This window comes from Saccoglossus kowalevskii, chromosome 9 (assembly GCF_978046115.1).
Source record: "Saccoglossus kowalevskii chromosome 9, keSacKowa6.1, whole genome shotgun sequence".
In the NCBI taxonomy this organism is placed as follows: Eukaryota; Metazoa; Hemichordata; class Enteropneusta; family Harrimaniidae; genus Saccoglossus; species Saccoglossus kowalevskii.
In genome coordinates, this window is record NC_140649.1 from 13,779,410 (window position 1) to 13,907,483 (window position 128,074).

General features: G+C 35.0%; 6 protein-coding genes and 2 pseudogenes across 8 annotated transcripts; 3 read left to right on the forward strand and 5 right to left on the reverse strand.

Annotated features, from left to right (window-relative positions):
• Nucleotides 1-7,215: 7,215 nt before the first annotated feature.
• Nucleotides 7,216-17,376, reverse strand: LOC102801660 (glutathione S-transferase A3-like). Its single transcript, XM_078007399.2, has 6 exons — nt 17,218-17,376; nt 11,465-11,516; nt 10,706-10,838; nt 10,041-10,176; nt 7,678-7,809; nt 7,216-7,476 (listed from the first exon to the last, which is right to left on the reverse strand). Exons 1-6 carry the CDS (start codon nt 17,296-17,298, stop codon nt 7,354-7,356), a joined length of 657 nt encoding a protein of 218 aa, XP_077863525.1. The 5' UTR covers nt 17,299-17,376; the 3' UTR covers nt 7,216-7,353.
• Nucleotides 17,377-21,613: 4,237 nt separating this feature from the next.
• Nucleotides 21,614-32,070, reverse strand: LOC144343435 (glutathione S-transferase A2-like). Its single transcript, XM_085503746.1, has 6 exons — nt 31,964-32,070; nt 29,208-29,259; nt 24,333-24,465; nt 23,632-23,767; nt 22,083-22,214; nt 21,614-21,889 (listed from the first exon to the last, which is right to left on the reverse strand). The coding sequence occupies exons 1-6, from the start codon at nt 32,042-32,044 to the stop codon at nt 21,761-21,763; spliced, it is 663 nt and encodes a 220-aa protein (XP_085359872.1). The 5' UTR covers nt 32,045-32,070; the 3' UTR covers nt 21,614-21,760.
• Nucleotides 32,071-36,022: 3,952 nt separating this feature from the next.
• Nucleotides 36,023-64,170, reverse strand: LOC146738352 (glutathione S-transferase A4-like). 2 transcript variants are annotated; one of them, XM_085503183.1, is made up of 6 exons: nt 64,044-64,170; nt 38,144-38,195; nt 37,520-37,652; nt 36,821-36,956; nt 36,437-36,568; nt 36,023-36,241 (listed from the first exon to the last, which is right to left on the reverse strand). In XM_085503183.1, exons 1-6 carry the CDS (start codon nt 64,122-64,124, stop codon nt 36,119-36,121), a joined length of 657 nt encoding a protein of 218 aa, XP_085359309.1. In that variant the 5' UTR covers nt 64,125-64,170; the 3' UTR covers nt 36,023-36,118. The 2 variants fall into 2 exon arrangements, with proteins under 2 accessions (XP_085359309.1, XP_085359308.1); XM_085503182.1 differs by lacking the exon at nt 64,044-64,170 and adding an exon at nt 41,375-41,527.
• Nucleotides 43,544-52,214, forward strand: LOC100378559 (DNA polymerase epsilon subunit 4-like). Its single transcript, XM_002732510.4, has 4 exons — nt 43,544-43,834; nt 48,700-48,784; nt 49,997-50,038; nt 51,315-52,214. The coding sequence occupies exons 1-4, from the start codon at nt 43,622-43,624 to the stop codon at nt 51,326-51,328; spliced, it is 354 nt and encodes a 117-aa protein (XP_002732556.1). The 5' UTR covers nt 43,544-43,621; the 3' UTR covers nt 51,329-52,214.
• A 69-nt stretch (nt 64,171-64,239) lies between the features above and the next one.
• LOC146738353 (uncharacterized) lies at nt 64,240-65,941 on the forward strand. Its single transcript, XM_085503948.1, has 5 exons — nt 64,240-64,303; nt 64,732-64,864; nt 64,965-65,160; nt 65,486-65,769; nt 65,924-65,941. Exons 2-5 carry the CDS (start codon nt 64,736-64,738, stop codon nt 65,939-65,941), a joined length of 627 nt encoding a protein of 208 aa, XP_085360074.1. The 5' UTR covers nt 64,240-64,303; nt 64,732-64,735.
• Nucleotides 65,888-73,887, forward strand: LOC146738354 (uncharacterized; annotated as a pseudogene). The gene is made up of 10 exons (XR_014930547.1): nt 65,888-66,423; nt 66,836-66,985; nt 67,342-67,428; nt 67,632-67,746; nt 68,280-68,432; nt 68,524-68,685; nt 69,135-69,401; nt 69,560-69,839; nt 69,993-70,211; nt 73,509-73,887. The product of XR_014930547.1 is annotated as an uncharacterized LOC146738354 (transcript).
• Nucleotides 73,888-74,275: 388 nt separating this feature from the next.
• Nucleotides 74,276-76,843, reverse strand: LOC146738355 (uncharacterized; annotated as a pseudogene).
• A 38,051-nt stretch (nt 76,844-114,894) lies between these two features.
• LOC146738356 (glutathione S-transferase A2-like) lies at nt 114,895-124,982 on the reverse strand. Its single transcript, XM_085503747.1, has 6 exons — nt 124,876-124,982; nt 122,120-122,171; nt 117,614-117,746; nt 116,913-117,048; nt 115,364-115,495; nt 114,895-115,170 (listed from the first exon to the last, which is right to left on the reverse strand). Exons 1-6 carry the CDS (start codon nt 124,954-124,956, stop codon nt 115,042-115,044), a joined length of 663 nt encoding a protein of 220 aa, XP_085359873.1. The 5' UTR covers nt 124,957-124,982; the 3' UTR covers nt 114,895-115,041.
• Between the last annotated feature and the right edge of the window lie 3,092 nt (nt 124,983-128,074).

Sequence of the window (128,074 nt, forward strand, 5' to 3'; positions counted from 1 at the left end):
AAATGTTCGAAAACAGCGTGTAAAGTTGGTAAAAGCGATTGAAATGTTGGTGGAGTTGCTTGTATGTTTAACCTAAGTCATTGTCATGACAACCCCGCAGTTAAATGTCGAAAACAGCTTGAAAAGTTGGTAAAAGCGATTGAAATGTTGGTGGAGTTGCTTGTATGTTTAACCTAAGTCATTGTCATGACAACCCCGCAGTTAAATGTCGAAAACAGCTTGAAAAGTTGGTAAAAGCGATTGAAATGTTGGTGGAGTTGCTTGTATGTTTAACCACAGTCATTGTCATGACAACCCCGCAGTTAAATGTCGAAAACATTAAGTAAACGTCACGAAAATGCCTCAAATATCTGCAGAATATCACAACATCGAACCGAAAAATCGACGAAAAACTGCTTACAAAGTTGTGAAAAGCGATTGGAAAGTTGGTAGATTCATTTGGGATTGTTACCTGTGGTATTATATTAACATGTCCCATTGTTAAAAGTTCGAAAACGTGGATAAATATTTCGTAAAGTGGCTTTAAATTCGCGCAGTGTTACTCAGAGCATGTAGAGGTCATAGGTCAATTCTAGAAGTTTTCTGTGCAAACGATACCAACCTTAAAACATTCCTAAACATGAAATAGACGCCAATTAGACTGAATTACAAATAAATAAAGCAGCTGTGTGGTTAGTTGATATACCAACATCTGAAATAAAGCGCAATCGTTCGTGATTAATAGTTGCATGGGAGACTACCTGTGGAAACAAGGTGTTGGATTTTTTTTATTTTCATTCTTCACACATGGTAAAGTCATGAGGCAACGTCCCACCATTCGTTTCTACTGTGATGTCAATCATTTATCGTAGAAAATTGTAGAATTTTTGTATTTTTTTTAAATTAAAGGAAAGTTTTCAAATTCCTGATAATTTTTAAGAACACAATGTTGATGCCATCGGCAAATACTGAGATATAAGTTTTTAACGCACAGTGCAAAGTTGGGCAAAGTGATTACAAAGTTGTGCAAAGTGATTTCAAGTTTGATAGATGTATTTGTAAATATTACCTCAGTTGTTGGCATATAGAAACACGCAGTTTAAAAGTCGATAAATTCAATAAAAGCTAGTTGAAAGCAGCCTATATCAGCAGATGTTCACATGTGCTGACAGTAAAATGTTCGAAAACAGCGTGTAAAGTTGGTAAAAGCGATTGAAATGTTGGCGGAGTTGCTTGTATGTTTAGCCTAAGTCAATGTCATGACAATCCCGCAGTTAAATGTCGAAAACATTAAGTAAACGTCTCGAAAATGCCTTAAATATCTGCAGAATATCACAACAGCGAACCGAAAAATCGACGACAAACTGCTTACAAAGTTGTGAAAAGCGATTGCAAAGTTGGTAGATTCATTTGGGATTGTTACCTGTGATATTATATTAACATGTCCCATTGTTAAAGGTTCGAAAATGTGGATAAATATTTCGTAAAGTGGCTTTAAATTCGCGTAGTGTTACTCGGACCATGTAGAGGTCATAGGTCAATTCTAGAAGTTTTCAGTGCAAGCGATACCAACCTTAAAACATTCCCAAACATGAAATAGCCGCCACTTAGACGGAATTACAAATAAATAATGCAGCTGTATGGTTAGTTGATAGACCAATGTCTGAAGTAAAGCACAATCGGTCGTTGTTAATACTTGCATGGGAGACTACCTGTGGAAACAAGGTGTTGGATTTTTTTTATTTTCATTCATCACACATGGTAAAGTCATGAGGCAACGTCCCACCATTCGTTTTGACTGTGATGTCAATCGTTTTTCGTAGAGAATCGTAGCATTTTTGTTATTTTTTTTAAATTAAAGGAAAGTTTTCATATTCCTGAAAATTTTTAATAACACATTGTTGATGCCATCGGCACATACTGAGATTAAATTTTAAACGCACAGTGCAAAGTTGGGCAAAGTGATTACACAGTTGTGCAAAGTGATTTCAAGTTTGATAGATGTATTTGTAAATATTACCCCAGTTGTTGGCATATAGAAACAGGCAGTTTAAAAGTCGATAAATTCAGTAAAAGTTAGTTGAAAGCAGCCTATATCAGCAGATGTTCACATGTGCTGACCGTAAAATGTTCTAAAACAGCGTGTAAAGTTGGCAAAAGCGATTGAAATGTTGGTGGAGTTGCTTGTATGTTTAACCTAAGTCAATGTCATGACAACCCCGCAGTTAAATGTCGAAAACAGCGTGTAAAATTGGTAAAAGCGATTGAAATGTTGGTGGAGTTGCTTGTATGTTTAACCTAAGTCAATGTCATGACAACCCCGCAGTTAAATGTCGAAAACATTAAGTAAACGTCTCGAAAATGCCTCAAATATCTGCAGAATATCACAACAGCGAACCGAAAAATCGACGACAAACTGCTTACAAAGTTGTGAAAAGCGATTGAAAAGTTGGTAGATTCAGTTGGGATTGTTACCTGTGATATTATGTTAACATGTATCATTGTTAAAAGTTCGAAAATGTGGATAAATATTTCGTAAAGTGGCTTTAAATTCGCGTAGTGTTACTCGGAGCATGTAGAGGTCATAGGTCAATTCTAGAAGTTTTCAGTGCAATCGATATCAACCTTAAAACATTCCCAAACATGAAATAGCCGCCAATTAGACTGAATTACAAATAAATAAAGCAGCTGTGTGGTTCGTTGATAGACCAACATCTGAAATAAAGCGCAATCGGTCGTGATTAATAGTTGCATGGGAGACTACCTCTGGAAACAAGGTGTTGGATTTTTTTTATTTTCATTCATCACACATGGTAAAGTTATGAGGCAACGTCCCACCATTCGTTTTTACTGTGATGTCAATCATTTATCGTAGAGAATTATAGAATTTTTGTAATTTTTTTAAATTAAAGGAAAGTTTTCAAATTCCTGATAATTTTTAAGAACACATTGTTGATGCCATCGGCACATACTGAGATTTAAGTTTTTAACGCACAGTGCAAGGTTGTGCTAAGTGATTGCAAAGTTGTGCAAAGTGATTTCAAGTTTTATAGATGTATTTGTAAATATTACCTCAGTTGTTGGCATCTAGAAACACGCAGTTTAAAAGTCGATAAATTCAATAAAAGCTAGTTGAAAGCAGCCTATATCAGCAGATGTTCACATGTGCTGACCGTAAAATGTTCGAAAACAGCGTGTAAAGTTGTTAAAAGCGATTGAAATGTTGGTGGATTTGTTTGTAGTTAAACCTAAGTCATTGTAATGACAAACCCACAGTTAAATGTCGAAAACATTAAGTAAACGTCTCGAACAACGTCTAGACCAATGTCTGAAGTAAAGCGCAATCGGTCGTGGTTAGTAGTTGCATGATACACTACCTGAGTAAACAAGGTGTTGGAATTTTTGTTTTGCTTCATCACACATGGTAAAGATATGTAGCAACGTCCCAGCATTCGTTTTTACTGTGATGTCAATCATTTATCGTAGAGAATCGTAGATTGTTTTTTCCATTATTTGAAAAAGGGTACATAACTGCTGCTATGTGGCCAACAATATTGATATGATTGACCTTTCCATAAATTCAAATGAGATTATGACACGACGGCAGGATGTAAACAGCGTGACGGTCCCGCCACAGTGCTTCGATTTTCCGCCACACCGGTCTGACACCGCCACGGTGATTAGCAAGACCGCCACAGTGCATTTTTCATTGGGTATTTCGACACGCTGGTCGGCTCGACAGGCACTCAAAATTAGCGACCACCATGGAAATGCTTTCGACCAGGACCATTGTCATATTGTTATTATACTTACGTACCGACCGACATGCATCCTGCCAGTCGTATATAATAATTTGTAAACAATAGACATAGTTGTAGTGGTTTTAAACAATACAAGTAAATTTTATAAAATTAGCACCTCTGTGTTCGTAAGTAAATATTTTCTGACGATAGACGCAGTCTTTAGTTTGAAAACAAAAATTCTTTCAAAATCCACCCCGATGTATCATGGGCAAAGCTGAGTTCACGATCAGTTTACGCTACTCAAGCTGAGAAAAAACAACGTGTTTATTGGGTGATTAGGTAAAATACATTTGAACTGTTATCATCATGAATCATGTGAAATCTCTTCTTTCAAGACTTTTTTTTCCCTTTTAAAAAATTGCTAATCACCTCTTTCGAAAACCATCATGCAGTTTTCATCTGAAATCCATACCAACACATCGTGCTACGACATCGCTTTACTTCCGCGAAGTATTTTTTATGATCACGATCATTCGGGAAACTTCGGGTTCTACCAGCGTTACCATGCGGCATTGGCGTTTTTTGACACATGCCGGTCAACTAATGCGTCACAACTATAATGGCGGGTTTTTTACCGAAGAGATCGAGCGATCAAAAATAATTTCCCCCGATAAAACTAGTTCAAATTTTATTGTTTTTTTTTAAATCAAAAAAAGAAGTATTTCATTTTTGCATGGCATCACGACTGAGTAAGAGGAATTATTGGTATAACCGGTGTACAACATCGCGAAGTAAGTTATGTCACGTCGTAATTTGCTGATCGTTCGTTTATTACTGTAAATGTAAACGTTGTAGAAGCTGATGGTCGGAATAATAACCAGCAATCCGCTAAATAATTACGTGGTCGATTTTTTGAATGAGAATTTTGTAGTAAATAAGATCATGAAAGTCGTGAACATAATCCTGGCTGAAACGTTTCAAATGAGTTTTTTTAACCTTTTACAATTTATTTGCTTTTTTTAGTCTGCAGCATTTGCATTTCGAGAATGTTTCATTTTTAAATTCAAATTTTTCTAAATTGTGAATATTTTGACTCCAACAAAAAAATATTTGCACTGTGACCGAGATCATTAATATTACAAAAGTGCTCAAAATAAAAGTGTTTATAACACTGTGTGAAGCCCAATAAATATCTGCAACTTTGTTTTTGAAAATATATGTTGTTTATTGTGTGGGTGTAAATGTGCTTTGCTCAACTTTTATTATTATGTAAATGATATGCAAATGATACGCAAATTATGCCGCCACAGTGGTTCAAATTCCTGGGGAGAACACTGCATTGGTATATCAACTAACCACACTGCTGCATGATTTATTTGAAATTCAGTCTAATTGGTGGCTATTTCATGTTTGGGAATGTTTTAAGATTGGTATCGCTTGCACTGAAAGCTTCTAGAATTGACCTACGACCTCTACATGCTCCGAGTAACACTACGCAAAGTTAAAACCACTTTACGAAATATTTATTCACATTTTCGAATTTTTAACAACTGGATATATTAATATAATATCACAGGTAACAATCCCAAATGAATCTACCAACTTTGCAATCGCTTTTCACAACTTTGTAAGCAGTTTGTCGTCGATGTTTCGGTTCGCTGTTGTGTTAATCTGCAGATATTTGAGGCATTTTCGAGACGTTTACTTAATGTTTTCTACATTTAACTGCGGGATTGTCATGCCAATGACTTAGGTTAAACATACAAGCAACTCCGCCAACATTTCAATCGCGTTTACCAACTTTACACGCTGTTTTCGAACATTTTACGGTCAGCACATGTGAACATCTGCTGATATAGGCTGCTTTCAACTAGCTGTTATTGAATTTATCGACTTTTAAACTGCGTGTTTCTATATGCCAACAACTGAGGTAATATTTACAAATACATCTATCAAACTTGAAATCACTTTACACAACTTTGCAATCACTTTGCACAACTTTGCGCACTCTGCGTTAAAAACTTAAATCTCAGTATGTGCCAATGGCATCAACAATGTGTTCTTAAAAATTATCAGGAATTTGAAAACTTTCCTTTAATTTAAAAAAAATTACAAAAATTCTACATTTCTCTACGATAAATGATTGACATCACAGTAAAAACGAATGGTGGGACGTTGCCTCATGACTTTACCATGTGTGATGAATGAAAATAAAATAAAAATCCAACACCTTGTTTCCGCAGGTAGTCTCCCATGCAAGTATTAACAACGACCGATTGTGCTTTACTTCAGACATTGGTCTATCAACTAACCATACAGCTGGATTATTTATTTGTAATTCAGTCTAATTGGCGGCTATTTTATGTTTGGGAATGTTTTAAGATTGGTATTGCTTGCACTAAAATACGTCCATTAAAATACGTGAGGTGTGCCTTTTTTGCGTCAGTTGTCATGATTGAATCGGTGATCTGGAACAAGGTAGATCATTAACGCTCAAAAATAATAACAAATTATTGGATGTTGGAAACCAGAACATCCGTGTATGCGTTATCGTGTCCTTTATATAACGATAAGGGAGAGTACAGACTTTATAGTTGTGAGTGGGCGCTAATCAGTTTGGAACGGGGTAGTTCACACACACACACACACATACTTGTATTGCTATATGTTCCAAGAACTTCATTGGATTAACTTTTAATATAGTTGCGATATGAACTTGATTAAAACGCGTTCCTATATAGGGTTGCGTTTTAATTGGAGTTTAATTAAACTCAATTACAATGCAATACAATGGAGAATTGCATTTTAATTAAGTTTATTTAAACAAGAGTTGAATATCCCGTGACTGAACATAGAAATGTTTGCGAAGCTTAGGTTTTGTATCGGGGGAAGGGAGAGTACAATTATATTAATATTAATATAAACTGAACCATACCTTCCCCCGATACTAAACCTAAGCTACGCAAAACGTATTAATAATCGAATTAACTATTAATATATATTATGTTTTCCGAGGACTATGAAAAAGGTCCTCGGAAGTTGTGTATGTCCTCGGAAGTTGGTATATATCTGTATTTTTGTCCTCGCAACATATAGCAATCCAAGTACACACACGCACACACGGTCGAAAATATTTGGCCTTGCATATGGTAATAGCCCTTCTTCTATGAGCACATTAATTTTTTCCCTCCGAAAAAGATGAAGAATAAGGTAGCTTGCTGCATGGCATTGCTATGTTTTACAACGAAATTGGGAATATGTCTTGTTAAATGTGCACGTCGACATGAACTATGCTTGCTCCAGAAAATGTTGTATTACAGTACTATACATACTGTATTATATTATATACTGTATTAGTATCTGTGTCATCATTTAAGCCTTATTGTTGATAATAATGACCATATTTAATGTTCAATTGTGAATCGTCGATATTCATTACGCCTTGTTAAGATCGCACGTTATTTTGTCAATCAAAAATTGCACGAGTTACACCTTTAATTAGTGGTGATAGATAGATAATTTATTCGATGTATTGCAATGAACTACACGCACAATGAGAAAACTAGTTTGAAAGAAATTAGATTGGTAAATGTTTCTTCAAACATTCAACAGTCAACTCGTGTTCATATTCCTAAATCCAGCCCCATACTTTTCTGCAGTGCATAATATATTCTTCTGTGTTCTTTCCTTTTCTTTGTGGGCCATTCAGGAATGCCTTGATCCGTGGCAATGACGACAGTCTGTCTTTGAATTCCTGGCAATTGTAATACGTAGAAACAATTGATAAGCAATTATGTACACTGTCAGTTATAACGATTATCAGACATTTCAAACAAAACAATCACATACAGTGTTTCACTACACGTAGTACAATTACAAATTTCATTGCGATGGTCAATAGCTCGAGAACTACCATAACTATGCTGAACTTATAGTAGTATTTTATAAAACCCACCCTCAGTTTTGGATAATCTTCAAGAACGTCAGGGAAATATTCATCGCAATAAAGCAAAGATTCCAGAACAGCCAAATCGGCCATAGAAAGATCATCCCCAACAAAATAATCAGATGAGCTGCAATATAATTCCTGTTGAAAATCACATCAGTTTGTTTAGGCACATAATATTACGGTGATGATTTGTTATTTATGATGACGTCACTGAAACTACTGTGCAACGATACTGCGCATAACAAATTGTCGTTTGCTGTACTGGTGCAGCCCCGGCCGCTGCTGCTTTCTGGGTTGCTTTCAAGGTTTTGAACAAACTTCAGCCATTCGAAATACACAGCGAACGTGTCACTGTGGATATTAAGTAAGATACTCTGTTTTGATGTATAGGATATTCTTCATATGAAGCAAAAATGTACGTCAAAGCCGCCACTGAAACGTCGCAGCCGGGATCGCCACGGTGCGTTCTACGCCGTGAACATTTCTACGCGTTCTACGCCGATGCTAACCGAAAACGCCCTAAGCTGTGTGACTTGTGAATAGAGGTGGGACATTTTCAGTTACTTCCACGACATTTTTATCTGGCAAATAACTGGCGATTGAGAATTTCTCAATTAATTTCAAAAATATTATACTCGATAAAATGAGTGGCTCACACTGCTGAAACACAGTTACTAAAAAAAGTATCCATGGCGGAAAATAACATTTACTGTGTGTATTTCGCAGTTTTTTTCCAGCAAACATTGTATAAATGCTATTGATTGATGTGAAACTTTTCATATACATAAAATAAAATATTGCATACTTCAAATATATGTGTTGTTATTTCGTGGGAGCGCGTGTGCTGTGGTGTATGGTAGATGTAATTGTGCATGTGTATCAATAGCTTTAATGAAAAAAATAGTACAATGATTAGTCTGCATCAAGTATTACATACTTAGGTCAACGTCTCCACATTGACAACAAATGGTGTTATCTGGATGGCTGGATGACATGACATCACTAAATTAATACAGAACAGCACAATTATCTCCGAGACTGAGAAAAGTCAACAAAATCAAGCAGTCGCTGTATACAATCAAAAAACATATTTATATCTCAGTTAACTCAAAACACAACACAGGACTGATTAGAATGATACTGGCCCTAAACATAGAATGGACCCTGACTGAAAATTGTAAATACAAGCACTTGAATGTGTACATGGAAACATGCATGGCTTGGGAACCTTTTGTAAATTAGCACTCTCCAAGTGAAAACTAATTATTGGGATCAACAATATAAGTCATACATAGGAACCATGATTTGAAGCACGCTTTATCTGTACCAAAACAATAAAAAGCAGCCTGCTCTTGCTTGATATTGTAATGCATTCAACCCTCGTATCCAACCATTATACACATACCAAATGTTACACTGTTACACTATTCAAATAGGCGAATCAGTTTTCTATAATTCATAGGCGTAACCAGCATAATGAAAACAAAAGTACACAACATGGCTACTATAGAGGGCAACATGCAACTACATTCTGATATATATATATATACGATATACGAGGATACCTCGTAATAACCTTATTATCATACATCTTTTCCTTCCAAGGATGCATCATGGAAATGCTGAAATCCAAAAAGTTTAGAACTGAATCACCGAACTTCTTTGTGTGGAGTCCCGTCAAACCCTGGTGGCAGCCATGTTTGTTTTTATTATTAGAGGAAGCTTGCGCGCGTAGTCATTCCATATTTGGAATTCGCATTACCTTATATGGTAGGATGAAAATACCCCGTAAAATACCGCAAAATTACGGCACGCTGTAACTTATGGCGTTACGATGACAGATGTATAATATTAGAACTTATCACAATAATAATAAACGTGCACGTTTATATTCCCGGAAATGTTCTGCCAATATTTGACTCTTTCTTTCAGACTTTCTGTAGCTTTCGCAGCCGAGTCCAATGTTGGTATATGCGTGCATTAATGATTGAGGCCTACATGTAGAAAATGTTTATTCACCACCATTTTTTTGCCTGTTTGTTTGTCAACAATTTACACCTGTACTATACTATACATTGTGTTCAGTGCACAGCAGACAAAACATGACAATGTTCATTAAATAATATTTTTAAAACTTCATTACTGGCGCAGGATGAATACATTAATCATCAGAGTCAAACTAAGGCTCTTGTGTTGTCACGTAATGTTGACTGTTCAAACTAAATACTTGACATACGAAAAAACACAAAGTTTTGACAGAGTACTTTCCTAGTAGGTTATCGGATTGTTATTTTAATAGCACCGAGCCAAATTTAGTACTACTATTGTTAATGTCATGCATTAAATCTAAAAAAAAGGTACCCACTGACCTTTTCAAAAACAGGAAGATATCTGGGTACGGCATTTTCCTTTACACTCTTGCTATCCTCCTCCATACCTTTGTTCCATCCAGTATATAGAAACTTAATTATAAAATCACGTGCACCGTCGTATAGCACATCAATCCTAAATAGAAATTATTAATGTATGAATATACTAGAAAGTACCCTACTGTCAAACATGAGCGGTCAATGAATACGAATCTGAATAAGAACGTCGAATAATGAAAATGTATATTAGGAATAAGAACCAGAATCGTACTACATTTTCTTTCAAACTGCCCTCCAACGAGCAACAACCGTCCCAGCATATGTATAATGACATGACGATATGACAACTTGTATAGATACATCAGAAACATTCCATCGCACATTGGTTACTTGCCCCAAAAAAATGTTAGCTTAGGAGTTGCAGGCACGGGACAATTATCTTGATGATGTCTTTTTGCAATTCAAATTATATCGATACGGTGTATGTATACTGCAGTCATTCATTCATTTACTATAGAGCATGGAAACGAATGGACCCTATTATGACCCTAGTAGCTAAAAGGAATGTCAATATTTGACATAATTGTTTGACAGTGTAATCAATTCACGCACAACGACGTAATTCATGTCACAACGCAGCCAAACAACATAATATATGATCTCACCGTGTTTTCTGTTCCAGTGTTTTACCATACATGTCGTATTTTCTGGCAATATACCGAATTATAGCGTTGGTTTGTACCAATTTCATGCCATCAATTTCCAACATCGGCACTTGCATGAATAGAAGATCACCGGCTAAAGAATAACAATGTTGAAACGAACCAAAAATTAAAAACTAATACACGTGTAAAGGGAACATGTGTGCAAGGTACAGTTCCAGAAAATTTTACTGAAATGTCAAGTGCAAGTTTTAACTGCACATATAGAAACCGCCGTGCAGTAGATTGCTTAACCTCACAGTGATATTCAGTAAAATAACTTTGTGTAAATATACCTGACTACATGTATTTTCTGTTGTTATATTATGAGGATACCTCAAAGTATGCACGAAGACAGTACAGTGGACGTCGATGCAACGGCGTACTGTATGAGTTATTATTATACATCTTTTCGTTCCAAGGATACATCATGGGAATGCCGAAATACAAAAAGTATAGAACAAAATCAGCGAACGTCCTTGTGTGGAGTCTGGTCAAACCTTGGTGGCAACCATGTTTGTTTTTATTATTGGTGGACGCTAACGCGCGTAATCATTCCATATTTGGAATTCGCATGTCCTTATATGGTAGGATGAAAATACCCCGTAAAATACCGCAAAATTACGACACGCTGTAACTTTTGGCGTTACGGTGACAGATGTATAATACAGTCACTGTGTGTACAGTGCGAAACATAAACAACGAATTAAACAGAACACAAACCTTGACGCAACCTATTCACGTGTGCTGCATCTTGAAGATACGTTTCCTCAAACTGTAGAATAAACATCAATATTAACTAATATAACAACGGGTGAGATGAATCTGCCAGGACCAGCTTTTGGCAGTCAGGTATAGTTGGTAAGCTAGATAATTTCAATCGGTGCCACATGTTAGGCAGATATATGGAGGTCATCACTAGGGTGGATGTAGATGCTGAAAGTGGTGCAGTTTTTTTTCTATGACGTCATATGTAAACAATACCACGTGCAAAATGCGCTAAATCAGGGGAATTAGAAAAACATGCACAACTCGCACTCACGTTGATTACTTTCAACGAAATTGTGTGCAGCCCTGCCAAATATGATGACTGAAGTGACTAACTATTGAAATTGTCAACATGTAATAATAAAAAAATATTTTTTGTCAATATTTTCTGAAATTAATCATTTTCTGGGTAACACACTATTCTCAAGAGACCATCATATAATTCGGTGAACTGATGTTAAATACAATACCTTTATGTGCAAGTTTAAAATGTACAAACCATGTACAAGCAAAATAGACGACAGTATGTAATAAAACATTTATTAACTGGCCTTTTTCGGGCGCTAGCATACGTCTATTTACCCCTCGGGGCAGAAAGTCACCCACAAAACGATATATTTCCCTCTGGCTTTTGCCCTCGAGAAATAAGAAAATAAACGTATGCGATCGCCCTCACGGCTTGTCAGTAAGTGTTCAATAACATTTCATGTATCCTGTGAATATAATTGGACACATGTTTATTATATCACATGTTCTAATTTACAGGTTACCAGTTATTAGTTAACTTAGCCTTACATTTGTGTTGCTTAGACTAGTACTATTTAACTTACAACACTATCTAGAACTGGCTTGTCTAACGTACTGAGAATACAGAATACAGCTACATGTAGTATTGTTGAATAACAGACTATAACATTTTATGTATACTATTTCTTACATCATTGCAACTGCATCTTACGATATAATTGGACACATGTTTATTACATCATGTTTTAATTTACAGATTTGTTCTGAAATCTATGATGGAGTCAAGTCCATTAAAGCTGGCAGTGCGGCCAAAAAGACGGAAAACAAACAATGATTTATTGAAGTGCATTAATAATTAATCAAGGCAAGGATCAAGTCAAGGACTGAAAACATTCCTCATTGCATTGAAAACAAGGAATGATGCTGGTCATTGTGATCAATATGATCGACTTCAAACATTCATAACAATGAATGACAACAATGAGTTAGAATTTATTATGCCTGTGCCTAATTTCAATTGGCACACAAATTGTTACTCCTCTTTCACTTCCAGCACGAATTTGGATAACTTACAGTCATGTCAGTCTGAAGACCCCCAACCATCAACGTCAAGGGATAAGATACAGAGAGAAACATTTCCATTCAAAGAAGTATGTTTATTTTGATGCAAGAAATCATACAAGAAAGATAAGTTCTTATTTAAGGTGACAACCTTTGAATTTGGAAATACCTTAGAGGAGAGAGTAGAAGAACAGAATGACATACAGATGGGAACGAGAGTTGGGGGTGATTTTAGTAAACTAATAGCACTGGAAGCAAGATATCACAAAGTAACAGTAAATACATAATAAAAGAAAAGAAACGCCCACAGCTCTCTGGGAAGGTATACAATATAGCCCTGGAAGAACTTGTTAACAGCATAGCGCCCAGTCTCCCAGTCTTGACAAAGGGATGACATTAGGCATGGACAAACTGCTAGATAGATACCACGAATTACTCAAAATATATATGGCTGATGAAGATGGCAGTGAAATACACTAGACAAAATCTGAAGCTAAAACTACAGTCTCGATACAGTGCCCTTCTACAGTTCTTGCATGTTGGATTCAACAAACCCGATTTGGTTATGTCAAAATCAATTGAACTCAAAGATACAGTTAACACAGTTGCAAATATGAAAGAAATGATGGCAGCAACACAAGCCTCAGCAAATGTCAAATTTAATTTTGGTGATGGCTTAACATCTCCAAATGTAGTACTTTACTATGCAGCACTGGTGTTATGATCGGCCATCAGGTCACATAAAGGAGTTCAACACTTGCCACTAAATCCTGCAGACATCACTGAGGAAAATGCTGAAAAATGTCTACAAGAAGATTTATACACCTTTCTACATTGGATCATGGAACCACAAACAGCAGAATCAATAGTACCTATATATAAAGCTCAGGTGAAGGACCATGACACCAGCTTACATGGACATATATATTGTCTGTTAGACAAGATCTTGTCTATATTGCAACATCAGGTAGTTGCAGAACACCTAAGCATGTTGGGTTGGGTGTCAGTCTACGCCAGATGACAAAGTCAGAAGAAGTGGTAAAGCTTGTTAATAAGTTAGGACATGGAATCAGCTATGATGAGGTATGCAGAATTGATACTAGCTGGGCCAGAGAACAACTCCGAGATGAGCATTGGGTTCCAGGTAATATGGTTTCTGGATGAGTAACACGGGCAGCTGGGGATAATTTCAACAGAGCTACAGAATCATGTACCATGATGTGATAAACATGGTACTAACACAGTCTACACTATGATGAAATATTTTCAGAATATGTTCCACTCATTGGATCAAGACTAGACAAATTTTTGCTATTATGAAGCAATCTACTGCACAGATGATCAAATGGAGGAATCATGATTAATTGTCCAATGACCACCTAGAGGTGGGAGGTATGCATCGTGCAATGAATTTCATAGTGATATAGAAACATCCAAATGCAGGAGATTCGGAAACCAACCATAGTAACACAACTACCAACTACCAAAACAACGAGATACTGTCAAATGCAAAAAATAAATCAAATATAGCCAATTTCCTAATGAATGACTGGATTGTGAAATGTGAAGAAAGGCTTTCTCCAGGATATGAAGTATACCTTTCTGGTGGGTTCCATGACATCAGAAAGGCAGTGAAAATAGTTCCTGGCAATCATCATGCAATACCAGAAATAGAGGCTGATCATGTTGTTTTTACATGTTGCACATGCCAATTTTCAGTCCTATATATGGACCCATGCAACAAACCAATATCTGGATGTTTGTCCAATAAACAATGAATGTGTGATAGATGATATGGGATACCTTGTTCCAAAATTGATGGTATTACCACCAGCTCCAGATGCTGTTCTCGCATTTGTTCAATGCGGATGTCAGAGCGATTGCTCTTCAAGGCGATGTAAATGCCGTAAGGATGATTGGTATGCTCGGTTGCATGTAAATGTGAATATGAAGAGTGTTGCAATAGAGTGTTGTACGAATCAGACACAGACTCTGAAGATTATGACGAACATTAAAAATTGTATTGCTGTGATTATAAAAAAAATGTTTTTGTATTCCACATGGAGTATCATGCAAGATCTTTATTCAGACTTCACAATATATTTATACTACACCAATATTGTTTATTCATTGTTAAAAAAATGTGAATAACTTTCAATTTCTCCTGGCGTTTTGGAAAGGTGAATATCATTATAAAAAACGCAAGTTTTATGAAAAAAAAAACCGCTGCAATGACAGTAATTTGTCATAGTTCGAATCATAGTTTGCAGTTCCATAGTTTTAGGTCAGAAATCAGACATATTAGATATTAAATATGTTATAATTACTGAATATTATTTTACCTTGTGTACATTTTTGTTGGTGTTTTGCCTATTAAATACTATATATACTATAGTATATATATATATAGTGATTCATAATCTCGTCAAGCTGCATTTCCTCTAGCATCACATCGCTCATGGTTCTCCAATACAATAGTTGATATGCTTATATTTTAACATGTATTCTGCATTGTATGAGTATACCCATCGTCAGGTTTATTACATGTATGCTTTCAACCGATAATGAACGAGTTTTCAGAGTGTGACGCTTTTGTGACTTCTAAATAAACTTAAAATCTTGAATGATAGGTCACTTATTTTTGTTCCTTTCAAATATTTATATTAAGTTATTCTATTTAAATGGATTACACTATCTATATGCTGAGGAGAATGTGTTGATAATTCATGTAATTTCTTCAAACTACAAGTGTAAAACATACGATTTTTACCAAATTTGGTCATTTTTTAATATTGTTTTATCACTAAGTTGTATTTACATTTAGTAGCTATTTACTTTAGCCATCATATTTGGCAGGTTTGCACAATTTTTTTTTAAATTTTAAATTAATCAACATTAGTGAGAGTTGTGCATTTTTTTCCAATTTTCTGATATTAGCACATTTGTATGCGTTATTGTTTACATATGACATCATAGAAAAAAACTGCACCACTTTCAGCATCTACATCCACCCTAGTAATGACCTCCATATATCTGCCTAACATGTGGCACCAATGGAAATTATGTAGCTTACCAACTATACCTACGCACTAACTAAGCCTCTTTTTAAATCTGGCAGGTAGACGAATAGTGTTCATTCATATATATAAATCACACGATCAGCTCAAAACGTTAAATTAAAAATTAAATTCAATTTATACGGAAATACGAGACAAATACCTCAACAAATATGTCAACATTCAACTAAATGTGTGTCTTCTTATCTTACTTTAAATAATACAATACAAGAAATCATATGTAACCATTTCTAATTTTCTGTACGGTTTATGATTTGGAACGTCATTTTGGTGGATATGTGGGTACTGTTGCCATAGAAACAGTTTCTATTTTGCGGATGATTTTCCATTTATAACTATTAAAATAATAGAATGTTTCTCTTCAAATATTCAGAAGATGTTACCTTTAGTGCACCAACGAGAACATTAAATGTTGGTAGAGGTGTGTGTAGTTGTCGTTGAAACAATCATTTCGGAAATGATTTTTCACTTTTCACAATATTTTATGTCATAAAGTAATATATTTGTTTCATTCTCTTTTCATCTATCAATAATTGTCAGGAGAGATTGCCCTGATTAATATGCAAAGTTCAGTTGCCATAGCAACACAAATCACAAATCATTGTAATTAGTTTGCCACATCTTGATGCAGCCAGAATTTTGAAAAATGGGTTAAATATTATGCAATTTGTTATAGTATTAATACATCTAGTATTAAAGAAGATAGGTGTACTCTTTTTTATCATTATTTAAACATAAATGTCAAATCCAGTTTCAGCAACGGAATTTAAATCGCTCTTTGTTGAGTGCTTAGCTAATCATACATCGGGACTGATAATCATTGTATGAGATTAGTGAAATTTGGGGATTAAAAAAGACTAACCATACCGAGGCAAGTGTCTTGATATGCAAATACAGGCATCACATCAGTAAACTCACGTTATCATTGCGACTAATTGAGCCAAGTAAATTACAAAACACAAGATAGCTGGATTTCGTGACTTCGTACTGCACAGGTGAAAATAAATAGTAATTCTCACTGGTCATGAGCAACAAATTGGGTGTCATTAGATAACGTGGGCGTGTGGAACGAGTATTAATTTTTGCACACAGACACACCGTATTATTTTTGTCTGACCTGTTCCCACGCGCTTTCGTTTAAACTGGTAAACGAAGCCTATAAACCTCTATTCGACCCCTGCACGCCGTTGAACCATGGCCAACTGTACCAAATCAAAACAATGGTAATCATTGCCTATAACAGGTACTAACAGTATTGGTAGGTGAAATGAGAAAATAAGGGTTTGGAAACAGAGAGCCTGATAAATTTGAAATGTTACTTACTTCGATTCCAACGGTGGCTAAAATCAGCCTTATTGATTCACCCGATCCCCGACCATCAAAATATGTTAAATGTGCCTTCATTTCGGTGAGCCTCAGGAGTTGTCGGAGATATGAAATGCAGAATGCAAATGAGGAAATACGCAATTGTGTACCAGTGTATTGGCTGGATGAACTCCAATTAAAGTAAGGGAGATATCATTATTTATTACATGTGTAGTTGGTGCTTCAGTAGTGTTGATGGGAGTTCTGTGTCTTAGCCAATGGTTGACTAAAATAATTCAAACTATGTTCGAAGTTGTATTCTTTTGTGAAACTACGTGTACGTTTTTTAATATATTGTAATATTCATTTTTGTCGATACCGATTTATACAGAGATGATCACAAAACCACGACGCCTACTCCCAGACATGGGATGGACCATTTCCATGCCGCACTGCCTGCCAGGCGATTAATTTCAGATCTCGTCTCGCCGGAATGCATGATGCATGATATCTACTCACATCTCACTGTTGTTACGCATGATGTGATTGGCTGAGACTCGGTCACATGACATTGAATAAAACTGATGTCACATGGCTGACGTCACTGAAGCTATGGCACAACGATACAGCGCATAACAAATTGTCGTCCGCTGCACTGCTGTTGCCCCGGCCGCTTTTTTCGGGATTGCTTCCAAATAGACAGCAAACGTGCCAGAATTAATATGAAGTAAGATACTCTGCTTTGATATTCTTTATATGAAGCAAATATCTATGCGGGTGAGGGTGAGTGTGCCGATGTTCTCCGAGAACGCCCTGAGGTGAATGATTTGTGAATGCAGATGAGAAAGTCATAGTAACGCACATGAGAAATTCATAGCAGTCATTTCCACGGGGTTCTGACATTTTTCAGTCGAGTGGCGAAATAAATTGTATTTGAGAATTTCTCAATCCCTTCCAATAATTTTATACTCAATAAATTGAGAAATACACACTGCTGAAACTAACGTTTACTGTGTATTTCTCAGTGAGCGATACACAATGTATAACAAAAAGTTATATACAATATGTAGACCGTACAATATATATTCTGTAGTATCGTGTGGCATGAAATGCGTGGTACCATGTGATATATGTAGAATTATGTGCTATACAATGTTTAACATCACGTGGTATACAATATATAGTAAAGCTGTCCTGAACGGTTGTCGAGCTTGTTGTGCTGTGGTGATTCGGCAAGGCTATGCATTAACCAATATTCGTTAGTCATACATTTTAATTTCAACCAACCATAAGCGACCTGTTCATAGCAGCCTATCACAGTACGTTTCAATTAGCAATAAGTGATATGTAGTATGGGTCTTTCCTGTGACGAATAAATCGCTTTGAATCTAGTTACTGTTCTGTCTTGTTGTACGCTGCCTTTTATCTTCAAGTGAACCACTAATCTTTATATATATATATATATATATATATAGGGCCATGTACACGATATTACTTCAATAGGTCCATCCCTGCCAATAATACCCGCCGGCTACCATATACAATTTCTTGATAAGACTTGAGGTCGTCTAATCGATTTTTGATTAGAACCATTCCAAGCTACAAGATGTCTAAACCAATGATTCAACAACCAAGAAACCATTTGACCACATACATCAAAATAAATGTATCAATATTTGAACAACCAAAAAAGCAACGAATTCCTACTATCAAGTTAGATTTTTCAGACATTATCTTACAACCGGCAATCCAGACACGTATTCTTACATCTATCAGGGGGAAATTCTTCTCTGAGGGGTTCTCCACACGTGTCAGGGGGGAATAGCGTCTCGTCTCTCTATCGCGTCCCCTTGAGGTATGGGATCGGGAAAGTCACTTAAACTTTACAGTCAAATAAGACACACACAATGGAATACGTTTCAACTCTCGTCTTAGTCGGTCAGTCAAGCACTTTATAAATTCACTGAATTAGTAATTTGGAATACCAACTGTCAGAAACAGTAGTCCGAATAGCGACGGTTATCTCGTAATTAGTTCCAAATCACTGAACCAATTTCCGTGCAGGACCTTAAATAGGCTTAAACGATGACAGACATAACACAGCCATTCGCCAGTAATCAGCTAATTAAGTCAGTCAACAGATACGCGTAAACAATTTCATCGCACATCCTTCAAAATGTACCCTTGTGCATCTATGATTCAATGATGTTGAGTAAGAGAGTAAGGAGTTCCCATTCATACTTGTCCAGTCAGGAACACACCCTCTCTTGAGGTATTACGTATTATTCACATCTTGGGATACGGGACAGCAATTCCAAGACCCCAAATAAATCTAATTGATCCAATTGATCAGAATATAAAGACGATTGATCAGTATATATTGATTTATACTTTTTTCAATTTATACTTTTTTCAATAGAGCAATAGTAAACAGTTTTGAGCCATATAAAGTGGTACAACATAACAAATACATACATAAATACATACATATAAACTCGTTAAGCTATGCTTGTTTCAGCTCTATGTTTGACCAAATTGGGGTATTTCGATTTTAACAACGTATGCAGGTCAATATGGTAACCTAAATTGTCTTAAAAGTTACCACACATTGTAAGCCTGTCAATTTTCACATACTAGTTCATAGCACATAAAACTTTAATTGGTGCTGAATAAGAAAAAGATGTTAACATTCATAATTTAGATATTCCCACTACGTTTTTGCTTTTCAGCGAAATATTTATTAAAACACTAAAAAAAAAAAAAAAATAAGCTATGATATATCAAAATAATTATTTTGATATGTAGATGCGTTTGTCAGGAATGTTCTTAAATTGTACAAAATGTTCACTCCTACTTTAACATAATTGTGATAATTATGAAATCAGTAGACTGCTGTTATTAAGAAAACTTTAATATCCAAATTGATATTCCAGCCCCTAGATTGCAGACTTCGCATGTGTAAATAGTAATTTACAAAGGATGACGAGTCCCCTACATCAATTGGAAAATGAAGATACTTGCTGCATGGCAACAGTAGCATTGTACCATATCTGTCATATAATGTTGGATTGAAAATGTGTACAAAACATACCTATCAGTGCCCTAAAGTATTTTTTTTTTGCAAAAAATGAGCCACACTTCTTGCAATAGAATGTTACAAATGAGCTGGAAAATATATGGTACAACTTGTTTCTCTTTGGATGCCGGTATTTTGTTGAAAATAATCCCCACAACGTGTTGTCAAAGGGAAATTCAAGCAATGTGGAAAAGATCAGGAGAATCGTATGCTACCATTGTGTATTTGTAATGACTAGAACTATTTTTATTAAACAATCCCAGTTAATAATGTATCGTGTGGCATATTAATTAGTAAAAGTTGGTCGAAAGTGTTAATTTAAGTCACATTTGAAAATGATATCCATTTAAATCCAGCTCCATTTATAATTTATCAAGACATTCTACCTATTTGTGAACATCTCCATGGCAACCGACATTCTCACATGCATGGTTTCTTTTGCTTCTTCGTTTTTTTTTCAGAAATATGCAATTGCAAATTCTTTCGTAGTGACGACCGCCTTTAGAATTATTTTCTGGAGCAACCTTTGCTTATAAATCGGTTGACATCGATTATTTTCATACAATAACACTTGGCTGCATATTGTCTATGGGACTAATAGTCGTATGAAATATTTGATGAGACACTGATATGTGTGACATGGCAGTTCGTGGTGATTGTATGGTTAACTATGACGTAATTTGTTTATTCCTTTACAGAAATGTCACTTCATATATCCCCTTTGTTGAATTAATGGATAGATGAGGTCAAAGTGCACATGTGATTCTCATACCTCATGTTTAGACTATATTTAAAAATGTGTAGCATCATGTGTAGTTACGCATTGAGAACTGGCACCAAATGAAGTTGAAGAATAAGATAGCTTCCTGCATGGCATCTACAACATAAACAGTCTTTAGCTATCTGGTAAGAATGATATTAATCTTTGAGCTAACAATCGTCATTACACGTGAAACGAGACTCGCACATTTACGTTTTATCCCAGAATAAAACACATCTATGAAAATTATTTGTATAACCAAGTTGAATTGTGTGTTTCTTCTGCATAGTTTGTGTGTCACGTGGTCATACTACAGAGACATGTAAAGCATTCATTGTGCAACTGAATTGAGGATATATCATAAAAATATGCACGTCAACATGCAAGTATGCTTGTTCCCGCATATTCCCTTATAATTTTACTGTATTAGTCTGTGTCATCATTTAAACTTTACTGTTAATAATACTGACCATATTTAACGTCCATCAGTGATGAATAGTCGAAATTCAATGGGCTTTGTTTATGGTTATGGTCGCATCTTATTTTAAGCAACCCATCAATAATTGCACGTGTTACACTTTTGATTAGTGTTTATAGATAGATAATTTATTCGATGTATCGCAATAAACTGCGAGGACAATTAAACTAATTTAACAGACATTAAATTGGCTTGACTACAATTAAATGTTATTTCAAACCGTCTACTTTGCAGCCAACTCGCGTTATTATTGGTAAAGCCAGGCCAAGACTTTTTTGCCGTGTAGAATATCCTCTTCTGTTAGCTTTCGTTTTCTCTGTGGACCATTCAGAAACGCCCTGATTCGCGGTAAGGACGATAGTCTGTCTTTGAATTCCTGGCAATTGTAATATGCAAAAATGTATGTACAATTGTGTACAGGTAATAACTTCGATTATCAGACAATTTGATCAAAACAATCATGTACAATGTTTCACTACATGTAGTACAAATGTCAATACGATAGCTAGAGAACTTAATAAGAATATCATATTTGTGCCTAACTCATAGTAGTATTTTATGAAACCCACCTTCAGTTTTGGATAATCTTCAAGAACGGCAGGGAAATAATCATCGCAATACAGCAAAGATTCCAGAACAGCCAAATCGGCCATAGAAAGATCATCCCCAACCAAATAACCAGATGAGGTGCCACACAATTCCTATTAAAGAAATGCGGATATAAATCGTATCAGTATGTGTAGGTATATAATATTATGGTAATTTGTTATTTATGAAATATTAACAAGAATACCTTGTTTCCATATGTATATATATTTTACTTAAATTGATTGACATTAAATTAATTCGTTATATATAAATAGAATATATATATACATGTATATATTTGCTCCAGCGAATGGTTGGGTTTTACAGATATATCTGTTCAATAAATATTATCAACAAATATAAAGTGTGTATATATATATATGGTAGAATATGAATCTAATATGTATTGTGGGCTCCATTCTGTAATTCTTAATTTATACAGACATTTTCAAACAATACATCAAATGATCCAGAAATACGTGGTTCTTTTTTTAGACATTTTTGCAAGTTGATACCTGTGAAGTCACTATGGCACTACCACGTATGATAAATATGTCTAATTTAATTTCAGTCATTCTTCTTCATTATATACAATATTACAGGTTCCAATTTTGTCAATTATCCCACTTTCACTGTAATATTCCATTTTATGTGATATATATATTGTCCCGCTCATTTGTTATACCAGGACAAGTGGCAAATATGTTGTTAGCTGAATGTTTTTTTCGAGAAAGGTTATTCAAATGAATACAATACAAATATCGTCCCAACGAACATAAGTTTATCTTTTTTTGTTTGAGACTGATATATGCAGAAATGTCAATGAATACATTGATCATCGGAGACAAACTAAGGTTCCCATGCTGTCAGGACTAGAATGTCCAGCCGAAATACTAGACACACACCAGTGTTGATGACATTATATGAACTGGTAATTATAATCAAAATCAGTGTTATTGATGACCAAAAGCAACTGGAATTTTAATAAGCAAAATGACAATACTGTGGATGTGTTTTCTCGATATACTATATATACATAACATTCTTGTATGTGTGATATTTAACGTACAGCTACAAGTACGCTAACATTAGCATCTATGTTGCTATCTGGGTGTTGCTGTTTTAAAAAAAATACGCATTAGAGGGGGAAATGTACTCTACGATTCAGTCAAACCGTACTCTCCTAGTACATGGGTTTTGTTGAGAACAAAGAAACGAGTGACGGGCACTGTATAGAACAAAGGGGTACTTTGCTAGTAGACGGGTACTGTTTGAAACTAAGCAAGAGTACTTTTCTAGTAAATGCTAAACAAGAACAATTTGCAATTGAAGGTTAGCGTACTGTAAAGACTATAGCGAAGATCCTAGTGGTAGTATCATTATTAGTGTCAGAGGTTTTTGTAAGTTAACAATATGTGTGGGTTTGGGGGAAATGTTCTATTCATAACTAATCCTACTTCACCTTTGTTTATAATTAGTAAATACATTCAGAAGTTAAAAATGTCATGCATGATATCAAAAAGATGGCACCTTTTCAAATACTGGAAGATATCTAGGTACGGCATTTTCCTTTACATCTTTGCTATCCTCCTCCATACTTTTGTTCCATCCAATATTCAGAAATTTCATTATAAAATCACGTGCACCGTCGTATAGCACGTCTATCCTAAATAAGAATAGTATTGTATCAAAACACTAGAAAATATCAAACATCAGTGCAACTGTATGTATTATTAAGTTATTAAACTTCCGCACCAAACGTAACAAGAGGGTTAATGAATACAAATCTGGAGATGAAAGTCAATTAGTCATTATGAAAATGTGCATGATGAACATGAACATGAGCCTGAATCCTTAACAAAAACATATATACAAAATTAAAATTCGCCAACGAGCAACGACCGCCACAGCACATGTACACTGACATGACGTTATGACATGTATAGATATATAGGTAACATTTCAAAGCACATTGCTTACTTGTCAAAATATAATGTGTAGTCTACCACCTTACTAGTCGCAGACACAGGACAACTCTATGATCTTTTAATTCAAATTTTATCGAGACGTCGTATGTATACTGTATGCATATACTTTACCATAGAGAATGGAAACGATTGGATATTATGACCAAGGCAACTAACAACAATGTCAGGCCTTTATCTGACAGTCATTGTTTGACAGCGTTATCAAATCAAAACACAGTCAAACAACACAATATATGATCTCACCTCGTTTTCTGTTCCAGTGTTTTACCGTACATGTCGTATTTTCTGGCAATATACCGAATGATAGCGTTGGTTTGCACCAATTTCATGCCATCAATTTCCAACATCGGCACTTGCATAAATAGAAGATCACCGGCTAAAGAATAAGAATATTTTAAAAAGCCCCCAAAAGTATAACTGATATACTTGTATAAGTAATAATATTAATATGTGTGCAAGGTAACAGTTTCAGACAATAAGTATCAACAATTTTGTATTTGTACTGATAAACACAAGATTGTTGTGAAATATATTGCTTTACGTCACATTTATAATCGGTAAATATACTTGTTTGAGTAAATTTAAATGACTACTTGTATTTGCTGTAATTGTTATGCGCGAGTAGTTTATATGAGACTGTAGGTATGTTTGAATAATTATGACTTCAGGACTAAATTAGCATAAACTATTCTAAATTTGACTGGTTCATTATTTGTTACGTTGTTTTAATTGTTCGAGTCATGACGACATCGTGAATACATTATGACATTACATACGGTTTGAAATAATTTACGATTCATTTACCCTTTTTTTAATGTACGATTAATGACGACGTCGCGAATTAATTAGGACATCACGCCCGTCAAAAAATGTATGATTGATTGGTAGAGAGCGATCAAACACGCATATACACTCACTCACTCTGTGTACGTAAATAAATACTCGGCTTTGAATAACTTGCCTACAGATTCCTTCTTCATAACGGCTTCATCCAATGGTTTGTTTGTTTTTACAAAGGGAAAGGACAAAATATGTTTAATTCAGTAAAATGTCACAGTGTACATTTAGCAAAATATTTACAGAATTTGTTCTTTGAATGTTTACATAAATTTCATGCGTAACAGTGGTGATAGACGGTGAACTTTAGGTAAATGATATGTACTTTGTACTCGATAATGTTACGCGATAAACGATGCTGACTCGATTTGTGGTATTTGTCAACTCCCTGAACTGAAAGGTTACTGCTGATCTGCACTGGCTCGGAAGATGAATTCTGATTGGCTAAAAAAACAAAAGACTTGTGGCGTTGAATGCACGTTCATTCTCAGTAATGTTATGCAAATTAGAAATTCAAACTAGCTAATCATTTACAACCTCCCGAGCCAGTCCAGATTAGCCCAAAGGTTAACTAACACCGCGTTTTGTAGGATAACTTTGAAAGTATCCTCGTATGTTGACATAAAATAATTTCACGTTTACGGTAATTTCGTTCTCGGCATAGAATACATGTTCATATCTTGCAGAAGATAGATAAACAAGCGGTAGATAAACAAGAGGGAACTTAGCTAGTTTTCACATTGAGTGGGTCGTGGGTCGTTAAACATCTAGTAATACCGATTTAATTCTGCAGCAGGCATGACACCTGCATGTTGCGCAGTGGAAATTTAAAGTGTAATGCACAGGTTTATTTATAACTAATTTGAGTATATCATATTTCATCCCATAATCGTTTTTTTATTTAGTTTTTTAGTTTTTTTGCAAATTGATTCGATTTCGAGTTCAATGTTCCCAGGCAACCTGTACCTGTGCGTAGACGATAAAGTGATTTATTTTGATCACGCCAACTGTATATGCAAGAAATACTTCCAGGATAATTGTTCCATGTATCGATTTTTTCGGCTTTGTGTTACAATCAAACTTAATTGAGCAGCGTGAAAAAATTGTTGGTGACTATTGATGTATATAAGAGTATTCTATCAAAATGATTCCACAGCTCATGCTAATTGTCTCGGGTATATTTTATAGACTATCAAAATCATGTTTTAAGCACTTTTTTAAATATATTTTTTAAATATATATAAAATAGTGTAGGAAACGTGTTCTGAAGGGCTGCCAATGGGTCGAGAATGTATTAAATCATCATTCGTCGCTCCGAATCAATTATAATTATGCATACATGTAATTTAAAAGTTCACTTTATGTAGTTTCGGGAAAATCCATTTGTTCACGCGAGCATGACGGGGAGCGAGACTGATTTTTTTAATGATCAACATAAAGAGGACGATCGCTTATTTCGTTTTTGAACTGTTAAGAGAATCGAATAGCAGGGGTGAAAAGCATTTTCGAATTTTATTTGAGTGAATAAAAAAGTAGGTAAAATTTAATACCCATGACACTAGTTTGAATTTTGAACGCTAGATATGGAGATATTAAGAAGCCTACTCGCCCTCCAACCATCCTTCCACCTCAGGATATCAATGTGTTGGCCGTAAAAACGAAGTGAGGTACATATGGTAAGGGATTCCAAAGACACATATCTATTTCTGAAAGACGAACACTACAACATCATCACAAAAATGAACTGTTTTCTAGGAAAGTACTATTGCACTGGGTATGACAAGTCTTACCGTTGTAATCACGTGATTCCGACGGGTTGTTTGAGTTGCAGAAGTCAACGTGACTGCGTGGTTACACAATGGAAAATGTGCGGAAATTGTTACAGATTTTTCAAGAATGAAAATAGTTTCAAACAACATCAAAAGTCGGTTAATCGGGAAACTCACTGCCAGTTAGTTCATCGTTGCAAAAAATTCAGGTCTTCAGACTAGGCATTGAGACTGTGTCTATTTTTATTTATGCAGCATACAACAACGTTATCGAGATTTACAGAGACGGAAACGTACTTATTTCTAGCTATGATGGACACAAATCCACTAGATCGTATTATGTTGACTAATTCGTGCATGCTTTCTTTGCCATTTATGCTAAAGACCAACTACCTAACGTGACAGTGTTGGAGTATCCCACAGAGTTCGTATCAAACACATATGGCAGTAGCAGGGGTGGATTGCATTGGGTGGCTTTCTATCTGAAGAACCCCCACCACAGAGAATATTATAACTCCTATGGTAGTCCGCCAAATTATGCGGAATTCAAATGTATTTTTGAAAGAAACGTTTGTACGTGGATCTGTCATGAATTTGTTTTTGCGTATCTGTTAACCGACTTAATTAGTTGATTATTAGCTGAATTGCTGTATAATGTCTGTCATCGGTTAGGCCTATTTGAAGTTTTGGACGGAACTTGGCTCAGTGATTTGGAACTAATTACCAGATAGCCGCCGCTATTCAGACTACTCATTTTGACAGTTTATATCCGTAGTTATTAATGTAGTGAACGATTAATCAAAAGATATGACGTATTCAGTACTTAGTATGATTGGCTTTATGATTGAAGGTTACGCCCTAGAGTCTTTTACTGTTTTGTAATTGGTTAGAGTTTTGAAAATGAATAAAGAGAGTTTGAGTTGGTCTTGGGGAGAGAGCACGATAGATGCAGTCAGAGTAGAGAGAGTGCAGTCCTGAGCAGTCTAGAGCAGTCCTGGAGAGCCTTGGGACGAGGTTGACGCAGTCTAAGAGAGTCTTGGGTCAGCCTTGCGACAGTCTTGGAGATTTTTCCCCAGGGCGCCGTGTCTTATAGAGTGCTCGATTGACCGACTAAGACGAGAGCTGAAACGTATTTCGTTGTGTGTGTCTTATTTGACTGTAAAGCTTAACTGACTTTCCTGATCCCGTACCTCAAGGGGACGAGATATAGAGACGAGACGAGTTTCTCCCCTGACACGTGTAGAGAACCCCGGAGAGAAGATATTTACCCCTGATAGATCTACAATCACTGCATCATTCTCTAAGGTGTGTGGTCAATATGTCATGTATTACTTGTTGTGCAGATGTCGAATGAAACCGATGCACTCGTAGTTGACTCTTTTATGCATGATTAACGACGTTTAAGTGAACAGATATATCGAGAAATTTATCAGACTCAATTTATCTCTTCATGTCAGATATTATTCCCCACACTGTTTTACTAGGTGATGTATAAATTTCAAACAATAAAAACATCATAACCTATATCCTTTTTATAACTATCAATTTTATATTATTTTCTTTCTTATTTTACGACAAATTCTGATGTTTATTCTGATTAGAAAAAAGTGCACGGAGTGACTTAATAAAAAAGTGGAATAGGAAACGATGCAATTGTCGTCTGCTTTGCATGTTTTTTTATATCGTTATAAAAAGCAATAGGCTGGTAGGAAAGTTGTATTCAGACTTGATTAAAATTACATTAAGATTTTGAAATTAACTCTAAAATCTACAGTTCAGTGCCCCTTTAAACCACGCTATAAATGTATACTCCATGCAACAATTGTACTTACTTATATAGTATTTAGTGGCATTAAAAATACATAACCATGCTATAGATTTATACACCATGTAATTATTTCATCAATTTTATCTCTACTATGTAATAAACTCTGTCATTATGCCAACACGCCACGTATTTATTAATGATCGCAGAGCGGATGTATATGTGTGTGAGCGCCCTTTACCGTTCAATCATAAAAAACATGCCGGGCTTTATGTCATAATAATTCGCGTCGTCATTATTACTACTAGTATTAGTAATAAATTGGGTGCGTGAATTCGACCGTTTGTCCGCCAGTCTTGGGGCGTCACTTCTTGATCATAACTTGAACGCTTTTAACCTTGTTGTCAATACCACGCAACGGATTGCTGTACGAATCTTGACTTAAGTCAAAATGGCCGACTGGACGCCATGTTTCTTGTATCTTTATGTGAACATTTTTCACACAAGTTGACGGATTTTATCCAAAGTAGGTAAGAAAGGACAATACGCCAGTTACTGTGTGTGCATGAAGGTGAAAAGTTATAATACCACAATCACATAAGTACAAAAGCCGTGATCGATTTTTCCCCTATTGTTATTCACATTTACATTATGTATACTGTTTGTAGTGGAGTGTTATAATAGTATACAGTTAATGTATGCAAAGTGTGAATCGTAAATGAACAAAAAAATAAACAGAGCACAAACCTTGACGCAATCTTTTCACGTGTGCTGCATCCTGAAGATACGTTTCTTCAAACTATAGAATAAACATGCATACTAACTAATATAAACAATCGGCAAAATGAATAGGGGAAATGGAACAAGACTATTATTAGGGTTTCCATGGTTTCCCACGAGTTTTGATGCATATCCTAAAATCAGGCACACAGGTCACATGACCCGGTAGCAATCTTTGAATGAAATTTTATTTTGTATCTCATTTGCATAATTTTCGACTAATCCACTATCCCTTAATAGCTTTGAAAGAGCAACTGACATAGTATTTATTTTCAAAATCGCAGCCCAAGACAATGAACCGTTTTAGAAAAGAAGATTTTTTTACTCTTCAATGAATCATGAGGAAGGGGAGGGTCTCTAATATGATCTCTATAGTGAATGTCAATGCACCTATGTAGGGAAATAACACTAGGAATTTGTGTTTTTTTTCAAATTGAAAATTCATTTTAGGAACAAATAATCATTAACAATAATAGTGGTGATGGATTGGGAGTCGGGTGGGCGTCCTCATGTTTCCTCATGTGACCTCATTAATATGCATAACTGTAGTATTTCATGACTGTTGCATATAGGAACTTGCAATCTGTGTTATAATGAAGGGATTGGACAACAGATACATATATCGGATAACCATATGTGGTCATGTTACCCCATTACTATGCATAATTGTCATATCTCAAACACTCTTGTAGATATAGACACGGAATCAGTGTTATAGTAAAGGGATATGTCTGAAATACCACACGACCATATATGGTCATGTGACCCAATTAATATGCATAATTGTCATCTCTTGTAAATATGGACACGCAAGCAGTGTTCTAGTAAATGTAAGGAACAATATATATATCAGATGACCATATATGGTCCTGTGACCTCATTGATATGTCATTTCTCAAGCACTGTAGATATAAAAATACAATTAGCACTATAACGAAGGCATTGGACATGGCACCTCATTAATATGCATAACTGTAATATCTCATGCACTGTTGTAGATAGGGACATGGAACCAGTACTATGAGTGTATAACAGCACATGTGCCAAGTGTCATTTGCCATGAGGCTCGAAACCCGGTCATTGCTGCTATGCAGCTATATTTCAACTTGATGTTCTAAGTGAGTTTTTTTTTCATTCAGATACTTAAATAATTTGAGTGGTTAAATTGTGTTTCACATCACACGATCAGCTCAAAACATTAAATTCTGAACACATAATGTATACAAAAATACAGACAAATAAGAAATCATATGCAAACATTTGTAATTTTCTGTACGGTTTAGTGGTGTTACTGTAGATTGCTGTTGGGTCGAACCAGATTTGAAAAAGTTATTTTGGTAAATATGTTGGGTATTGTTGCCATAGAAACAGTTTCTATTTTGGAAATGATTTACCATTTATAACTGAAAAGTAATAGGATGACTTATAAAATATTCAGGAAATTATGCTAAGATGTAGATACAGTTGTCATTGAAATAATCAATTTTTCACTTTTTATGTCATAGAGCAATATATTTGTTTCACTCTCTTCACACCTATTACTAAATGTCAAAAGAAATTGCCCTTGAAACAATGATCAATTCGCCACATTTTGATCGAGATCTAAATCTGGTTTTCCTGGTAACGTGAATTCTGTAAATGATTTTTATTGATAAATAGTGGGAAGTTGACATGACGTTTTTATCCTTTTTATCCTTTACATAAGTATAAATCAATCAGAGGTAAACTAAAGTTGGTTGTTAATCCTGGAAATGTTATAATAATTCATTACTATTTTTTTTAGTTATCAATGATAAATCATTTCCAAAATTAGTGTCCCCATAGCAAGCAGGTCAACAAAAAGTTCGAGATTATTTTGGTGTGAAGAAAAAACACTCCTGCAAATTTCATAAGAACCCATCTACAAACTTGTATGTCGTAAATGAAAATTTATTTCCGAAATGTATGTCCTCTTTGCAACAAGGTCGACATCAAAAACGAAATGTAAATTAGTTTGCTTGTGTGAAGTAAAAACCCTCCCAACCATTTGAGTAATAACAAGGACATCCTCCTTTCATGACCAAATTATATAGCACATCACTCCTTAACGTCGTGGGTAACCCGTCCTGGGAATGTCATTAAAATTCACCTCTAAATGTTATAAATGACAATTTACACCTCGCACTTTAAACTTAAATACCGATGCAGTGTCTACCTGACAATGTATTGACCCTACAGCCCATACCAAACGCATTGATATGCAAATACAGGTATCACATTTGTAAAATACCCGCTTCCTATGTTTTCCTAATACACACACAAACCACACACTAAGCCCTAAGTAAATGTTATTGTGACTAATTGAGTCAGGTAAAATACAAAACACAAAATAGCTGGATTTCGTGTCTTCATATTGAACAGGTAAATATAAATAATAATTTTCATTGATCGTGTGCAACAAATTTGACATCATTTTGAAAACGTGGGCGTGTGGACCGTGGTTTAATTTGATCACATGCAAATATATAGCATTATATTTTAGACCACTCGAAGCCGGTAGACGAAGCCCGGGAAAATATATATGGCCAGAAACGCCGTTGAACTATGCATGGCCCAATCAACACACGGATAGTTGTAATCAATGCCCATACTGGAACAATAGTAATGACTGGTAGATGGATGGACAAAATAGAGGTTTGAAGATAGAGAGCATGATACAATTTACATTTTTAAATGTTACTTACTTCGATTCCAACGGCGTATAAAATTAGTCGTATCGATTCCCCCAATCCCCGCCCATCAAAGTATGTTAAATGTGCCTTCATTGCGGTGAGCGCCAGAATGCAAATGAGGAAATATTCAAATGACGCACCTGTGGATTGGCTCTATGAACTCAAATACAGTAAGGGATATGTCATTATTTATTACGTGGGTGGTTTGTTGATTCAGTGGTGTTGATGGAGAGCTGTATCCCAGCCAGTAGTTGACTATTATAATTTCAAATATGGTCGAACATCGTACTTTTTTGTGAAACTACGTGTACGTTCTCTTTTGCACTGTAATGTTTATTTTTGTAGATTCCGTTAATGTGGATTGCATTGTTAGACAACAAATAATCGTTACTATGCCATTTTGGCTGTTCCTAAATGCATCGTCTTTTAAAAAAGTGTTTTTATTCCCCTTTCTGTGGTTCGCTGAAAATAAAATTAAACCTATGTTCTAAACATCTGCACTCAGGTAGAATATCCAAATATTGAATTGAATTAGTGCTATATTCCTTGACTAGCTATGCCAGACATCGTGTGGTCTGTAATATGTAACACTGAATGATATGTAATATGTAGTACCATGTGGTATGTCAAATATAACTCCATGTGGCGTGTAATATGTAGCACTGTATGGTGTGTAGTATGTAAGTGTGGTGTGCAAAATGTAACACCATGTGGTATGTAATATGTAGTACCATGTCATGATGTGTATGTAATATGTAGTACCATGTGGTATGTCATATATAGCTCCATGTGGCGTGTAATATGTAACATTGTGGTGTGCAAAATATGACACCATGAGCTTCATGTGTTGTGGCGATTCGGCTAGAATATATAGCGACCTTGTATAAATCGTCCTATCACAGCACGTTTCAATACCCAATAAGTGATATGTAGTGGAATTTTTATGGCCAATTTATTGGATATTCAAATATTACTGCCTTTTATTTTTACAAGAACTGCTACCCCACAATCACCTGGTATAATACACTCGGTAAATGTACTCACTTTTTCGGTATAACATGGTCCAATCGCCAATAATACCTGCCTAATACCATATACAAACTACTTGATATTTATATCAAAACAAGGTTTGTATGGTACTGTATTTTACATACTGTTAAGTAAGGAAGCAAGTTGTCCGAATTCATACTTGTCCAGTCAGACAAAGGCGCGCCCTCTCTGTTGAGATTTTACGTGTTGATTGAATTTTGGGTCATAGGACAACGATGTCTGGAATCCAAATGAGCCAAGTAGCATATACGTGTCGAGATTTTTTTTTATATATATTCGCATTGTACATCAATTTATAAATAGTTTCCAGCAAAAATGATGAAAAATAGAACTGATTTGAATGAATAGGTTTGACTGAAAATGTATTTTATAGCCTTCCCGCCTCCATATTTGTTTTAGGATTTATTTGCTATAATCATATGGTGAAGTACATACTATACTAAGGAGACTTCAATAACATTTTGACTAAAAACGTACATTTTGGCCTTAAATGATTTTTGCAGCATGTGTGTATATTTCTCGTTTACATCTGCGTATATCTCCATACATTGTTTCCAAAAAGAACTTTTAGGTCCAATGTGACTCTGTGGCGTATTTTTGATATAGTACATCTGTTTGCGAAAGTTTTACCACAAAAATGAACATAAACCTTGTTTAAAACATAATTCTTTCATGTAATAATATATATAGCTAGCTTGCATAAGGTAAATTACATTTTATTTATTACTTCCTGGTTGGTGTGTCTGAATCATGATGGCATTCTGGCTTGTATTTTTGGCACACATTTCTATTTTTGCATTGAATTAGCAAAAAGCAAATTACGATTATATTAGCGCGGAAAGGATTGTATACTGATCTACTAACACACTCTCAGCATAGAAATATCTGGTTACGTACTTACTGGTTGCTAGCATGACTGTCAACCGCATTGATGCATGGTTTTTTTTTGTACTTTTGTATTCGATATTTACAATGTGTCTGAAAGTGATTAAAATATTTTTAATAATTCATATTTATGTGAGTGGATCATATTTCTTATGTTGTATATCTGGATTCCATGTTGATAAAACATTTCCAATAAGCACATGTTCTTCTAACATGTTCAGATAGTTGGAAAATGACGTACTAGTTTGTTCTTGATATTCGGGGTATTATGAAAAACAGCTAGATCACCAAAGTTATTATTATGGAGTAAGACACCCAGACTACCTTGCCATTAAGATCAGCAAGGGGTAGGACATACATAATGTATGGTCATCAAGATCATGGTTCTTATCATGTTGTACGAAACACAACTTACCTTGTCGTGAATATCAGCAAAGAGTAGGGCATGCAGACTGCCTGGTCATCAAATCCACCATGACCATCATGATGTAGAACACACAGACAACCTTATTCACTCCTACTACTCACTTGTGAAATCATTACCTGGAATTTCTAAATTATCTGAATAAATTTCTATTACTATAATGCATACATTATAATATGATTTATGAATTTGAAATGAGTCAAAAATATTTAATCATCCAAACTACTACAGACCTTGACTCCTCCGATTCAATGGTTCAATCCTATATCAGCTTTTCCGCAAATCAGAATTGATAATGTGCAAATTTGAAAATTTTCAAATTTTATGATATTCCAGTCCTGAGGAGCTGCAGATCAATCCCAAAATGCAACAGGCATGTGTAAATATTCCTTTCAAAGCCTGGCGGTTTTCTTACATCATTTGGAATGAGACGATACTATAGCATTATACAATGTCATTATTCTTACATTGTAAGGTCGAAAAGGTGTTTATCACCGGCAAGAAAATATTAGGTGCAGTGTGCCTTGAAAGCAGCAGTTGGTGAGTAACATTTTCTTTTTGTCAAAAATCGCCATACTCGTAATAGAAAGCTAGAAATAAGCTGTGGAATTAGACTGGCGCAGTCGGGCGATTAATTTGTTTTTGTAGTTTCAATAAAATAAACATTTTGCGAAATGGAGGTGTTAGCGCGAAATTTCCTGTAACTGCGAAATCACCCTGACTGGTTTATTCTGCATGGCCCTCTATCGACACTGCAGGAACCCGTCGATTTTCCAACGGGTAATTATGTTAATGAGTGTTCTAATTGACAATCATCTAAGCCAATCATAACGTGTCTTCAACTGACCTCTGACCGAGAGGACGTCGGCTGATTGTAGCAGCCGATGTTTTTTAATTCTATGACTAGTACGAGTTACTTTTTTACACATTGTGATGAATTAAAAACGACGACTACGACAAACTTGAATGTCAACGTGCCGCCATTGGGTCTGCAGTGTGACCTTTAACATGTTGACCTCGTTATGCACGTATTTCCGCGCCCACCTCATTATAATATGTGCATCATGAATATTTAATAGCAATGAATTACCTGCAGAATAAACCAGTCGGGGTGATTTCCCGCTAACACCTCCATTTCACGAATTTTCTTATTTTATTTAAACTACAAAAACAAATTAATCACCCCGACTGCGCCAGTCTACTGTGGAATGTATACTTAATGACATATCCTGTTTCTAGCTTTGTAAGGCGTTTTATGGTGTTTACGTATCTGATAAACGCATGACAAGTGATGACATTGTATCTCAGTCATTTTGATAATGGTGTACCGCAAAAGTTTTTTCAACATTTTACTTTAATGTATTAGTTTCTGTGACAGACAGATTCGTCAGAATGGAAACCAAAGTTTCGCTTTCATACTAGATGTCACTATGAACAATACTGAATCCGATCTACATCCAATTGCAAAATAACGAATGTAATGAATCCATGTGCCATTATATGTAAATAACAATAACCAGTTGGAAAATATGTATAATGGATGGCATATTAATCTAATAAAACTGCTAAAAATATTGCAACGCATGTCATATAGGTATTTTCAAATTTCCATCATAAAATAATAATCATTTGGTGTTAAACAACTTAAAACCAGTATCACACTGTTTTACGGTGTAAAATGTTACAGTATCATATATTACATATGTTACACCTTTGATTACTGCTGACAGATAGATGATTTATTCAATGTATCGCAATGAACTACATGTACAATGAACGAACTAATTTGCGAACTAATTTTCATATTCTTAAATCCAGCCCCATACTTTTCTGCAGTGCAGAATATATTCTTCTGTGGTCTTCCCTTTTCTTTGTGGGCCATTCAGGAATGCCTTGATCCGTGGTAATGACGATAGTCTGTCTTTGAATTCCTGGCAATTGTAATATGCAGGAACTATTATGTACAGTTATTTCGATAATTTGACATTTCAAACAAAACAATCACATACACATGTTTCACTACACGTAGTATACTTACACATGTCATTACGATGCTCAATAGCTCGGGAACTTACTATGAATATCATATCTATACTGAACTTGTAGTGGTTAGTAATAAAACCCACCTTCAGTTTTGGATAATCTTCAAGAACAGCAGGGAAATAATCATCGCAATAAAGCAAAGATTCCAGAACAGCCAAATCGGCCATAGAAAGATCATCCCCAACAAAATAACCAGATGAGGTCTTAGACAATTCCTGTTGAAAAATGCGAATATAAATCACATCAGTATGTGTAAGCACATAATATTATGATGGTGATTTGATATTTATGATTAATAACACGGCTATCTATTATAGTGTTCGCATATAAGTTACATACATTCAATGAATATAGTTCCTGTGCTGTCACGTGATGTAGACTGTCCAACCGAAATACTGAACACAAATTCTTGAATGCCGAATAAAAACATCATGCTATTGATACTACCCACAACGATACCCACTAACCTTTTCAAACACAGGAAGATATCTGGGTACGGCATTTTCTTTTACACTCTTGCTATCGTCCTCCTTACCTTTGTTCCATCCAATATACACAAACTTCATTATAAAATCACGTGCGCCGTCGTATAGCACATCAATCCTAAATAGAAATTAGTATTGTATTGATTGCAGTCTATGAAAATAACACTTAAAAATATCCTACTGTCAAACATGAGCGGTCAATGAATACGAATTTGGAGATGAACGTCAATTAATTATGAAAATGAACATTAGGAATATGAACCTGAATCTTAACAAACAAACACATACACACACAAAAAACCACATTCTCTTTCAAAATATCGCAACGATCTTCCTATCAAAATCTAAGTAAATATACAATGGCATAACGATATGACAACATTTGTAGATACATAGGAAAGACTCCATCGCACATTGATAACTTGACAAAATAAAATGTTTAGTCTGTCAGCTTAGTAGCTGAAGGCACGGGACAACTAACTTTATGATGTTTTATTGTAATTCAAATTATATCAAGACGTTGTATGTATAGTTCTTTCATTCTATTCATAGAGCATGGAAAACGATTGGACATTATGACCCTAGCAACTAACAACAACGTCAGGTGTTTATGTGACAGTCATGGTTTGACAGCGTTATCAAATATACGACGTACTACAGTCAAACAATACAATATCTCACCTTGTTTTCTGTTCCAGTGTTTTACCATACATGGCGTATTTTCTGGCAATATATCGAATGATAGCGTTGGTTTGTACCAATTTCATGCCATCAATTTCCAACATTGGCACTTGCATGAATAGAAGATCACCGGCTAAAGAATAATATTATTGTTGAAACGAAACAAAAAGTAAAACTAACACACGTGTGTATGTAGTATGTGTGTAACGTAAGGTTTCAGCAAAGTGTTTTGAAATATCAAGTACAAGTTCTAACTGTATATATAGAAAGTGCTGAACACAGCAATCGACTGTTTTACGTCACAGTGATAATCAGTAAATTAACTTTGAGTAAATGTGAATGGTATTTTCCGTAATTGTACGGATTGATGTGCAAATATTGTTGAAATATTTGATTCAATATGACCTACTGGAAGCTACGTATCTTTTATTTCCATGTAACCAGTTTTCGTACATGTTTAACAGAATTTATTCAAAGTAGGCAAAAATGATAAAACGTAAATTTTGTGTGTTCTCAAATTAATTCCATTTACATATGAGCGTATACTGGTTGTAGCGGAGTGTTATAATATACAGTTAATGCAATGTGTGAATCGTAAATAAACGAAATAAACAGAACACAAACCTTGACGTAATCTTTCCACGTGTGCTGCATCCTGAAGATACGTTTCCTCAAACTGTAGAATAAACATCAATATTTACTAATGTGAACAACGTGCAATATAAATATAGAAGACATGCCATCAATGGAAAACAGCCATTATTCAACTTGATTTTAAGTGTGTGTTTTTTTTTTCATTCAGATGCTTAAATTTAAGTGGATAGATTTAGTTTCACATTGCACGATCATCACAAAACATATTCAAGCATGATCAAAGCATCTGATAACGTAATGTATACTGAAATACATTCAAATACCTCAAAAGATGTGCCAACTAAATTTTTGTTTTTTTCATCTTACAAAAAATAATACCAGATCATATGAAAACATGTTTAATTTTCCGTAAGGTTTAGTGATGTTAGACTTCTGTTGGTTCAGTTCTTTTTGAAGGAATGTTACAGTTGTATTTGAAATGTTATGGATGCACTGTCTCATACAATTTTCAAGAAAGATGTTCCTTGGTACAGAAACGGACTGCTCGTTGCATTTTGGTAGATATGTGGGTACTGTTGCCATAGGAACAGTTTCTATTTTGGGGATGATTTTCCATTTATAACTAAAAAGTAATAGAGGGATTATCATGAAATATTCAGGAGAGATTACCTTCAGTGCACAAAGGGCACATAAAATATTCATTTGGTAGAGATGTAGTTAGTGCCAAAGAAAGAAAAATTTCAGGAATGATTTTTTTTTAATTTTTACAATATTATATTATTTTATGTCATAGAGTAATATATTTGTTTCACCTTCTTCTCATTAATTAAGTTATGGACATTTTCAGAAGAGGTTGCCCTTGAAACAGTTTTAGATCCGGTTGTCATAGTAACATGATTTCTGGGAATGATTTATATTGATCATTCGTGTGAGCTGACATGACATTTTTCTCCTCTACGCAAGTATAAATCAATCAGAAGGAACTAAATCTGGTTATCAATGCTGTAATTGTTATGATAATCCATTAATAACACGTCAAGTGGTAATTCAATCACAAACGTGTTGTTAAATTGAGAGAATAAATGTGTGGACAAATATTTGAGACTTATTTTGGTGTAGAAAAGTCGCATTTAATTAACTTCCACAAATTACTAGTTGTTAAATTGAGAGAATAAGTGTCTCAACAAATATTTAATACTTATTTTGGTGTAAACAACTCATGTTTGATTAATTCCGACAATTACAAGTTGTTAAATTGAGAGAATAAATGTCTCAACACATATTTAATACTTATTTTGGTGTAAACAACTCAAGTTTGATTAATTCCCACAATTACAAAGTGTTAAATTAAGAGAATAAATGTGTGGACAAATATTAGAGACTTATTTTGGTGTAGACAACTGTCGTTTAATAATTTTACACTATTACAAGTTGTTAAATTGAGAGAATAAATGTATGGACTAATATTTGAGACTTATTTCAGTGTAGACAAGTCGCGTTTAATTAACTTTCACCATTACAAGTTGTTAAATTGAGAAAATAAATGTGTGGACAAATATTTAATACTTATTTTAGTGTAAACAACTCGAGTTTGATTAATTCCCACAATTACAAGTTGTTAAATTGAGAGAATAAATGTCTCAACACATATTTAATACTTATTTTGATGTAAACAACTCAAGTTTGATTAATTCCCACAATTACAAAGTGTTAAATTGTGAAAATAAATGTGTGGACAAATATTTGAGACTTATTTTGGTGTAGAAAAGTCGCGTTTAATTAACTTTCACCATTACAAGTTGTTAAATTGTGAAAATAAATGTGTGGACAAATATTTGAGACTTATTTTGGTGTAGAAAAGTCGCATTTAATTAACTTTCACCATTACAAGTTGTTAAATTGTGAAAATAAATGTGTGGACAAATATTTGAGACTTATTTTGGTGTAGACAACTGTCGTTTAATAATTTTACACTATTACAAGTTGTTAAATTGAGAGAATAAATGTATGGACTAATATTTGAGACTTATTTCGGTGTAGTCAAGTCGCGTTTAATTAACTTTCACCATTACAAGTTGTTAAATTGAGAAAATAAATGTGTGGACAAATATTTAATACTTATTTGAGTGTAAACAACTCGAGTTTGATTAATTTCCACAATTACAAGTTGTTAAATTGAGGGAATAAATGTCTCAACACATATTTAATATTTATTTTGGTGTAAACAACTCAAGTTTGATTAATTCCCACAATTACAAAGTGTTAAATTAAGAGAATAAATGTGTAGACAAATATTTGAGACTTATTTTGGTGTAGAAAAGTCGTGTTTAGTTAACTTCCACCTCTAAAAGGTTGTTAAATTGAGAGAATAAATGTGTCGACAAATATTTGAGACATATTTTGGTGTAAACAACTCGTGTTTGATTAATTCACACAATTACAAGTTGTTAAAATATTCAAAGACACAGTGTCTTTGAAATAATATACTGGTATCATTGGATATTTGATTTAATTGTGAAACTTTCTAACAACATGTTAACTGCTGACTTTGAACCCTCAATCAACAATTCCGCAGACACAGTATAAATTCCACAACACCACAGAAGATATTGGTCTATTTCCTGAATTGTTTTCGTAATATAGGGAACGTCATTGACACTTTAACAAAACTTACCTTGACTTGTCACAATCTGGAAACTGTTGAACAAATTGCGCGCCGTAAGTTTAATATAAGTATTATATATTCATTCATTCAGTTTTGCATGGTGGAGTGTCGTGAGGTTTATTATTTTTTTCGCGACGTGTTTTTGTTTACTTGTTACGGTTTGAGGGATTTTAGTTTATTTGATTTACGTTTTTACGGTAGCTCTGAGCGGGACTCGAACCCACTGTCTTTACAAGCTAATTTTGTTTTATCTTGATGGCACGCTTGTGTACCACGGCACGACCTTGGTCGTTGGTGGTGTTCATTTTTTTAACACTTAAATGTTCCGATGAGTTGAACGGGAAAGCTAAAACGATTGCTGGTTTCGAGAAAACGACCCCGATTGAAGGTCATGTATTTTGTGACGTTACCAATTCGTGTGTAGATACGGCTTCTAGAACCGTGTCCTTACAAGAGATATACACGAGATTAACCGTAAACTGCGTGTACAAAAATAGATTTACCGTACTCCGTACTGTACACGAGATTTACCCTACATTGTACTGTACAAACGAAAAGAGATATACTATATACACTGACATTTAAATGCTACTTACTTCAATTCCAACGGTGGATAAAATTAGCCTTATTGATTCACCCAATCCCCGCCCATCAAAGTATATTAAATGTGCCTTCATTTCGGTGAGCGCCAGGAGTTGTTGGAGATATGAAATGCAGAATGCAAATGAGGAATTACGCAAATGATATACATACCAGTGGATTGGCTCGATACACTACGGTAAGGGAGATGTCATTATTTATTTCTTGGGTCGTTTGGTGTTTCAGTGGAGTTGATGGTTACTATGCCCCTTTTTGGCTGTTTCTAACTGCATCGATAGTTTTATTTCCCTTCGGCAAATCTACCATTACTCGAAGACAATAGTGGCATTCAAGTTCAATGACTTGAACCTAATTTTAGTAAAAACTTACTCATAATTCTCGAGAAATTAATCAAACTATCCAGTATGTAAATTAGTTAACAACTTCTTTTTTTGGGTGTTAGTCAACGCTTGACAACATTCTGTTGCATTGCTGAATATTAAAATTTTATAATATTAAGAATAACGGACTTATTGTGCTCCCATGTGTTAATTATGTGTTAACTATGCAAGTTGATTGAGCTGATTAATTTAAAACTGATATAAAGACAGCCTAATGCTGGTCTAGGGATGTATATTGACATTATGAATCACTTTTGTTCTTGTATTGGTATGATACAGAACCTAAAGACACAGTGTAATTAGTATGGAAATTGGATAATAACCTGCAGACTATTATCATTCATATTAGCCAAAATGAAATAGTTAATTGGTATGCAAATTAGCAAATTAATGTGCATATACAATATAATCTTTCATCGTGATATATGGTTTCAACATTTCATTACCAGTGTTATGGGCATAATAATTTATGAAAATATCGCGTGATTAGGTGAGTCCATGTGGTATAAAGCAATTTAAGGTAGAAGCCTACTCATAAATTAAAAAAACCCAGAATTTATTCATTTTGCAATAAATTGTACTCCAAGGCAATATAAGGATATTGACCTAAAAAAAGATGTGTGTCACCAGCCTTTTTTTCGAGAAAATGATGGTTTAATTTTAGTGGGAAATCGCCATTTTGACACTATTATAACGCTTTTACCACAGCTTTCTATGGCAGAGATATTATGCAATATCTCAAAATCTAGCCTGGTGACATAGGCTGAAAAAATCATATATTGTTAATGATGGAGTACTTTTTGTTGTTCTGAATTATTTAAAAAATCTGGGTTTTAAAAAGTGTCAAAAAATGCATTTTTTCTTTAACATTGTGTTCTATGAAAATGTTCTAAAAATAGCAATTTTCAAAAAATATTAGGACGCGTTTCTCAAAAAGCACAACTGTAACCAAAGACATTAGAAAGAGAAATTGTCTTTGCTGTAACACACAAAATAATGCTATTTCATTGTACCATGAGACATTAGCTTCATGATTGTACATAATAAACTAATGAACATTGTCATGCGATTTATGACCAATTTTGTCAAAAATTATGACTAGGCTTCTACCTTAAGTATCAACCTTTACGCTGTGTGTCGTGTGATACGTTGAACTGTGTTACTAAGCAACAATTCATGGAGGCTCTTCTGAAGACACATAAAGCCGGTTCGATAATCAGTCAAATTCTTCAAATTTATCACCGGGGCGGGCACAACATGACCCATATTTGAACTCTGTTTTGGTTCCAATATTTATGGTCAACTTGTATTCTGTTTTTTTTAAACGCAAATTTTCAGATTCTCTGTAATTTTAGCAAAATTTTAGATATTTTTGGCGAAAAATGCAACCCAAAATCAATGTGAGTATCCCCCCCCCTCTCCCCCGGTATATCACATTTTGACATTTGATATATTCTAACGTGAAAGAGTATTATAAATTCAAAATAGCTAATGCTGAACAAAAGTTTACTAACATTTATTTATCTTATTTAATGAAGAATGTTGTAATTTGCATGGTTTCAATTTTGCATTCCACATTTAAATGCGCTTTTTTGATGTGTAAACAAAATATTCATAATTTTCACAACAGCTGAAAAAATAAAATGCAAATATTCCAACACTACTACTGAGTACACTACTGAATAAATCTTGAATTTTCAAGGTGAATGTTCCGGCGAAGAGGGAAGAATATCCGAACGGAACAACACCGTGCAGGCGGACGATGTACTGAATACATCTTGAATACAACACGTTAACGACACCGAGTAGGGGTCACCTTCTGGTCAGATACTGAAGCAAAGAAAACACAAACACACAAACAAGATGGCGGACGTCGAGCCCCGCGAAATTGAAGATGGTGACTCCACGCAAAAAACTGAAAATAGTACAGAGAAAGATACAGAAAATAATGGCCAGAGTGAGAAACCAAACCGACTGACCAAGTTTCCATTGTCAAGGGTGAAACATATGATGAAGCTGGACCCCGATGTTACACTCGCTAGTCAGGAATCCGTTTACCTTATAACGAAGGCGACGGTGAGTCATATTTTGAAAATCCATGAGTAACAGTCTCTATTGCCCCAGATAACAAAAAAAATATCTGTTTATGTCATTTATGCTCAATTTTAAAACAATTAAAACACAGTATATTTAATTATTATGTAGGCTCTAGCAGATTAATGTAATTTCCCCTTTCCAGAAAACTATTATTATTATTATTCTATACTGCTAGTACGTTTCAAAACTAAAATTACACACGGTCGTTTTAAAATTACAAGATACATATACTTCAAATTATACTTCCACTATGGGTCAATTCATTCTATATCCACACCACCCCCTCACTGATGAAATTTTCCAATGGGTATGAACACCCATTGTCTTGGGCAAACTTCACTCTAAATACAATCGTTTTTTTTTTTTTACACAAAGACTGCTTCAAGTTAACTATTTTCTGTGTAAGAAGACATTTGTTTGAAATTTGGATAAACAGCTTATAGAACCTGCTGACCCTGAATTTTTATTTTTTATGGAGTTTTAGAGAAAAAAAAAATATGGATCACAGTTCTAGTATCAGTTGAGTTTCAAATGCCAACTATTAGCGTGGATGTACTAAAAGAAATATTTGATCCATTCTCACTGTTATCAACACATGGCTACTCTCAATACACCTTTGTTTTTCAACAATTAGCATGTTTACTTTTTGCGTAACTAGAAAAAGTTTTATCATAAGTCAGGGTCAAGATCTCATATTAATTTAGAGTTAGAGTCTCTGTATGAAGGGAGGAAAACATTGATGATTTAATTTGTTTCGACCTGATGCATCAATCTAGCTTTCCAGTTAGTATTAAATCTTCATGAGTTGTAGTTGTTATTCAATTGATGAAATTGTAATTTTTAAAACTATAGTTTATTTACTCAGAAATGCTACCATTGTATCACTCACTTACAGTTCAAGAGTAAAAGAGTAAAAAAAAAAACATTGTGTGCTACTTATAACCTGATCTACCCTATTTCTTACTGCTCATCCCTAAACTTTCTTTGGACATATTTGACTTAGAAAATTATGGCAGGCTTTTAATGTGATTAAAATGTGGCTTTAAACATGATTTATGACAATTATATCTGCTAATGCAGTTGTAACAAAGAAAAAAATATGTAGGAAAATATAAACAAAATCTCTATTCACCTACTCTATTTTGAAACACATGTTGTAGGTACCACAACAATTTTTTTATATGGTCGTATAGTTTTGTCTAAATACTCAGACCAATGGAGATGTGACTATGTTTACCAACTGAATTTAATTTTCACACGGTTCAGCATTTTTATCAGGTTTTGAAAATAAATCATTGCCAACATAAAAAAACAAAATCTTTAGAACAATAAGAACGAACAGACAAATATTCTTATCACTGGCAAATACTTGAGACAATATTAATTCCAACTCCTATATACAGTTACTGTACCAATGAACATCATGAACTCTTATTAAGGAAGAAGTTGATAATAACATTTCTAATTTTTTTTTTTTTTGCTGATGGGTTGGTGCGTTTGGCTGTTTTTTTTTGTGCAGGTTACTGTCCAAAAACTGTGACTGTAAAATAAATCAAATTTTTTGACATACAGTGTAATTTCATGGTGTCACACCAGACTGAACAAAATCAAAACCGAGAATGATGTTACAATTGTGGAAATTATGAATATATAATTATTCTATAGTATACAAAATATTTTTTTGAAATGCAGTACCTATGCTTCATATACATCATTACATGTACATGCTATCATTCATTTTTAGGCACTGGAGTGATGGTCATCTCTATTAGGCACTGGAGTGATGGTCATCTATATTTTGGTTGGCATAGTTTTGGGTGTGAAGTATTGATACTGTATAATCACTTGAATAGGCGTTATTTTTGGAACATTTCAATCTTTCTTGACACCTAGATTGGACTCAAGAAAATGATTTTTATTACTTTGTTTCGATTATGAGCTTTTATCAATCTTTCAAAAACAACTAATTTCTTGATTAAAAAAAATCATGCAGTTTTCCCATCAAAATCAAAACCAAAAGATCGCACTCCAACATTGGTAAATCTGTCCTGTGGTGTGTTCAACATGAAGTTACTGCAACAATTGCATGAACATGAAGTTCAAAAGTGGAAGTGTGTAGATCCATACACTTGGCCAAAAATTGTCAATGTCAACAAGACTGGGAAAGTGGCCTACAGTTTACTCTTCCTAGATCGATGAACACTTTTTAGCAACTATACCTCGGCACTGTCAAGCATGCGTTCTGGAATACATAAGAATAACCTGAAGCATGTGTACTGCGTACACAATATGCTAATAACTTTAATGAGGTTATGATGTAGACAATTCCTCTTAATATGGTGCAATTATTTATAAAAGCATTTATTATGAAACGTAGCAAGCACATATTTTCAGGCATGACCTTCACCCTGTCTATTGTGGTTATTATAAGACTGTCCACGCTTTCTACTATACTAAACTGGTCACCAGATTTAACAAGTGCTGCTTTGTCTTACCTTTCTACCTTTGCGAGCCAATAAAGATTGTCAAAACTGTACAGCGCCACCAGTGGCTGTTCCTGGCTCTATTCCTCAAGATAGAGGGCGGTTATTATTTATTGCAATTACCAGTAGATAAAAATAAACAATGACCTTGACCTAGTCAAGTTTGGTGCTTTAATCCGTTGTGTCACAATCTCATTTGAATTTATGGAAGGGTCAATCTAGTCAATGTTGTTGGCCACATAGCAGCAGTTATGTACACTTTTTCAAATAATGAAAAAAAATTCATAAATAAAAAAAAATTATGAGTTATGATCCCATATAGTATCTGAAATAGTCGCCGCCCAATTGGGAATTTTCATCATTGGGTCAAGCGAGAATGAAAGCAATATGTTTTTGTGCACTGTGATGTCATAGGCTAGGTTTATCAATATCCAATTTGGGGGGTTATAATGAGAGAATAAATTAATCACAAGAGAGAGTCATAATTCATTGTGCAAATTTCAAAAGAATAATGTCCATCCATAAAAACTATGGATGCGCAAATAACCGTGATCCACAATCAGGGATATCTTTTTCACATTCCTTTGTCCGAATAAAAAAAACATGTCTGCACAAGGAATTGCTCGACAATATTGGTACATGTAGGAAATCAGGTTATCCTGAAACAAATTGGGCAACTGAAACCTGTCCCCATGAAGTACCTTGCTGGGAAAACAATACTGAAACTAAACTAGTTTTCTTGATAGTCTGGTGAGATTAGATGACACCGGAAAGTGCAATTATTTTCAGTTTTGCTTGTTTATTTTTATGTGCACGTTGGGCTGATAACAAATATGTTTATTGTTAGAGACTGGTTTATTTGTACCCTACTGCCCACCTGCTATACAACCGCCACATGATTGGATTTCAAAATCACAATTATTATTTATTGTTTAGTATGTTGGGCATTTTATTTTAGTTTGTAATCACAAACACTGAGCGTGAAAAAGAAACTTCCATAGATTTTGTGTTTGGTTTTCCTACGCGTAAACATTTTGACGACCAACTCAGCGTGTATTATTTGCAGTATTTCAAAATTACTGCCATTATTGGTCGGACGATTATTTACTGTTTACTATGTTATGTGGAGTCACTATTAAACATTGAGAATGTGAAAAAGAAACTTCACATGTTTTTTTTTATTGTGTTGAACATACAAATATTGAAAACCAACTCAGCGGGGAAACTTGCATTTGTATTCGTAAGTTCCAAGTGATCCATAGTACAATTTAAAAATTGCGGGAAACGCAATGCTCTTTGAAAACATACACCACACACAGATGTATTCAATGAACTGACTATGGTTGACCTTCAAATGAACCTAGCCTAAAACATCCATTGAAGTCCCCGGATATAGTATGTTAATTCATTGCTGTTGTTCGTCGTTTCTTATCTCCGTGAATACCGGTAGTCTCCATAGGCGAATTCAAGACATGTTTAGAAGTCAACCACAGCCACAAGAATATGGATAGAAAAAATAACATGGATATAATGCTATTGGAAATGGTTATTAAAATCGATACAGTCCACAGTTTTTGCCACCTTGACCTACACTTTAAAACTAAGCCACTGGACTACAGTGAGCATGGTTGTCATTTACATGTTTTTAATTTGTCAATCACTTGACTATTTGATGGTTAACAGCGTCCATAGCGTTGGAAAAATTCTTTGAAAGTCTTAATTTTTTGTGGTCTGGAAAGTCTTTGAGTTGTCTTTAAATTACAGGAAAAATAAATCTTTGAAAAGTCTTTAAATTTCTTCATAGTTATTAATTCATTTTAGAAAGGCTCGTTTCTCCAGGGAACTGCCATAACCTCAGAACTTTGATGAGCTTTGGTGATGATGTTGTCCTGAATTAAGGGTCAAAATGTCTTGGGGGGAAAAATGCAAAAAAGTTTGGGAAAAGGTCCGGAAAAGTCTTGGAAATAAATTGGCTTTTGGTGCTATTCCAGTGGAACTCAACGTTGTTAGTTTTCAACTGGCTTTAAGCTACATGTAGCTTATCTTGCTTTTAAAACCACCATCTATCTAAATTGTGAAAGGTTCAATGTTACCAAAATAAGTATCATATTCATAACTTAGGTACATTGTAAATACAACAAAGAATAAGTGATTTTCACTTTTAAAAATACATAGTTATATTTTATGAAGGCAAAGCCTTCTGGGAGTTAGCTTGGGACTTGAGTTATATTTGAACTGTTGTACTAGTTATAGCTCAACAATACATGTACATGCCATTTTTATGTGAAATTGTTATACGTGTATCATTGGCTAAGATGCATGAAAACTCATTGTGGCTGGTTCTGTTTGTTTTATTTTCAGGAAATGTTTGTTGACTATATATCAAAGTACTCCCACAACTACACATCTCAGAGTAAAAGGAAGACCATGCAGAGGAAAGACATCGGTGAGTTTTTATAGGAAGGAACTCTCTTTATTGGAACTTTTAAGGTAGAGATGTAGTTTACCTGACAGGTATTTTAATTAGTTAATTAGGAAACCAAGATGACCTCCCTTGTCCACAAAACTATATATTTTCGGAAAGCTTATTGTATGAATTTAAAAATTTTTGTAAGTATTTTTTTTTTATGGACACTGTAGTTTGAAATATGCACAAAAATGTGCTTTTTTGGTCAAAAGTGATTTAAAAAAAAAATTAGCTTCTAAACGATGCTTCTATTTCCTATTTCCAAAATTGGTTTACGGGTACATATTTTTACTATGAAGAAAGTGCTGTCTTGAAAACTGTCTACCAGTTGTCAATTTTGCAGGGCAGCAGCTAAAATTTCACTACCTCAAGTTTATGCATAAATTAACGCCCAGGCGAGTTGTCGATTGTTGTAACACTGTTCAACCAAAAACAATGCCCCGGCGGCGTTTTGAAGATAAACACATTGTCAATCATTTGTGAAAAATTTCAAAACAGAAGGTCAAAGCGTCTAGGAGCTTTTTTTTTTTTTAAGTTCTGGGATGTGCACTAAAAAAAAGCTGAGATAATTGCTAATTTGCATAACCATTCACTCAGTAAGAAGTTTGCTAATGCTCATATTTAAAATGGCTGTAACAGTTCCAAATTAAATGTATTATCGTTTTGTAAAAAGTTAAATATAGTGCATAATATGGAGATTGTCATTTTTTTTTCACCATGTTTCTTTTTTTTTTATTTATGTACAACCTTGCTAAATCCTGTTATCTATATTTTAAAATCGTTTTTTTTGAGATTGTTCCACTATTCAAAATTCTACACAATTTTAACAGTCTATAGCCAAGACTGTTTGAATGATAAAAAGCAAAAAAAAAAATGTAGCTCCCAAGTGCCCACGGACCTGCATCTCTACCTTAAGAACATTTATTGACAGCAATATTCCATATTATTTTTGTCACTTACTTTCAAGCGTATACATTTTTTCACATGTTTTATTCTTTGTAACACAAACTTAAAGTTATCTTTGTTGGCCTTAATAAATAATGTACTGTTCGCATATGTGTACTGTTACACTATGTGTTCTATATGATACAAAGGTTATAGTGGCTCAGTATAATTTGCATATTTGACTAGATAAACAGCTAATACACATTTGCAAAGTCATTGTTGCTAAAATTTATATTTTTGTTGTAGATTCTTCCATCCAATCGTTGGATGAATTGGCATTCCTTGAAGGTAGGTACTTATAACTGTACATGTACACCTTCTGTTTTTGTGTTACCACACTGGTTGGCAAACAGCTGTGGCTTTGTGTTATCTTTTTCACCACCAGTTTCCTATTTTTTATGACAAACTCACAAAATAGTCTTTTCTTCAACAGATTTGGACAAAAATAGTCATAATCTTTTTGAGTAAAAACTGAAAATTTACTGAAAATATTGTATCTTGGCTCCAAAATTAGAATTCATTTCCAGAAATATTAAAAAATATTAAGAAATATTACGAAAAAAGTGCACAAAAATATGGGTGAAAAAGTATGGTGGTGAAAAGGTCATACAGTTATGTGTAAGGCAAAAGTAAATAAATAAAAATATGCGTTACTTGTAGGCCAGTTTTGTCGATAGTTTTTGCAGGTCTATCTGTTTTTAAATGGTTAAGCTAGTAAGGAGCCATTAAAGGGAGCTCACTTCCTGTTTCTAGCTGCAGGCTGGACAAATTCTTCATGTGAAATGTTTTATGTTGAAATGGATCAACAGTATCGTGTTGACAACAATTTCTTAAAATGAATAGAATATGACGAAATAAAGAAGTTACACTCACCTACCACATTATCAGTCTAATTCAAAAATTACGTTTATACTAATTTGTTATTCCTGCAAAAGTTCAACATTTAATCCTATCATGGGTAGAACAAATGTGAGATTTGTAACCAGATAACAATTTTAATTGCCGTGGTAACAAACAAACAAATAAATAAATAATCATGGTTGTGATATGGCAAGAACATTGTAGGAATACTGATAATCTAGGCAAGGGTGCTTGTTGTGTCAATGGAAAACCATTATTTTTAAAATACCTTAATTTTTTTAAAAGTTATTTCCAAATCAGATGCCATAATGCTTCAGTTGTTTTGAAGTAAACATAAAAAATGAAAACTGATTCAAAAAGACCACTGTACATGAGATGTACAAGACTCTTCTTTTCAGAGGTGCAAGCATTCAAAAGAATCAATCTTTACTTTATGCTCAACAACTGCACCATCAGCGATAAAACTACTGAAATCATTCTTTTTTATTGCAACAAAAATATGGCTTTATTGGTGTTTACAATTAAAATGGTTTCATTGATACATGTATCATTAATTAAAACGACTTTTTTTTATGTAAATAGTAATGAACACTGATTAAATTTCTGAAATGATTTTCATTTCGTATTAGCTAGATCCTTATCCCAGACAAACTGTCCCCACTTCATACTAATAGTAGCTCACACTTTTATCTTCTCATTGCAGGCACTTTGGAATGAACAATATCTGGATTCTCACAGAACTTAAAATATAGATAATGTAAATACAGGGTTCCTGCAAATGTCTTTAATGACTCTTAACTCAGCTCTGTCTCATTTCTCATATCTTTCAATGGTCTATATAATGCAAGAATAATATTGAACATGTTATTCAAGGTTTGAAATCACATCAATTACAGTTTTCCATTCACTTTGAAATGAAATGTAAAAACAGGATAACCAAAAGTCATTGAGTTGTAACATCAACTGTGCTTAGTAATGTGCTATACACTTTTCTATCCTATAGTTAATTTGGATGTGCACACATTTCTGCACCGTAATCCCCTCTAAAATTATAGACATTAAACGCAAGGTCTTGCAGTGAACAGAAAATCACCTATTTACATTATACTTTCTCACAATAGGCATTTGAAAACCTGTCACGCTAACATTTTATTGTTTATGTTGATCTCCGCTGCTTGTTACTTTTTTTCCGGTCAAACAAAGAAATTAATATCTGTATAGTTTGCTTTGTATCAACTTAAATCAAAAAGTTTAGATTTTGAGCTAATGTGAAACATCTATCAACTCTCATATACTGTAAAAACAAAGTAAATTATTTGTGTTAAATGTAGGAGTTCACAAGATATCCATATTATAATATCAAATCATATCTATGTCACAATTTGTTTGACAGTAGTAAACTTGGTGAATTCTTGCTGGAAAACATGTTTACAGAGCTTTATCAGAACTGTGTGAAAGTAAATTGTAATTCTGTTTAATTTCTAGTCTCACCCCAAATAAATTATTTTTTTAGCAACAGAAATGGAAAACTATTTTATTAGTATTGAATTTGTATTTCGTGATTGCATTGTGTTATGTAAATACATTTTGTTTTCAAAATTTACATTGTACATAATTTCTTTGTTGTATGTTAAGTGAAGATCTCTACAGTAAAAACGAAAGATGTTCCGCGCGCTGAGCCAGTCTTATTAAAAACTGCCGTAGCACCTATTTCCGTGAATACAGACATATTAAACGCGACTATACTATTTGATGAAGGCGCAACCCGGTCATTTGTCACCGGGAAACCGCTGAGAAACTGAATATGAAACCCGTCGCCTCAGAGATGATACAACTTGCAACGTTTGGAGACACTGACTCGAATGTTAGATCATTTGATGTGGGAACTTTTCAAATCCAAACACTCTTTGGAGTTCGCACCATTAGTGCTCTTATAGTTCCTGAAATATGTGTGCCTCTGTCGAATCTGATAACACACTCGCTCGTAAACTTGCCTCATTTACGTGGACTAAAACTGGCGCACCCGGTCTTCAAAGCTGATTCATTCCAAATGTCTGTGTTAATTGGAGCTGATCATTATTGGGATTTTATCGAAGACCACGTCATCAGGGGACCGGGACCTACAGCTGTTTGGTCTAAGTTTGGATATTTGCTTTCGGGACCATCTGGTAAGAAAAGTTCAAATATCAATACTACTATTTTGCATATTGCTACAACTACACGAGAGGAAGAAACAAAACTTCAGAATGAATGGAAACGGGAGACAATCGGTATTAAGGATGACGCAAGTGAGAAATGCCTTAAAGAAAATGATTTTGAATCGTACCGTGATGCGCATTTACGAAGTGAGAATGGGAAATATATCGCCAGACTCCCGTGGAAATCGGACCACGCACCACTGCCAACAAATTATCGAATTAGTGATAAACGTACTCGCTCCATGGTACGTAGATTAACACCGGATTTACTGCAAACATACGACAAAATAATCAACGATTAATTGGCACGTGATTTTATTGAAGAAGTCGTGGATGATGATGCTAATCGTGGTCATTATCTACCTCATCACCCGGTAAAAAAGGATTCACCTACAACGCCGATATGTGTAGTTTACGACTGTAGCTGTAAACAGTCAAACGATTATCCCAGCTTAAATTATTGTCTACAAACTGGGCATCTGCTATTGAACAGTTTAACAGCCATTCTGCTCCGGTTCCGAATTAATGATTTTGCGATCTCCAGCGATATCGAGAAGGCCTTTCTTAATTCACGAAATTCTTGTGGTTAACGGACCCTACCAACCCTGAAAGTACATTCCGGGTGTTTCAATTTAAATCGGTACTTTTCGGGGCAGTTTGTTCACCATTTATTTTGAATGCGGTATTGAAAATTCATTTAGAAGCCAACAATACGACTCCTACTTCCGCTGATTTGAAAGATAATATCTACGTAGATAACGTTGTTTCTGGGACTAAAAACGTAACAGAAGCGGAGAAATACTATCATGATGCTAACGCTCTGATGAAATCATCTGGTTTCAATCTACGCTCTTGGTCATCAAACTGTAAAGAAATACGCGCACTTGCTGAGAAAGACAACGCCCTAGAAATGAACACCAACCTTGGTATTCTCGGTATTCGCTGGCAAACTGACTCCGATGTATTTTCTATTAAGAAACTCACTGGACATAATCCGGACCACAGAGTCACTAAACGCTATGTTACTAAGGTCGTCTCAAGTTTGTTTGACCCGTTGGGATACCTGACACCAGTGCTCATAAAAGCTAAGATATTTATTCAACATCTCTGGTAGGAAAGCCTGAGTGGGATGAACCGCTTGCCGATATACAAACAAAAAAATGGGAGGAGATAATATCAGATGTTGTAGCCAGTACAGACATTATGATAAACAGGAAATACTTCACTGATCACACTAAGTCTACTGATGTCCACAAACTCCACGTGTTTGTTGATGCTAGTCCTAAAGCATACGGTGCTGCCGTGTATCTACGTCAAGATCGACAGACCTCGTTAGTTATTTCTAAGACACGTGTTGCGCCACTCAAAAAAATGACACTACCACGCCTTGAACGTATGGCAGCATTAATAGGTTCCAGGCTTATTCGATTCGTCTCTCATGCTTTGAAGGATAAGATTAACATCACGAAACACGTCTTATGGTCTGACATCCATATAGTTATTCATTGGATAAGAAGTGAGAAAAGGTTGCCAAGATTTGTTGCTAATCGAATTAAAGAAATTAATGAATTTCCTTGCGATGTAAAGTATTGTCCGATTAACGAAAACCCCGCTGATCTTATCACACGTGGCATTTCAGCTGAAAGTTTGATGAAGTCCGACATTTGGTAGCTTGGACCGACTTGATTAAAACTCGGTGATTGGCCTGTCTGCAAATTATTTGATAGTACCGCGTATCATGTGGCCGCCGCAATCCCTGACCCTGAAATCGGACATGATAAACTTCGAATTCCGGCTACCAAAACGAAACCCATCGACCGAAAACTTGGAATACATCACGTAATTGACGCAGAAAGGTTTAGTACGCTTACTAAATTACTACGTATTTCTGCTCTTGTGATACGGCTCCTTTCAAATTTGAAACGAAAGAGTGAATCGCGAAAAATTGAACCTATTTCCGTGGGCGAAATAAAACACGCTGAAAATAAATGGATAACGGACATTTAAATGCAGGTATATCAAGACGATATAAACACGCTTAAGTCCGGGAGAAGGAAGAGTACACTTTGTAGACAGCTCGGTCTCTTTCTAGATGAGGATAATATACTGCATTGTGGTGGGAGATTGCATAATGCTCCTCTGGACTATGCTACTCGCTTTTCAATTCTTCTAGCACCCCATCAACGATTTACTGAGCTCGTTATAATAAACGCACACTCTCAAGTACTTCACAGTGGAGTACAGTCGACTGTCACCCATTTAAGGCTACGTTTCTGGATTGTGAAAATTCGTAGAACGGTGAAGAGATTATTACACGCGTGTGTTACTTGCCGAAAAGCCAATGGAAAACTATCCGAATCCGACCACAGCAGCACTTCAGTCGTTTCGCGTCAATATAACTCCACCATTCACTATAACGGGAGTTGATTTCACCGGTGCCCTATATGTAAAATCGCCTACAAACAACAGAGAATCCAAAGCTTACGATTGCCTATTTACGTGTGCCGTGCATTTAGAGTTAGTTCCTGATCTGACTACTCGAACTTTCTTGAACGCCTTTCGACGATTTGCTGCAAGGCGATCATTGCCTACCACGATGGTGTCAGATAATGCATCTACGAATTTATCCGCAGCCGACGAGTTGCGCATTCTGTTCGACTCGCCTGAGATTAAAACCTATCTGACAAACACACGTGCAACATGGAAGTTTATTCCCAAACGTACACCGTGGTTCGGGGGATTTTGGGAACGACTTATTGGAATTACAAAGAACGCAATCAAGAAGGTCCTCGGTCGCTCTTACATAACGTTTGACGAACTACGCACATTATTAACGGAAGTAGAAAATGTTCTGAACGACCGCCCACTGACATACGTTTCATCCGACTTGGAAGATAACGCGCCGCTATCTCCGTCACATTTGTTACACGGCCGCCCACTTACGTCGCTTCCCCATATTCCCGCCGACGAAGATGAACTCGTCGACCCAACTTTCGGTAATCACAACGATCTCAACAAAAGATACGCTTATCTGCCGAGACTACACGCGCGATTCTGGCGAAGATGGGCCTCTGAATACCTAACCGCGTTACGCGAAAATCAGAAGATATCGGGAAAAACGGAAAATGTTATCAAAGTTGGCGATGTCGTGCTTGTGCACCACGACACTGATAAACACGTTAATTGGAAATTAGCTACAGTACTCAAGCTCAATCGCGGAAATGATGGTATAATTCGTTCTGCACATATTAGAACCGCTAACGGACTTACTAGTCGCCCGGTTACTAAGTTATACCCACTAGAAGTGAATGTAAACATCACGCCTACCGAAGTTCTCAATAATGACACTCACATGGACGTAACACATAAACAGCGTGGCACGACTCTACAAAGATCAACGCGAAATGCAGCAGCTATAGCCCGCTGCAAAATACAAGACTTGAACAGATTTCTGTGTTTAACATATTTTGGGATACCGTATGATATTCTTTATCTTACATTACGTCACTATAATTTATAGCCTATTACGTTAATGTAACTTGAGATTGCCCGCCAGATTGTAAACTTGTCACATGTGTGAGTCAAGGTGAACACGAGGCAGTAGTGTTTAGATCACGGAATAAAGTAGTCGTGCTTTTCAACTCGAAGTAACTGACTTGTTATCTGATTTGGTAAAAGATCCTATACCCCACACAAAATCCATCTGTAAATAGCAGAGAAATGATTGATTTTTTGTGTATTTTAACACAAAACTGGCCGCCATTCGGCCATCTTGAATTAGACCGCAAAACAAAATAATGTGCATCCAGGTCCTATAATGTCTGATGTATATACCAAGTTTAAACAAAATCCATCCGTAAAGAGCCGAGAAATGGTTGATTTTTTTGGTATTTTAGCACAAAAATGGCCGCCATTCGGCCATCTTGAATTAGATTGCAAAGCAAAATAATGTGCATCAAGGTCCTATAATGTCTAATGTATATACCAAGTTTGAACAGAATCCATCTGTAAACAGCCGAGATATGCTTGATTTTGATGATTTTTAGCACAAATCAAGTGGTGCCAGAGGAAGTGAGATTTTCACAAAATGTGCCACGTAACAATAAGTCGCCCAAACCATAGTCCCTAATTGGAACTGTGTCCAAACAAACTACGGAAACTACGAGGGTTTCAGAAAAACAAGATGGTGTACATCATGCCATTAGTTTATTCAAGACGCTCTGTTGTCTGCAACTACTCCAAACAGCATGCAAATTAAATGCATTGTCTTTTGACGCAACTGGTCAATGGTTATGTAGTGTTTTAGTGTCAATATAATTAGTCTTAGCTACTGTTTGATACATATACTATATGAATATTTATTTGAAATAAATATAACAACTTGCGTCTTGTAAAAGTATACACTAAAATAATTCCATGTGCTTTTTCCTCCAGATAAACATTCTGCAATGCCAAATATTATTTGTGCCACAACAGCACCTATAGGATCAACAAATGAAGAACAGAATTATGTTATCAACACAGGTCCCTTCATGGTGTAGGAGCATGTATTTGCGACCCTCCTTTTTACTTATACCCCTTCCCATCAAAGCTGAATAATTATGAAATGTACAAAGAGTGGTGCAGGATAATGTACAGAACAGACAAATTAACCAAAAAAAAGAACTGGGAGGCTACCAATTATGATCGTGTTTGTTCTGAGCACTTCATTGATGGTAAACCAACAACAGAACACCCATATCCTACTTTGCCTCTTGGAAGATCGTTGTCTAAAGTAAAAGCACCCAGAAGAAAACTCTATAAACATGCACTTGAACCAATACGAAACAGACAGAAAGTAACATTCACATATTCATCAAATACAGACAATACTGAACTGTCAGATACACCATCAACAAGTCATTAAAAATGACACAGTCCCCGTTAAATTTTTGAAAGTTTTCTTTGTGCTCGTCATATTAAAGGGGATGGGTTGTCACGAGCATGTCCTTGAAACTTCAGTTCCAAGTGGCGTAGACAACAGAATGTTTATTTACATCAAAACACGTGTTCCGTGTAGTAGTAATATGGCCAAAAATAAAAACAGCCGTTATTCGGCCATCTTTGATCTGATTATGAAACACACTGATATGTATGATGTATGTGCCAAATACAAATGAAAGTGGTACATAAATTGTGGAAATATAGTAGTAAGGCCAAAAAGTCAGATTGCTGTCAATCGGCCATTCTTGACCAGATTTTGAAACAAATTGTCATGGACATGCATCCTAACATGTATAAAGTACATGCATGTGCCAAATTTGAATGAAAACTGACAGAGCACGTCCAAGATCACATAAAAATAAAAAAAAACAAGATGCCTGCCAGTCAACCATTTTTTTATCCAATTGTGAAACAAATCGTCATGGACATGTATCCTAACATGTATAATCTATGTACCAAGTTTGAATGACAACTAACAAAGCATGTCCAAAATACAACATTTTCAAAAAACAAGATGGCTGCCAGTCGGCCATTTTGAATCGAATCGCTAAACCACTGCATGTGCATAAGTCCCACATAAGGTACTAGACACATGCTAAGAATGAACAGAATCGGGCCACAGGATTCTGAAATATGACTCTGGACAGACTGACGCACAGACGGACGGACATACTGACGGACGGGCGGACAGACTCAGGAACTGACGTCGGTCGGGGACATGTATCGTAACATGTATGATATATGTATTAAATGTGAATGAATACTGACAAAGCATGTCTAAAATACGACATTTTCAAAAAACAAGATGGCTGCCAGTCGGCCATCTTTGATCCAATTGTGAAATAAATCGTCATGGACATGTATCATAACATGTATAATCTATGTACCAAGTTTGAATGAAAACAGACAAAGCATGTCCAAAATACAACATTTTCAAAAAACAAGATGGCTGCCAGTCGGCCATTTTGAATTCAATCGCTAAACCACTGCATGTGCATATGTCCCACATAAAGTAATAGGCACATGCAAAGAATGAACAGAATCAGTCCAAGGGATTCTGAGATACGACTCCGGACGGACGCACGGGGACTAATAACATGCCCTACAATTGCTGGCCCTTCTGATGATACAAACATACCTGAATGGATACATAACTACAGAGAGCCACTGCAGTGTGATTGTTCAGGTGAACATTGTCAAAGGTTCGACATGAAAGACATTGAAATAAAAAAAAGACAAACTGATAAAACAACTTTCTGAAAAACCTCCAAAGCCTAAACTACAATTTGATGGAATTATAACTGATGACAAGACTTGTCTTTTCTACACTGGAATAACAACTATTAAAATATGTAATCTATTATTTGAATACTTGAAACTAAAGGTTGCTAAAATGATGTATTGGAAAGGCACAAAGACATCAAAATCTCAAAAAACAAGAGTCACCACCTATGAAGAGAGGACCTGGACGAAAGGTGGGAATAAAAGAAGAATTGCTTATCATTTTGATGAAATTGAAACTTGGATGAACATTCAATTTATCAGAAGGTTTAGTATCATCAATATTCACAACTTGGGTAAAAGTGATAGGCCCTCTCCTGTAAGAAAGCAACCTCCTTGATTCATTAATCAAATGAACCAGGTTGAGTTATTTTCTTGCAGGACTGATAGGATAATGTGCAACTTTCAGTTTTTGCAGATATCTGGATAACTTATCATGTTTCATGAAGTTCCATCAATGCTTCAGCTTTCTTATATTGTAATTTCTGTGTATTTGCATAAAATATGATAGTTTTGTGATCAAACTTGATAAATACGTCTATATAAAGAATAATATAAACAATGTTTTTTAAAATATTTTTCTGACAAACTTGGTTCATTGACATTACATGTTTGTGATAACATACAGGCATATCAAATACTGTATCTTATACAGTAAAGATAATATTTGGTAATCGTAGTCCTAAATAACTATTAAAAATAGCTAAAATAGTTATTTAGGACTACGATTACCAAATATTATCTTCAATATATCATACTTATCAGTCCGAGCAGCGTTTATTTATTTATAAACTATCTTATACAGTGTATAGTTATGAATATATATACTAATAAATATGAACATTTTAATTTAAATGCAATGTGGATCTTAAGTTTGATGATCATGTTAATTTACCACAAGTAACGTTAACATATGTTACTCCATGAAATAAATATGTATTCTGGCGGTTTATGAATGAAGTGTTTAAATCAATAGGATTTTGAAAGACAATATCAAAGAAAGCTTAGAAAGAACGCCCATGTATTGGAGACACATTAAAACCAAATTAAGGTTTTCTTTTCAAACAAGAAGCTTGTTAACTAGTTTTTGCTATTTGAGATGCATAACATGAAAAAAATGTGATTCACATCATCAAAATTTATAATGGGCCATTCAAGTTTATATCTGCACCCCCTGTTGATGTGGTCGGATTTCCAGCACTGTATGATGGGGAAAATATCCCAGAATTCCAATAGAGAAACAGAATCTAGAAATCCAGACGAGTATGGAAACAAAATCCTGGAAATCCAGGCAGTTATGGCTACTAAATAAAATATGGCCTAGTGTATCTCGCCATATATCGGTTGATGAGGTTGGATTTCAAACAGTGTGATTAAAAAAAACTTGGAATTCTGACTGTATATCGTAAAAAAGGGCCAGTATGAAATAGTTATTACTGAAATCAGATAAGGATGGTGGCACAAATAAATTTTTGAACTTCGTAAATTAGCATATGATGAGAGTTATATTTGGAAATCCTACTCTGTATGGTGGCACAATGGAATTCATCAACACGATAAGTAGGAACTATAGTTTTGGATTTCTATTGCTGTATGGTGAATGGAGATTCGGAAATAAAACTTTGTATGACTTATACACCCATGTAAATTATACCCTGTATGAAGTAAACACACAAGCTCATCAACAGGGGGTGCAGATATAAACTGGAATGGCCCAATACATACAGAAAATACATTTGATTTTTCATTCATGGTATTTACCGGGGGGGTAGTCTAATTTTTCATACATGGTTTTTAGTCTAATTAGTTCCATAACACCTCTGCGATGAATTAAATTTAAATCTGATTTTTCTGATGTCAGAAATGGGCTAATAATAAATATGCAATGTGTATGGTTATCAACATTAAACTAATCATGTATGTGGATTACCTCATTGAACCAAATTAATTATTATACAAATTAAGCACTTATCCATAGATTTATGTCTGCACATTGTTTCAGGGTGCTCATGTACAAAGTTTCATTACAATGTGATGATTAATCCTAACTAAATTAGTGGAAAACTGAAAAGTAAATTATTATGCCAATTAGGTAATTGTTATAGATGTATATAAACCTAAAACTAATTTGAATATCACATTGTGTTAGAGTACATATGAACCAAGATAAGTACTGTCACAGATCATCTATGTACGAAGTTTCATTGAAATTGAACCCAAAATTATGATTTATTATGCAAATTAGATAATTAATATGATCTGATTTTAACTCAAACTGAGTGGGTATGTGCATTGTTCTGGAGCATCAGTGTAAAATCTAAAAATTAACTAATTATGTAAATTAATTGATTAATATACACACATTCTTACCAAGTTTCATTGAAAAGTAATAAAGTAATAGTACTTGAAATATCAAAACCTGAAAATTGATTAATTATGCAAATTAGGTAATTAATATTTCACATATCTGTATGTGCATCTTCCTATGTATTTTCAAGTGGAAAAGCCGAAAATCTAATCATTATAAAAATTAGGTTAATTATATGCATGAATTTTAACCCAAAACTAATCACATCTGTGCATTAGTCCAGAGCATCTATGTACCAAGTTTTATCAAAATCTAATGAATGGCTCTATAGATAACAGTGGAATAGTTAAAAATTAGCAAATCTGGTAATTAATATGTATGGATTTCAACCAAAACCAAATCTGCGGATTAGCCCAGAGCATCTATACACCAAGTTTCATTAAAAACCAACATTTGGTTCTTGAGATATCAGTGGAACGGAGACACACACACACACACATACAGACAGGGTAACTGCAAAGACTCAAAAATAAAAAATATACTATTTCATAAATGTCCATACTTTAATTCAAATTCTACAATAATATTCCACACACATATTATATAGTACACATGCCACTTCTACTTCATATTAATAAATATAGAAACACGTCTTGTACAATGCTGACCACCATGGTGTCTATTTTATAAATGTTAAAGGGCATCATGTTGCATCATTTGTGATTTATTTTGTGTTGTTGTCATTTTATCCGAGTGTTGAGTCATCTGCATTTGATAAATACTGAAACCAGTTTTAAAAAATAATCAAGTTAACATTTGCATTTAACCGAATAAATGTTGTGTAGGATTGCACTGGTAGTCAGCACTGTAATCTAAAATTATTTTCTGCAGTTAGGACAATACCACTTTTCCTCTCCAAGTTCTTCATCATCCTCCCCTTGAATGTTCACACATCCCCAGTGACACCACGTGTTGCATTTATCACACATGATACTGTTCATTTGTTTCAATGTATGGTGTTTCAAGGCACTCTGTTGTGCAAATTACACACAAGTAAATGGGTTCAGTGACCACCTTATGTTTTTTGCCCTTTCCTTTAGCTGGCTTTTTGCCTCTTTTCTTTGCTTCCTTTGTAGACATTGTTATTGGCAATTAGGATACTTGCACAATGTGTTCAACTACTGGTATACTGTCCGGAGCAACTCGCGTTTAATTCCAACAATTACAAGTTCTTAAATTTAGAGAATGAATGTATGGACAAATATTGACCATATAACTGTGAGTAAATACCTGTCGTTTAATTAATTTCCACCTCTTCAAGGTTGAGAGAATTGAGAGAATAAATGTGTCCACAAATATTTGAGACATAATTTGTTGTAAACAACTCGTGTTTGATTAATTCACACAATTGCAAGTTTTTAAAATAATATACTGGTATCATTGGATATTTGATTTAATTGTGAAACTTTCTAACAATATGTTAACTGCTAACAATTCCGCAGACACAGTATAAATTCCACAACACCACAGAAGATATTGGTCTATTTCCTGAATTGTTTTCGTAATATAGGGAACGCCATTGACACTTTAACAAAACTACCTTGACGCAAGTTGTTATTATTATTTATTCATTCATTCAGTTTTGCATGGTAAAGTTTCGTAAGGTTTATTATTTTTTCGTGACGTTTTTTTGTTCACTTGTTACGGTTTGAGGGATTTCAGTTTATTTGATTTACGTTTTTACGGTTGCTCTGAGCGGGACTCGAACCCCCTGTCGTTTTAAGCTAATTTTGTTTTATCTTGATGGCACGTTTGTGTACCACGCCACGACGTTGCAATTGGTAGTTGAGTGGTGTTCATTTTTCTAACTACTTCAATGTTCCGATGAGTTTAACGGGAAAGCCAAAAGGATTTCTGATTGCTTCGGTTCTGGTGAGTGTGTATCTAGTGTGATTTGAACCCGTGTCGTTTGTATTGTGCGTTTTTTTTTATTTCCCATGTTGGCTACGCCGTAATATGCAACCACTTCCTCGTTTTATTGTGATTTTGTGGGTGTTTAATGCTGTCTTCCTCACCCGTCACGCCATGACCCAGTTTCAACCACACGGCCATTTTGCAACAAGTGCGTTACCCTTGGCGTGACCCGACTGACTATATGATTGTTCTGTTCAACTGTTAAGCTAAGATGTATTACCGTTATTATCATTATATTGTCACGTGATTTGTTGTACCTTATGTGTAAGTATCTTTATTACATTTTATAAACCAAAATAGACATGTAATTTATTCTATAAGGCTGTAATAAAGAATTATCTTATCGTATCTTATCTTGTACCAATTCGTATATACCGAGGAAACGGCCCCCATTGAAGATCGTGCATTTTGTCATGTCACCAATTCGTGTGTAGGTACGGCTTCTAGAACCGTGCCGAAATATGTGACAAAACGAAATAAACCGCGCCCGCCGTACGCTATACTGTGCAAGAGATTTACTGTGTGTATACAAGAAATATACACGAGATTAACTGTAAACTGCGTGTACAAAAAGAGATTTACCGTACTCCGTACTGTACACGAGATTTACCCTACGTTGTACTGTACAAACGAAAAGAGATATACTATATACACTGACATTTGACTTACACATTTGACACTGACTTACTTCGATTCCAACGGTGGCTAAAATCAGCCTTATTGATTCCGCTAATCCCCGCCCATCAAAGTAGATTAAATGTGCCTTCATTTCGGTGAACGCCAGGAGTTGTCGGAGATATGAAATGCAGAATGCAAATGAGGCAAATAAGGTGGCGTGGGTCACGACGTCACTTCCGGTTTACTTCCTACTTTGCGTGTATAATGGCGGCCTCGAGCAGAGTTTTGTCACGAGAGGATTAAGTCCGTTCATTCGGTGCTACTGTAAAGGTAAACCTTTTCATCATCTTTTTTCGTATAATTTCTGGAAGAATATATAGCTAGCCTCCGCATACCGATGTGAAACTAGTTTAATACTTTCATAACTGCGTTTTTTTGTCGATGGCATTTTCAAAATGTAAATAGCCATTCCACGCGAATGGCAGTATTTACCAAATCACTACCGTTTGTTTAATCGCCGTTTACGAAAAAAAAACCGCTTTTCATGTTATTTTTTGACATTTCTGTTTTCTTTAGTATACTTGCTGTGCAAAAATGCGAAGGCCCCCGAAGGCGCCCCTTTTTAATTTGGTGTTTACGCCCATTCTTTGAGGCCTATTGTTGGAGGACATTACAACCTTGACCTGCACGCAAGATAAGAGATAGCTCCGACCAGGGAGCTCCGACAAATTAATTATAAATGATCATTTTTTTTATAGAATCATGTCGAGACCGCGTGAGTCTAACACGCCGACGCCTAGACAGTTAAAAAGAAGCAAGGTGTCAGTACACCTACCTGAAAGTAGTGTTAAACCTCCCCGGAGTAGGAAAGTGTTGTTTGATTCTCAAAAGGTAAATTAGTTTTTAATTAAAATTGTATTATTGATTCCCTATTACTTATAAGCTTCTCTACATAAAACGTTATTACATCATTGCTCGTTTACATGTATAGAAAAGCAATGTACCATGTGCTGGCAAGTCAAGAAAATGGACATATGGTGAAGAATCAGCATTGGTACAGTTTATTGCATTGTACTCTTGCATTGATGGTAAAAACACAAGTCCGTGGCCTGCCACAAAGGATGAATACTTTTGGAGTAAATGTGCTGATGCTGTAGCTAGTGTATCAAAAGAAGAGAAACGGGAGTGTAAGTTTTGTAAATGCTATGTATATTTCTTCTTACTTTAGACAAGCATTGTTTAATGTTTATCTGATCACTGGATATACTGGTAATTAACAATAAAATGATGATGCTATATTGCTAGTGCGTAAGATAATATTAATTGAATTTAATATACTGCCATCTACACACCTATCACTTATGATGATGATCATTGTTTATTATATAATGTTGCTATATAAATGTGTTCATGTATAAATTGTGAATATAGCTAAATTTTATGTATTTTTTTTAATGGTAATTCTTTCAGTATTTGAAGTTCACACTGCCTGACTTTTTAATTTATTAACAGGGCAGTCTTGTAGGAGTCGGTGCACTAAACATCTCAGGACAAGATTTGCAAGTGTGTCAGAGGCGGAAGAGTTTTTTAATATCAACTATAATGACAGTTTTGAATTCTTCTGCGATGACTCCAATATTCTATCTACCCGTACTCCTTTAAACAAAATACCAGTAGATGTTAGTTCAGCTATGGCTAATTTCAGCCTAACGGGTAAATCATCAACACCATCAACGTCTGGGGAGTATTTTGAGAATACACTTGGCAAATTCTCAATGTTGAGTCAACGACAGAGAGTAAGCTTGCTATCACAGATCTTCAGACTCTGCATGATGGTTAAATTTCCTGAGGTACCTTCACAGTTTGTACCTGATAGTTTTCTTTCCCTACTGATGAATGGTATTTCAGGGTTGCATAATCAGAAGCAGGAATATACATTTCTCTATTTAGCGCAGTCTCTGCAACTAAGAGAAAATTCAGATAGAACCAGAATGCCACTTGACCGAATGCCCTGGCCAATGTCGGCATACAACATTAAGTTCTTTGCTGTTGATAATGCCGAGCAGTGCAAGTGTCCAGAAATTTATCAACAATACATGGAGACAATGTATACTTATTTCGGCAACAAGTGGTTGTCTCTTCATTGTGGACCAATGTGGAATTATGAAGATTCCAGTGAAACGCAAGCATCAGATACAACTGAAGTTAGTGAAACTCGTGACACTTCATTCAGTGGAAATGTGGAGGACATGGATACAGATATACTTGCTACTGCAATGAAATCATGCGATATTGAATGGCACAGTGAAAATGACATCAATCAGGAATGGGAAATAATGGAGCTTAATTTTAGTAACCAGAGAAACCTAGATATTTCAAATGGTAATGTAAAAGATTCTCAACTGGACAATAATGCAAATGAAGTTGAGCTGGATATTACTGAAAAAGAGGTAAATTGGTTACTGGACTTTATTTTATTTGTGTGGTTATTAAGTTGTCACTCACTCGATGATACTGGCGAGTTAATCTGGATATTGTGCTATATTATTAAACATCAGTTGTTGTATCTCAATAAGGAAGTTCCATGTTTTTGGTATTGCATGGGGCATTTACATTCTACTGTATTGAATTATGGTATAATTACAAGATATTTCCAAGATGACTGGGCAACCTACACCAAAACATGTATAATAATAAGGTCATTGTGAAGATAAAGCAAATCATGTACTCTTACAGTACACTGTCACGTGGACCTTCACTGCATGCCGGATGATACTCCCACTGTACTTTTTTCATTCAATATGTTGCAATATCAATAACCTTGTATCATAACCGAACAATGTTCCACTTATTATTTAATAGGGTCATTCTTCAGTGAAAACTTTATTTGGAGTATTAACTTCTGCTGAAGAGAAAGAGTTAGATGATGCTAATATTTGTGATATGTCAGGTGTGCATGGCATTTATCCTCAGACAAGAAGGTGTGGTAGGAAAGAAAGAGACCCATTGAAGGTATGTAAACTGTCTACTCAACAAATGCCTGATTTCAGGTTATGCTTTTTGAAAATAGCCTGGAAGCCTAAAATACCTTATGTCATGATAAACAAGGTATCTTTGCTAATAAAATTCCTTTTAAAAAGGGTATGAAGTAGGAACATATCATGATAATTGGCGTTTTGGGGGGTTGATTTGGGCCAGTGAAGTGATCACTCTACTTTGAAATTGACATCTGCAATTTGAATGGAAACACAAAGATTTTGTGAAGGTACACTGTTGTATTTTTAAAATTATTCGTTTATGATTAATTTAAACTCAATTTGCAAATTAAGCATGTTGTGTATCTAATCAAGTTTGTTTCCAATCTATAGGCTAAAGTAAATATAGCTGGCATATCTAAAAGTACTTTGACATGACGTATTGGTAAGAGTGGGTTCAGTAAAGATACAGCCATTCAGGTTTGTATAATGTACATGTATAAAACTACATTCAGAAGTTACATCTGGATTTGAATGATATTGAGTGCAATTGATTGTTCCAGACAAATTATATTTTTCTGGTTGAAAATTAGTATAATATAGATGTTTTGACACTGACTTATTTGTTTGTTATTATGTTAAAATGCCTAATACAGTTTTTGTTGAACCCATTTTACTTGCAGATTGAGGTTTTGAGAAATGTTCAAAAGAAAATTAAAAATGGCAGATGGTGGATAAAAGCTGATGCTACTGATATGCGAGCTGGTTTAAGGAAATATGTTAAAAGTGTATGGACAGGTGTGTTTGTGTTGCTTAAATTTCATGCACTATATTGTTCATAGGCACTGTATTTCCTTCATTATAATCACACCCTTACAAGTTACCTGCGATTCCATGGGTCATCATATAAAATCATATTAGACGTACCTAAGTAACCATTCCTTTTTACACCATTGTGGGGTTGTGAAATTATTTAGAAGGGTGTATTTCTGAAAAAGAAGGAGGCTGCCTCACATTTGTTGGTTTTTATGGTCTCGGATGAAATGAGGAATACGAAACCATATACTGTGCCAGTCAGAGCGCTACCTATTCGAACTATAACTGACAACTACATGAGAGAACTGAAAGATTAACTGAAAAATGTTATGAAAGCATTAGGAATGGTGGTAGTAGGCAAGTTGTTCTATATCAATTAAATTGTTATAATAATTCTTCAATATGGAAATATAGCCAGGGATATTAATTATTAAGTAATTATTCACCTCTGTTATCATGGACAATGGAACACAATGTTAAAAGTTTAATACATTGTTTGTATGATTTATTTGCAGGGTTTGTGACTGATGGTGAATTCAATTCCCTACGCACTAAAGGAAGTGTAAGGCCAGTTTCCATCATCCAATTAAGTATGGAAGCCAAAATGGAGTCCAGATCAACACCAGTTACCACTATCATGAAATATTTTACACTACAAACTGATGCTGGTAGGTGAATTACAATGTATTGCCCATCTAATCAAATCACCTTTGATTAAATGGGTGTGCATAAATTGTCATCTATGATTCAATTGTATAGATATCCCAAGACCAATCGTTCACCATCCAGCCGTACCCATTGAAGATGTAATTTGGGTTGTTGAATTTATGGCAAATAATAATAGCAGCTTTGATCAAACAATACATATATTGAAACGGAAATTATTTCCAGCTTCATATGATCCAAGACCTTGGGTTCCAGGTAGGCATATTCATTTAAAAACTGACTCAGCATTGTTTTATTTGTTTAACCCTTCGTCTCACAGAGTAGGCACTAATCAACATCCACATGTATGAAAATGAGCTTCACTTTTGTCCAAGTCAAGTGATGCTTTATGATATTACCTATTTTCCCATCTTTAATTTTTCACTTTGACATCTTTTTGGTATCTTTGGTGAGCTTCTAACAGATTGGTTTATTTTCTATTTTTCACTATGTACATTCCTTTGGGTTGATCACCATCAGATGAACTAGTATTCAATTTGTGACTATATCTTCAATCTGCTTCTTAGTATGGTGCAGATTACTTGCAAAATATTTATAACATACTGTTTACAATGAAGCTATATTAGTCTGCATGCTGCTGGTATTACCACACATAAATTACTGTACACAAGCGAAAAATGCTAATATATTTGTTTCTATATTAGGCAAGGTTGAGACTAGGAATGACTGCCTCAAGTCCTTGTTGGCAATATATATATTTCGATTGGAAGTAAGAGAGTGGGCACATCATGGTATTGACTTCATTCACCATCTGTATGTACCAGAATATGATGAAGATATGAATGAATATCACCAGGACCGTGAAGACCATGGACATTAGATGAAAAGAATAGGACAATGTACTCGTTCAGGATCAGTTTCTAATATCAACCTTGCACATTTTGTTAAGGCTTTAAACAGTCCTAGCACAGGTAAGAATTGTTGGTGGAATTCCTCGTGTGTACGAAATTGCAACCTTAGATACTGTTATGTAGATAGAATGTTGAAGTAATGCTGTGGGTGAAAATCAATGTTATCGACCTTAGTTTGATTTTGCACATCTATTTAAAGGTTTGACTTAATCTTACAGGCCCCACTTACACAGCATTGACTGGTAAACGCAAGCAAAGTGTTGTGGACGTTGAATAATTACTATCCCCTGCAGTAGCGAATTTTTTTGAGGAAGAAGGACACCATGCTGAGTCGTCTTATGTGCAACTTATTGCTAATTGGCATAAAGCAACAGATGGGCGTGGGTTAACTGAAGAGATGAGAGCTGCATATAATCATGATATGTTGAACTATATATTAGATGATTGGATGCCCTGGCATGTCTACATGAAAGATTATTCAACAATGGATCCCAACAGGTAAACACTCGTACATAACTATAGTCGTAACCCACGCGTCATAAAAATAATCTTTCAGTTGTTTTCTATCCTACTTAAACTTAAAAAATTAAAAGAAGGCACTTGTTGGTTAACATCACGGTTTTGCAGTCTATCAAATTGTATTTAATGCAGGGTAATTAAAGGTATAAGAGGAATGACGAGGGAAGTCATAGTTGGCGTTATTGCCAATATTGAAAGTGCAGAACGAAGACGATCAGAAGACAGGGTTCGTCAGTTACCTCCTGAACATCCAAGAGCTGGAACATCTAATGATGTTGAAGGATTTTTTTCCATAATGCACTCTTTATTAGTAAGGATTTTTGATCACAAAACGTTTACAGATAATTACAGGTAAGATACAAACGCATGACCAATCAAAACAAACAATCCAAGCATGGCACAGTCCCCGTTAGTTATCGAATTTAAGATATGTAGTTTTGTGCACAGCTGAAATATAACCAATGTCAGGAATATGATTATAATGATTGACATTTGTATCTGATTGTCAAACGAATACTTGTCCATATTGAGAGATATTGCTCTGGAACAGCATTAATTAAAACAGAATCAGCCATTTTGAATACATTGTATATATCTAACATGATGTATATGGAATATTACAAATTTGAACATAATCAGTCAAAGCAAGTCAGAGATATGGCTCGAGAAGCCCATTCATTAAAACAAAATGGCCGCCAGTCAGCCATTTTGAATCCGATCTGAAAAATAAAATGAGGTGCATCAGGAACCTGTAATGTCTAATGTATACCAAGTTTTGAACGAAATCCACCCATAAATGCCAGAAATGCTTATATTTGATGATTTGTTAGCACAAAATGACCATCATTCGGCCATTTTGAATAGGATTGTCAAACAAATATATCTGTATTTCTATGACAATAATGTATAATGAGTATTTAAAATTTGAAAACAATCAGTCAAAGCAAGTCAGATTATGGCACTAGAACCACATTTATTAAAACAAAATGGCCACCAGTCGGTCATTTTGAATTATATCTGGAAAACAAAATAATTTGCATCAAGGTCCCATAATATCCAATGTATATACCAAGTGTGAACAAAATCCATCTGTAAACAGTCGGGAAATGCTTGATTTTGATGATTTTCAGTAAAAAAATGGCCACCGTTCAGCCATCTTGAAACAAATTGATGTGCATATGTATAATATTATGTATGATGTACGTGTGAAGTTTGATTGTGATTGGTCCAGGCATTTCTAAGATACAGGTCCGGACGCATGCACACACAAGTCTCCGTTTTAGAACCGTGTCCAAACGCATGCACACACAAGTCTCCGTTTTAGAACCATGTCCGAACGGAGAATAAAAATAGACAAGGTTGGATGTGCCAAGGCCATTCAAACTAATTTTCTGTATGGGCCAAAATTAACAGCAGCAGAGCTGTCCCTCACACATTTTATTCTTGTGGCAACTTAAGGTAGAGATGCAGTTTACCTGACAGGTATTTTTAGTCCCCGTTCGGACGCAGTCCGAAAACGGGGACTTATGTTTTGACGTGCGTGCGTGCGTGCGTGCGTGCGTGCATGCGTTTGGACAAGGTTCTAAAACGGAGACTTGTGTGTGCATGCGTCCGGACCTGTATCTTAAAAATGCCTGGACCAATCACAATCAAACTTCACACATACATCATAAATGATATCATACATATGCACGTCAATTTGTTTCATGATCTGATTCAAGATGGCCGAATGGCGGCCATTTTTGTGCTAAAAATCATCAAAATCGAGCATTTCCCGGTTGTTTACAGATGGATTTTGTTCAAACCTTGTATATACGTTGGACATTATAGGACATTGATGCACATGATTTTGTTTTATGATCTGATTCAAGATAGCCGAATGGCGGCCATTTTTGTGCTAAAAAATCATAAAAGCAACCATATGCATTTCTCGGCTGTTTATAGATGGATTTTGCTCAAACTTGGTATATACATTAGACATTATGGGACCTTGATGCAAATAATTTTGTTTTTCAGATAACATTCAAAATGGCCGACTGGCGGCCATTTTGTATTAATCAATGTGGTTCTCGTGCCATATCTCTAGTATTTTTTTTTGACTGATTATGTTCAAATTTTAAATATTCATTATACATCATGTCATAGATATATTAGTTTGACGACCCTATTCAAAATGGCCGAATGGTTGTCATTTTTGTACTAAAAAATCATCAAATATTAAGCATTTATGGATGGATTTCGTTCAAACTTGGTACATACATTGACATTACGGGTTCCTGATGCACGTCATTTTATTTTTCAGATCAGATTCAAAATGGCTGTCTGGCGGCCATTTTGTTTTAATGAATGGGTTTCCAGACCCATATGTCTGACTTGTTTTGTCTGATTATGTTAAAATTTTTAATATTCATTATACATCATGTCACAGATATACGGATATATTGGTTTGATGATCTTTTTCAAAGTGTGCTATTTTTGTGCTAAAAAATCCTCGAATATCAAGCATTTCGTGCATTTATGGATGGATTTTGTTCAAACTTATAACACACGTTAGACATTACAGGTTCCTGATGCATGTCATTTTATTTTCAGATTGGATTCAAAATAGCTGACTGTCGGCCATTTTGTTTTAATGATTGGGCTTCTAGAGCCATTATATCTAAAAAATACTTTGACTGATTATATTCAAATTTTATATATTCGTTATACATCATGTTATATATATATATATATATATATATATATATATATATATATATATATATATATATATATATATGTATGTATTCAGAATGACTGATTTTGAATGCTGTTCCAGAGCATTTTGAATGCTGTTCCAGAGCATTGTCTCAATATGGACAAGTACTTGTTTGAGGATCAGATACAAATGTCAATCATTTTAATGTTAAAAAAATCATATTCCTGACATGGTTATATTCCAGCTATATTACTATAAACATAACTATATATCTCAAAGTTGATAACTAACGGGGACTGTGCCATGCATGGCTTGTAATTAGTTAATTAGGCAACCAAGATTTCTCCCTTGTCCACAAAACTATATATTTTTGGAAAGCTTATTGTATTAATTTTGTATTTTTTTATGGACACTAGTTTGAAATATGCTCAAAAATGTTTTTTTATTGGTCTAAAAAAATTAACTTCTAAACCATGCTTCTGTTTCCTGTCAAAATTGGTTTACGGATACATCCGTTTACTATGAAGAAAGTGTCGTCTTGAAAACTGTCTACCAGTTGTCAGTTTTGCTGTGCGCCAGCTCACGTTTATGCACAAATTAACACCCAGGCTAGTTGCCTGTTCATCCAAAAACAATGCTCCGACGGAGTTTTGAAGATGCACATTGTCAATCATTTGTGAAAATTTTAAAAGAAAAGGTCAAAGCGTCTAGGAGCTATTTTTTCTGGGATGTGCACTAAAAAAAACTAAAGCTAATTTGCATATTTTATAGTCAAGTAAAAATATATGCTGATTTACATTGCCATTGGATTTAACAGAGTTCTACTAATGATTTTTATTTCAAATTTTCACAGAATACAGATGTTCATGCAATGCCGTGAAATTTGCAAAATAAACTGCATCTCTACCTTAATGATTATTTTTATTAATTTCATCCTGCTTTTTTTACAGAAAAATAAGCAACGAATTTTCAAAAAGAGTTGATCCTGATCTGCCGTTTTATTATTGGACTGGTTCAAATGAGCTTTTCACAATTGGTCCTCTTTCAAGTTTTAACCAGCCATCTAAACATGGCGTAGAGCGGTTAGATAAAGTAAACCTAAACAGAAGATCAGATCCTGGAGTGTTTCAAGCCAATAGGGCATCTCTACCTCATCTCTACCTGGTTCATTAACAGTGGGAGCGCAATTTCATAATTTGCCAGAAGCGCTACTACCACCACCAAGATTGAATTGAGACTACTCTCATCACATACAGTTATACAAATTGTTAAGTATATTTATGTATAAAGGAGACATTAAACATAATGTATATGTTTTATTGAACAAAATTTGCATGAGTGATATTTTAAACATTTCACCACCACTCAAAGAGTAGTGTGAAAGCTGTAACCCCTCAACATACTGTAAAAGGATTAATTATTCACTGGGAAATATGTAAAATTTAGCATAGAACACATTATGTTAATGATAAAACCCACTGAATATGCCTGAAATAGTAAATCAGCGAAATTTAAACCCAGTGAAAATTAGTCATTTTGCAGTAAAGCATGCCTGTTTGTAGAGGGGGGGTAATTTTGTCAACAGGACACTACTGGAGCATTAACAGAAGATTAATACAAGCAAACAAACTAATAATAGAAAAAGGAGTTTAATAAAAAATCTAAAAGCAAATTATTGCAAAAATAAAAAATTATGTATACAATATACCGGTATAGCCTATCTAACTGTCAGACTTTCCCGAAGTACTTCTGCCTCCCACTGACTGCCAGTACGTGTAATACTTATTTTGGCATAAAACCAATAATTAGCCAGGTAGTTCGAAATTTAATACTATCTACAACAACATCAGTTATATTATTGGCTTGTAAAAGAGGGTGTACATACTTTGTCAATTCTCGTTGTAAATAACCCACCTCTGCAAAACCAAACCCAACATCAAAATCTACAGCAATGGCTTGAAAACCAAATGAATTGTCTGGGTCTGGTCTTAAACGTACTGGTATTGAGTCACCAGTATCAATCTTTCTAAAACCCTCTTCGAGTATGGCTTGTTTCGTCAAGAAATACCCAGAACCCATGACTTTAAAAGGAAGCGTGTGTATTGTTGGACCCTGGGCATCATCTGATAATGCCAAATCAGAAAAGTCACTAAATACAGATTCGGAGGGATTGTAATCTGAAGATAAATTAGAGAACGACTCTAAGTCAGACACTTCACCCATGAATTTCCACTTCCAAAAAAGTACATACTCCTTATTGTCAATAAGAACAAGACAATGTTCAAGGCAGGTAATCTTCATGTCATTTGACAAAAATAATCTGTGGTCCGCTGTTTGAATCAATCCATCTTCATGGTTTGTATAATTATTATTTGTTTTAAATTTTATTTTTGTCAGGTTCAATTTTATGACTTTGCAACATGGGATTGTCCATGTTATACTGTCATTGTTCTCCAGAACTGTTGCAGCAAATTCCGTAAATTCCTATAATAAAAAAAATCACTCAATGTTTTGCAGAGATAGGGTGTTTATTGCAGAGTTGGGAGGGCATCCATTTTATAGGCCAAAATTGATTTGACCTTAGCTTATTTTGGGAGTGATAAACTCTCGTTTTTGGGCGCTATGATAAAGTAGGTCAATACCCCCTAATCATAAATCTTGTTGAGGTCTGAACGATTCATACAATGCCAATTACTGACAAAAATATGCATTTACAATTCCTTACCTTGTTGTACATAGCAGGTGGTGTATATTTATTGTCAATAAAGTTTTTGTTGATAAGTTGCCAACAGCCAGATTAAATGCTACACTTTGAGGTAACACTCTACGTGTCAAGTTAAGGAATCAATACAAACTATTTTGTACTTCAACAACAATGAAGAACACCAGTTCTATCGAATACTTTGACAAAAATTCTCATTTGGATTAGGATGTATTGCAATGCTACCAGTACTTCAAAATGTACCCAAAATTGGGAGTATGACAAAGGTTTTAGTGACAGTGCCTTCTAGATGACACCCTTTCAAGTATGCACACAATAAACTTATAATACATCATCCAGACCTAATCACTTTGTCTGAGATGCTTAGAAACAAGTAAAATAGCAATATTTATTGTAGTTTTCACGCTACAACCTTTATTTTTTTATTTCCATAGTAGGCTATAGTTTACCTGTGCAACACTGCAAAACAGTTACTTATGCGATACAATGACAGATTTATAATAATAGAATGAAATCTTATTGTTATTTTATATCATGTTGACATGAAACTGAAAGGATACTCTCCAGCATACGGCATGTCATGATAAAAGGAAGAATTATGTGGATTTAATGGAACCATGGTCCTGGTCTTTACATCAAAAACTAGATGAAACTTGAAAGTGTTCACAGTTTTTGTAAAATCAGCTATGTAACTGTCTGGGATAGATTCATTTCTATTGAGATAGATCCCTATCCTTGCAATGGCCTCGAAAATAAATAGAAAATGTTAAATTAAAACACGACACAATTTTCAACTGCCTCGTTAAAAACTGCGACAAGAAATCTACAATTTTACCGACTGATTATAGACCTACTATTATACATTTTTCAGTTATAGTTCTCGTTTAATTTTTTGTCACAACACATGCATGAGCCTTATGATTTCTGTAGTTGGACTATGCCAAAATGTATTCCATTTCACTCGGCTGAAAAATTAAATACACTGCACACCTAAAACTATGAAGCTTATAACAATTTTACACTCTACCTTATAAATGTCCTCATCTTTGATGGTAAATAATCACAGCCTGATAATATACAGATGTATACAAACTTTGTAATTGACCAATTCTCAAGATTGACACATTTATGTAAATTTTCATGATTCCACTAAACGTGCTGTTCCAAAATCAAAGTCAGTCTTTGTAAAAACCTATAAAAAAAATCACAGTACGATTAGTAACTGATTCTTCAAACACTATGGTATGAATTTCAGGAATATAGTCATGTTTTGTGAAGATAACTTACCTTTGAAGCACCATACACAATTGCATCTGAATCTTCAGTTATTATGCCTTCCACCACACCAGTTTTACATAAATAAACCATCTGTGCATCTGCTTCATATGGAGCTACTATGTAATCAACATTGTGCTCACGTAGTGACTGTAATAAATCATAATAAAATAAATCAGATTGAGGCACATCAGCTGTCATAATGCCATTGACATTAAATTATATTTTTTCTATTGAAACAATATGATAGAAATAATTTACATTTACCTTAATTGCTACTTGCACCATTTGTTCAGAAACAGAAACTCCTGCTGGAAAATGGCGCTGAGCATCACTGTATTTTTTTGCTCCCAAAATGCAACCCCTTTTCTTACTGAGATTGCACGTCATCTAAAAAAACAAAAGAAAACAATTTTAGGGTGGATGAATCATAACTGTCTGAATAAATGCATAAAATCACAAGTCTGCTGCTACTCACTTTCTACGTTTCTCATTTTCGGCTAGTTTGGCTGGAAATGATTGACCATCAAAGACAACCAGATGGATGACTCCAAATGTCTTTAAATTCATCACAACTTTCATAAAGTACTTCAAATATCTATAATGAAACCAAAATGAGATGCACATTAGCAAAATTAAATCAAAATAGCTTCCTAAATTTCTTATTTTGTGATCTACATCCACAATTTATCATATAGATATGCATAATATTACCTATCAGTTGGTATGTCCATCACAAGCTCTCTGGCACAACCACAACATCCTTTATTTAGATTCACGGATGCATCTAGTGCAAGCGTTTTCCCTTTAAACTCTTGCAGTCTAACTGGCCTAGTAGCGCTATGTAGTTCACCAAATAGATTTTTAATTCCCATATCTGATCTGAAAGCAATACATTTGATATCAATATTCAAAGTAGACAATTATCGATAACTTTCTAAATCAGCAAGGAAATTAGCATATTTGCAAGCCAGGGAAAATATTCTAGGCAAATCTTTCTAAATCTTGAAAAATCATTCGTACAATAAACTCCAAAATCAATCAACAATTCACAACACACATAATTTACAATTCTGTACAAGTATTTCAATGCAAAATGTTTTGGTGTATAGTATTTGTATTTGAAGGCTGAACTTTAGTTTCCTGTCACTAGTGATTGTTTACTATACATTGAACTATACTAATCACCCAGTTCCCTACAAGCTAGCTGCCAGAAAACAACCAATGAAATGTCTTGCTTGTACAATCTACACTCACATCAATATCTGTAATATGTGGGGATTATCTTTATGAGTGCCCAGTCGTGAAACAAAATACATAAAAGTGATTGGTTCACTACAAAAACCAATAAAATGTACATTCTGCAAGACGTGTTAGAAAATGCTATACCTAGTCCAAATGAAACACACACACACACACACACACACACACACACACACACATATATATATATATATACATACATGTATATGAAATACAATACCATTCTGTTAATTTATTACTATGATATTTATAGTTTTGCTTTTGAGATGTGTTTGTATCTGAATGTTTCACAATTTGTTCATTCAACCTGGGTTGTTTACGTTTGAAGAATCTAAGGTGACAATCAGTAAATAGTCAGCCAAATCTTCCATTTACTAATCACATTTTAGGTTACCAGTAAAAAGTATTGAAATGTGATAATACAGAGTAATTTGCAGCTAGTGTATATTGAATAAAAAGGGGGAAAAAATCAAAATTCTGTTTTGGGTGGACAGGACATGCGTTTTGGTTTGTTTATGTTTGGTCTTAATGTAGCTTGTAATCAAACAAACCAGGACATACACTTTTTGTCTTGCAATTCAGAGTAAACAATCAAATTTGCCTAAACTTTCCTCTTTAAATATCTATGAATATATCTTTTTGCTTATATGGAAATGCTAATTTTGGAGTTGGTTCTAAACAATAGAAGTTATAAGGGTTAAAGTGGCTGGTGCAGCACCAGTGCAGCAAACGACAATTTGTTATGCACAGTATTGTTGCGCAGTAGTTTCAGTGACGTCATCATGATAACAAATTACCAACGTAATATTATGTACCTAAACAAACTGATGTGATTTTCAACAGAAATTGTGTGGCACCTCATCTGGTTATTTTGTTGGGGATGATCTTTCTAAGGCTGATTTGGCTGTTCCGGAATCTTTGCTTTATTGCGATGAATGTTTCCCTGCCGTTCTTGAAGATTATCCAAAACTGAGGGTGTTAAAGATAAATTGTTTGTAGTGTCATATAGAACATAGCGATGCCATGCACCAAGCTACCTTATTCTTCATCTTTTTCGGAGAGAGAAAGTTAATGTGCTCATAGAAGAAGAGCTATTACCATATGTAAGGCCAAATATTTTCGACAGTGTGTGCGTGTGTGCGTGTGTGAACTACCCCGTTCCATGCTGATTAGCGCCCACTCACAACTATAACGCTGTACTCTCCCTTATCGTTATATAAAAGTCACGATAACGCATACACGAATGTTCTGGTCTCCAACGTCCAATAAATTATTATTATTTCTGAGCGGTAACGATCTACCTTGTTCCAGATCACCGATCCAATCATGACAACTGACACAAAAAAGGCACACCTCACGTATTTTAATGGACGTGGATTGGGAGAATCTATTCGAATAATCATGGCTGCCACGGGAAAGGAGGCATGTACAATATTTGATTTATCGCCCACACTAGTTTGTAATTTCCCACGCTATCTATCGTGAAGTATGTTTGCTTTTTCCTATGATGGAAGTTACAATCTTCCCATGCCAGTACGCAATGTGTAGCATGATACTACCCATTTTGAATATAGTCTAGACAAACGGTATAAAAATGACCTTTGTACGTTGACCTCATTCATTTATCCTCAAAAGGACATATGTGACACACATGACCGTAAATAAACAAACGAACACATATGTGTGACCCTCGAATATTTCATAGTACAATTATTTTCTCACACACGACATATAGCCCAGGATAATTTTGCACAATAAGGCATTACATCTATTACAAGTTTCACCTCATTTGTACAAACAGTAGTGCAGAAAATCTAAATGTGTTTGTACTTTTCAAAACACGAATTTCAACAATCCACTTCTAAATTCATGGTTTGGTTAAACTGGTTCATAAATCAGGTCGAAAACATGCCATTTTTTTATTTGTTTTCCAAAAGTGTAGGGAATGACTCACGTCTACATTTTAATTATAATTAACAAGTCATTGTCAATGACTCCGTCATGTTCCAGTGTCTTTGTCAAACACTTAAAAGCATAGTCAGATTATCTTTGAATATTGGGATAGTATTTAGCATATTAACTGCAGGTGTGCATGAAGGTATAAAGACTAAATTTTGAATTAAATTGGTTAAGGTATGCCCCAGTAAGTGCTAATAACATGTCCACATGTTGTTTCGTTGTTTGGAAGACAAAATTGGTTAAAATTTGACCAAAGGCTGTTAAAAACAAATGGATGTGAATATGCACAACAGTTTAATGAATCATTTTAGTACAAGGCCTGACACTAGGTCTTGGCATATCAAAGAACCGATATTGACAGACAAGACCCTGAACACAAGTTCTCATTCAATTGTTCAATTCAATGGTTATAGCTTCATTCATGTACTTACATTCACAATGCATTGCATCTACCGAGTTTATTTTACTCAAAACCTAATACGTCTAAATTTGTTTTATTCATAATAGATTTGACTGGTTTACTTGACAAGTATGACATTGCATCATCAAAACTCTTATTTGATTTACGGTAATACTAATTCTTTAGTAATTATGATAGTAATGATGTTTATTCTGTTATTGTATTTCATGATGTTTTCAACCCTATGTCCAAAAAACGTTTGATGACATGGATTGTGATTTATTCGGTTTTGACGGAAATAGCCGCCATTTGGCTACATTTTGATGAAAACTAATTGAAAACAACATTTAAGGGGGGAGGGGTACATATCACAGTTCACAGACATTAAAATTGGTAAATCACAATTCGCAGGAAATACATTTGTCAATTCACAGATCACGAACAAAATGTATCTGAATTGTAGCTTATAATGATTAACGGTACAATTGTCACGATGAGGGCACTAAATAACAATATTGACATCAACATATTTATTCATACCTTGTCCGTAATTGACAATCTGGGCAATTAACCAGTCTACCGAACTTCTATCATACGTCCACTTCGTGTGGTTACTGCTCTCATAAATGTAAGTGCATCATTGTAAGTGCATCAACTTCATTATGCTTGAAACTTGTTGACCAGTTAATAACACCAATCATAATGTATGATGCTGAAATTTGGGCTGACAAGATATCTAATGACAACAATATGTTAGAGCAAGTGGGTAGTCAGTTTCACCGCCTAATACTACACCAACTGTTGGTGTAAGAGCAGAAATGGGAAGATTTTCAATTAGAATAACAATAACAATAATAACAATAAATTAAATATTGGTATAGACTTAGCATGTTTGCTGACAATTATATTCTAAAATGTGCATTGAATGAAAACAAAGCAATTACATAAAAGTGGATAAAACATATTGAAAATATAATGGTCACGAGAAACTGGGGGAAGCAAAAGAACAGCACAATGTAGATAATATTAGCCAGTTATCAAACATCATGAAAGTGAATTTATAAGACCAATACAAACAGTCTTGGAAGGAGCAGCTAAACTCGTCCACTAGTAGTAAAGGAAAAAATGAAGGCAATAAACTTAGGACATATAAACAATTTAAAATAAACAATGAACTTGAAAATTATCTAAATGTAATAAATAACTTTAGCTTATGTAGAATGTTATCAAAATTCAGGCTTAGTGACCACATTTTGGAAATTGAACTGGGGAGAAGGAGAAAACCAAAACTACAAGCAGCAGAAAGAGTCTGTAAATGTGATCAAAGCGATATTGAAGATGAAAAACATTTTCTTGTGAGCTGATCACATTTTGAAAATAAAAGAAAAAATCGTCCTGAAAAACTGCAAAATTACCTGAAAATAACAAAGACGTAATGTTCTTAGAAATAATGGAAAATAACATTGCTCTGTCTCTATATCTTAAAAAATACCATGTATAAAACACAGCCTGTGTAAACCCCTGGGTAGGGAGAAAATTAACTTTGATTTACTTACTGTATTTTTATTACTTTCTGATTTTTTGTAGTTGTTAGAACTTTTAAATTTGTAGTTATTTTTAGTTGCTTTATTTTACACTATTTTTACCTTACTGTGTCCACAATAAATTACAGTTGTGGTTGTTCAGTGACATCTGTAAATACTACTTGCTCTTTTGGAATTGTTGATACTCTATTCATGTTCAGTGGTAATATAGCAGCTTTGAATGTTGTAGTTTCCTGCCTCACTGTTTTCTGATTCACGCATTCTCCATATTCTATAACCCATTCTTACATCTGTACCTATAGCTCGTTTCATTGATTTTGATTGATGTAATTTTGGGAAATTATACAAAGGTATAACTTTAGTACTGGTTGGGTAATATGAGGTTTCGTTTATGAAATAGTCTTCTGCCCATGGAACAACCCTCTTTAAACTTTCATAAACTGTATTGGACATATTTCTGGCATAATGTAAAACTGTTGGAAACTGCTCTTTGAAGTGGCCAACAGCATGAAATTTCTCAGCCTGTACAGTCAAACAGATCTAATCTGTATTCCACATTATTTTTTTATAAAATCCTGTAATTCTCTCAACTGCTAAATTATCATTGAGAAAGATAACCTAGTTTGTGAGAAACCGTTCCTTCTGGCCCATTTGTATTTCTCTGGAACCCTGTTGATTGCCTGACTGCATCTTCTGGCCTCAATAGATAGTCATTAAGAGTGGATACATTGTTGTATAGACAATTAGGGGACAGGCTGATTTGTCAAGTGAACAGAAAATGCCTTGGACAACAGACCAAGATTTTTAAGAAATTTAACCATTCGTTTTACTGGCGTAAATAGTTGTATGGTACCAGCTTGAGCATCATTAACATATATACAACCAAATTCAACACATATACCCTTTAGCTGCCCAAATTGGAAACATCCAATTCACGAATCACGCACATCTATTTTAACAAATCACGGAGAATACTTTTGACACGAAACACGTAATTTGTTTTTTCCAATTCACAATTCACAGAATATTAAACGTGTACGATAACCCCTCATTTAACCCATTATATCTTGCCTTTGTACATAAATTAAACCCAAATCTGTACAATCCTAACTCTGTAAAATGAGCAGAAAACTCGTAAAAACAAAATGGTCACCAGTCCGCCAGTTTCAATCGAATCATGAAAAATGACGTGCATCAATAACCCACCATGACTGATGTCAATGCCAAGTTTGAATGAAATCGGTCAAGCCATGTTCGAAAAACAGTTGATGACATTTCCAAATGATGATCTTTGGTGTTTTGTTGGGACAGAAATGACCGCCAGTCGGTCAAAAGTCAGTCAAATAAGAGATAAATCGATGTGCACATGTCTCCCATTATGACTTGTCTTTGTCCCATCTTTAAAGAAAATCTGTCCAGGCGTCTTTTGAAAAATGACGACGGACGAACGGACGGAACCCAAAACACAAGTCCCCGTTTCGGACTACGTCCGACGGGGACTAAAAAGTCAAAAGTTAATTAAAAAGCCATAAAGTGCGTAACTTAAGGTAGCAGAATAGTTTTTTGGCCACTTTTCTCATTTTTTTGTGAAAATCACAAGCATAGCTCCATAAGGCATGGCACATACATTAGTGTATTTACTTTATTGAAAAAATAATATCTTGTACAAGTAAACTGTTTTTTTCTTGTGTGCAAACAAATACCCAAGTTTTTGTTTATCCAGTGTACACCCCACCAGTAATTCTCATTAATATTCATGCCTAACAAACATAACTGAACTGAGGCTAAGCTATTTACAAACAACTGATAAGATATCTGTTTGTAGTTTACACACAGCTGATAAGATATGTGCACTGCTTCGTTACGAGAGGAGGAAGCTGTACAGCAAAGACAAAAAAATAACTTTTGAAACACAACACATTTTGAATAAACAAAAAGGTACATGAGTATATCACTCCAACGTATTGCCGGATTCTGCCGTAAATTCGCTTGGGCCGTTTAATGGTAGTTTGTTTTTTTTTAATTTTTTTATTAGATTTTGGGAAGAGGAATTTACGTTCTAAATGGTTATTTTAAATCTGCAACAATCAATCTGCGTGAAATGATACACCATTGTGCGGGAACTCAGTTGTAGATTTTTTTTATATTTGAGACATTGTATCTTTTTATGACCAGATCATGGGGAAAAGGTCTTGTTCATGTGGACGGCGCAATTGTTACGATCTCCTCGACGTATATTTACACTCTAAGGAGCAAGCAAAGACGTTAATTTCCAAAATAATAATTTAATTAACAATGCCAATAAAAATAAAATAATCCCACATGTACATTGAATTATAAAAAGTTTTTGTTTATCCAGTGTACACCCCACCAGTAATTCTCATTAATATTCATGCCTAACAAACATAACTGAACTGAGGCTAAGCTATTTACAAACAACTGATAAGATATCTGTTTGTAGTTTACACACAGCTGATAAGATATGTGCACTGCTTCGTTACGAGAGGAGGAAGCTGTACAGCAAAGACAAAAAATAACTTTTGAAACACAACACATTTTGAATAAACAAAAAGGTACATGAGTATATCACTCCAACGTATTGCCGGATTCTGCCGTAAATTCGCTTGGGCCGTTTAATGGTAGTTTGGTTTTTTTTAATTTTTTTATTAGATTTTGGGAAGAGGAATTTACGTTCTAAATGGTTATTTTAAATCAGCAACAATCAATCTGCGTGAAATGATACACCATTGTGCGGGAACTCAGTTGTAGATTTTTTTTATATTTGAGACATTGTATCTTTTTATGACCAGATCATGGGGAAAAGGTCTTGTTCATGTGGACGGCGCAATTGTTACGATCTCCTCGACGTATATTTACACTCTAAGGAGCAAGTAAAGACGTTAATTTCCAAAATAATAATTTAATTAACAATGCCAATAAAAATAAAATAATCCCACATGTACATTGAATTATAAAAATGGCAATACGTTTACAGTCGTACATTTCATTTGGTCATCTACAATGTTCGTCGGTATCATTCACAAATACTTGAAGGGCGTCTGTGATTTCTTCACCTTCAAATTCTGGGTCACTGTCTTCGTCCAAAAAATCAAATTCGTCATTTAGCTTCCCAAGCTAACACCTCTTGAAGTTTGCTGTTCAGTGACTCCACCATTAGCGGCTTGGTATTCACAGCAGTTTGTTGTTTCCTCAAAGGCGGCACTTACAAAGGCCCGGTAAAGGATGTTTCCCAAGAAGGCCGACGACGCATTCATTACGGAAGTGGAAAATATAAACAGACCAGAAAAGTTCGACCGAAGTGGCCAGTTCGCGGCAACAAAAAGACACCTCGTAGCCTTCTCATAGCCATAACAACAAACCACGTGGGGTTGTTTAGTGTCTGTCAATATTTTAGAACACTGCATTTTCATTGGTCGAATTACGTAGAAAGAGTCGTCAATTGAAACAAATATTACAGTCTGTTGACAGTGATTGATCACTCTTATCATGAGCGGAAAAAAAAAGTTGTTATCCGCAATGTACTTGCTGTTGGGATGCCACACTACGGTAGCTTCCTACGCCGAGATCGCCAGAATCCGCAGTCGCTGTGACTTTTCATTGAAAGAAAGTGGCAAGTTTAAAACGTGATGCAGCGCGGTTATTGGCGAACATAATGGACTTGAATTTAGCTGCTACCAAAGTCAGACCAAAGTCCGTCGTACCTGCAAAAAGAGTGTATATAAATGTGCTGTAAGACGAACACTTGGGTGTGGTGGGCGGCGTACTCTTCGAAATCGCTTTACGCTTATCCAGGTAAAATGAAAACTAAACTTGCACAAACACTACAAAAGGTCCCTCCCGAAAACAAAAACGGACTCGCCGGCTAGCAGATTTACAATATTTTCGTGTTGAAAATTGACTACATTTTCCCAAATCCACACTTAAAAAGAACTTACCCGACAGCTGCCATTTAATATTCTACCGTATTCTACACAAGTTTGCTCGCGGGAGTCTGATAAATAGTGTCGGAAGGTGTTCTTGTGTCTCTAAAAGACTTTGAAACTCGTGGAATACTCGAGAAAATAAGTTTGCAAATAAAACGGCCCAAAAATAAATACACTATGTTGACAAACACTTCAATTGCCGAGTGTAGTATTTGTGTTGTTTGCAACCTGCATACAGAACCGCCTACTTTGCATAATCCTAGCTGTAATGAATGACGTAACCGTTCGTTATCAGCATAGACCGTCTCAAAACTCCACAACGTGAAAGAAAACGGTCAAAAAATACTGTTTTTTTACAGATATAAATGTTGATTCATGATTTTTCTTGAAAACAACCTTCAAAGTAATTTATTTACTATTAGCCCATATATTTTTTGCTGGTAAAACGGGAGTTAAATTCGATTGAAATTTAAAATCATAAAAGTGCCGATTTCTCGGTGTTCGGTTTCTGGCAATTACCGTTGACCTAATTTTAAATGGCGTTTCAGTGAGTAGCGCTACGATGTCGCCGTTTAGCTTTTCGTACTCTCGAATATGTTGGCTTCGTATCCGTATTTACATTTTTGCGAAATTCTATCGCATATTTTTACAAACCTCGCGCAAACCACCGATATACACTAACTTCAACACCAAGAAACGTGCTTGAATTTTTTTATTTTTGGAGAGGAAAACAAACTTAATGTAAAAAATGGAAATACGGATTTAAACTTCATGACCCTTGCTTCAAAACAGTGTAAAGTTTTTGGCCGCATGCATGACCGTAGAGCTGACATTTTAAAATGTATTCACGTTAGTTAATTATCAGCCGCGCCGATTTTCAGAATCACGTGACGCTAAAACAAACACAGTGTTCACAAAATATTAATAATAGAAAAGTACAAGTCAAGGGCTGTCCAAACATATATAGATTGTATGGTTTCTTGTAAAATTTATTCCGATTATATGTGTTTACATTTTCCATGCAAAAAAACTATCCTGCTACCTTAAATAACTAGGAGATTAGGGAAATCTATCTGTTTAAAGGGTGTAATACAAACATTACGTACACATCAGAGTTAAGAACACGGCAGAACACAAAAAATGAGGGAATTAAGTGACATTGCGTAACCTGGAATGGATGTGAAAACTCAGGACAGACTTGCGACCGCCAACAAGAACAATATTTGCAATGGTATATTTCTGAAAATGACAGAGAAGCAGTAAACAAGGAAGCAAGTAACCAGGCATGTGCGAATGGTGGACAAATATTGTCACGGAGACGTGCACGAGAACGTCTTGATAAAATAGAAATTGAGCTGGATTGGACATAGCAAGATATCATGATGGTCAATTTGGAATGAAATATGAATGCCTGAAAAATGGCACAGCCATTGATTGCTGGGATATGTTATAAATAAATGCGTTTAAAATGCATTTCACTATATATGGCTTAGTATAAATGCATTTTGAATGGGTTCATCTTCATTCATTGGATTGTGTGTACAGGTTTCTGAGAATAATGAACAAACATTGAAAATTATTATTGGTAAAAATCCACTCTATTACAAAACAAATATTATTAAAATAAATGACTTTATTGAAATTTAATTATTACGACTGTCTTGTCCTAAATGCACTGTGTACAGCCATATACTATGAAGCCTTAAATATTGACTACCCAGTTTCAATGAGACCAAGCCATTTTCAAAATACTATGCCTCGAAAAAGCGTGTTCCCTCAATTCCGTAGGTTAATAGCCTTGCTTATGATATTGCCCATTATTTCCTATCTGTCAGGCAGTCTGCAAAAAAAATATGTGTTGATCTTAAAACAAAATACTGGCTTCATAATTTTGGCCACATTTGAAAGTTGTCTTCAAACATTATGGGTTTTGTTTACGCGGTAATTAGCAAGCTAAAACAAAGGAAATGATTAGAAGAGATGTGCTCCTTTTCAAACATCACTTCATGTCCATATAAGTAGCTTAGTGTACTTATCCGTTGTTTTTGTTTTGTCAGTCAGTCATTTGTTCTGTACATTCTTAGACATTTCTCAAAGATCTATGGTTGGGTATGTTATTTCCACTTTTCAATCCAAGAATACAAATTCAATGTTTTAAGTGCACAATTTATAAAAAAGAGGTGTCCTTGGCCATATGTATTTATTGTAAATTAAGGCAACGAATTTATAGATAAATTCTCCCCCATTTAATGGGTATTTGATACACCTTGTTGACACCACAGTCTGATGCATTCATACAATTCGTGAATATGACTTGACATACATCAGCTGAACCCTGCAGTCAAAATAAACTTACAATGCCAAGATCAACAATGGGATGTAAATATATATCTTATAAATTAAACGTGTATAGTTTGGTATTTACAGTTTACACAATTTCAAAATTTTGATGAAAATGGTAATTAATATATTTAACATAAATCAAGAAAGAGGAAAACAAACGGCGACATATATTTGAACGCTCACATTTACGGGTCAGTGAAAATGACCCGGGGGAAAATGATGATAATTCTAATTGACCTTGCAATCACCATGAATCCATCACTTGAATCGTTTCAATGGTGACAAACGTTATGAGTTATGAGTACAATATCGTCAGATACTAGCTTAACGTTATAACGTACTGAATTCCCTTTACCCTAGCACACTAAATCCGGTGGAAGATAACAGTTGATGATTCCATGTTATTGTAACGAAGTTTTATAAATCCGTGTTTTTACGGAAAGTGTTCGTGGTCCACGCAGGTTAATTATTTGGGTGAAAACAATGGGAAAATTAATAGATTCCCAGTTATTGGCAGTAACACGCTTGTGACATCTCATTACTTCGGCGCAAACTAGTTATCTGTGATATGACCTGACAGCCCTTCACATGAAGTTCCCAGTACGAGTGACATTTACATAGGATCATAGGTAAAATATAGACTCGATAGTTCTACTGTATAATGGATTTATATTTATACTTTGTAGATAAAAAAACTTATTTATCAATTTTATTACCCGAATTAATTAATTTTGTTTGGAATGTAAATTTTCACTTTTTTCAACATTTCGCTCATTTTTTAGAATTCAGAATCCACGTGTTGACTATTTCAAAGGTTTAGATTTTTTGCTTTTAATGTTATTTTTAATCTTATATTTTTTAAGAAACATTTTTATTTATTTTTTTTCAAACTGTCTCTGTGTGCTCTGATCATCCTATTATATTCTCCCCCAAGTTTATAATGGCCTGCCTCAAATGAAAATGCAAGTTTGAAAATAATACAATTTCTGCAATACAATGCTTATAATACATTTATTGATATTGTAACTCACAATATTAACCAACAGGAAGTCTGTATGACTTCAAAGTAAGGAATAAATGCATTTCAAATGTTTTTTTGTTATACACTTAGATATGAGCCCAACTTGCTGGATTCGCAGACTAGGATTAAAAGATTGAAATGAATGTATAATAAATGCATGTTTAAAATGTGCTTTGTCGCCAAATTAAACGTTTGAAGGGATGTTTGCGTTTTTTTTAAATGTGATTTTATCCCTTCTGATTTGTCAAGGGTAAGTACAAGTTGGACGGTATGGGACAGAAGTAGACCTATTAGTGGCAAACATACCGCTAGATGAAGTTATGGATATTGCCATGGTGTATATAGGGAATCTGCAAGATCTCAAAAACTTACATTTGAGTTCGTACTTTGCTGTGACTGGAAAAACAGAGGGTTCATCTGCAGAATGCATTGACAAGAATCGATAACAATTATATCAGGGTGTGTAGTTGCAAGGCCATTGGTATACTCTCTGCAGGGAACAATAACATGGGTTAGTGTAAATTGTTATTCATACATGCATTAAAATGCCTAGCAACATCTGAGGCAATTACCATTGTAGTCTCTGAGCATGTCAGTAATTCTTGTTAGCAGGAAGGACGGATTACCGATATTATGTTATGATTATCAACAATTTAATGCTGTCACTACAGACACATCTGCTGCTGAGAATTGATGAGGTCTTAGACAACCTGTCAGGTTCCCAGTAGTTCATGAGTTTAAACATGGCGTCTGGCACTGACAGGAGGAAATGGATAAAGATGAAAAACTTAATTCAGCATTTGTGACTTAATCTAGATTATACAGGTGGAGCAGTTGAGAAATACTGTGCTGCATGAGCGACAGTGAAACTCCCTAGTATTGTACCTGAGTCATGTCATAATCTTTGGGAAGAGCGTATGTGAAGAAATAACTCGTCTGGAGGAAGTATTTCCATATTTACAATCAGTTGAACTAACACTGAACCAAAAAAGTGTTTTCCGCGCCAGACTATACAGGACATTCATCACACATGGTAAAGTTATGAGGCAACGTCCCACCATTCGTTTCTACTGTGATGTCAATGGTTTATCGTAGAGAATCGTAGCATTTTTGTAATTTTTTTAAATTAAAGGAAAGTTTTCAAATTCCTGAAAATTTTTAATAACACATTGTTGATGCCATCGGCAAATACTGAGATTAAATTTTTAACGCACAGTGCAAAGTTGTGCAAAGTGATTTCAAGTTTGATAGATGTATTTGTAAATATTACCTCAGTTGTTGGCATATACAAACACGCAGTTTAAAAGTCGATAAATTCAATAAAAGCTAGTTGAAAGCAGCCTATATCAGCAGATGTTCACATGTGTTGACAGTAAAATGTTCGAAAACAGCGTGTAAAGTTGGTAAAAGCGATTGAAATGTTGGTGGAGTTGCTTGTATGTTTAACCTAAGTCATTGTCATGACAACCCCGCAGTTAAATGTCGAAAACAGCGTGTAAAATTGGTAAAAGCGATTGAAATGTTGGTGGAGTTGCTTGTATGTTTAGCCTAAATCAATGTCATGACAACCCCGCCGTTAAATGTCGAAAACATTAAGTAAACGTCTCGAAAATGCCTAAAATATTTGCAGAATATCACAACAGCGAACCGAAAAATCGACGACAAACTGCTTACAAAGTTGTGAAAAGCGATTGCAAAGTTGGTAGATTCATTTGGGATTGTTACCTGTGATATTATATTAACATGTCCCATTGTTAAAAGTTCGAAAACGTGGATAAATATTTCGTAAAGTGGCTTTAAATTCGCGTAGTGTTACTCGGAGCATGTAGAGGTCATAGGTCAATTCTAGAAGTTTTCAGTGCAAGCGATACCAACCTTAAAACATTCCCAAACATGAAATAGCCGCCAATTAGACGGAATTACAAATAAATAATGCAGCTGTATGATTAGTTGATAGCCCAATGTCTGAAGTAAAGCAAAACTGGTCGTGATTAATAGTTGCATGGGAGACTACCTGTGGAAACAAGGTGTTGGATTTTTTTTTATTTTCATTCATCACACATGGTAAAGTCATGAGGCAACGTCCCACCATTCGTTTTGACTGTGATGTCAATCGTTTATCGTAGAGAATCGTAGCATTTTTGTTATTTTTTTAAATTAAAGGAAAGTTTTCATATTCCTGAATATTTTTAATAACACATTGTTGATGCCATCGGCACATACTGAGATTAAATTTTAAACGCACAGTGCAAAGTTGGGCAAAGTGATTACAAAGTTGTGCAAAGTGATTTCAAGTTTGATAGATGTATTTGTAAATATTACCCCAGTTGTTGGCATATAGAAACATGCAGTTTAAAAGTCGATAAATTCAATAAAAGCTAGTTGAAAGCAGCCTATATCAGCAGATGTTCACATGTGCTGACAGTAAAATGTTCGAAAACAGCGTGTAAAGTTGTAAAAGCGATTGAAATGTTGGCGGAGTTGCTTGTATGTTTTACCTAAGTCAATGTCATGACAATCCCGCAGTTAAATGTCGAAAACATTAAGTAAACTTCTCGAAAATGCCTCAAATATCTGCAGAATATCACAACAGCGAACCGAAAAAATCGACGACAAACTGCTTACAAAGTTGTGAAAAGCGATTGCAAAGTTGGTAGATTCATTTGGGATTGTTACCTGTGATATTATATTAACATGTCCCATTGTTAAAAGTTCGAAAATGTGGATAAATATTTCGTAAAATGGTTTTAAATTCGCGTAGTGTTACTCGGACCATGTAGAGGTCATAGGTCAATTCTAGAAGTTTTCAGTGCAAGCGATATCAACCTTAAAACATTCCCAAACATGAAATAGCCGCCAATTAAACTGAATTACAAATAAATAATGCAGCAGTGTGGTTAGTTGATAGACCAATGTCTGAAGTAAAGCACAATCGGTCGTGATTAATAGTTGCATGGGAGACTACCTCTGGAAACAAGGTGTTGGATTTTTTTTATTTTCATGCATCACACATGGTAAAGTCATTAGGCAACGTCCCACCATTCGTTTTGACTGTGATGTCAATCGTTTATCGTAGAGAATCGTAGCATTTTTGTTATTTTTTTAAATTAAAGGAAAGTTTTCATATTCCTGAATATTTTTAATAACACATTGTTGATGCCATCGGCACATACTGAGATTAAATTTTAAACGCACAGTGCAAAGTTGGGCAAAGTGATTACAAAGTTGTGCAAAGTGATTTCAAGTTTGATAGATGTATTTGTAAATATTACCCCAGTTGTTGGCATATAGAATCATGCAGTTTAAAAGTCGATAAATTCAATAAAAGCTAGTTGAAAGCAGCCTATATCAGCAGATGTTCACATGTGCTGACAGTAAAATGTTCGAAAACAGCGTGTAAAGTTGTAAAAGCGATTGAAATGTTGGCGGAGTTGCTTGTATGTTTTACCTAAGTCAATGTCATGACAATCCCGCAGTTAAATGTCGAAAACATTAAGTAAACTTCTCGAAAATGCCTCAAATATCTGCAGAATATCACAACAGCGAACCGAAAAAATCGACGACAAACTGCTTACAAAGTTGTGAAAAGCGATTGCAAAGTTGGTAGATTCATTTGGGATTGTTACCTGTGATATTATATTAACATGTCCCATTGTTAAAAGTTCGAAAATGTGGATAAATATTTCGTAAAATGGTTTTAAATTCGCGTAGTGTTACTCGGACCATGTAGAGGTCATAGGTCAATTCTAGAAGTTTTCAGTGCAAGCGATATCAACCTTAAAACATTCCCAAACATGAAATAGCCGCCAATTAAACTGAATTACAAATAAATAATGCAGCAGTGTGGTTAGTTGATAGACCAATGTCTGAAGTAAAGCACAATCGGTCGTGATTAATAGTTGCATGGGAGACTACCTCTGGAAACAAGGTGTTGGATTTTTTTTATTTTCATGCATCACACATGGTAAAGTCATTAGGCAACGTCCCACCATTCGTTTTGACTGTGATGTCAATCGTTTATCGTAGAGAATCGTAGCATTTTTGTTATTTTTTTAAATTAAAGGAAAGTTTTCATATTCCTGAATATTTTTAATAACACATTGTTGATGCCATCGGCACATACTGAGATTAAATTTTAAACGCACAGTGCAAAGTTGGGCAAAGTGATTACAAAGTTGTGCAAAGTGATTTCAAGTTTGATAGATGTATTTGTAAATATTACCCCAGTTGTTGGCATATAGAAACATGCAGTTTAAAAGTCGATAAATTCAATAAAAGCTAGTTGAAAGCAGCCTATATCAGCAGATGTTCACATGTGCTGACAGTAAAATGTTCGAAAACAGCGTGTAAAGTTGTAAAAGCGATTGAAATGTTGGCGGAGTTGCTTGTATGTTTTACCTAAGTCAATGTCATGACAATCCCGCAGTTAAATGTCGAAAACATTAAGTAAACTTCTCGAAAATGCCTCAAATATCTGCAGAATATCACAACAGCGAACCGAAAAAATCGACGACAAACTGCTTACAAAGTTGTGAAAAGCGATTGCAAAGTTGGTAGATTCATTTGGGATTGTTACCTGTGATATTATATTAACATGTCCCATTGTTAAAAGTTCGAAAACGTGGATAAATATTTCGTAAAATGGTTTTAAATTCGCGTAGTGTTACTCGGACCATGTAGAGGTCATAGGTCAATTCTAGAAGTTTTCAGTGCAAGCGATATCAACCTTAAAACATTCCCAAACATGAAATAGCCGCCAATTAAACTGAATTACAAATAAATAATGCAGCAGTGTGGTTAGTTGATAGACCAATGTCTGAAGTAAAGCACAATCGGTCGTGATTAATAGTTGCATGGGAGACTACCTCTGGAAACAAGGTGTTGGATTTTTTTTATTTTCATGCATCACACATGGTAAAGTCATTAGGCAACGTCCCACCATTCGTTTTGACTGTGATGTCAATCGTTTTTCGTAGAGAATCGTAGCATTTTTGTTATTTTTTTTTTAAATTAAAGGAAAGTTTTCATATTCCTGAAAATTTTTAAGAACACATTGTTGATGCCATCGGCACATACTGAGATTAAATTTTAAACGCACAGTGCAAAGTTGGGCAAAGTGATTACAAAGTTGTGCAAAGTGATTTCAAGTTTGATAGATGTATTTGTAAATATTACCCCAGTTGTTGGCATATAGAAACACGCAGTTTAAAAGTCGATAAATTCAGTAAAAGTTAGTTGAAAGCAGCCTATATCAGCAGATGTTCACATGTGCTGACCGTAAAATGTTCGAAAACAGCGTGTAAAGTTGGTAAAAGCGATTGAAATGTTGGTGGAGTTGCTTGTATGTTTAACCTAAGTCATTGTTATGACAACCCCGCAGTTAAATGTCGAAAACAGCGTGTAAAGTTGGTAAAAGCGATTGAAATGTTGGTGGAGTTGCTTGTATGTTTAACCTCAGTCATTGTCATGACAACCCCGCAGTTAAATGTCGAAAACATTAAGTAAACGTCACGAAAATGCCTCAAATATCTGCAGAATATCACTACAGCGAACCGAAAAATCGACGACAAACTGCTTACAAAGTTGTGAAAAGCGATTGGAAAGTTGGTAGATTCATGTGGGATTGTTACCTGTGGTAATATATTAACATGTCCTATTGTTAAAAGTTCGAAAACGTGGATAAATATTTCGTAAAGTGGCTTTAAATTCGCGTAGTGTTACTCGGAGCATGTAGAGGTCATAGGTCAATTCTAGAAGTTTTCTGTGCAAGCGATACCAACCTTAAAACATTCCCAAACATGAAATAGCCGCCAATTAGACTGAATTACAAATAAATAAAGCAGCTGTGTGGTTAGTTGATAGACCAACATCTGAAATAAAGCACAATCGTTCGTGATTAATAGTTGCATGGGAGACTACCTGTGGAAACAAGGTGTTGGATTTTTTTTATTTTCATTCATCACACATGGTAAAGTTATGAGGCAACGTCCCACCATTCGTTTCTACTGTGATGTCAATCATTTATCATAGAGAATTGTAGAATTTTTGTATTTTTTTTAAATTAAAGGAAAGTTTTCAAATTCCTGATAATTTTTAAGAACACATTGTTGATGCCATCGGCACATACTGAGATATAAGTTTTTAACGCACAGTGCAAAGTTGTGCAAAGTGATTTCAAGTTTGATAGATGTATTTGTAAATATTACCTCAGTTGTTGGCATATAGAAACACGCAGTTTAAAAGTCGATAAATTCAATAAAAGCTAGTTGAAAGCAGCCTATATCAGCAGATGTTCACATGTGTTGACAGTAAAATGTTCGAAAACAGCGTGTAAAGTTGGTAAAAGCGATTGAAATGTTGGCGGAGTTGCTTGTATGTTTAGCCTAAGTCAATGTCATGACAATCCCGCAGTTAAATGTCGAAAACATTAAGTAAACGTCTCGAAAATGCCTCAAATATCTGCAGAATATCACAACAGCGAACCGAAAAATCGACGACAAACTGCGTACAAAGTTGTGAAAAGCGATTGCAAAGTTGGTAGATTCATTTGGGATTGTTACCTGTGATATTATATTAACATGTCCCATTGTTAAAAGTTCGAAAATGTGGATTAATATTTCGTAAAGTGGCTTTAAATTCGCGTAGTGTTACTCGGAGCATGTAGAGGTCATAGGTCAATTCTAGAAGTTTTCAGTGCAAGCGATACCAACCTTAAAACATTCCCAAACATGAAATAGCCGCCAATTAGACGGAATTACAAATAAATAATGCAGCTGTATGGTTAGTTGATAGACCAATGTCTGAAGTAAAGCAAAACTGGTCGTGATTAATAGTTGCATGGGAGACTACCTCTGGAAACAAGGTGTTGGATTTTTTTTATTTTCATGCATCACACATGGTAAAGTCATGAGGCAACGTCCCACCATTCGTTTTGACTGTGATGTCAATCGTTTTTCGTAGAGAATCGTAGCATTTTTGTTATTTTTTTTAAATTAAAGGAAAGTTTTCATATTCCTGAAAATTTTTAATAACACATTGTTGATGCCATCGGCACATACTGAGATTAAATTTTAAACGCACAGTGCAAAGTTGGGCAAAGTGATTACACAGTTGTGCAAAGTGATTTCAAGTTTGATAGATGTATTTGTAAATATTACCCCAGTTGTTGGCATATAGAAACACGCAGTTTAAAAGTCGATAAATTCAGTAAACGTTAGTTGAAAGCAGCCTATGTCAGCAGATGTTCACATGTGCTGACCGTAAAATGTACGAAAACAGCGTGTAAAGTTGGTAAAAGCGATTGAAATGTTGGTGGAGTTGCTTGTATGTTTAACCTAAGTCATTGTTATGACAACCCCGCAGTTAAATGTCGAAAACAGCGTGTAAAGTTGGTAAAAGCGATTGAAATGTTGGTGGAGTTGCTTGTATGTTTAACCTCAGTCATTATCATGACAACCCCGCAGTTAAATGTCGAAAACATTAAGTAAACGTCACGAAAATGCCTCAAATATCTGCAGAATATCACATCAGCGAACCGAAAAATCGACGACAAACTGCTTACAAAGTTGTGAAAAGCGATTGGAAAGTTGGTAGATTCATGTGGGATTGTTACCTGTGGTATTATATTAACATTTCCTATTGTTAAAAGTTCGAAAACGTGGATAAATATTTCTTAAAGTGGCTTTAAATTCGCGTAGTGTTACTCGGAGCATGTAGAGGTCATAGGTCAATTCTAGAAGTTTTCTGTGCAAGCGATACCAACCTTAAAACATTCCCAAACATGAAATAGCCGCCAATTAGACTGAATTACAAATAAATAAAGCAGCTGTGTGGTTAGTTGATAGACCAACATCTGAAATAAAGCGCAATCGTTCGTGATTAATAGTTGCATGGGAGACTACCTGTGGAAACAAGGTGTTGGATTTTTTTTATTTTCATTCATCACACATGGTAAAGTTATGAGGCAACGTCCCACCATTCGTTTCTACTGTGATGTCAATCATTTATCATAGAGAATTGTAGAATTTTTGTATTTTTTTTAAATTAAAGGAAAGTTTTCAAATTCCTGATAATTTTTAAGAACACATTGTTGATGCCATCGGCACATACTGAGATATACGTTTTTAACGCACAGTGCAAAGTTGTGCAAAGTGATTGCAAAGTTGTGCAAAGTGATTTCAAGTTTGATAGATGTATTTGTAAATATTACCTCAGTTGTTGGCATATAGAAACACGCAGTTTAAAAGTCGATAAATTCAATAAAAGCTAGTTGAAAGCAGCCTATATCAGCAGATGTTCACATGTGCTGACAGTAAAATGTTCGAAAACAGCGTGTAAAGTTGGTAAAAGCGATTGAAATGTTGGCGGAGTTGCTTGTATGTTTAGCCTAAGTCAATGTCATGACAATCCCGCAGTTAAATGTCGAAAACATTAAGTAAACGTCTCGAAAATGCCTCAAATATCTGCAGAATATCACAACAGCGAACCGAAAAATCGACGACAAACTGCGTACAAAGTTGTGAAAAGCGATTGCAAAGTTGGTAGATTCATTTGGGATTGTTACCTGTGATATTATATTAACATGTCCCATTGTTAAAAGTTCGAAAATGTGGATTAATATTTCGTAAAGTGGCTTTAAATTCGCGTAGTGTTACTCGGAGCATGTAGAGGTCATAGGTCAATTCTAGAAGTTTTCAGTGCAAGCGATACCAACCTTAAAACATTCCCAAACATGAAATAGCCGCCAATTAGACTGAATTACAAATAAATAATGCAGCTGTATGGTTAGTTGATAGACCAATGTCTGAAGTAAAGCAAAACTGGTCGTGATTAATAGTTGCATGGGAGACTACCTGTGGAAACAAGGTGTTGGATTTTTTTTATTTTCATTCATCACACATGATAAAGTTATGAGGCAACGTCCCACCATTCGTTTTGACTGTGATGTCAATCGTTTATCGTAGAGAATCGTAGCATTTTTGTTATTTTTTTTAAATTAAAGGAAAGTTTTCATATTCCTGAATATTTTTAATAACACATTGTTGATGCCATCGGCACATACTGAGATTAAATTTTAAACGCTCAGTGCAAAGTTGGGCTAAGTGATTACAAAGTTGTGCAAAGTGATTTCAAGTTTGATAGATGTATTTGTAAATATTACCTCAGTTGTTGGCATATACAAACACGCAGTTTAAAAGTCGATAAATTCAATAAAAGCTAGTTGAAAGCAGCCTATATCAGCAGATGTTCACATGTGCTGACCGTAAAATGTTCGAAAACAGCGTGTAAAGTTGGTAAAAGCGATTGAAATGTTGGTGGAGTTGCTTGTATGTTTAACCTAAGTCATTGTCATGACAACCCCGCAGTTAAATGTCGAAAACAGCGTGTAAAATTGGTAAAAGCGATTGAAATGTTGGTGGAGTTGCTTGTATGTTTAGCCTAAATCAATGTCATGACAACCCCGCCGTTAAATGTCGAAAACATTAAGTAAACGTCTCGAAAATGCCTAAAATATTTGCAGAATATCACAACAGCGAACCGAAAAATCGACGACAAACTGCTTACAAAGTTGTGAAAAGCGATTGCAAAGTTGGTAGATTCATTTGGGATTGTTACCTGTGATATTATATTAACATGTCCCATTGTTAAAAGTTCGAAAACGTGGATAAATATTTCGTAAAATGGTTTTAAATTCGCGTAGTGTTACTCGGACCATGTAGAGGTCATAGGTCAATTCTAGAAGTTTTCAGTGCAAGCGATACCAACCTTAAAACATTCCCAAACATGAAATAGCCGCCAATTAAACTGAATTACAAATAAATAATGCAGCAGTGTGGTTAGTTGATAGACCAATGTCTGAAGTAAAGCACAATCGGTCGTGATTAATAGTTGCATGGGAGACTACCTCTGGAAACAAGGTGTTGGATTTTTTTTATTTTCATGCATCACACATGGTAAAGTCATTAGGCAACGTCCCACCATTCGTTTTGACTGTGATGTCAATCGTTTTTCGTAGAGAATCGTAGCATTTTTGTTATTTTTTTTTTAAATTAAAGGAAAGTTTTCATATTCCTGAAAATTTTTAAGAACACATTGTTGATGCCATCGGCACATACTGAGATTAAATTTTAAACGCACAGTGCAAAGTTGGGCAAAGTGATTACAAAGTTGTGCAAAGTGATTTCAAGTTTGATAGATGTATTTGTAAATATTACCCCAGTTGTTGGCATATAGAAACACGCAGTTTAAAAGTCGATAAATTCAGTAAAAGTTAGTTGAAAGCAGCCTATATCAGCAGATGTTCACATGTGCTGACCGTAAAATGTTCGAAAACAGCGTGTAAAGTTGGTAAAAGCGATTGAAATGTTGGTGGAGTTGCTTGTATGTTTAACCTAAGTCATTGTTATGACAACCCCGCAGTTAAATGTCGAAAACAGCGTGTAAAGTTGGTAAAAGCGATTGAAATGTTGGTGGAGTTGCTTGTATGTTTAACCTCAGTCATTGTCATGACAACCCCGCAGTTAAATGTCGAAAACATTAAGTAAACGTCACGAAAATGCCTCAAATATCTGCAGAATATCACTACAGCGAACCGAAAAATCGACGACAAACTGCTTACAAAGTTGTGAAAAGCGATTGGAAAGTTGGTAGATTCATGTGGGATTGTTACCTGTGGTAATATATTAACATGTCCTATTGTTAAAAGTTCGAAAACGTGGATAAATATTTCGTAAAGTGGCTTTAAATTCGCGTAGTGTTACTCGGAGCATGTAGAGGTCATAGGTCAATTCTAGAAGTTTTCTGTGCAAGCGATACCAACCTTAAAACATTCCCAAACATGAAATAGCCGCCAATTAGACTGAATTACAAATAAATAAAGCAGCTGTGTGGTTAGTTGATAGACCAACATCTGAAATAAAGCACAATCGTTCGTGATTAATAGTTGCATGGGAGACTACCTGTGGAAACAAGGTGTTGGATTTTTTTTATTTTCATTCATCACACATGGTAAAGTTATGAGGCAACGTCCCACCATTCGTTTCTACTGTGATGTCAATCATTTATCATAGAGAATTGTAGAATTTTTGTATTTTTTTTAAATTAAAGGAAAGTTTTCAAATTCCTGATAATTTTTAAGAACACATTGTTGATGCCATCGGCACATACTGAGATATAAGTTTTTAACGCACAGTGCAAAGTTGTGCAAAGTGATTTCAAGTTTGATAGATGTATTTGTAAATATTACCTCAGTTGTTGGCATATAGAAACACGCAGTTTAAAAGTCGATAAATTCAATAAAAGCTAGTTGAAAGCAGCCTATATCAGCAGATGTTCACATGTGTTGACAGTAAAATGTTCGAAAACAGCGTGTAAAGTTGGTAAAAGCGATTGAAATGTTGGCGGAGTTGCTTGTATGTTTAGCCTAAGTCAATGTCATGACAATCCCGCAGTTAAATGTCGAAAACATTAAGTAAACGTCTCGAAAATGCCTCAAATATCTGCAGAATATCACAACAGCGAACCGAAAAATCGACGACAAACTGCGTACAAAGTTGTGAAAAGCGATTGCAAAGTTGGTAGATTCATTTGGGATTGTTACCTGTGATATTATATTAACATGTCCCATTGTTAAAAGTTCGAAAATGTGGATTAATATTTCGTAAAGTGGCTTTAAATTCGCGTAGTGTTACTCGGAGCATGTAGAGGTCATAGGTCAATTCTAGAAGTTTTCAGTGCAAGCGATACCAACCTTAAAACATTCCCAAACATGAAATAGCCGCCAATTAGACGGAATTACAAATAAATAATGCAGCTGTATGGTTAGTTGATAGACCAATGTCTGAAGTAAAGCAAAACTGGTCGTGATTAATAGTTGCATGGGAGACTACCTCTGGAAACAAGGTGTTGGATTTTTTTTATTTTCATGCATCACACATGGTAAAGTCATGAGGCAACGTCCCACCATTCGTTTTGACTGTGATGTCAATCGTTTTTCGTAGAGAATCGTAGCATTTTTGTTATTTTTTTTAAATTAAAGGAAAGTTTTCATATTCCTGAAAATTTTTAATAACACATTGTTGATGCCATCGGCACATACTGAGATTAAATTTTAAACGCACAGTGCAAAGTTGGGCAAAGTGATTACACAGTTGTGCAAAGTGATTTCAAGTTTGATAGATGTATTTGTAAATATTACCCCAGTTGTTGGCATATAGAAACACGCAGTTTAAAAGTCGATAAATTCAGTAAAAGTTAGTTGAAAGCAGCCTATGTCAGCAGATGTTCACATGTGCTGACCGTAAAATGTACGAAAACAGCGTGTAAAGTTGGTAAAAGCGATTGAAATGTTGGTGGAGTTGCTTGTATGTTTAACCTAAGTCATTGTTATGACAACCCCGCAGTTAAATGTCGAAAACAGCGTGTAAAGTTGGTAAAAGCGATTGAAATGTTGGTGGAGTTGCTTGTATGTTTAACCTCAGTCATTATCATGACAACCCCGCAGTTAAATGTCGAAAACATTAAGTAAACGTCACGAAAATGCCTCAAATATCTGCAGAATATCACATCAGCGAACCGAAAAATCGACGACAAACTGCTTACAAAGTTGTGAAAAGCGATTGGAAAGTTGGTAGATTCATGTGGGATTGTTACCTGTGGTATTATATTAACATTTCCTATTGTTAAAAGTTCGAAAACGTGGATAAATATTTCTTAAAGTGGCTTTAAATTCGCGTAGTGTTACTCGGAGCATGTAGAGGTCATAGGTCAATTCTAGAAGTTTTCTGTGCAAGCGATACCAACCTTAAAACATTCCCAAACATGAAATAGCCGCCAATTAGACTGAATTACAAATAAATAAAGCAGCTGTGTGGTTAGTTGATAGACCAACATCTGAAATAAAGCGCAATCGTTCGTGATTAATAGTTGCATGGGAGACTACCTGTGGAAACAAGGTGTTGGATTTTTTTTATTTTCATTCATCACACATGGTAAAGTTATGAGGCAACGTCCCACCATTCGTTTCTACTGTGATGTCAATCATTTATCATAGAGAATTGTAGAATTTTTGTATTTTTTTTAAATTAAAGGAAAGTTTTCAAATTCCTGATAATTTTTAAGAACACATTGTTGATGCCATCGGCACATACTGAGATATACGTTTTTAACGCACAGTGCAAAGTTGTGCAAAGTGATTGCAAAGTTGTGCAAAGTGATTTCAAGTTTGATAGATGTATTTGTAAATATTACCTCAGTTGTTGGCATATAGAAACACGCAGTTTAAAAGTCGATAAATTCAATAAAAGCTAGTTGAAAGCAGCCTATATCAGCAGATGTTCACATGTGCTGACAGTAAAATGTTCGAAAACAGCGTGTAAAGTTGGTAAAAGCGATTGAAATGTTGGCGGAGTTGCTTGTATGTTTAGCCTAAGTCAATGTCATGACAATCCCGCAGTTAAATGTCGAAAACATTAAGTAAACGTCTCGAAAATGCCTCAAATATCTGCAGAATATCACAACAGCGAACCGAAAAATCGACGACAAACTGCGTACAAAGTTGTGAAAAGCGATTGCAAAGTTGGTAGATTCATTTGGGATTGTTACCTGTGATATTATATTAACATGTCCCATTGTTAAAAGTTCGAAAATGTGGATTAATATTTCGTAAAGTGGCTTTAAATTCGCGTAGTGTTACTCGGAGCATGTAGAGGTCATAGGTCAATTCTAGAAGTTTTCAGTGCAAGAGATACCAACCTTAAAACATTCCCAAACATGAAATAGCCGCCAATTAGACTGAATTACAAATAAATAAAGCAGCTGTGTGGTTAGTTGATAGGCCAACATCTGAAATAAAGCGCAATCGGTCGTGATTAATAGTTGCATGGGAGACTACCTGTGGAAACAAGGTGTTGGATTTTTTTATTTTCATTCATCACACATGATAAAGTTATGAGGCAACGTCCCACCATTCGTTTTGACTGTGATGTCAATCGTTTATCGTAGAGAATCGTAGCATTTTTGTTATTTTTTTTAAATTAAAGGAAAGTTTTCATATTCCTGAATATTTTTAATAACACATTGTTGATGCCATCGGCACATACTGAGATTAAATTTTAAACGCTCAGTGCAAAGTTGGGCTAAGTGATTACAAAGTTGTGCAAAGTGATTTCAAGTTTGATAGATGTATTTGTAAATATTGCCCCAGTTTTTGGCATATAGAAACACGCAGTTTAAAAGTCGATAAATTCAGTAAAACTTAGTTGAAAGCAGCCTATATCAGCAGATGTTCACATGTGCTGACCGTAAAATGTTCGAAAACAGCGTGTAAAGTTGGTAAAAGCGATTGAAATGTTGGTGGAGTTGCTTGTATGTTTAACCTAAGTCATTGTCATGACAACCCCGCAGTTAAATGTCGAAAACAGCTTGAAAAGTTGGTAAAAGCGATTGAAATGTTGGTGGAGTTGCTTGTATGTTTAACCTCAGTCATTGTCATGACAATCCCGCAGTTAAATGTCGAAAACATTAAGTAAACGTCACGAAAATGCCTCAAATATCTGCAGAATATCACAACATCGAACCGAAAAATCGACGACAAACTGCTTACAAAGTTGTGAAAAGCGATTGCAAAGTTGGTAGATTTATTTGGGATTGTTACCTGTGATATTATATTAACATGTCCCATTGTTAAAAGTTCGAAAACGTGGATAAATATTTCGTAAAATGGCTTTAAATTCGCGTAGTGTTACTCGGAGCATGTAGAGGTCATAGGTCAATTCTAGAAGTTTTCAGTGCAAGCGATACCAACCTTAAAACATTCCCAAACATGAAATAGCCGCCAATTAGACTGAATTACAAATAAATAAAGCAGCTGTGTGGTTAGTTGATAGACCAACATCTGAAATAAAGCGCAATCGGTCGTGATTAATAGTTGCATGGGAGACTACCTGTGGAAACAAGGTGTTGGATTTTTTTTATTTTCATTCATCACACATGGTAAAGTTATGAGGCAACGTCCCACCATTCGTTTCTACTGTGATGTCAACATATGAAAATAGGTGCTTACAAGTCTTAGTGGGGGATTTGGATTATAACACGATCTAAATCCAACGTTAAGCCTATAAAAGTTCCATTGTTTTTAGTGCCAAACCCCTTTGTTAAGTACAACAACAAATATTTCGTTGGTGTTTGTGAGCTCTTGTGTGATTGGTCAATGCATGGACAGCTCTTCCACTTCCGTATTTTACTCCCTATCAATTTGGACCCTGTTTAACCATAGACAGTATAGTAGTCTAGTAACACCAATGTCAAACGCCGTATGCCCAACGTAAGCTGGGCTGGAATATTATGATGAGCAAGTAAACAATAACATCATATTTACTTCCATGCGATGTCACTACTTTCGTATCAAACTACAAGTATCTTTCCGCAATGCGCATCTTCCGAACACACAATAGTTATCAGATGTTCTCGTGAACGTGGTTCACTAGTAAAAAATATGACTTTTAATATATATGTTCCTGTTTAATTGAATAAAATTAAAAGTTAGTTTCAGACGGCAGTAATGTTTCCGTACATGTTATATTCATCAAAACGAGTGGTCTGGGGTATACTAGTACTCTGACCCATGCCGAGGACTTCCTGTTTGTAATGCTATATGATAAATCAGATTAACTATCACGTGAAACCAAAGACAATTGTCTTTGGTGAAACCAAATGAAAATCATTCTAAAATAACGTACTTATACCCAATTCATTCTGGGAAAAAATGACATTTGCAATAATAATCGACGAGCAGGTCCGGGTAGTAACGTTCGGTTGACGAAATAGACGATACAACAGTACTCATTGGACCTACATGAATGCTACTCTATTTCACATAACCAAATGTTGTTGTTTTTTGCTGTTGTACATTATCTTCGGTAATAACTCCGAAAGTGAAGTCTTATATCTTCAGCAGAACGTAGCCGTTAAAACTTGCAAAACGAGTCTGTTTCAATCCATCATCGCTTAAGCAGCATACAATTTATTTATTTTTTGACTCATTTAAAAAATACGAACGGTGTCAATATTTAAAACTGCATTTTGTCTGTCTCTAGCGAGCCTCAGAATGATATAGATCTTGGCCGATCGTATTTTTACAAAGGACCTGAATGTACAGCACTAATTTCACCCAACCTCCTGCTCGCTTCTGCTTTTCGATTATCATTTTTAATCGCTTTTGCAACCGCCTGTTGAATAATTTTCGCTTATTTTTTTCGAGTGCGCGAACCCAGAAATATCGCCCGTCTGCATGCTCGCATTTTAAATACATGGCCGTGGCATCAATATGTTCCTGGTGTATCTGCTCTCTGCCCTAAGGAGTTAGCATTGCCTGTATCACGTAATTGTCTCGATAATCATGTTGTTGAAACGATATAGCAGCCCTGGATTCAAACGGAACACAGTCCCGCTGTACGTTCGCGAACGAAACAAAGTATGATGGTTTGGAAGTGTCGTTCGAAATTAAATAATGGTTAATACTCATTGAATCCTCAAACATTAGCACTAAAACAACCATTTCGACAACTCATGTGCCAGTGTTCAGTGTTTGAACAAGCGGTCAGTGTTTTTAATAAGCGAGTGAGAAAAAAAAAGGATAAAAACATGGTCGTGTTTCCGGTCGGAAATTAAGTGATATGTTAAAAAATGTTATAAAAGCGAAATATTGGGCGAAATGAGTATTGATGCCCATTTATAGCTTTACATGCGTCACCAAATAGGGACATGGTTAGAGTTGGTAGTACCATGGAAGGTACTAATCCATGGTACATGTAGTACCAGTACTAGTATACGCGGGGAGGGAGTCCAGAGAGGGAACAGCCAGCATCCCTTTTACAGGAAAACGTGACATCTCGACGGATTTGTTTCGTACTCACATGTAATATTAGGTTTTGCGGGCTTCTGAATTCAAAAATGATGACTAGATCAGCTAAAAAGCAAGCGTTTAGTAACATACATATGCAGAAGTTGGTTTGCCAGTACTTAATTCATTTTTAACACCTAGGCTACTCTATTGACATTGGTTGTTTATTTCATGGATTTGGCACTTGAGGTAGCTGATAAGCCGTGTCGAAAACGTGCACAAAACGACCATTCTGTGCACGTTTTCGACACGGATTAAAAACCAGTTGTAAGCACAAATTTTCATATGAATCATTTATCGTAGAGAATTGTAGAATTTTTGTATTTTTTTTAAATTAAAGGAAAGTTTTCAAATTCCTGATAATTTTTAAGAACACATTGTTGATGCCATCGGCACATACTGAGATATAGGTTTTTAACGCACAGTGCAAAGTTGTGCAAAGTGATTACAAAGTTGTGCAAAGTGATTTCAAGTTTGATAGATGTATTTGTAAATATTACCTCAGTTGTTGGCATATACAAACACGCAGTTTAAAAGTCGATAAATTCAATAAAAGCTAGTTGAAAGCAGCCTCTATCAGCAGATGTTCACATGTGCTGACCGTAAAATGTTCGAAAACAGCGTGTAAAGTTGGTAAAAGCGATTGAAATGTTGGTGGAGTTGCTTGTATGTTTAACCTAAGTCATTGTCATGACAACCGCACAGTTAAATGTAGAAAACATTAAGTAAACGTCTCGAAAATGCCTCAAATATCTGCATATTATAACAACAGCGAACCGAAAAATCGACGACAAACTGCTTACAAAGTTGTGAAAAGCGATTGCAAAGTTGGTAGATTCATTTGGGATTGTTACCTGTGATATTATATTAACATGTCCCATTGTTAAAAGTTCGAAAACGTGGATAAATATTTCGTAAAGTGGCTTTAAATTCGCGTAGTGTTACTCGGAGCATGTAGAGGTCATGGGTCAATTCTAGAAGTTTTCAGTGCAAGCGATACTAACCTTAAAACATTCCCAAACATGAAATAGCCGCCAATTAGACTGAATTACAAATAAATAAAGCAGCTGTGTGGTTAGTTGATAGACCAACATCTGAAATAAAGCGCAATCGGTCGTGATTAATAGTTGCATGGGAGACTACCTGTAGAAACAAGGTGTTGGATTTTTTTTATTTTCATTCATCACACATGGTAAAGTTATGAGGCAACGTCCCACCATTCGTTTCTACTGTGATGTCAATCATTTATCGTAGAGAATTGTAGAATTTTTGTATTTTTTTAAATTAAAGGAAAGTTTTCAAATTCCTGATAATTTTTAAGAACACATTGTTGATGCCATCGGCACATACTGAGATATAGGTTTTTAACGCACAGTGCAAAGTTGTGCAAAGTGATTGCAAAGTTGTGCAAAGTGATTTCAAGTTTGATAGATGTATTTGTAAATATTACCTCAGTTGTTGGCATATAGAAACACGCAGTTTAAAAGTCGATAAATTCAATAAAAGCTAGTTGAAAGCAGCCTATATCAGCAGATGTTCACATGTGCTGACCGTAAAATGTTCGAAAACAGCGTGTAAAGTTGGTAAAAGCGATTGAAATGTTGGTTGAGTTGCTTGTATGTTTAACCTAAGTCATTGTCATGACAACCCCGCAGTTAAATGTCGAAAACAGCGTATAAAATTGGTAAAAGCGATTGAAATGTTGGTGGAGTTGATTGTATGTTTAACCTAAGTCATTGTCATGACAACCGCGCAGTTAAATGTAGAAAACATTAAGTAAACGTCTCGAAAATGCCTCAAATATCTGCATATTAAGACAACAGCGAACCGAAAAATCGACGACAAACTGCTTACAAAGTTGTGAAAAATGATTGCAAAGTTGGTAGATTCATTTGGGATTGTTACCTGTGATATTATATTAACATGTCCCATTGTTAAAAGTTCGAAAACGTGGATAAATATTTCGTAAAGTGGCTTTAAATTCGCGTAGTGTTACCCGGAGCATGTAGAGGGCATAGGTCAATTCTAGAAGTTTTCAGTGCAAGCGATACCAACCTTAAAACATTCCCAAACATGAAATAGCCGCCAATTAGACTGAATTACAAATAAATAAAGCAGCTGTGTGGTTAGTTGATAGACCAACATCTGAAATAAAGCGCAATCGGTCGTGATTAATAGTTGCATGGGAGACTACCTGTGGAAACAAGGTGTTGGATTTTTTTTATTTTCATTCATCACACATGGTAAAGTTATGAGGCAACGTCCCACCATTCGTTTCTACTGTGATGTCAATCATTTATCGTAGAGAATTGTAGCATTTTTGTATTTTTTTTTAAATTAAAGGAAAGTTTTCAAATTCCTGATAATTTTTAAGAACACATTGTTGATGCCATCGGCACATACTGAGATATAAGTTTTTAACCCACAGTGCAAAGTTGTGCAAAGTGATTTCAAGTTTGATAGATGTATTTGTAAATATTACCTCAGTTGTTGGCATATAGAAACACGCAGTTTAAAAGTCGATAAATTCAATAAAAGCTAGTTGAAAGCAGCCTATATCAGCAGATGTTCACATGTGCTGACCGTAAAATGTTCGAAAACAGCGTGTAAAGTTGGTAAAAGCGATTGAAATGTTGGTGGAGTTGCTTGTATGTTTAGCCTAAGTCAATGTCATGACAACCCCGCCGTTAAATGTCGAAAACATTAAGTAAACGTCTCGAAAATGCCTAAAATATCTGCAGAATATCACAACAGCGAACCGAAAAATCGACGACAAACTGCATACAAAGTTGTGAAAAGCAATTGCAAAGTTGGTAGATTCATTTGGGATTGTTACCTGTGATATTATATTAACATGTCCCATTGTTAAAAGTTCGAAAATGTGGATAAATATTTCGTAAAGTGTCTTTAAATTCGCGTAGTGTTACTCGGAGCATGTAGAGGTCATAGGTCAATTCTAGAAGTTTTCAGTGCAATCGATACCAACCTTAAAACATTCCAAAACATGAAATAGCCGCCAATTAGACGGAATTACAAATAAATAATGCAGCTGTGTGGTTAGTCGATAGACCAATGTCTGAAGTAAAGCACAATCGGTCATGATTAATAGTTGCATGGGAGACTACCTGTGGAAACGAGGTGCTGGATTTTTTTTTATTTTCATTCATCACACATGGTAAAGTTATGAGGCAACGTCCCACCATTCGTTTTTACTGTGATGTCAATCATTTATCATAGAGAATTTAAGAATTTTTGTAATTTTTTTAAATTAAAGGAAAGTTTTCAAATTCCTGAAAATTGTTAATAACACATTGTTGATGCCATCGGCACATACTGAGATTTAAGTTTTTAACGCACAGTGCAAAGTTGTGCAAAGTGATTTCAAGTTTGATAGATGTATTTGTAAATATTACCTCAGTTGTTGGCATATAGAAACACGCAGTTTAACGTCGATAAATTCAATAAAAGCTAGTTGAAAGCAGCCTATATCAGCAGATGTTCACATGTGCTAACCGTAAAATGTTCGAAAACAGCGTGTAAAGTTGGTAAAAGCGATTGAACAGTTGGTGGAGTTGCTTGTATGTTTAACCTAAGTCATTGTCATAACAATCCCGCAGTTAAATGTAGAAAACATTAAGTAAACGTCTCGAAAATGCCTCAAATATCTGCAGATTATCACAACAGCAAAACCGAAAAATCGACGACAAACTGCTTACAAAGTAGTGAAAAGCGATTGCAAAGTTGGTAGATTCATTTGGTATTGTTACCTGTGATATTATATTAACATGTCCCATAGTTAAAAGTTCGACAACCTGGATAAATATTTCGTAAAGTGGCTTTAAATTCGCGGAGTGTGACTCTTAGCATGTAGAGGTCATAGGTCAATTCTAGAAGTTTTCAGTGCAATCGATACTAATCTTAAAACATTCCCAAACATGAAATAGCCGCCATTTAGATGGAATAACAAATAAATAATGCAGCTGTGTGGTTAGTCGATAGACCAATGTCTGAAGTAAAGCACAATCGGTCATGATTAATAGTTGCATGGGAGACTACCTGTGGAAACAATGTGTTGGATTTTTTTTTATTTTCATTCATCACACATGGTAAAGTCATGAGGCAACGTCCCACCATTCGTTTTTACTGTGATGTCAATCATTTATCGTAGAGAATTTAAGAATTTTTGTAATTTTTTTAAATTAAAGGAAAGTTTTCAAATTCCTGAAAATTGTTAATAACACATTGTTGATGCCATCGGCACATACTGAGATTTAAGTTTTTAACGCACAGTGCAAAGTTGTGCAAAGTGATTTCAAGTTTGATAGATGTATTTGTAAATATTACCTCAGTTGTTGGCATATAGAAACATGCAGTTTAACGTCGATAAATTCAATAAAAGCTAGTTGAAAGCAGCCTATATCAGCAGATGTTCACATGTGCTAACCGTAAAATGTTCGAAAACAGCGTGTAAAGTTGGTAAAAGCGATTGAACAGTTGGTGGAGTTGCTTGTATGTTTAACCTAAGTCATTGTCATGACAACCCCGCAGTTAAATGTAGAAAACATTAAGTAAACGTCTCGAAAATGCCTCAAATATCTGCAGATTAACACAACAGCGAACCGAAAAATCGACGACAAACTGCTTACAAAGTTGTGAAAAGCGATTGCAAAGTTGGTAGATTCATTTGGGATTGTTACCTGTGATATTATATTAATATATCCAACTGTTAAAAATTCGAAAATGTGAATAAATATTTCGTAAAGTGGTTTTAACTTTGCGTAGTGTTACTCGGAGCATGTAGAGGTCGTAGGTCAATTCTAGAAGTTTTCTGTGCAAGCGATACCAATCTTAAAACATTCCCAAACATGAAATAGCCACCAATTATATGGTGCAGTTTTTTAATATATTGTAATATTCATTTTTGTCGATACCGATTTATACAGAGATGATCACAAAACCACGACGCCTACTCCCAGACATGGGATGGACCATTTCCATGCCGCACTGCCTGCCAGGCGATTAATTTCAGATCTCGTCTCGCCGGAATGCATGATGCATGATATCTACTCACATCTCACTGTTGTTACGCATGATGTGATTGGCTGAGACTCGGTCACATGACATTGAATAAAACTGATGTCACATGGCTGACGTCACTGAAGCTATGGCACAACGATACAGCGCATAACAAATTGTCGTCCGCTGCACTGCTGTTGCCCCGGCCGCTTTTTTCGGGATTGCTTCCAAATAGACAGCAAACGTGCCAGAATTAATATGAAGTAAGATACTCTGCTTTGATATTCTTTATATGAAGCAAATATCTATGCGGGTGAGGGTGAGTGTGCCGATGTTCTCCGAGAACGCCCTGAGGTGAATGATTTGTGAATGCAGATGAGAAAGTCATAGTAACGCACATGAGAAATTCATAGCAGTCATTTCCACGGGGTTCTGACATTTTTCAGTCGAGTGGCGAAATAAATTGTATTTGAGAATTTCTCAATCCCTTCCAATAATTTTATACTCAATAAATTGAGAAATACACACTGCTGAAACTAACGTTTACTGTGTATTTCTCAGTGAGCGATACACAATGTATAACAAAAAGTTATATACAATATGTAGACCGTACAATATATATTCTGTAGTATCGTGTGGCATGAAATGCGTGGTACCATGTGATATATGTAGAATTATGTGCTATACAATGTTTAACATCACGTGGTATACAATATATAGTAAAGCTGTCCTGAACGGTTGTCGAGCTTGTTGTGCTGTGGTGATTCGGCAAGGCTATGCATTAACCAATATTCGTTAGTCATACATTTTAATTTCAACCAACCATAAGCGACCTGTTCATAGCAGCCTATCACAGTACGTTTCAATTAGCAATAAGTGATATGTAGTATGGGTCTTTCCTGTGACGAATAAATCGCTTTGAATCTAGTTACTGTTCTGTCTTGTTGTACGCTGCCTTTTATCTTCAAGTGAACCACTAATCTTTATATATATATATATATATATATATAGGGCCATGTACACGATATTACTTCAATAGGTCCATCCCTGCCAATAATACCCGCCGGCTACCATATACAATTTCTTGATAAGACTTGAGGTCGTCTAATCGATTTTTGATTAGAACCATTCCAAGCTACAAGATGTCTAAACCAATGATTCAACAACCAAGAAACCATTTGACCACATACATCAAAATAAATGTATCAATATTTGAACAACCAAAAAAGCAACGAATTCCTACTATCAAGTTAGATTTTTCAGACATTATCTTACAACCGGCAATCCAGACACGTATTCTTACATCTATCAGGGGGAAATTCTTCTCTGAGGGGTTCTCCACACGTGTCAGGGGGGAATAGCGTCTCGTCTCTCTATCGCGTCCCCTTGAGGTATGGGATCGGGAAAGTCACTTAAACTTTACAGTCAAATAAGACACACACAATGGAATACGTTTCAACTCTCGTCTTAGTCGGTCAGTCAAGCACTTTATAAATTCACTGAATTAGTAATTTGGAATACCAACTGTCAGAAACAGTAGTCCGAATAGCGACGGTTATCTCGTAATTAGTTCCAAATCACTGAACCAATTTCCGTGCAGGACCTTAAATAGGCTTAAACGATGACAGACATAACACAGCCATTCGCCAGTAATCAGCTAATTAAGTCAGTCAACAGATACGCGTAAACAATTTCATCGCACATCCTTCAAAATGTACCCTTGTGCATCTATGATTCAATGATGTTGAGTAAGAGAGTAAGGAGTTCCCATTCATACTTGTCCAGTCAGGAACACACCCTCTCTTGAGGTATTACGTATTATTCACATCTTGGGATACGGGACAGCAATTCCAAGACCCCAAATAAATCTAATTGATCCAATTGATCAGAATATAAAGACGATTGATCAGTATATATTGATTTATACTTTTTTCAATTTATACTTTTTTCAATAGAGCAATAGTAAACAGTTTTGAGCCATATAAAGTGGTACAACATAACAAATACATACATAAATACATACATATAAACTCGTTAAGCTATGCTTGTTTCAGCTCTATGTTTGACCAAATTGGGGTATTTCGATTTTAACAACGTATGCAGGTCAATATGGTAACCTAAATTGTCTTAAAAGTTACCACACATTGTAAGCCTGTCAATTTTCACATACTAGTTCATAGCACATAAAACTTTAATTGGTGCTGAATAAGAAAAAGATGTTAACATTCATAATTTAGATATTCCCACTACGTTTTTGCTTTTCAGCGAAATATTTATTAAAACACTAAAAAAAAAAAAAAATAAGCTATGATATATCAAAATAATTATTTTGATATGTAGATGCGTTTGTCAGGAATGTTCTTAAATTGTACAAAATGTTCACTCCTACTTTAACATAATTGTGATAATTATGAAATCAGTAGACTGCTGTTATTAAGAAAACTTTAATATCCAAATTGATATTCCAGCCCCTAGATTGCAGACTTCGCATGTGTAAATAGTAATTTACAAAGGATGACGAGTCCCCTACATCAATTGGAAAATGAAGATACTTGCTGCATGGCAACAGTAGCATTGTACCATATCTGTCATATAATGTTGGATTGAAAATGTGTACAAAACATACCTATCAGTGCCCTAAAGTATTTTTTTTTTGCAAAAAATGAGCCACACTTCTTGCAATAGAATGTTACAAATGAGCTGGAAAATATATGGTACAACTTGTTTCTCTTTGGATGCCGGTATTTTGTTGAAAATAATCCCCACAACGTGTTGTCAAAGGGAAATTCAAGCAATGTGGAAAAGATCAGGAGAATCGTATGCTACCATTGTGTATTTGTAATGACTAGAACTATTTTTATTAAACAATCCCAGTTAATAATGTATCGTGTGGCATATTAATTAGTAAAAGTTGGTCGAAAGTGTTAATTTAAGTCACATTTGAAAATGATATCCATTTAAATCCAGCTCCATTTATAATTTATCAAGACATTCTACCTATTTGTGAACATCTCCATGGCAACCGACATTCTCACATGCATGGTTTCTTTTGCTTCTTCGTTTTTTTTTCAGAAATATGCAATTGCAAATTCTTTCGTAGTGACGACCGCCTTTAGAATTATTTTCTGGAGCAACCTTTGCTTATAAATCGGTTGACATCGATTATTTTCATACAATAACACTTGGCTGCATATTGTCTATGGGACTAATAGTCGTATGAAATATTTGATGAGACACTGATATGTGTGACATGGCAGTTCGTGGTGATTGTATGGTTAACTATGACGTAATTTGTTTATTCCTTTACAGAAATGTCACTTCATATATCCCCTTTGTTGAATTAATGGATAGATGAGGTCAAAGTGCACATGTGATTCTCATACCTCATGTTTAGACTATATTTAAAAATGTGTAGCATCATGTGTAGTTACGCATTGAGAACTGGCACCAAATGAAGTTGAAGAATAAGATAGCTTCCTGCATGGCATCTACAACATAAACAGTCTTTAGCTATCTGGTAAGAATGATATTAATCTTTGAGCTAACAATCGTCATTACACGTGAAACGAGACTCGCACATTTACGTTTTATCCCAGAATAAAACACATCTATGAAAATTATTTGTATAACCAAGTTGAATTGTGTGTTTCTTCTGCATAGTTTGTGTGTCACGTGGTCATACTACAGAGACATGTAAAGCATTCATTGTGCAACTGAATTGAGGATATATCATAAAAATATGCACGTCAACATGCAAGTATGCTTGTTCCCGCATATTCCCTTATAATTTTACTGTATTAGTCTGTGTCATCATTTAAACTTTACTGTTAATAATACTGACCATATTTAACGTCCATCAGTGATGAATAGTCGAAATTCAATGGGCTTTGTTTATGGTTATGGTCGCATCTTATTTTAAGCAACCCATCAATAATTGCACGTGTTACACTTTTGATTAGTGTTTATAGATAGATAATTTATTCGATGTATCGCAATAAACTGCGAGGACAATTAAACTAATTTAACAGACATTAAATTGGCTTGACTACAATTAAATGTTATTTCAAACCGTCTACTTTGCAGCCAACTCGCGTTATTATTGGTAAAGCCAGGCCAAGACTTTTTTGCCGTGTAGAATATCCTCTTCTGTTAGCTTTCGTTTTCTCTGTGGACCATTCAGAAACGCCCTGATTCGCGGTAAGGACGATAGTCTGTCTTTGAATTCCTGGCAATTGTAATATGCAAAAATGTATGTACAATTGTGTACAGGTAATAACTTCGATTATCAGACAATTTGATCAAAACAATCATGTACAATGTTTCACTACATGTAGTACAAATGTCAATACGATAGCTAGAGAACTTAATAAGAATATCATATTTGTGCCTAACTCATAGTAGTATTTTATGAAACCCACCTTCAGTTTTGGATAATCTTCAAGAACGGCAGGGAAATAATCATCGCAATACAGCAAAGATTCCAGAACAGCCAAATCGGCCATAGAAAGATCATCCCCAACCAAATAACCAGATGAGGTGCCACACAATTCCTATTAAAGAAATGCGGATATAAATCGTATCAGTATGTGTAGGTATATAATATTATGGTAATTTGTTATTTATGAAATATTAACAAGAATACCTTGTTTCCATATGTATATATATTTTACTTAAATTGATTGACATTAAATTAATTCGTTATATATAAATAGAATATATATATACATGTATATATTTGCTCCAGCGAATGGTTGGGTTTTACAGATATATCTGTTCAATAAATATTATCAACAAATATAAAGTGTGTATATATATATATGGTAGAATATGAATCTAATATGTATTGTGGGCTCCATTCTGTAATTCTTAATTTATACAGACATTTTCAAACAATACATCAAATGATCCAGAAATACGTGGTTCTTTTTTTAGACATTTTTGCAAGTTGATACCTGTGAAGTCACTATGGCACTACCACGTATGATAAATATGTCTAATTTAATTTCAGTCATTCTTCTTCATTATATACAATATTACAGGTTCCAATTTTGTCAATTATCCCACTTTCACTGTAATATTCCATTTTATGTGATATATATATTGTCCCGCTCATTTGTTATACCAGGACAAGTGGCAAATATGTTGTTAGCTGAATGTTTTTTTCGAGAAAGGTTATTCAAATGAATACAATACAAATATCGTCCCAACGAACATAAGTTTATCTTTTTTTGTTTGAGACTGATATATGCAGAAATGTCAATGAATACATTGATCATCGGAGACAAACTAAGGTTCCCATGCTGTCAGGACTAGAATGTCCAGCCGAAATACTAGACACACACCAGTGTTGATGACATTATATGAACTGGTAATTATAATCAAAATCAGTGTTATTGATGACCAAAAGCAACTGGAATTTTAATAAGCAAAATGACAATACTGTGGATGTGTTTTCTCGATATACTATATATACATAACATTCTTGTATGTGTGATATTTAACGTACAGCTACAAGTACGCTAACATTAGCATCTATGTTGCTATCTGGGTGTTGCTGTTTTAAAAAAAATACGCATTAGAGGGGGAAATGTACTCTACGATTCAGTCAAACCGTACTCTCCTAGTACATGGGTTTTGTTGAGAACAAAGAAACGAGTGACGGGCACTGTATAGAACAAAGGGGTACTTTGCTAGTAGACGGGTACTGTTTGAAACTAAGCAAGAGTACTTTTCTAGTAAATGCTAAACAAGAACAATTTGCAATTGAAGGTTAGCGTACTGTAAAGACTATAGCGAAGATCCTAGTGGTAGTATCATTATTAGTGTCAGAGGTTTTTGTAAGTTAACAATATGTGTGGGTTTGGGGGAAATGTTCTATTCATAACTAATCCTACTTCACCTTTGTTTATAATTAGTAAATACATTCAGAAGTTAAAAATGTCATGCATGATATCAAAAAGATGGCACCTTTTCAAATACTGGAAGATATCTAGGTACGGCATTTTCCTTTACATCTTTGCTATCCTCCTCCATACTTTTGTTCCATCCAATATTCAGAAATTTCATTATAAAATCACGTGCACCGTCGTATAGCACGTCTATCCTAAATAAGAATAGTATTGTATCAAAACACTAGAAAATATCAAACATCAGTGCAACTGTATGTATTATTAAGTTATTAAACTTCCGCACCAAACGTAACAAGAGGGTTAATGAATACAAATCTGGAGATGAAAGTCAATTAGTCATTATGAAAATGTGCATGATGAACATGAACATGAGCCTGAATCCTTAACAAAAACATATATACAAAATTAAAATTCGCCAACGAGCAACGACCGCCACAGCACATGTACACTGACATGACGTTATGACATGTATAGATATATAGGTAACATTTCAAAGCACATTGCTTACTTGTCAAAATATAATGTGTAGTCTACCACCTTACTAGTCGCAGACACAGGACAACTCTATGATCTTTGAATTCAAATTTTATCGAGACGTCGTATGTATACTGTATGCATATACTTTACCATAGAGAATGGAAACGATTGGATATTATGACCAAGGCAACTAACAACAATGTCAGGCCTTTATCTGACAGTCATTGTTTGACAGCGTTATCAAATCAAAACACAGTCAAACAACACAATATATGATCTCACCTCGTTTTCTGTTCCAGTGTTTTACCGTACATGTCGTATTTTCTGGCAATATACCGAATGATAGCGTTGGTTTGCACCAATTTCATGCCATCAATTTCCAACATCGGCACTTGCATAAATAGAAGATCACCGGCTAAAGAATAAGAATATTTTAAAAAGCCCCCAAAAGTATAACTGATATACTTGTATAAGTAATAATATTAATATGTGTGCAAGGTAACAGTTTCAGACAATAAGTATCAACAATTTTGTATTTGTACTGATAAACACAAGATTGTTGTGAAATATATTGCTTTACGTCACATTTATAATCGGTAAATATACTTGTTTGAGTAAATTTAAATGACTACTTGTATTTGCTGTAATTGTTATGCGCGAGTAGTTTATATGAGACTGTAGGTATGTTTGAATAATTATGACTTCAGGACTAAATTAGCATAAACTATTCTAAATTTGACTGGTTCATTATTTGTTACGTTGTTTTAATTGTTCGAGTCATGACGACATCGTGAATACATTATGACATTACATACGGTTTGAAATAATTTACGATTCATTTACCCTTTTTTTAATGTACGATTAATGACGACGTCGCGAATTAATTAGGACATCACGCCCGTCAAAAAATGTATGATTGATTGGTAGAGAGCGATCAAACACGCATATACACTCACTCACTCTGTGTACGTAAATAAATACTCGGCTTTGAATAACTGTAATGTTATGCAAATTAGAAATTCAAACTAGCTAATCATTTACAACCTCCCGAGCCAGTCCAGATTAGCCCAAAGGTTAACTAACACCGCGTTTTGTAGGATAACTTTGAAAGTATCCTCGTATGTTGACATAAAATAATTTCACGTTTACGGTAATTTCGTTCTCGGCATAGAATACATGTTCATATCTTGCAGAAGATAGATAAACAAGCGGTAGATAAACAAGAGGGAACTTAGCTAGTTTTCACATTGAGTGGGTCGTGGGTCGTTAAACATCTAGTAATACCGATTTAATTCTGCAGCAGGCATGACACCTGCATGTTGCGCAGTGGAAATTTAAAGTGTAATGCACAGGTTTATTTATAACTAATTTGAGTATATCATATTTCATCCCATAATCGTTTTTTTATTTAGTTTTTTAGTTTTTTTGCAAATTGATTCGATTTCGAGTTCAATGTTCCCAGGCAACCTGTACCTGTGCGTAGACGATAAAGTGATTTATTTTGATCACGCCAACTGTATATGCAAGAAATACTTCCAGGATAATTGTTCCATGTATCGATTTTTTCGGCTTTGTGTTACAATCAAACTTAATTGAGCAGCGTGAAAAAATTGTTGGTGACTATTGATGTATATAAGAGTATTCTATCAAAATGATTCCACAGCTCATGCTAATTGTCTCGGGTATATTTTATAGACTATCAAAATCATGTTTTAAGCACTTTTTTAAATATATTTTTTAAATATATATAAAATAGTGTAGGAAACGTGTTCTGAAGGGCTGCCAATGGGTCGAGAATGTATTAAATCATCATTCGTCGCTCCGAATCAATTATAATTATGCATACATGTAATTTAAAAGTTCACTTTATGTAGTTTCGGGAAAATCCATTTGTTCACGCGAGCATGACGGGGAGCGAGACTGATTTTTTTAATGATCAACATAAAGAGGACGATCGCTTATTTCGTTTTTGAACTGTTAAGAGAATCGAATAGCAGGGGTGAAAAGCATTTTCGAATTTTATTTGAGTGAATAAAAAAGTAGGTAAAATTTAATACCCATGACACTAGTTTGAATTTTGAACGCTAGATATGGAGATATTAAGAAGCCTACTCGCCCTCCAACCATCCTTCCACCTCAGGATATCAATGTGTTGGCCGTAAAAACGAAGTGAGGTACATATGGTAAGGGATTCCAAAGACACATATCTATTTCTGAAAGACGAACACTACAACATCATCACAAAAATGAACTGTTTTCTAGGAAAGTACTATTGCACTGGGTATGACAAGTCTTACCGTTGTAATCACGTGATTCCGACGGGTTGTTTGAGTTGCAGAAGTCAACGTGACTGCGTGGTTACACAATGGAAAATGTGCGGAAATTGTTACAGATTTTTCAAGAATGAAAATAGTTTCAAACAACATCAAAAGTCGGTTAATCGGGAAACTCACTGCCAGTTAGTTCATCGTTGCAAAAAATTCAGGTCTTCAGACTAGGCATTGAGACTGTGTCTATTTTTATTTATGCAGCATACAACAACGTTATCGAGATTTACAGAGACGGAAACGTACTTATTTCTAGCTATGATGGACACAAATCCACTAGATCGTATTATGTTGACTAATTCGTGCATGCTTTCTTTGCCATTTATGCTAAAGACCAACTACCTAACGTGACAGTGTTGGAGTATCCCACAGAGTTCGTATCAAACACATATGGCAGTAGCAGGGGTGGATTGCATTGGGTGGCTTTCTATCTGAAGAACCCCCACCACAGAGAATATTATAACTCCTATGGTAGTCCGCCAAATTATGCGGAATTCAAATGTATTTTTGAAAGAAACGTTTGTACGTGGATCTGTCATGAATTTGTTTTTGCGTATCTGTTAACCGACTTAATTAGTTGATTATTAGCTGAATTGCTGTATAATGTCTGTCATCGGTTAGGCCTATTTGAAGTTTTGGACGGAACTTGGCTCAGTGATTTGGAACTAATTACCAGATAGCCGCCGCTATTCAGACTACTCATTTTGACAGTTTATATCCGTAGTTATTAATGTAGTGAACGATTAATCAAAAGATATGACGTATTCAGTACTTAGTATGATTGGCTTTATGATTGAAGGTTACGCCCTAGAGTCTTTTACTGTTTTGTAATTGGTTAGAGTTTTGAAAATGAATAAAGAGAGTTTGAGTTGGTCTTGGGGAGAGAGCACGATAGATGCAGTCAGAGTAGAGAGAGTGCAGTCCTGAGCAGTCTAGAGCAGTCCTGGAGAGCCTTGGGACGAGGTTGACGCAGTCTAAGAGAGTCTTGGGTCAGCCTTGCGACAGTCTTGGAGATTTTTCCCCAGGGCGCCGTGTCTTATAGAGTGCTCGATTGACCGACTAAGACGAGAGCTGAAACGTATTTCGTTGTGTGTGTCTTATTTGACTGTAAAGCTTAACTGACTTTCCTGATCCCGTACCTCAAGGGGACGAGATATAGAGACGAGACGAGTTTCTCCCCTGACACGTGTAGAGAACCCCGGAGAGAAGATATTTACCCCTGATAGATCTACAATCACTGCATCATTCTCTAAGGTGTGTGGTCAATATGTCATGTATTACTTGTTGTGCAGATGTCGAATGAAACCGATGCACTCGTAGTTGACTCTTTTATGCATGATTAACGACGTTTAAGTGAACAGATATATCGAGAAATTTATCAGACTCAATTTATCTCTTCATGTCAGATATTATTCCCCACACTGTTTTACTAGGTGATGTATAAATTTCAAACAATAAAAACATCATAACCTATATCCTTTTTATAACTATCAATTTTATATTATTTTCTTTCTTATTTTACGACAAATTCTGATGTTTATTCTGATTAGAAAAAAGTGCACGGAGTGACTTAATAAAAAAGTGGAATAGGAAACGATGCAATTGTCGTCTGCTTTGCATGTTTTTTTAAATCGTTATAAAAAGCAATAGGCTGGTAGGAAAGTTGTATTCAGACTTGATTAAAATTACATTAAGATTTTGAAATTAACTCTAAAATCTACAGTTCAGTGCCCCTTTAAACCACGCTATAAATGTATACTCCATGCAACAATTGTACTTACTTATATAGTATTTAGTGGCATTAAAAATACATAACCATGCTATAGATTTATACACCATGTAATTATTTCATCAATTTTATCTCTACTATGTAATAAACTCTGTCATTATGCCAACACGCCACGTATTTATTAATGATCGCAGAGCGGATGTATATGTGTGTGAGCGCCCTTTACCGTTCAATCATAAAAAACATGCCGGGCTTTATGTCATAATAATTCGCGTCGTCATTATTACTACTAGTATTAGTAATAAATTGGGTGCGTGAATTCGACCGTTTGTCCGCCAGTCTTGGGGCGTCACTTCTTGATCATAACTTGAACGCTTTTAACCTTGTTGTCAATACCACGCAACGGATTGCTGTACGAATCTTGACTTAAGTCAAAATGGCCGACTGGACGCCATGTTTCTTGTATCTTTATGTGAACATTTTTCACACAAGTTGACGGATTTTATCCAAAGTAGGTAAGAAAGGACAATACGCCAGTTACTGTGTGTGCATGAAGGTGAAAAGTTATAATACCACAATCACATAAGTACAAAAGCCGTGATCGATTTTTCCCCTATTGTTATTCACATTTACATTATGTATACTGTTTGTAGTGGAGTGTTATAATAGTATACAGTTAATGTATGCAAAGTGTGAATCGTAAATGAACAAAAAAATAAACAGAGCACAAACCTTGACGCAATCTTTTCACGTGTGCTGCATCCTGAAGATACGTTTCTTCAAACTATAGAATAAACATGCATACTAACTAATATAAACAATCGGCAAAATGAATAGGGGAAATGGAACAAGACTATTATTAGGGTTTCCATGGTTTCCCACGAGTTTTGATGCATATCCTAAAATCAGGCACACAGGTCACATGACCCGGTAGCAATCTTTGAATGAAATTTTATTTTGTATCTCATTTGCATAATTTTCGACTAATCCACTATCCCTTAATAGCTTTGAAAGAGCAACTGACATAGTATTTATTTTCAAAATCGCAGCCCAAGACAATGAACCGTTTTAGAAAAGAAGATTTTTTTACTCTTCAATGAATCATGAGGAAGGGGAGGGTCTCTAATATGATCTCTATAGTGAATGTCAATGCACCTATGTAGGGAAATAACACTAGGAATTTGTGTTTTTTTTCAAATTGAAAATTCATTTTAGGAACAAATAATCATTAACAATAATAGTGGTGATGGATTGGGAGTCGGGTGGGCGTCCTCATGTTTCCTCATGTGACCTCATTAATATGCATAACTGTAGTATTTCATGACTGTTGCATATAGGAACTTGCAATCTGTGTTATAATGAAGGGATTGGACAACAGATACATATATCGGATAACCATATGTGGTCATGTTACCCCATTACTATGCATAATTGTCATATCTCAAACACTCTTGTAGATATAGACACGGAATCAGTGTTATAGTAAAGGGATATGTCTGAAATACCACACGACCATATATGGTCATGTGACCCAATTAATATGCATAATTGTCATCTCTTGTAAATATGGACACGCAAGCAGTGTTCTAGTAAATGTAAGGAACAATATATATATCAGATGACCATATATGGTCCTGTGACCTCATTGATATGTCATTTCTCAAGCACTGTAGATATAAAAATACAATTAGCACTATAACGAAGGCATTGGACATGGCACCTCATTAATATGCATAACTGTAATATCTCATGCACTGTTGTAGATAGGGACATGGAACCAGTACTATGAGTGTATAACAGCACATGTGCCAAGTGTCATTTGCCATGAGGCTCGAAACCCGGTCATTGCTGCTATGCAGCTATATTTCAACTTGATGTTCTAAGTGAGTTTTTTTTTCATTCAGATACTTAAATAATTTGAGTGGTTAAATTGTGTTTCACATCACACGATCAGCTCAAAACATTAAATTCTGAACACATAATGTATACAAAAATACAGACAAATAAGAAATCATATGCAAACATTTGTAATTTTCTGTACGGTTTAGTGGTGTTACTGTAGATTGCTGTTGGGTCGAACCAGATTTGAAAAAGTTATTTTGGTAAATATGTTGGGTATTGTTGCCATAGAAACAGTTTCTATTTTGGAAATGATTTACCATTTATAACTGAAAAGTAATAGGATGACTTATAAAATATTCAGGAAATTATGCTAAGATGTAGATACAGTTGTCATTGAAATAATCAATTTTTCACTTTTTATGTCATAGAGCAATATATTTGTTTCACTCTCTTCACACCTATTACTAAATGTCAAAAGAAATTGCCCTTGAAACAATGATCAATTCGCCACATTTTGATCGAGATCTAAATCTGGTTTTCCTGGTAACGTGAATTCTGTAAATGATTTTTATTGATAAATAGTGGGAAGTTGACATGACGTTTTTATCCTTTTTATCCTTTACATAAGTATAAATCAATCAGAGGTAAACTAAAGTTGGTTGTTAATCCTGGAAATGTTATAATAATTCATTACTATTTTTTTTAGTTATCAATGATAAATCATTTCCAAAATTAGTGTCCCCATAGCAAGCAGGTCAACAAAAAGTTCGAGATTATTTTGGTGTGAAGAAAAAACACTCCTGCAAATTTCATAAGAACCCATCTACAAACTTGTATGTCGTAAATGAAAATTTATTTCCGAAATGTATGTCCTCTTTGCAACAAGGTCGACATCAAAAACGAAATGTAAATTAGTTTGCTTGTGTGAAGTAAAAACCCTCCCAACCATTTGAGTAATAACAAGGACATCCTCCTTTCATGACCAAATTATATAGCACATCACTCCTTAACGTCGTGGGTAACCCGTCCTGGGAATGTCATTAAAATTCACCTCTAAATGTTATAAATGACAATTTACACCTCGCACTTTAAACTTAAATACCGATGCAGTGTCTACCTGACAATGTATTGACCCTACAGCCCATACCAAACGCATTGATATGCAAATACAGGTATCACATTTGTAAAATACCCGCTTCCTATGTTTTCCTAATACACACACAAACCACACACTAAGCCCTAAGTAAATGTTATTGTGACTAATTGAGTCAGGTAAAATACAAAACACAAAATAGCTGGATTTCGTGTCTTCATATTGAACAGGTAAATATAAATAATAATTTTCATTGATCGTGTGCAACAAATTTGACATCATTTTGAAAACGTGGGCGTGTGGACCGTGGTTTAATTTGATCACATGCAAATATATAGCATTATATTTTAGACCACTCGAAGCCGGTAGACGAAGCCCGGGAAAATATATATGGCCAGAAACGCCGTTGAACTATGCATGGCCCAATCAACACACGGATAGTTGTAATCAATGCCCATACTGGAACAATAGTAATGACTGGTAGATGGATGGACAAAATAGAGGTTTGAAGATAGAGAGCATGATACAATTTACATTTTTAAATGTTACTTACTTCGATTCCAACGGCGTATAAAATTAGTCGTATCGATTCCCCCAATCCCCGCCCATCAAAGTATGTTAAATGTGCCTTCATTGCGGTGAGCGCCAGAATGCAAATGAGGAAATATTCAAATGACGCACCTGTGGATTGGCTCTATGAACTCAAATACAGTAAGGGATATGTCATTATTTATTACGTGGGTGGTTTGTTGATTCAGTGGTGTTGATGGAGAGCTGTATCCCAGCCAGTAGTTGACTATTATAATTTCAAATATGGTCGAACATCGTACTTTTTTGTGAAACTACGTGTACGTTCTCTTTTGCACTGTAATGTTTATTTTTGTAGATTCCGTTAATGTGGATTGCATTGTTAGACAACAAATAATCGTTACTATGCCATTTTGGCTGTTCCTAAATGCATCGTCTTTTAAAAAAGTGTTTTTATTCCCCTTTCTGTGGTTCGCTGAAAATAAAATTAAACCTATGTTCTAAACATCTGCACTCAGGTAGAATATCCAAATATTGAATTGAATTAGTGCTATATTCCTTGACTAGCTATGCCAGACATCGTGTGGTCTGTAATATGTAACACTGAATGATATGTAATATGTAGTACCATGTGGTATGTCAAATATAACTCCATGTGGCGTGTAATATGTAGCACTGTATGGTGTGTAGTATGTAAGTGTGGTGTGCAAAATGTAACACCATGTGGTATGTAATATGTAGTACCATGTCATGATGTGTATGTAATATGTAGTACCATGTGGTATGTCATATATAGCTCCATGTGGCGTGTAATATGTAACATTGTGGTGTGCAAAATATGACACCATGAGCTTCATGTGTTGTGGCGATTCGGCTAGAATATATAGCGACCTTGTATAAATCGTCCTATCACAGCACGTTTCAATACCCAATAAGTGATATGTAGTGGAATTTTTATGGCCAATTTATTGGATATTCAAATATTACTGCCTTTTATTTTTACAAGAACTGCTACCCCACAATCACCTGGTATAATACACTCGGTAAATGTACTCACTTTTTCGGTATAACATGGTCCAATCGCCAATAATACCTGCCTAATACCATATACAAACTACTTGATATTTATATCAAAACAAGGTTTGTATGGTACTGTATTTTACATACTGTTAAGTAAGGAAGCAAGTTGTCCGAATTCATACTTGTCCAGTCAGACAAAGGCGCGCCCTCTCTGTTGAGATTTTACGTGTTGATTGAATTTTGGGTCATAGGACAACGATGTCTGGAATCCAAATGAGCCAAGTAGCATATACGTGTCGAGATTTTTTTTTATATATATTCGCATTGTACATCAATTTATAAATAGTTTCCAGCAAAAATGATGAAAAATAGAACTGATTTGAATGAATAGGTTTGACTGAAAATGTATTTTATAGCCTTCCCGCCTCCATATTTGTTTTAGGATTTATTTGCTATAATCATATGGTGAAGTACATACTATACTAAGGAGACTTCAATAACATTTTGACTAAAAACGTACATTTTGGCCTTAAATGATTTTTGCAGCATGTGTGTATATTTCTCGTTTACATCTGCGTATATCTCCATACATTGTTTCCAAAAAGAACTTTTAGGTCCAATGTGACTCTGTGGCGTATTTTTGATATAGTACATCTGTTTGCGAAAGTTTTACCACAAAAATGAACATAAACCTTGTTTAAAACATAATTCTTTCATGTAATAATATATATAGCTAGCTTGCATAAGGTAAATTACATTTTATTTATTACTTCCTGGTTGGTGTGTCTGAATCATGATGGCATTCTGGCTTGTATTTTTGGCACACATTTCTATTTTTGCATTGAATTAGCAAAAAGCAAATTACGATTATATTAGCGCGGAAAGGATTGTATACTGATCTACTAACACACTCTCAGCATAGAAATATCTGGTTACGTACTTACTGGTTGCTAGCATGACTGTCAACCGCATTGATGCATGGTTTTTTTTTGTACTTTTGTATTCGATATTTACAATGTGTCTGAAAGTGATTAAAATATTTTTAATAATTCATATTTATGTGAGTGGATCATATTTCTTATGTTGTATATCTGGATTCCATGTTGATAAAACATTTCCAATAAGCACATGTTCTTCTAACATGTTCAGATAGTTGGAAAATGACGTACTAGTTTGTTCTTGATATTCGGGGTATTATGAAAAACAGCTAGATCACCAAAGTTATTATTATGGAGTAAGACACCCAGACTACCTTGCCATTAAGATCAGCAAGGGGTAGGACATACATAATGTATGGTCATCAAGATCATGGTTCTTATCATGTTGTACGAAACACAACTTACCTTGTCGTGAATATCAGCAAAGAGTAGGGCATGCAGACTGCCTGGTCATCAAATCCACCATGACCATCATGATGTAGAACACACAGACAACCTTATTCACTCCTACTACTCACTTGTGAAATCATTACCTGGAATTTCTAAATTATCTGAATAAATTTCTATTACTATAATGCATACATTATAATATGATTTATGAATTTGAAATGAGTCAAAAATATTTAATCATCCAAACTACTACAGACCTTGACTCCTCCGATTCAATGGTTCAATCCTATATCAGCTTTTCCGCAAATCAGAATTGATAATGTGCAAATTTGAAAATTTTCAAATTTTATGATATTCCAGTCCTGAGGAGCTGCAGATCAATCCCAAAATGCAACAGGCATGTGTAAATATTCCTTTCAAAGCCTGGCGGTTTTCTTACATCATTTGGAATGAGACGATACTATAGCATTATACAATGTCATTATTCTTACATTGTAAGGTCGAAAAGGTGTTTATCACCGGCAAGAAAATATTAGGTGCAGTGTGCCTTGAAAGCAGCAGTTGGTGAGTAACATTTTCTTTTTGTCAAAAATCGCCATACTCGTAATAGAAAGCTAGAAATAAGCTGTGGAATTAGACTGGCGCAGTCGGGCGATTAATTTGTTTTTGTAGTTTCAATAAAATAAACATTTTGCGAAATGGAGGTGTTAGCGCGAAATTTCCTGTAACTGCGAAATCACCCTGACTGGTTTATTCTGCATGGCCCTCTATCGACACTGCAGGAACCCGTCGATTTTCCAACGGGTAATTATGTTAATGAGTGTTCTAATTGACAATCATCTAAGCCAATCATAACGTGTCTTCAACTGACCTCTG

What these genes read in the sequence shown, in the direction of transcription:
- LOC102801660 (XM_078007399.2), bottom strand. Translation starts at nt 17,298, where the DNA reads ATGAAGGCACATTTAACATATTTTGATGGTCGGGGATCGGGTGAATCA. An exon ending in CGTGAATAGGTTGCGTCAAG is followed by an intron (nt 10,839 to 11,464) that starts GTTTGTGTTCTG and finishes GTTATTCTTTAG; the next exon opens with CCGGTGATCTTCTATTCATG. An exon ending in ATCTTCCTGTTTTTGAAAAG is followed by an intron (nt 7,810 to 10,040) that starts GTCAGTGGGTAC and finishes GATTTTCAACAG; the next exon opens with GAATTATATTGCAGCTCATC.
- LOC144343435 (XM_085503746.1), bottom strand. Translation starts at nt 32,044, where the DNA reads ATGAAGGCACATTTAACATACTTTGATGGGCGGGGATTGGGGGAATCG. An exon ending in ATCTTCCAGTATTTGAAAAG is followed by an intron (nt 22,215 to 23,631) that starts GTGCCATCTTTT and finishes TTTCTTTAATAG; the next exon opens with GAATTGTGTGGCACCTCATC. An exon ending in AAGATTATCCAAAACTGAAG is followed by an intron (nt 21,890 to 22,082) that starts GTGGGTTTCATA and finishes TACAATTGCCAG; the next exon opens with GAATTCAAAGACAGACTATC.
- LOC100378559 (XM_002732510.4), top strand. Translation starts at nt 43,622, where the DNA reads ATGGCGGACGTCGAGCCCCGCGAAATTGAAGATGGTGACTCCACGCAA. An exon ending in ACCTTATAACGAAGGCGACG is followed by an intron (nt 43,835 to 48,699) that starts GTGAGTCATATT and finishes TTTTATTTTCAG; the next exon opens with GAAATGTTTGTTGACTATAT. An exon ending in CATGCAGAGGAAAGACATCG is followed by an intron (nt 48,785 to 49,996) that starts GTGAGTTTTTAT and finishes TTTTTGTTGTAG; the next exon opens with ATTCTTCCATCCAATCGTTG.
- LOC146738356 (XM_085503747.1), bottom strand. Translation starts at nt 124,956, where the DNA reads ATGAAGGCACATTTAACATACTTTGATGGGCGGGGATTGGGGGAATCG. An exon ending in CGTGAAAAGATTGCGTCAAG is followed by an intron (nt 117,747 to 122,119) that starts GTTTGTGCTCTG and finishes CTTATTCTTTAG; the next exon opens with CCGGTGATCTTCTATTTATG. An exon ending in AAGATTATCCAAAACTGAAG is followed by an intron (nt 115,171 to 115,363) that starts GTGGGTTTCATA and finishes TACAATTGCCAG; the next exon opens with GAATTCAAAGACAGACTATC.
- LOC146738353 (XM_085503948.1), top strand. Translation starts at nt 64,736, where the DNA reads ATGTCGAGACCGCGTGAGTCTAACACGCCGACGCCTAGACAGTTAAAA. An exon ending in TGTTGTTTGATTCTCAAAAG is followed by an intron (nt 64,865 to 64,964) that starts GTAAATTAGTTT and finishes TTACATGTATAG; the next exon opens with AAAAGCAATGTACCATGTGC. An exon ending in AAAAGAAGAGAAACGGGAGT is followed by an intron (nt 65,161 to 65,485) that starts GTAAGTTTTGTA and finishes ATTTATTAACAG; the next exon opens with GGCAGTCTTGTAGGAGTCGG.
- LOC146738352 (XM_085503183.1), bottom strand. Translation starts at nt 64,124, where the DNA reads ATGAAGGCACATTTAATCTACTTTGATGGGCGGGGATTAGCGGAATCA. An exon ending in CGTGGAAAGATTACGTCAAG is followed by an intron (nt 37,653 to 38,143) that starts GTTTGTGTTCTG and finishes ATTATTCTTTAG; the next exon opens with CCGGTGATCTTCTATTCATG. An exon ending in AAGATTATCCAAAACTGAAG is followed by an intron (nt 36,242 to 36,436) that starts GTGGGTTTTATT and finishes TACAATTGCCAG; the next exon opens with GAATTCAAAGACAGACTATC.